The sequence below is a fragment of the Dendropsophus ebraccatus genome, chromosome 10 (assembly GCF_027789765.1).
Source record: "Dendropsophus ebraccatus isolate aDenEbr1 chromosome 10, aDenEbr1.pat, whole genome shotgun sequence".
NCBI classification, from domain to species: domain Eukaryota; kingdom Metazoa; phylum Chordata; class Amphibia; order Anura; family Hylidae; genus Dendropsophus; species Dendropsophus ebraccatus.
In genome coordinates this window covers 90,842,524-90,986,702 of record NC_091463.1, presented here as the reverse complement: position 1 = coordinate 90,986,702, position 144,179 = coordinate 90,842,524, and the positions used below count along the sequence as shown (strand labels likewise).

The 144,179-nt window shown below is 43.7% G+C and overlaps 4 protein-coding genes across 4 annotated transcripts; all 4 read right to left on the bottom strand.

Moving 5' to 3' along the window:
• Positions 1 to 1,103: 1,103 nt before the first annotated feature.
• Positions 1,104 to 9,440, bottom strand: LOC138765757 (lymphotoxin-alpha-like). The gene is made up of 4 exons (XM_069942805.1): positions 9,309 to 9,440; positions 7,362 to 7,401; positions 5,252 to 5,290; positions 1,104 to 4,069 (listed from the first exon to the last, which is right to left on the bottom strand). Exons 1-4 carry the CDS (start codon positions 9,408 to 9,410, stop codon positions 3,636 to 3,638), a joined length of 615 nt encoding a protein of 204 aa, XP_069798906.1. The 5' UTR covers positions 9,411 to 9,440; the 3' UTR covers positions 1,104 to 3,635.
• Positions 9,441 to 54,686: 45,246 nt separating this feature from the next.
• LOC138766338 (uncharacterized) lies at positions 54,687 to 74,291 on the bottom strand. Its single transcript, XM_069943877.1, has 16 exons — positions 74,262 to 74,291; positions 74,024 to 74,163; positions 73,370 to 73,419; positions 72,899 to 72,988; positions 70,819 to 70,929; positions 70,669 to 70,724; positions 68,977 to 69,110; positions 67,057 to 67,148; positions 65,749 to 65,832; positions 58,771 to 58,869; positions 58,577 to 58,629; positions 57,296 to 57,417; positions 56,497 to 56,546; positions 56,318 to 56,416; positions 55,731 to 55,824; positions 54,687 to 54,792 (listed from the first exon to the last, which is right to left on the bottom strand). Exons 1-15 carry the CDS (start codon positions 74,274 to 74,276, stop codon positions 55,733 to 55,735), a joined length of 1,287 nt encoding a protein of 428 aa, XP_069799978.1. The 5' UTR covers positions 74,277 to 74,291; the 3' UTR covers positions 54,687 to 54,792; positions 55,731 to 55,732.
• Positions 74,292 to 75,083: 792 nt separating this feature from the next.
• Positions 75,084 to 85,141, bottom strand: LOC138766570 (uncharacterized). Its single transcript, XM_069944160.1, has 7 exons — positions 84,715 to 85,141; positions 83,976 to 84,023; positions 82,152 to 82,282; positions 80,889 to 80,977; positions 79,013 to 79,105; positions 75,471 to 75,575; positions 75,084 to 75,175 (listed from the first exon to the last, which is right to left on the bottom strand). Exons 1-7 carry the CDS (start codon positions 84,826 to 84,828, stop codon positions 75,084 to 75,086), a joined length of 672 nt encoding a protein of 223 aa, XP_069800261.1. The 5' UTR covers positions 84,829 to 85,141.
• Positions 85,142 to 94,453: 9,312 nt separating this feature from the next.
• On the bottom strand, positions 94,454 to 128,997 carry LOC138766336 (uncharacterized). Its single transcript, XM_069943874.1, has 22 exons — positions 128,845 to 128,997; positions 122,668 to 122,715; positions 120,117 to 120,256; positions 119,405 to 119,490; positions 117,185 to 117,280; positions 114,811 to 114,915; positions 114,032 to 114,090; positions 113,286 to 113,425; positions 112,352 to 112,401; positions 111,334 to 111,423; positions 109,179 to 109,289; positions 108,638 to 108,693; positions 108,171 to 108,304; positions 107,110 to 107,204; positions 105,545 to 105,628; positions 101,321 to 101,419; positions 100,556 to 100,608; positions 100,209 to 100,330; positions 99,450 to 99,499; positions 99,271 to 99,369; positions 97,818 to 97,911; positions 94,454 to 94,555 (listed from the first exon to the last, which is right to left on the bottom strand). Exons 1-21 carry the CDS (start codon positions 128,956 to 128,958, stop codon positions 97,820 to 97,822), a joined length of 1,923 nt encoding a protein of 640 aa, XP_069799975.1. The 5' UTR covers positions 128,959 to 128,997; the 3' UTR covers positions 94,454 to 94,555; positions 97,818 to 97,819.
• Between the last annotated feature and the right edge of the window lie 15,182 nt (positions 128,998 to 144,179).

Below are 144,179 nucleotides of genomic sequence, written 5' to 3'. Positions count from 1 at the left end.
ACAGTCCCTCTCAACAAATACTAACTCTCTTATATAGAGGTGACCAGGACCAACCTCCTATTGGTGAGCAACATACCATAGAAAAGGAGAAGGAAGCATATAATAGGTGGATGGTGTGTAAGGTACTTGCACCTGTAATTGGTTGAACAGTGAACAGAACAAACTTAACCCCTTTCACCTTCAGCTGTGCACAGAACAAACAGGGGAGAGTGAGACACCAAGTGGTCAGGGCCGGATTAAAGGGAGGGCACCAGGGGCACGTGCCCCGGGGCCTCCACCACTTAGGGGCCCCCACCAGCCCAAACCCTAGCAGACTGGTGCTGCTTACCCAGGATATCAGGCCATGTAATAGGGCCCTAACACAGTGGGCAACAGCGCACAGAAAGTGCTGTGTTCTCACATTGCGTTATTAACACAAACACAATGTGGGAATACACTCTGATACTTAGCCCTCCCCGCTCCTGTCTCTAGGGTCTTTCATCTTCCTCTGCACTGCAGCCTCTAGTGACCATTATGTGGGCAACAGAGGCGGATGCTGAGCCATACAGCCAGGAGCAAGAAGGGGTCTGTGCTAAGTCACCTACAGTAAACAGCCATCTGTATAGATCGCGGTATAGTTTATTTATTTTGTGGGGGAATTGTCGCCCGGGGCCTCCACCAACCTTAATCCGGCCCTGCAAGTGGCGATGGTGTGGAAAGGCACCCATCATCCCTCAGTGTGACACCTGACAGAGTTACCTTTGAACAGGTGCTATAAGACTTAGTGGCACACCCGTACAAGGACACTACAGATGTGTGCCTGAGTAGTGCCCCCACAGTCTATTTAGGGATATTGATGAGAGGCAGGTCACATGACACTCCTCGCTAAGTAAGCATTTAAAAAACTGTTAACAAATATCATAGCACTGTATAGAAGGACACAAATACTTTGCACCTTACTCGCACACACAAAAAACATCTTGAAAACCTTGAGTATTTTATAAATATGTTTATTTCATCAAAAAACATCTATAAAAGCCATTATCAAAGTGCTATAAATATATATATAAAAAAAAACATTGTACACAATGAAATTGTCACATTTTCAGCCTTTAAAAAAAAAAAAAAAAAAAAGCGAGAACAATGTCCATGGGAGAAGATAAATATATATCTTAAATATTTCCGTCCTGTCCTTGGTTCTTTTAAAAAAAAAAAGGAATTCAACATTACATATTTATATATAAATAATGGTGGCCGTCGGCATCTTCATTGTAAACAGCACTGAAGCGTGTCAATTAATCCGGTATTAGTGCACGCTGCCCATACTATAGTGTACGTCAGTTTTAAAGCCCCCTATAAATAAATACAATCTTCATATAAAGCCATTATCTACATTAGCTTATGGTGACGAGTGAAGTTTTTCATAAAAATCTTCATAAATAACATATAAGACGCTAGGAAAAAAAAAAAACAGTAATCTAATGGATTATCTATGGTAAAGGAGCAGTAGCCCTATAGGAGAACCACTGGCATCATTCACAGAAGGTGTTCTGGGTTTCCTGTTGATTTATACACTACAATCTACATCTCCCCAGGCTGAAATGGTAGATAACAAAGAGTAAAAGATGGCGGTCATCTGAACAGGAAATAGATATAAACAATGTATGTACTTGTTACGGAATATTTGTCTAAACTTACAAATAATTTTTGTGGTCTACTAAGCGGGACATGACATAGGGATTGTGTCTTACAGTTGTATTATGTACATAGAAATGCATATATATTATGTATGTGTGAAACTGGGCTTAAAGGGAACCTACCACCACAAATTTGCTATGTTATCTATCGGCATCATGTTATAGAGCAGGAGGAGCTGAGAAGATTGATATATATCATTCTAGGAAAAAAAGGTTAAACAATGATTGAAATCTCTAATCTTTTTGTGCCTAGGAGTCCAGTGGGTGGTCCTAGAATAGAGGAAGCAGGGATTTCAGTCAGTTCTACCGAATCTTTTCCCACCGACATATATATCAATCTGCTCAGCTCTTCCTGCTGTATAACATGATAATGATAGTTTACATAGCATTTTCATGGTGATATATTCCCTTTAAGTGCTCTTTTAATATCTATGTCATGCTCTGCCCCTTCACTAGGCAGAACACAGTGCATTCACTCGGCCTGGACTGCTGGGACCAGTTCACAGTACAATAACTTGTATGTTAAACCATATCTTTTTGGTCACAGTTACCATATTGAGAGACCCTATACCTTGGCCTCTGCGCGATTTTCTGATCTGGCCTGATTTGAACTTTTAGCTTTTAGTTCTTTCTTTTACATTATGGCACATGTACACGGCAAGTAATATACAATCAATATATATTTAAAAAAAAGTTAAAAGAATAAAATATTTATTAAAATTAAATAATAAAGAAGATTTCCATTGTGTAGTGATTGGAGGCAGAGTCAGTGGTGATTGAATACAAAAAAATGTCAATATATTAAAAAATGTCAATATTAAAATCTGTGCGTGACTTAGTGATAGTCATATGACCTTAAAAGGGGACCTTAAACTTATAAGGGGCTGGACAGGATTAGAGAAACATGGCTGCTTTCTTCTTTAAAAAAAAACAAAAAAAACAAAAAAACCAGTGCCACACAATTCCACAGTTTGTGTGTTATATTGCAGCTGAGCCTTATTCCCTTGTTTTATAATCTTCTGATCCCTTTAGGGTCTTGTAAAACCTTGGAACTCTATAGGGGATCTAGTTTACTCAGTAAGGAAGTTAAGAGTGGGCTGTTTAGTATCACCTTCCTATCATAATTTCCAAGACCTAGAATATTTAGATGGGAAATTTACCTTATAACGTCTAACTTGTGCCATTGTTGGGAACTTACTGATTCCTAAACAGGTACTCAATTCCTTCTAGAATCTTAGATTTACATCAGAAACAATGGAGAACCACTGGAAACAATGCTATGATAAAGACCATCAATGGTCACTGTGACGTATCAGAAGATGTTTTTAGGTAGATTGCCCCTTTAAAATGTGAACACTTGAGCTATAAGGATGGTTAATGGCGATATCATGAAACTCTTAAAAATTTACATGGATTTAGCCATGGTCGTGCTCATGTTTACACCAGAATGGCAACAAGAGTAAGAAGGAATCTTCATGGGTTCTGATAGTTGCATCATCTACTAAAAATGACTGAAATCAATGTAGCCGAACTCAATCAGAGATATAAAGCACCGTTTGAAATCTTAGATTCTACCGGAGAACTGGAGTTGAGTTGGACCTAACGGTTTGAAACACAAAGCTCATTAAGACTTCATAAGTCCGAACCTTGAGAGTAGATTGATCTATTGTTCTCTTGATCTAATAATGTCACACAAAACCCCAACCCTAAAACTTATGTCCATGGACCCAGTGGAATCCCTATTGGGCCAAAGATAAGGTTGGAGGCCTACCCAGCATGGTCAGGAAAAATTATACATTTTGCAACACCCATTGAAATATAAAAATGTCTCTTGATTTTGGTGGATGCTGGAGGCCCTCCAGAGCAGAGGATCGCGTTTCCCACATGCCATGCCAAATCAAGGGGCCCCCTTCTATGACTTCAAAAATGTCCCACTTGGTAAGGGATACGACCTTGGTCTTACAAGGCGTAGACTCCAAAATAGGTGGCCCCATTTTCCCTCTTAACATATTCTGTTCCAGTTGTCACCACATACAATTTGTCCCCCTTTACGAGCCTAAATGCACCTCCTAGAAATATGGACTTGTTCCACCCGGCTCGGTTCCCTTTATTGACAGTGGTGACTTCGGGCTGTTCACAAGGGGTTTTATCTGCTCGGAGAAGCTGCATTTTTTCTTCATGCTCATCGGAGTACAAAATCACAGTAAGGGAAACGATATTCAGATTCTTGGGACACTGCAATCCTCCGAAGGTGGCCTGAGTGTATATGAAGTACAGGCCTGTTTGCTGGATGTGAAGCTCATTGTCCACTAGCTTCAATTCACCTTGGGAGAAGGAGTTTTCTATGTTGGGGGCCCAGTTCAGAGTGCTTGGATTGGGAGGATCTGGCTCAACTGTAAGAAAGGAAATAATAGAGACAAGTTGTTATGAGGCTTTACCTACCAACTATGATCCAAAATAACTTTTTTAAGGTACCAACCAAGGTACCGATCAAGGGCTGATGGGTGGTCCAACAGCCAGACACCTGAGGTTTGTGAGCACCTAATGTTCATCTTTCCTCTATTGGGAGGGGTAAGCCACAGCCATACAGCTTTGGTGGTGTTTTATCTCTTCAACAATAGTAAAAATCCAACAGTCTTGACTCTTTTTTGCACCTACATCCTCTGTCGATTAAGAGTAGGGAGGCTACCATACACCTTAGCCTTCGGCTTTGGCTGTCCAGGCATGATGACAGTCAGCCAAACCTGACAAAATTAGTAGGTTTGTCCGATTTTAGTCTAAGACGTCCGGGCACCTTTTTTGTACCATATTTGACACCATGTGGGAAAGCTCCAAAAAAGGACACTCAGTCTAAAAGTGTCAAATTCGGCCGAATGACCACAGTTCTCCCGTCTTCTCCATATGCATACATGTGTTCTCTATAGGGAGGGCTATTCTTTCTGAGAACAAAGGGGTAAGGCAGTAAAAATCCATTATTACCTGACCCCTATCGCCATAACATCATCTGTTGGTGAAGACTCGGGAGGCTCCCATACATTTTATACTGACAACCGAAGCCTTGTGACCAACTTATCACCAGTGGACCCTTCTAACAACTAGTGATGAGCGAAAATGTTCGTATGTTCTTACGAACATGACGCTAATTGTTCATGTTCGCAGATCAGTAACAATTTGTACGATGTTCGGAATGGTTATAACGATCATTTTCCAACATATTCAAACTTGCGAACGTATGCCACTACGTAATTTACGCTTTGCGCCTGATAATCTGTACGTATGTGTGTTACTCTAGACTGAAACGTACGCAATCTGCACGCAAATGAATGCAAAATGCTAATTCTACTGTATGTTCGTTATTTGTTCGGGAATGTTCGGCAAACACGAACACAAACCGATTACGATATTTTTTTTTAATGTTCGTGTTCAGAATCCGAACCAAACATCGAGATGTTTGCTCATCATTACTAACAACAAAGGATTGTCAGGGTAGATTACGCCTTTAAAGATACTATCGTAACGTACATCTTTATTGCCATAGTCCTTTACCGAAATGTTTTTCTATAGCTGATCATTACCTTGGAAATGCGCAGCAGGTCTCTCGAAAGATCTTTTTCCTATAAAAGAAAGCGGCGAATTAGGATTGTGGTGAAAGACAGAAACAATTGATAAAAACTAAAAATCTTCCACACCTTGAGCCCCACTAATCTCTATAGTTTCCTGGTAGAAGGCGAGAAGGATGTTTAGCTAAAGGTCAGTGGTCTCTGTATGAGACTCCTGTATATGTCATCTAATAGAATATAGGACACAGGAAGACGAAGAAACCCACATACATTCCGCAGGCTAGAGCGGTGAACTTTAGCATGACTTTAATGTTCATCTTTAAAGTCGCAGGCCGCTTAGGTTGGGGTCTAACATGGAGTATTTGGTAAAAAAAACTGAATAATTCAATCAGAATTGATAAAAAAAAAAAGGTTTTCTCCATCGTTGACCCCATGACAACACTTCCAGCTCTGCAGCCTTTTCATAGAGATTCATTCCACTTTTTTATGACTTTCACTGATCATAAAGTGATGCCCTGCCCTGTACTTACAGTTACCGTACTAAGGGGACCCTAGTTTTCTCATTCGTACTTTTAGCTTGTTCTTTCTTTTACATTAAGGCCAAGAACCTTGAAATAGCTGTCTACAGATGGGTAAAATTTAGGACAATTGTCTGGCTTGGCTTACACTCCCAGTCATGTCCTAAGACTTCTTATCAAAGTCAGACACTGACTTGAAGGGAAAGCTATTTACAAAAGGTGGCACCAGTGAGCGGTCTCCAGTCTGACACAGTGCTCTCTGCTGGCACCTCTGTCCATGTCAGGAACTGTCCAGAACAGGAGAGGTTTTCTATGGAGATTTGATACTACTATGAACTGTTCCTGACATGGACAGAGGTGGCAGCAGAGAGCACTGTGTCAGACTGGTGAGAATACACCACTTCCTACAGGACATATGGCAGCTGATAAGTACTAGAAGACTGGAAATTTCTAAACAGAAGTAATTTACAAATCTTTAAAACTTTCTGGCACCAGTTGATTGAAAAACTTTTTTTTCCCCCTTCGGAGTGCTTCTATAAAGACATTCCCTTGCTTTTCAGATAGAAATACCCCTTTAAGGCATTTCCATGACTTTTGAATTACATCAAACTGCAAATCTTTCTACAAATCACTGAATTAGAGGTACAAGTCTTGTATTTAGTATTAAGACATAGGTGTCATTTAACCTACCGCTAAAGCTCCCCGGAAGAATTGCAGACCCACCCACTGGCCGCCCACTGCTAGACACACCCACACGCTAACCACAGTCCCACCTCTCAAATAGTTCAGGATAATAAGATGCCCAGATAGGCTTCAGCTTTTCCTGCACTGCCCTGAGTCTAATCTGGAGGACACTTTACCTCAGAAGAAACCTGACTTGCACCGTCTTAAGGTACTTTGTCAAAAAAGTCATCCAGTCCTTAGTTTGGGTGTGGGTTTTTGCAGCTCAGTTCCATTTAAGTAAATAGATGTGAGCTTTAACCTGAGATCAGGGTCAGTGCTGATTTTTTTGCAAGAAAGTAGCTGTGTTTTTGTTATCCTGGATAATCCCTTTAAAACCCTATAGTGTTCAAAAGGAAAGTCTGAACAAGCCTGAATGATGGCAAAGGGGGACAGAATTACAAGACTAGAGCGTTTTAACAGCTGCATCTATTGGGGTTAGACACTCTTGATGGTTAGGGATGGTCAAACACCCTCCTACCCTAAAATTTAACACCACCAACCCTTGGTGTTCTTACTTATAATACACCTTAATTATAATAAATTATATACTTATAATTTACCACTATCTCCACGTTTGGCCTCTTCAATGCAGTCGGTGGGCTACCCTACCAGTCATCTATAGTAGGGTTTGTCCAACACCCAACTATGCCAAAGGCTACTTACCTACTCTGCCTATACTCGTCTTGGTCTTGTATCTTTGCTCATTTAACATATACTGATGTATTGGCTGCCTCTGCCCCTCTTACATGGCTGTACTGGTAAGGGGAGAAGCACCATCCTAACCACAACGTGCAAGAAAGGAGTGATTAAAAAGATAAAGAAACGTCAAGACCCTACGCGGACGTAGAATGAATACAGTACATGGGAAGAAGGTGTAACCCTACCTGAATCTGCGGATCTTTTATGAGATGTCTTGGTTTTTGTCTGGAAAGAAAATTTTTTAAAAAATTGTTAATTATAACCCAACGTAATAAAAAAATAGAGAGTTAGGCTAAGACATATGAAAGAAGAAATCGTCATACGAATTTTTGACCCCAAGACATAACTACGAGTCACGGTGAGTCATCATCTTATGTCAAGTCAGGAAAATTATTTTTACATGTGCTGGGTGACAACCAGTATGGGCTTATAGCTCCCAAAGCTGAAATCTCCCTAGCGATAAATCCCATAGATTTGCCTTTTGGGTCAAGGGAAGAAAAAAGACAGATCCTGCTGGAAATGTTGGTAAATTAATCCACATGGAAAACCAGGAGCCTTAATTCAGTATCTAAAACCATTAGAGACCTCTAAATAATTCAGACCTTAAAGTTAGTTCAGACTCCAGATCAGACTTCAAATAGGAGACCACATGCATGACCAGTACAGTCAGACCTCAGAACAAAGTTCTTAATTTACCCGGACTTCAAATTAGACCCTTATGTTAATCCAGACCCAGATCAAATTTTCTAATTTATTCAGATCCCAGACCCCTCAATTACTCCCGATCCAAATCGGGCCCCTGAAATTTATTCAGATTACAGTCCAGACCCCTAAATTACTTCAGACCCTGAGGGAAGACCCCTAAATTACCTTGGTGGAAGACCCTTAAATTACTTCAGACCTTGGGGGAAGACCCCTAAATTACTTCAGACCTTGGGGAAGACCCTTAAATTACTTCAGACCCTGCGGGAAGACCCCTTAATTACTTCAGACCCTGGGGAAAGACCGCTAAATTACTTCAGACCCTGGGGGAAGACTGCTAAATTACTTCAGACCCTGGGGAAAGACCCCTAAATTACTTCAGACCCTGGGGGAAGACCTCTAAATTACTTCAGACCCTGGGGGTAGACCTCTAAATTACTTCAGACCCTGGGGGTAGACCTTTAAATTACTTCAGACCCTGGGGGAAGACCTCTTAATTATTTCAGACCCTGCGGGAAGACCCTTAGATTGCTTCAGACTCTGGGGGAAGACCTCTTAATTATTTCAGACCCTGTGAGAAGACCCCTAAATTACTTCAGACCCTGCGGGAAGACCCCTAAATACCTGGAAACCTTGGATCAGACTCTTAAATTAAGTCAAATCTAGATTGGACCTGTAAATGAATTCTCCAGACTCCAGAACAGACACTTAAATAAATTCCGACCCCGGAGCTGACCACTAAAGTCAGATCTTAAGCAAACTTCAGACTTCAACATAATGGTTATTCAGACCCCAGAATTAATCCAGACCCGGACCATATCCTCAAATATTATATTATTATTATTATATTGTATTATATTCAGACCCTAGACAAGACGCCTCATATCAGACTCCTAAATAATTTAGACCTCAGACTTGACCACTGAGCTCCAGACCAGACCTTTAAATTAACGTAGACCCCAGAACAGACACTTAAAATTATTCAGACCTCAGACCACTAAAGTCAGACCTCAGACCAGACCCCTAAATGAACCCAGACCTCAGATTATACCTTAATGTTAATTCAGACTCCAGACCAGTCCCCTAAATTAATTCATACCTCAGACCACAGATCCGACCTCCAAATCAGTCCTGACCCCAAGGTGGACCCCTAAATGTATTCTTGTTCTTTGCTTAATGACTTTCAGGCACAGATGCACTGAAGTTTCCTATGCCGACCTTGTGAACTTTCCTGCAGGTTTCGCACGGTTGGCATCAGGAGCTTTTCTACTAGGTCTCCTTGAGTTGTCTAAATTGATGGTCACCCAGCTTTTCCAGGAACAAATATTACTAAGACATGGATGATTAGAATTTGTAACAACTTTTTAGATAACGACAATAAAAAAAGTTCATTTTTACAGAAACCTAGGACACAGGGTGAGATCTCTTACCTGCACCGGAGACCCAGCTGCCAGACACACAAAGCTGAAAAGGACCACCAGGGTTCCAAGGCTTTGCCAAGCCCATGTGCTTCTGGGTAATGTCACAGGCATGGTGCCGACTCTGAGACTGGAGGGATGCTGTAGCTGGCAGCACTTTACAGACAGTGATGGGGAGAAATGTGCAAGTGACCTGCTTTATAATAGTGCAGAGGAGAAGGTGGGAGGAAGCAGCAGGGGAAACCCCTGCCCGAACCAGGAAACTGTGAGACACGCACTAAAACCCTCCAAAGTACTGTGCATGTACTGTACATACAGTAAAAGACCTTAATAAAACCAAATGATCAAATATTCTGGAATATCAGGAGAATTGTATGTAATGGGGATATCCAGGGTGTACGGTACTACAATTCAGCTCTGATCACTTCAATGGAATTGAGCTGGTAAACCACACCCAAACAAGGGTGATGCTGTTTCTGGAAGAAAGTAGCCATTTTCCAGAGAAAGAATCTGGTATTACAACTATGCTCCAAGAGTTCTCTGCATTGCTCAGTTTACATGGCATGGTTCATACATAATAGGGTTCTGGATCATCCCACATTCTGGATTATCAGATGAGCAGGTGATGGGTGAAATGTCAAGTTAAATAAAAAGTTAATAAAATTTTTTCTACTTTTTCTGATCTGTGGAGTTTCCTGATGGGTTTCTTCTGCTCTCTACCTTGTGAAAGTCAACGTTCTGCTTTGTAAAAAGTTTTTTTTTTTTAATACAGTAACGGCCTCGCCTCCTCCCCACCTTGCCGCGCCCACCCTCATCTGCCCATCAGGCGAGCGAGGTATATGGCTGGCGTACCCCAGGGAGAAGGGGACAATCTGTGTGGAGCAATGATAGTAAATGTTTCCCTTAGTGTATACAGAAAGCATAGTACATGATGAGCCATAATAATAGAAGCACTGACAGCTGATGTGAATAAGATGTATAATCTGGTGACAATGGCGTCTGTCAGGGCGGCGACATATCGGGTAGAAAGTGTCCGAAAGCAGGAAAATAGGATGGATTTGTGTGACATAGACATGGGCATCTCCAGAGTCAGAGCATCTCCAGAACAGCTGATCTTGTGGGTAGTGGCCTGGACCTACCAAAAGAGGACCAAGAAAGGACAATCGGTGGCCAAGGACGATGTGATGAGTGTGTGGAATTGAAGACCATCTGGTTGGGTCCCAAAAAGATCTGCTGTAGAGCAAATTGATGAAAAAGTTCCTTTTATAGAAAGGAGTCAGATCACACAGAACATCACATCTCACTGTGTGTATATTGGGTGACATATCCACAGACCAGTTAGAGTTCCCTTTCCACTACCAAAATGTCTACAGTTGACATGTCTGGTCTGCTATATCACGTTCTTTTCCGCTATGTTGACAGTTGGGTGCATGTATGACACCTTCAAAAAGAGATGGCACTAGGATGGACTATGAGAAGAAAACATGTTTGTGGAGGCAACAAGAGGTTCTGCTGGCATCATGTGGCTGTTAGTCTAACACGTCCCACCTATGTAACTATTGTACACAACAAGCCCCCTTCTTTCTGCAGGATAATGCCGGGCCACACTGCAAAAGTTGTTCAAGCATGGTCTTATAGCATGGACTTCAACAACTGTGGGATGAACTGGAAACACAAGAGGACCCACCTCACAATTTACAGGATCTGAAGGTGATCTGAGGTGCAGATACCACGGGACACCCTCAGATCTCTTGTGGAACCCAGTAATAGGAAATAGGAAATATCTGCTCAATCCAATGACTTTCTGAATGAGGATTTTCTGTCCAAATGAAATGTCATTGACAGCAGAAGGAAGAGGATAGGGACTAAATGGCTTCAGAATGGTGGCGGTGGGGGAGCGGGGGGAAATGAGTATGATATTTTACTCTTACTGCACGAGGAGGCATATTAAAAAAAATTGTTGTTTACAGACTAAAACCCTGATGGTCTGTCGTTTGTCTAGGACCTCTTCTGATCAGGAACCCCATGGCTGTTTACATAGGTATAGCAGGGGTTCTGTAGGATGAACCTCCACTGATCAAACATTGATATCTAACCCTATCGTCAGCTAAAAATGAAAGCTTGACTGTGCTCCATATTCTTAAACACAGTAACTTTGTGTGGTCCTCTTCTTACACTATCCTGCCTGTGTCCCAGATGTCAGCTACTGTAGGTGTATGGGACAGGAAACTGCTAGCTAGCCACATCCTGAGAGCCATAGTTGCTCAATTGGAGACAATAAACAATTCCTAGGGCCTATTGTCAATGCTAAGTTCTTTGTCATTCAACCTATAAGATCTGTCCCTAGTAAGGAAATCAGCACCCAATAAAGTTGTCTTCTACTGGAGGACCACCATTGAGTTGGAGCTTGTGTCCACTGCTAGCAGAGGAGATACTTGAAGCTCCTGGTCCACAGAGTAAATGTTAATTGGAGCATCTACCTACATCTACCTATCTACCGAGTCCCTCGGTTACCCAGGCTATGGTCCAACTACACTATGGAAACCTCTAGAGCTGGGTTTTAAAGGAGCACACCTAGATTTATTTGGCCATGTAATTCACACCCACCACCACTATTTCTGCAGTGTCATCTGTTTCATCCTAGCTCTGTTTCAGCCATACATTTCCTTACTACATATGACCACTGATCTGCCACCATCTTGACTTTCAGATATTAAACTGCATTCTCTCCCATAATTGATCAGCACAGAATCCTATGGGCTGCACCCACTTTGCCCACTGTATAAACAGTGTAATAATCCTCATCTCCAAAGAAGCTAAGTGACTATATAAGTATAAGGTCAGGAAAGCTTAACTTCTTGTCATCAAATCCATTATAACCATTTGACTTAGTAACTTTAATGGGATTTTATGCCCCCCATGTAGAGCTAGTGTGGGTTCTGCTGGATGAGATTGTCACGGCCGTGGCGGCGTCCCGTGTTCTGGGCCACCGCCGCGACCTCCTCCTGCCCCATGCAGCCGCCGGCGTCCTTGTGCGGGGACCCGGCGCTGCTGCCAGTTCGGCCCCTGGGGGCGCCTCACCTCTCCTCCGCTCCTGTCTCCGTCTGTGCCGGCCGGCGCGCGCGTCCCCGCCTCCTAGGGCGCGCGCGCCGGCTGTCTCAGGTTTAAAGGGCCAGTCCGCCCTTAATTGGTTAATTGCACCCAGCACTCCCTATAAATCCCAGCATGCCCTGTGTTGGAGCCTCTACATGCTTCCTATAGCGTTTGGCCCAGCCCCCTGTTGTTCCTGATTCCTATCCGCTACCTGGTCCCAAGTCCTTGTTCCTGATACCTATCCGCTACCTGGTCCCTAGTCCTTGTTCCTGGTTCCTGCTCCCCTGTCACTCCATTGCTCCTGTGTTCAGCCTGTCACCTGCGGTCACGCCTACTAACCTCTGCCAGTACCATCTCCTGCCTACTGCTCCTGCCACGCCTCGCCTGCCGTCACCAGCAACCAAGCCAGGGGTAGCGACCTGGGGGTCGCCTGCCGCAGCAAGTCCATCCCGCCTTGCGGCGGGCTCTGGTGAAAACCAGCGGCCCCTTAGACTCCGCTCCCTGGTGAGGTTAGTGCCATTGCTGGTGACGGTCCAGTGGATCCACTACTCCAGGCGTTACAGTAGGCTTCAACCATGGATCCCGGCGAGGTGCCTGATATCCGTGACATAGCCCGAGTGGTCGCCCTACAGGCGCAACAAATCCAGCAACAGTCGCAGCAGATCCAGCAACTCACTGCCGCCTTACAGCAGCACACTACAGCCCAGCACACACCACCTCCTGCTGCTTTTTCTACACTTCGACTGGCTCTCCCAAGCAAATACGCTGGTGACTCCAAGTTGTGCAGAGGATTCCTGACCCAATGCACAATGCATATTGAGCTTTTAAGTAGTCAGTTTGCCACCGAGCGCTCTAAAGTGGCTTTCATCATCAGCCTATTGGAAGGAAGAGCTCTGGCCTGGGCCACACCACTATGGGACCGTGATGATCCTGTGGCTGCTAATCTCCGAATTTTCCTGGCCGAGTTCCGCTCTGTCTTTGAGGAAACTGCCCGTGCCTCTTCAGCTGAAACTGCTCTCCTCAACCTCTCTCAAGGGAGCTCCTCTGTTGGTGACTACGCCATCCAGTTCCGCACCCTGGCGGCAGAATTAGACTGGAATGAGGCCGCTCTAATAGCCACCTTCAAGAGGGGTCTGTCCAGTCGGGTGAGAGACGTGCTTTCCGCCCGAGACCTACCTACCTCCCTGAACGAACTCATCCTACTGGCCACCAGGGTCGATACTCGTTTTTCTGAGAGGGAGAAGGAGGTCTGGCATGAACGGCGACTAGGCCTGTCCCGTCGCCATCACCAGCTGGCGCCGGTCTTCCAGTATCCTGACGTTCCGGAGTCCCAGTCGACTCCTGAGATTCCCATGCAGGTGGAACAGGCTCACCTGACGCCTGATGAAAGACTTCGTCGTCTGGAGCTGAATCTCTGCCTCTACTGCGGTGGTTCGGATCACTTTCGGCTGAGATGTCCCCAACGTCCTCAAGCGTCCGGGAGACACCAGCACCTAGGTCCGGTGGGAGAGGTCTCCCTGAGTGTGAATGCCACCTCTCCAAGTTTGTCTGTACCAGTTTCCATCCAGACACCCTCAGGACAAACTCACCAAACTACTGCCTTTCTCGATTCTGGGTCAGCAGGCAATTTTATTGCAGCTACATTGGTCCAGAGATGGCGGCTACCCGTGACACCACTAGCCAGACCCCTGTCTATCTCCTCGGTCACGGGCGAGATTCTTACCGACCATGTGCACTACCAGACCGCACCTCTAGTCCTCCAGGTGGGCACTTCACATCTGGAAAAGTTCTCCTTCTACATCCTGCCCCATTCTTCTTCCACCATCCTCCTGGGACTCCCTTGGCTGCAATTACATGCCCCTAAACTGGACTGGAGAACCGGGAAGATTCTCAGTTGGGGTCAGGACTGTTCCAACCAGTGTCTGAGGTCACCTCATCCTAAGCATTCTATGTTGTCACCCAAGCCCGCCAAGCCTTTGTCCGGCCTACCGGCAGAATACCAAGATTTGCCTAATGCCGCCTTCTGCAGGCAAGAAAGAGGGGGAGGCCAAAGGGGGGGGGGGTACTGTCATGGCCGCGGCGGCGTCCCGTGTTCCGGGCCACCGCCGCGACCTCCTCCTGCCCCATGCAGCCGCCGGCGTCCTTGTGCGGGGACCCGGGGCTGCTGCTAGTTCGGGCCTCACCTCTCCTCCGCTCCTGTCTCCGTCTGTGCCGGCCGGCGCGCGCGTCACCGCCTCCTAGGGCGCGCGCGCGCCGGCTGTCTCAGATTTAAAGGGCCAGTCCGCCCTTAATTGGTTAATTGCACCCAGCACTCCCTATAAATCCCAGCATGCCCTGTCCCTTGTGTTGGAGCCTCTACATGCTTCCTATAGCGTTTGGCCCAGCCCCCTGTTGTTCCTGATTCCTATCCGCTACCTGGTCCCAAGTCCTTGTTCCTGATACCTATCCGCTACCTGGTCCCTAGTCCTTGTTCCTGGTTCCTGCTCCCCTGTCACTCCATTGCTCCTGTGTTCAGCCTGTCACCTGCGGTCACGCCTACTGACCTCTGCCAGTACCATCTCCTGCCTACTGCTCCTGCCACGCCTCGCCTGCCGTCACCAGCAACCAAGCCAGGGGTAGCGACCTGGGGGTCGCCTGCCGCAGCAAGTCCATCCCGCCTTGCGGCGGGCTCTGGTGAAAACCAGCGGCCCCTTAGACTCCGCTCCCTGGTGAGGTTAGTGCCATCGCTGGTGACGGTCCAGTGGATCCACTACTCCAGGCGTTACAGAGATAGTGACCCCATTCAGAGCACAGAAACACATGTAATTTCTAGGGGGTCACCGTGGGATCACATGATCTGAAGGAAAAAATTCCAAGAATGTTTAACTTAATTAGGTAATACTAGCTGAATGATATATAATATATAACAGAATAGGAGAGAGAAAAAGGGGGGGGGGATAAGGAAAAAGAGGAAATATAGACATATTATGGATATTAAATGGCATAATCAACAGTGTGGAAAGATGTTTTGTGTGATGTGATATGTGGGTATACCTCGGGCGCCCTCAATTTATAAATAGGTAGAAATTGGGCTCTCCTCCTGCCCCTAGGGACCCGGTGGCACTGGAGCTTTTCTTTGAGAGGCAGTGTTGCTGAGTCAGTCCGTTCTTGAAACAAAATTGTGAACAAGAGTGAAGGAAATAAAGCATAAAAAGTGAGATACTAGCATTAGCGGGGGATACAGCAGCGGGGGATACAGCAGGTGTATTCCAGGGAGAATGGGCGAATCTGCACTTTCTCCCTGATGTACGCCCAGGCAGTGACCTTCATAAATGTTCTCCAAAGAGTTTATGGACAAAAGGTCTATCCTGCAAAGAAAGTGCCAGGGTCTCTGAGGGCTGAGGATTTCCGCCAAGGTGGGGAGCCAAACAGTCAAAGGATCCAGGAAGATGGCAGCGATCTGCATAATATATGTGTGGATCATGAGTGTTGGCCTAGGATGGGTCCTAGGGAGCGAAAGTAAGGTGAATGATGGCACAGGGAATATACCGGGCTGGACTAATGTAGATGAGTACAAAAGAGAATAGAACATAAGGTATACACCAAAGGGATAATTGGACATATATAAACACAGATGACTTTGAAGTGAAAAACTACATAGTATTATAAAATGGAAAAAAAAAGATGTTGGCCAAGATGGTTCTACTATTGTAAACCTTTGATGATGGAATTGGTCGCCTCAGGTCTGCTTTTATGTAATAGATATCTGTTTTTATTGACTTATTGGTTGACTATTTCATGCCTTAATACATTTATATCTGTGACTGCATATTGTTCAATTCCCCTGGATATCTTTCCTGTATTCCTCTTTCTGTATCCATGACTTATTTTCAATTAAAAAAAAATAAAATGTAATATAAAAAAAAAATTGTGGGTATCAGGGCAACTGGTTATGTGTCTAAGATACTCATAGGTCATGGAGCAGTTTGATGCTATATGACAACATGACGATGCCCGAGGCCAATAGACCATTTGGCATCTTGCCACATTAGCCATAGTCTTCCCCACCCATCACTTTTGTTTCTCCCTTATGACCTCACCAAGTTTCTCGCAACTTTCACTCTTTTTTTCTCTAATTTTAAATAGATCTACCAATTTTACTACAGGAAAGAGATGAAAGGTCTCGTGTCTCAAACCACAATGCTTCTCTGTAAGGGCCAAACAGTAAAATTCCACCATAGTTACGTCTTACCTGGAACCACAGACTGACCGTAAGCAAGAAGCAGGTCAAAGAAATGACGAAATGTCGACAGCAGGTGGGAAGAAAGAGTGATAGAGAGATAGTGACCATTCACTGGAGACTAATGGAAACTAGTGGGTATCGCATGTCCTCAATACGAGCCCCTTATGTGGAGGGGAAACCCCTTGATGTGGGACTCGAATGAACTAAAAACCAGAAAAACAACTTACACAAACATGTGTGGGCAACATAAAAGTCAATGATGTTTGATATGAATTCTACTCGTTGAAAACACTGATAAACAGCAAAAGTCCATAGTGCATTGGGTAATTCCAGATGAAACAAGAACTCCACAAGCTTTATGTCCATAAAAGAACAAACTTTTTCAAATCTTTTCATAGAAATGATAAAACAATATCTACATGTATAAAAACAATATCTACATGTATAAAAACAATATCTACATGTATAAACCACAGACACCTTTCAGATCTCTGTGGTTCCTTGCAAAGTGTGATAAACCTGTTCTAGTAAACTTGCACTCTCTTAAGCGGCAGGAACAAGGGTAATTCTTTATATTCCCATACATTAATATACAAAATCCATATGACAAAATAATAGCAGTAAATACCTATTACTAGCGCAGCTAAATCTTAGCTAACCTTAGTATATGAAGAAAAGATCTGACCTCCAGCTGAAGCCCCGCAGATACCCCGTAACAAAGCTTCTCGGTTTAGAAGATATGTCCCCAATCTCCACCCCTTGGGGGTTTATTAACCCTCTTGAGGCTGAAGAAAACCAGAGACTGTTAAAAATGCTAATCTGCTTTATGTTAACCTTTCCTTTTCTATACCATTTAGATGCTTTCACATCAAGGAAATACACTGTATACCATCTACAATGGTACTTGTAGATGATGATTGTCCTGGTCTATAACCTTGCTTACCATCCAATCTCACATACCTAAAAGGCATTGGCTACCCGCATTGTTTGGGCCTCCACCATATAAGCATAGGGACACTAACGTAATAAAATAATCTAGTCATAGCATAAATAAGTATACCATATAGTGATTAAATAAAACCACCTTGCATAACTCTACACAGGGCACAAATACCACCCTGCAGTGCCAAATTGGTACCACCATACCGTGTGCAAGTAACTCCTCCATAGGGTACCCAAATAATACCATCACACAGTACTGAAATAATGCCCATATTACAGCATATAACATCACCATAGAGAGCTTAAATAATACCACCACACAGCATTTAAATAATACCACCACACAGCATTGAAATAATACCACCACACAGCATTGAAATAATACCACCCTGCACTGTTAAAATTGTATCAGAATACAGTGTGCAACTAACATCCTCATAGAGTGCTCAAATAATATCACCACACTGTGCTTAAATACTACTACGACACAGTGGCCAAATAATACCACCACACAATGCTCAATAATACCAACACACAGTGCCCAAATAATAACACCACACAGTGGCCAAATAATACCACTACACAGTGCTCAAATAATACCACCATACAGTGCTCAAATACCACCAGTGTTCAAATAATACCACCACACAGTGCTCAAATAATACCACGACACAGTGCTCAAATAATACCACCACACAGTGCCCAAATATTACCACGACACAGTGCTCAAATAATACCACCACACAGTGCTCAAATAATACCACCACACAGTGCCCAAATATTACCACGACACAGTGCTCAAATAATACCACCACACAGTGCTCAAATAATACCACCACACAGTGCCCAAATATTACCACGACACAGTGCTCAAATAATACCACCACACAGTGCTCAAATAATACCACCACACAGTGCCCAAATATTACTACGACACAGTGCTCAAATAATACCACCACACAGTGCTCAAATAATACCACCACACAGTGCCCAAATAATAATAACACACAGTGCCCAAATAATACCACATTACAGTGCTCAAGTAAACTCACTATAGAGTGCCCAAATATTTCCTCTACATAGTGCTCAAAATGCACCACCAAACAGTATCCAAATACTCTTGCCAAATAATGCCTCCATAAAGTCAGCGAATAACCCCAAGATGCAGCGTTCACATAATACTGCCATATTGTGACCAAATAATATTATCAATATTATCATACCACCGCACCAATAATACCAATATACAGTGTTCTATGAATAATAGTTATGAGGCACTTCAGGTAGTTACCTCTTATTCCGATTCTATAACCTAGCCCTGGCTACTCAGCAGGGAGGGGGGGGGGGGGGGTTGTAATTTAGAACCATATATTTATAAAATATTCAGCTAAATAAGATATAATACTATCCTACATCATGAATGGCATCAAATAAATGGCATCAAAATCCCAAAATCCCCCCATACTGGAGCTTGGGCAGGTCTCTAGAGTGCTGAGGGACAATGACCGCCAATAGTGGTTGTCAGTAGGAGCCAGTTACCTTTGTAGGAGGCCGGGGGGGATCGGATATTGAAGGTTTCACTCAAGAGGGACTTCTACTTTTCTGCTTTCAGCTATTTCTTTGCTCTTTCCTGCAGCTCAATGTGCTTACTTCGTTCTCTCCAAACAACATCTAGTGGGAGTGGAAACGCTTCTAAGAGGAGAATTTTACATTTGCTCCTGTTTCCACAACACTGTCTTTTTCGCAGGGAAATGCGGCTTGAGTTTTCTATGGCAGGTGCCTGGTGGAACAGACACAGTCACCTCTCCTGCTATAGGAACACATAGGCTTCCCCCAGCTCAGTGAGAGAGTACCAGTGGTTGGAGAGAAGCAGGAAGTGAGAACGTTCTAGAAAATGTTATCTTGTGTGGCTTGGATGTTGTATGAGGTATTAGGTTGTAGTGGTCACTAAAATAAATCGCTTCTATATTTTAGCCTGGAAAAAATTTCTATTTTTATCCTCTTCACATCTGATATATTTCCTGGAGACAAGAGTGGTGCTGTCTATGGGAGAAAGTGGCAGTGTTTTCGTAGCACTGGATCACCCCTTTAAGGTCACCAGTTGCAATTCCACTGTAGCAGAACCAGGATCCCTGGCCCTTGAAGATTTTTCCAAAATGGGACATATATGTGTGGTGTCCCACCACTGGTGTTGTATATGCACCCCAGTAAGTCGTTCACTCAGGTTAAAGTGGGAGATGAAGTGACTTGTTTTCCCCACTAGATGTCTCTACTGTTTGATGTTCTGGGTACACCCAAAGAGTCATGGGTTAACGGTTTATGTCATGTGTTTCTCTGCTGACCAGTTGCAGGTGCTCTTTCTCTCTATCCTATCCTCTTCTTTTCTCTCACACACACTAAGCCCCACCACTCACAGGGGGGGGGGGGGTTACATTGTCCCTTGTAGGAGGAATTAACCTGGTGGAGGAAGTGAGGCACTTCAGACTAGGTTCTCAGTGTGAATGGATTTGTAGGAAGATAGCTCTCAGAGAGACTTTCCTTATACACTACAGTTATGAAGTGCTAAGTCCTAGAAGGGGAGAGAAGTATCCTAGGATCACCCTAGCCCACACCAGGAACATGTCTTAACCATGCAGGGCAGACTCCTGATACAAAAAGGAGCTGACCCCAGTAGGGCAAAGCTACTGAAAAAGGTCTACGTATCCTACTGCATAGGGCAAAACAGCGGGGAAACCTTGGAAGTCTGCTACACCCAGATAATCACCTAGGATGGGCTCTACGCAACTAGGGGGCAGAAAGCAGTCAGACTTAGTCTATACGTAAATACAAGTATCACTTATCACCTCTTATCTACACTTCAGTTCTGGCAGAGCACAGAGTCTACATTGGGGGGGGGGGGGGGGGGGGGGGCAGACCAGTTATTTAACCACATTACAAAGTTATAAAACTTTGTAATGTGTGTTAAATAAGCCAAAACATTTTTTCGTGGGAGTCGTCCTTTAATATAATTTTTTTGTTCAGCATACAGCAAGGGACAGAACTGAACAGGCATGCAGAGATAAGGATTTGCCTTTCTCTACTACTTTTCTACTCTGACTACTTTATACTAGCAGACAGGCAGCTGATTCTCATCTCATTGTCTCATCACCAGAACATCCGCTTCTGCAGAATCCAGCAAAGGACAGAACTGAACAAGCAGGGAGAGGTGAGGATTGAGTGCAGTAAGTCTGCAGTGCAGTTGAACCGCTGTAAGTCACTACTTTATACCAGAAGACAAGCGGAGTTGGGTGGTCATGCACTATTTTAGGGGCCCTATTTAGGAATACTGTGGCAGATACTATCATTGTGGACTTTGTAAGGCACTTTATTCTTACTAAGGAAGACCTGTGTATTGTGTCACTGCTATAGTGGTACTATAATAGGTACTGTATGACAGGCTATATAATATGAGAAATAAGATATTAACTATTATAAGAGCCCTATATTGGAGTGCTCTAGAAGGTACTGTCATAGCGGACTGTGAAAGGCACTTTATACTCACTAAGGAAGAAGTGTATTGTGTCATTGTCATAGCAGTACTATAGAAGGTACTTTTATAAGACCAATCCATACATTAGGAGTAAGAAAGAATGAGGGCACTCACCCGTTTGCTTGACTTCTTTTATTTCACTCCATATAAGCAGACACGGACATAGTCTGCTTGCTGCAGTGAGGGCGCCAACCCCTCCCCCAGTGACACGTGACAGCTGTTTCGCACGTAGATCACGTGCTTCGACTGACGTTCGCCTCTCTCACAGGCTCCAGACTAAATACTCTCTGGCTTACCTGTGTGAGTGGGCGTTACAAAGTTAAAAAGTAGGTAACCAACGACTGTGACGTTTTATGATTGACACTTTACAGAAACATATTTAAATCAATACGATCATTTAGGCCGCTTGCTCCCTGTGCTCGTGTAGCTAGGATTATTCGTGCCTCTTTTTGTAACAAGATTTTATTAGTATCTTGTCCTGCTCTACTTGTGACCTTTTCTAGTCCAATAAATTTTAAACACTGTGTGTCTCCTTGATGTAACTCTCTGACATGTTGGATCAGACGCATTGAACCTTTTCCCGTTTTGCATGAATGTATGTGTTCATAAAATCTCCGGTTCAAAGGTCTAATTGTTTTACCAATATAATAAGCTCCACATTTGCACACTATAGCGTAGACCACTCCTTTGGTCTTACAGCAAATGAAGTCCCGGACTGTGTATTGTTCACCTCCGAGTCTAACTGTCTTTTCTTGTAGTGCCTGTTCGCACCAATGGCAACTACCGCACTTGTACATACCTCTTGGTATTGTTTTATTTAACCAGTTTTCTGTTTTTTTGTTATTCTGTGTGAATCTACTGTGAATAAGGAGGTCTTTTAAATTCTTACTTCTTTTGAAGGTTATTAATGGTTTCTCTGTGTAGTAATGTGAGAGAATGGGATCTTTTGTTATTAAGTACCAATTATTATGAATTATTTTACGTATTCTATCTGCCATTGGGCTGAACTGAAAAGAGAAAGCAAACTTACTTTTTTCATTCATGCATTTTTTATTTTAGCTATCTCCAACTCCCCTGCCGGGTATCCCCGCTGGAGCAACCGCTGGGTAAGTTCCTCTGCCTTAGTGAGATATAACTCCTTCGTGCTGTTTATTCGCCTTAGTCTCAAGTACTGCCCATAAGGTACTGCACGTTTTGTGTGTTGGGGGTGATAGCTGTCGTAATGTAAAAGTGTGTTGGAAGCGGTAGGTTTACGATAACTAGTAGTTGTTAATGTGTTTTCTTCTATTTTTACTAGTATATCAAGAAACTCAATTTCCGAGCTACTGCATTTTGAGGTGAATTTCATGTTAAAGATGTTGACATTAAGATACTCTACAAAGCCATTAAAATCTTCTACTGTACCATCCCAGATGACGAATATATCGTCTACAAATCTAAAATAGTGTTTTATCATTTTTATATAGGGATTCTTTTCAGTGTACACCATCTGTTTTTCAACGTATGCTAGGAACAGGTTAGCAAAAGTACATGCTACGGGCGTACCCATAGCAGTACCGTGTTTCTGTACATACCATTTTCCATCAAATGTAAAGGCGTTGTTCTCTAAGATGAGCTGGAGGGCGCCACAAACAAAATCCGTGAAATCATTACTTTTATCTAATTCTTCCAACAGGGATCTAATTACCCTTACGCCAAGCTGCTGGGGGATTTTTGTATACAGACTTTCCACGTCTATAGTCCCCAAAATTGCTCCTTTTGGCATATCGCTCTCACTGATAGCCAACAGGAATTCATTTGTGTCCTTTACCAGGGCTGGTACTCCGTCCAATAGTGGCTTTAAGAGCCATTCTAAATATTTTGACAAAGGTTCGGTCAAAGATCCGACTCCTGACACTATTGGTCTCCCAGGAGGGGAGACTAGTGTCTTATGAATTTTGGGGACAAAGTACCAGCATGGTTCTTTGGGGGACATAGGTAGCAACTTCTCTGCCTGTCTACGTGAAATTATACCTTTTTCCACATATACCCTTAAAAAGGTCTGTAGCCGGGCCTTTATTTTCTCTGTTGGATTATTGCTTAGTTTGGTGTAAATTTCACTATCGTTTAGTTGGCGCATAGCCTCCTGTATATAGTATGTTTTATACATCAATACGACGTTGCCGCCTTTGTCGGCTTTTTTAATCTCGATGTCTTCCAAGCCCTTGAGCCATTTTAGAGCCTCAATTTCGGGTGATGTGAGGTTTTTGCAATCTGTTGGATAAATTAAGGCTCTTATCTCATCCATCACCTTGGACTGGAAGACATCGAGACTACTGCCTGGGGTAACAGGAGGGGAAAATTTTGATTTTATACCTCCTGTAAATGTGGGTATGTTGCTCGGGTCTATTTCTGTGTCTGTAGTGTGACCTGCTAAATCTAATAGTGTTGTCATTACTTCTATGTCTTCTTCTGTGGTGGCACCTCCTAGAATGAAGCCTAAATGTCCTACATCCACCAGTGTTTCACCTTCTAAGGTCTCTTTTTTTCTCGCTAGTATTTTGTGAAAAAAACTTCTTTAAATTTAGTTTCCTTATGGACTTGTATAGATCTATCTCAAAGTCCACAGGGTCGAACGATTCTGTGATGCAGAAATTCAATCCTTTATTTAATAATGATAGTACATGTTCATTCAACTCCAGGTCTGTGAGATTGACTACTGTAGGTGGGTCAATCAGTCCTTGTCTTGTTCCATTCTTTTCCATGTCACTTGTTTTCTCTTTACGCTTTCTGTCACTCCTGCTCTTCCCCCGACCGGGTATATGTGGAAAAAGGTATAATTTCACGTAGACAGGCAGAGAAGTTGCTACCTATGTCCCCCAAAGAACCATGCTGGTACTTTGTCCCCAAAATTCATAAGACACTAGTCTCCCCTCCTGGGAGACCAATAGTGTCAGGAGTCGGATCTTTGACCCAACCTTTGTCAAAATATTTAGAATGGCTCTTAAAGCCACTATTGGACGGAGTACCAGCCCTGGTAAAGGACACAAATGAATTCCTGTTGGCTATCAGTGAGAGCGATATGCCAAAAGGAGCAATTTTGGGGACTATAGACGTGGAAAGTCTGTATACAAAAATCCCCCAGCAGCTTGGCGTAAGGGTAATTAGATCCCTGTTGGAAGAATTAGATAAAAGTAATGATTTCACGGATTTTGTTTGTGGCGCCCTCCAGTTCATCTTAGAGAACAACGCCTTTACATTTGATGGAAAATGGTATGTACAGAAACACGGTACTGCTATGGGTACGCCCGTAGCATGTACTTTTGCTAACCTGTTCCTAGCATACGTTGAAAAACAGATGGTGTACACTGAAAAGAATCCCTATATAAAAATGATAAAACACTATTTTAGATTTGTAGACGATATATTCGTCATCTGGGATGGTACAGTAGAAGATTTTAATGGCTTTGTAGAGTATCTTAATGTCAACATCTTTAACATGAAATTCACCTCAAAATGCAGTAGCTCGGAAATTGAGTTTCTTGATACACTAGTAAAAATAGAAGAAAACACATTAACAACTACTAGTTATCGTAAACCTACCGCTTCCAACACACTTTTACATTACGACAGCTATCACCCCCAACACACAAAACGTGCAGTACCTTATGGGCAGTACTTGAGACTAAGGCGAATAAACAGCACGAAGGAGTTATATCTCACTAAGGCAGAGGAACTTACCCAGCGGTTGCTCCAGCGGGGATACCCGGCAGGGGAGTTGGAGATAGCTAAAAATAGAGCATTAAAACAGGATAGAAACAGTTTATTCCACAGAAAAAACAAAAATAAAAAATGCATGAATGAAAAAAGTAAGTTTGCTTTTTCTTTTCAGTTCAGCCCAATGGCAGATAGAATACGTAAAATAATTCATAATAATTGGTACTTAATAACAAAAGATCCCATTCTCTCACATTACTACACAGAGAAACCATTAATAACCTTCAAAAGAAGTAAGAATTTAAAAGACCTCCTTATTCACAGTAGATTCACACAGAATAACAAAAAAACAGAAAACTGGTTAAATAAAACAATACCAAGAGGTATGTACAAGTGCGGTAGTTGCCATTGGTGCGAACAGGCACTACAAGAAAAGACAGTTAGACTCGGAGGTGAACAATACACAGTCCGGGACTTCATTTGCTGTAAGACCAAAGGAGTGGTCTACGTGCAAATGTGGAGCTTATTATATTGGTAAAACAATTAGACCTTTGAACCGGAGATTTTATGAACACATACATTCATGCAAAACGGGAAAAGGTTCAATGCGTCTGATCCAACATGTCAGAGAGTTACATCAAGGAGACACACAGTGTTTAAAATTTATTGGACTAGAAAAGGTCACAGGTAGAGCAGGACAAGATACTAATAAAATCTTGTTACAAAAAGAGGCACGAATAATCCTAGCTACACGAGCACAGGGAGCAAGCGGCCTAAATGATCGTATTGATTTAAATATGTTTCTGTAAAGTGTCAATCATAAAACGTCACAGTCGTTGGTTACCTACTTTTTAACTTTGTAACGCCCACTCACACAGGTAAGCCAGAGAGTATTTAGTCTGGAGCCTGTGAGAGAGGCGAACGTCAGTCGAAGCACGTGATCTACGTGCGAAACAGCTGTCACGTGTCACTGGGGGAGGGGTTGGCGTCCTCACTGCAGCGAGCAGACTATGTCCGTGTCTGCTTATATGGAGTGAAATAAAAGAAGTCAAGCAAACGGGTGAGTGCCCTCATTCTTTCTTACTCCTAATGTATGGATTGGTCTTCATCTGGACCGCACTGTCCTTCAGTTATGAGTGAGCACCACCCTAATTGACATTCTATGAGTCCGTATCTTAAACCTCAGTGTAATCCCTCCAATAGACGTAATAGCCTATAGCAGTGCCGACCACTCTATCTTACTAAAGAGAGTACTTTTATAAGAACTTTATGGCTGGTTCTAATATAGGAGCATTAAGTTAGTCACTATTATACGAGCCATATACCGAAGTACTGTGGCAGGTGCTATCATAGTGAACTGTGAAAGGCACTTTATAATTATTGAGGAAGATGTGTATATTATGTCACTGTTTTAGTGGTACTGTGATAGGTACTATTATAGGAGATTTATAGCAGTTTTTTTTTATAGGAGAATTATGTTAGACTCTATTAGAGGAGCACTTTATTACAATACTGTGGCAGGTACTTTTACAGGAGCAATGCAGAAGGTACTATTGCAGGAAAACTTTTTAGGTGTTATTTGTAATTGTCACCCTACTTTTCCAAGAAAATGAATACCAATGAAGTGGCTGAATTTTTCAATAGACTTCTAAGGGCTTTCACTTACAGGGTGTTTTTTTTAATATTATGGGGAAATGCTTCTTATTTTACAAAAAACGTTACAAAAACTTCTCATCAGAATAAAAAAAGACTGATGATGAGATAACTGACGGGGATGAGCCAAAGCGAAAAGGGAACAGAAAGTTATGAGAAACAGATTCATCTCAAGGTATAGTGAGCCGATAGAGAACGGCGGATGTTCTTGTCGAATTGACCACAACAAACACCATGCTTGGAGAAGAAAGTGATCAGATTAAAGCTGCAGGGTGGCGTTGGAGAACCCGTTTTTGTTATGACCAGGCGGTGCAAGCCGACAGCGACCTGCGTGATAGGAAAGGGGGAGCCGAGGGATTTTTCTTAATATTATTATTCTTTTTTATGCTTGAGATAAAATCAGTGGCCAACCTCAGGTAAAACCAGAAAGCGTACGATGACTCAGTGACACAAAGAGGGGACTTTTTCATCATCATCACACTTTTACTGCATTCTGTCACCTATTATCTCTGATAGAAAAAAGGGGGATTTACATGTATTGAAAAATTAGGTTACTTAGTAATGGTGTTCAATGGATAAGTCGGTTATACAGGGGGGCAGATACACTACCGCCCCGATGGGCAAATATGGAGGGTATCTGTGATGATCAGTCGGCATCACTAAAAATGATGGCAATCTAATGTGTGCAGTTGATTTTTCTCCATCTATGACGCTTCGTTCAACTGGCACCACCCTTAGTTGCGTGCACAGCCTTATTGGTATCGTGGTAAAGCCATGTGTGATAGCTTGTACAACTTCCTTATTCAGTCTGGTTGGCTGGAAGATTGAGATACCTAAAGCTTGTGGCGTCTCGTGGCTCTGATGTGCTGAGGTCAATAAGTAGGAAGATCAAATAAAAAGTCTTTAAAGCAAATGTACCACTATGTACCGGCGATGGAGCGGAGATGCTGGTGCCATGGTCCTTTTTTTGAACCACTGCCTGGTTCCCGTACACGGTGCTGGTCTATTCCTGTGCACTGTCCCAGCATGAAGCACTGTGGGTGGCCCACCGGCCCCCAGTTTGGTGGTATCCCCTCCCTTCTGTTACGTGCCTCTGTGGAGACCCCCGGTGTGGAGGTGCGGCCGGTCACTTGCCAGATGGTTAGGTGTGACGCCTGTCCTATGGTGGTTGACCGAGATATAGCCTTGCCCGTTGATGTTATGTCGTGACGCCAGTGCCGGTTAGGCACACAGGTATGCTGGCACATCTGATTTTAGTTTAATGGGCAGACTATACCTTTTCCCCCTGTGGACAGTAACCTGCCGGGCTGTTTGGGGGTCCCTTGGGCCATTATCACGGTGGTCCGGAGTGGAGTAGTGACCCACCTGGACTATTGGCACTGCCATCCACAGAAAGAGGATATGACCCAAGGAAGGTGTGTGTGCTGTGTCACAGAGTCTCTTTAGCATAAATACAATCTTGTTTAGGCTATGTTCACACAGTGTAAGAGACCAGCCAGTCTCTGTAAATATAATCTTTAGGTCTGCAGAGTTCTGATGCGGACGCATCTGTGCACGCCCACATCAGAACTCCCCACTGCGCACTATGGAGAGAGCGGCCGCAGCCGCTTGATCCATAGTGTGCACTGACGGGGTTTTCTGCGGCCGCTATTCACTGAATGTCAGTTTTCTAAGGCGCCGCGAGAGATCCCAGCCGGAGCGTATACTACAAATATATGCTCCAGCTGGAATTCCATAGAAGGGAAGGCAAGGTATATTTTCTTAAAAAGGATGGCCGTTGTTTCCAATAGCAACAAAGGCCGTACCTTTAGGCTAGGTTCACACTATGTAACTGTGCGGCTGTATTTTTTATGCGGCTGTAAATGTGCGGATAAAACTTCGGCCGTGGGGAAAAATAGACATGCGGCTCAAAACATACGGTCATTTACTTGGAAATCTGGTTCAACTAAAAATAACAAATAAAATCTTAAGAAAGTGATGCAAACACCTCTGGATGCATCTGGGAAAGCAGGGAAACAGTTTACATGAATTGCTATTACCGGGGTTTGCGATCCTCTGCAGTATGCCGATGTCTCTCATGGTTAATATATTAAAATAATAAAACACATTTTCGTTGTAATAAAGTGCCTTTCGTTGTTCAATAATTAAATTTAAACTAATCCATCATTTTGCAATTAAATATACTGTTAAAATAAATATATATATAAATAAATGTATATTTATATATATAATTATTTTTTGACAGTATATTTAATTGCACAATGATGGATTCGTTAGAATTAAATTATTGAATAACGAAACTGAATTTATTTCAACGAAAATGTGTTTTATTAATTAAATATTAATTAGTACAGGAAGCTCCATAAGCCGTTAATTCATATTGCCGGCAATAGAGCATTCTGTACTAATCATCACTTTACTTTAATGAAAACATCAAATGTTTCTTCTAATTATGTTATCACAATAGCATTATTAGAAGAAACATTTAGAATTATATGTGCGCTCAGCTGATTGGCTGATCGGCTGAGCGCACATATAAAGAGCCGGTCCGCAGCACAGTGACTTCATTGTACTGTGGACCAGCGAAGAGGACACATTACTAAGTTGGGGCCTAGTGTTAGCCGGTATAAAATGGCTAACACTAACCCCCCATTATTACCCCAGTACCCAATGCCACCAGGGGTACTGGGAAGAGCCGGGTGCCAGTGGTCCCGGAGCGTCAAAATTGGCGCTCCTGGACCGGGCGGCAGCAGGCTGGTAAGATTTAGGCTGGGGAGGGCCTAAAACAATGGCTCTTCCCACCCTGGTGTTACCAGGCTGCTGTTGTTTGGTTTTTAACCCGGCTGGTTATAAAAATAGGGGGGACCCTATGCGTTTTTTTTTTATTATTTATTTATTAAAAAAAAAAAACCGCATAGGGTCCCCCCTATTTTTATAACCAGCCGGGTTAAAAACCAAACGACAGCAGCCTGGTAACACCAGGGTGGGAAGAGCCATTGGTTTAGGCCCTCCCCAGCCTAAATCTTACCAGCCTGCTGCCGCCCGGTCCAGGAGCGCCAATTTTGACGCTCCGGGACCACTGGCACCCGGCTCTTCCCAGTACCCCTGATGGCATTGGGTACTGGGGTAATAATGGGGGGTCAGTGTTAGCCATTTTATACCGGCTAACACTAGGCCCCGACTTAGTAATGGATTCCGTCTATTAGACGGCTTCCACTACTAAGTCTATAAAGCAGGGGTGGGGAACCTCCGGCCCGCGGGCCGCCCCTGAGACCTCCCGATGCGGCCCGCGGCCCGCAGCTCCCCTGTGATGCTCGCCGCTCTCCTGGGGAAGAAGCCGGCATACACAGCATCCTCCGGTGTCTGTGACAGCTGGCGGACACCGGAGGATGCTGTCTGTGCCGGCTTCTTCCCCAGCAGAGACAACTAGGGGACAACTAGGCTACCAGGGACATGACTGATGGGGGGGGGGCAACTAGGCTACCAGGGACATGACTGATGGGGGGGGGACAACTAGGCTACCAGGGACATGACTGATGGGGGGGACAACTAGGCTACCAGGGACATGACTGATGGGGGGGAAAACTAGGCTACCAGGGACATGACTGATGGGGGGGGGACAACTAGGCTACCAGGGACATGACTGATGGGGGGGACAACTAGGCTACCAGGGACATGACTGATGGGGGGGACAACTAGGCTACCAGGGACATGACTGATGGGGGGGACAACTAGGCTACCAGGGACATGCCTGATGGGGGGGGGGAATAACTAGGCTACCAGAGACATGACTGATGGGGGGGGGGAATAACTAGGCTACCAGGGACATGCCTGATGGGGGGGGGGAATAACTAGGCTACCAGAGACATGACTGATGGGGGGGGGAATAACTAGGCTACCAGGGACATAACTGATGGGGGGGGGGGACAACTAGGCTACCAGGGACATGCCTGATGGGGGTTAACTAGGCTACCAGGGACATGCCTGATGGGGGGGGGGGGGAAAAACTAGGCTACCAGGGACATGACTGATGGGGGGGGACAACTAGGCTACCAGGGACATGACTGATGGGGGGATAACTAGGCCACCAGGGACATGACTGATGGGGGAGACAACTAGGCTACCAGGGACATGACTGATGGGGGGGAATAACTAGGCTACCAGGGACATGACTGATGGGGGGGGGACAACTAGGCTACCAGGGACATGACTGATGGGGGGGACAACTAGGCTACCAGGGACATGACTGATGGGGGGGGACAACTAGGCTACCAGGGACATGACTGATGGGGGGGGAATAACTAGGCTACCAGGGACATGCCTGATGGGGGTTAACTAGGCTACCAGGGACATGACTTGGGGGTTAACTAGACTACAAGGGGCATCACTGGGGGTTAACTACAATAGCAGGGGCACTAGGGGAACAATACTATGCCTTGTCCTGGGTGCTACAAACCCCCGCTACTAACTGCCGCGCACGGTATGCGGCCCTCGAATGATTTTATTAATGCCCGACCGGCCCTCGACATGGAAAAGGTTCCCCACCCCTGCTATAAAGTAAAGAAATAAAGACAAGACACAAGTTAAACATTTTTTTTATTCAAATAAAAACACCCCCACACCCCTCATTGACCATTTTATAAAAAAAAAAAAACAACAAAAAACCGCTGGTCATCGACGTAGTCCACGGAATCCGACGTAATCCACAGGATACCGATATCTGAAAAACAAAAAGGGAGAAACACACAAAAAACACACAAACAGGAGCACAACACCCATCATTGTGAGCGGTGTTGTGCTCCTTACAGTATGCAGCATCTTTACAGATCGCTGCTTACAGTCTGGCCCCCAAGGGGTTAAGGGAGGATGTATTGTATCCCCCTTAACCCCTTGGGGGCCAGACTGATGTCAGACTGCACCCATCCCAGCAAGGAAGGGGTTAAGTGACCCCCCTTCCTTGCTGGGAGGGGTGCAGTGCAGGGGAGGGGGTGGGGAGAGCTCTATACTCACCCTGATGTGTCCTCTTCGCTGGTCCGCAGCACAATGAAGTCACTGTGCTGCGGACCCGCTAATTATATGTGCGCTGAGCCGATCGGCCAATCAGCTGAGCGCACATATAATTCTAAATGTTTCTTCTAATAATGCTATTGTGATAACATAATTAGAAGAAACATTTGATGTTTTCATTAAAGTAAAGTGATGATTAGTACAGAAAGCTCTTTTGCCGGCAATATGAATTAACGGCTTATGGAGCTTCCTGTACTAATTAATATTTAATTAATAAAACACATTTTCGTTGAAATAAATTCAGTTTCGTTGTTCAATAATTTAATTCTAACAAATCCATCATTGTGCAATTAAATATACTGTCAAAAAATAAATATATATATATAAATATACATTTATTTATATATATTTATTTATTTTAACAGTATATTTAATTGCAAAATGTTGGATTCGTTAGAATTAAATTGTTGAACAACGATAGGGACTTTATTACAAAGAAAATGTGTTTTATTAATTTAATATATTAACTATTAGAGGCATCGGCATTCGGCATCATTGCCGGCTATTTTTGAAGTACTCCGTACGGACCGCCTGTCAATCCTCGGCCGCATGTCCAGCCGCAAACAATGGTCTTGTTCATTTTTTACGGGTCCGTTTCCGATAGGGCCGTAGATTCATACATAGTGTGCACTGTGCAGCCGTATATCGTATACTTTCCAGCGTACGCATGAACCACCAAAAATACCGCCGCACAATTACAGCCGCAAATACAGCCGCACACTTACATAGTCTGAACCTGGCCACACAAAAATGTGTGAACATAGCCTTACTCTGAAGATACTTGAGGTAGGCAGCAGATAATACAACTTTGCCTTGATACAATACTTTATACTTAATAAGTTATTAAATACTTTAGAGTCCAGATCGGTACTGAGAGTAGAAGGAGTGGTACAGTCATGCTGACTGGGTTGTGTGATGAGAGTTAGACAGAGGATCAGAAGAGTAGAGAGGAGCATGTCAAGAGAGCCCCAACCCAAGTACTACTGTGCTCTGCCGTAAATTCTGCCGTTCATTCAGGTAGAAATAGAATACTTGAGAGTAGAGAGAATACTGTGTTTTGACTCTTTGGTCTTTGCACCACCTATTGCCCACCAGTGTTGGGTGACCTGTCCTAGAGGGTGACACAAGCCCCAGACCTTGTTACCTGGGATGATCAGAGTGGTCAGAGTTCTATCCGGATAAGTTCCTTTAATACTTCTTTGCGGATACTGTCCTGCACAGTTCTTTGTCCACAGCGTGGGTTGAGATGATCCCTGACTTGTCCTCTCTAGCAGTAGCTTAACACTGCATAGTGTGGAATATGGTTACTTGAAGAGAAACTGTGTCTAGATGCATGTGCTGTCCTTCTAGACAACAACGTAGACTGGGGATCTGGCAGGAGCAAGGGCCCAACTTGACTGCTGTAGAGAGTGTTCTACCTTGCGTCCTTCCTCTAGAGAATCTCTGGCAAAAGACCCTACACTTCCTCTACCCCTGTGACTTCCTTCCTACAGCAGGTGTAATCTGTGCTGTGATTGGGTGAGGAGTGCATGTGAAGAAGTTAAGAGAGATGATAGGCAAAAAGCAGAAAGAACTCCAGTTGTTGTACAGACCCATGTGATACCCAGACAAATAATAACCCCTTGGTTCCTACAGCTGTGCAATATCTGAACACACATAGTTACAACAACGACATCTTGTGGCAAAACTCTGTTACTACTACATTACCACTTTCTCTTAAAAGTACAGGCTTTTGCAAAGGGTGTAACCAATTGCAACACCTGTGGTGGGACACCACACCTCTATTGATTCTAATGGAGCCGTGTCACAGATCAGGAGGGGGTTTCATCACACTGGGGGAGGCTGGCCCGCCCGTAGTGCTTCATGCTGGGTCGGTGCTCAGTAATAGACCAGCACTGTGTGCGGGAACCAGCGGCAGTTCAAAAGAAAGGACCATGGCAACGGCATCCCAGGACTGGTCTGTTCATGTAAAAAACACAAAGTGATGTACAGTCATGGCCAAAGGTTTTGAGAATGATACAAATATTAATTTTTACAAAGTCTACTACTTCAGTTTTTAAAATGGCAATTTGCATATACTCCAGAATGTTATAAAGAGTGATCAGCTTAACAGCAATTACTTGCAAAGTCAATATTTGCCTAGAAAATGAACTTTATCCCCCAAAACACATTTCAACATCATTGCAGCCCTGCCTTAAAAGGAGCAGCTAACATCGTTTCAGTGATTGCTCCATTAACACAGGTGTGGGTGTTGATGAGGACAGGGCTGGAGATCAATCTGTCAAGATTAAGTAAGAATGACACCACTGGACACAAAAATGGCCTAACAAGGAAGAGTATCGCAGCTAGAAAGATTGCACCTCAACAATCTATCGCATCATCAAGAATTTCAAGGAGAAGTTGTTGCCAAAAAGGCTCCAGGGCGCCCAAGAAAGACCAGCAAGCGCCAGGACGTCTCTTAAAAGTGTTTCAGCTGCGGGATGGGGCTACCAGCAGTGCAGGGCTTGCTCAGGAATGGCAGCAGGCAGGTGTGAGTGCATCTGCACGCACTGTGAGCAAGGCCTGGTCTCAAGGAGGGCAGCAAAGAAGCCACTTCTCTCCAGAAAAAACATCAGGGACAGACTGATATTCTGCAAAAGGTACAGGGAGTGGACTGCTGAGGACTGGGGGAAAGTCATTTTCTCTGATGAATCCCCTTTCTGATTGTTTGGGACATCTGGAAAACAGCTTATTCGGAGAAGACAAGGTGAGCGCTACCACTAGTCGTGTCTCATGCCAACTGTAAAGCATCCTGAAACCATTCATGTGTGGGGTTGCTTCTCAGCTAAGGGAATCGGCTCTCTCACAGTCTTGCCTAAAAACACAGCCATGAATAAAGAATGGTACCAGAATGTCCTCCAAGAGCAACTTCTCCCAACCGTCCAAGAGCAGTTTGGTGATCAACAATGCCTTTTCCAGCATGATGGAGCACCTTGCCATAAAGCAAAGGTGATAACTAAATGGCTCAGGGAACAAAACATAGAGATTTTGGGTCCATGGCCTAGAAACTCCCCAGATCTTAATCCCATTGAGAACTTGTGGTCAATCATCAAGAGACGGGTGGACAAACAAAAAACAACAAATTCTGACAAAATACAAGCATTGATTGTGCAAGAATGGACTGCTATCAGTCAGGATTTGCTCCAGAAGTTGGTTGAGAGCAGCCGGGGAGAATTGCAGAGGTCCTGAAGAAGAAGGGTCAACACTGCAAATATTTACTTGCTGCATTAACTCATTCCAACTGTCAATATAAGCTTTTGTGACTCATAATATGATTGCCATTATATTTCTGTATGTGATAAAAACATCTGACAAACACACATAAAAACCAGAGTGCAGCAGATCATGTGAAAATATAATATTTGTGTCATTCTCAAAACTTTTTGGCCATGACTGTACATTAGTGGTACATCTGCTTTAAAGCTACTCAATGTAACTACTCAATTAAGATTTCCATATCACCTGATCAGCAAAGTTAACAGCAGTCTTATACACCAGATAAATAGAGCAGTGGCACTCACCCAGTTTTCTCTTCCAGCTTTATTGTAGTATAAAGATCGAAAGAAATTTGCAACACGATGAACAGGTGACGTCAAGCCATGATGAAGTGCGCCTGCGCACGAAAGGGCAGTCGCTTTGTGCACCTTTGCTTTGTTTGTCTTCTGACAAGTTTCTTATGATCTTTATACTACAATAAAGCTTGAAGAGAAGACTGGGTGAGTGCCGCTACTCTATTTATCTTTTGTATAAGACTGATATCAATTGGACTATCCTCATTAATTGCTCCGGCTTCTGTAAACGTTTGAGATTGGGAGCGCTTCTGCTGCTAGGTGTGAATTAGGTAGTGTGGTGCTGGTGGGGGCACTCACGTAGGCAATACTATTAAAATTGCCTCCAATAAGTGATACTGCTATAATCACACTTCTATACCAGCAAACCTGAGTAATTGCTCTCCGAAAGCACAGAGCTCCGGCCTGTCCAAGTGACTACAAGCATGGGCCCAGAGAGATATCTTGGGGGGTGATCTCATATATTGTACTTATTCTGTTATTATAGTACTATAGTGGCAATCAATTACAATCACTATTATAGGAGCATTACGACAGTCACTATTATAGGAACATTACGACAGTCACTATTATACCATAGACACAGCATCGGTACCCTCTCTAGCTATAACACCCGCCTCAATATAATCTGATGGATTTAATAACATGATACACAAGAGGCTTAAAATTTACCAAAACTTCCCTTTATTTCTTGCCCTTTCTTGCAGATAAGTAGGAGGAAGTGTCTGTCACTTATTTGGAATAAACCGGGCGGCGGATGTGTGCGGTCGTGTTATATTTAGATTCATATAGAACTATTCACACTGTACAGATGGGCTCCACTGCACACAGTCACAATCATCAATGTGCCACCTGATAGTTATAAATAGGTTTTCTACATGATTATATTGAGGACTTCATGTAGCAAACTGCCCCAGCGAAACCATGATCACAGTATATATAACATTTTTTATTTGTAAATTGTGATTGGACACTAGGGGCACAAGATGCACATATCAATATACAGCGATGCTCAAGCGCAGTGTCCTGGTACTCGTATCCCAGTTGTCACTTGTCCTACATTGTGTTTGAGTATCTTAAGTTTACTTGTATGTACTGTCATTATGCTTGGCACACTGCTAAAACTGTGTGCACTATAGTATCATTGATGTGCAAAGGCAAACACCTAGTGGTCACATGTCAAGGATGTAAGCAGTTTGGTCACATGACCTTCCCACAGGTATATTCAGTCTAAGTTATGCTCTTCCTGGGTTAGAACCAATCCCAGCACACCCCAGAGAGCTGGAACTTTCTAGTACTCCTGGCGTAGAACACCTACCTCTGTCTCCACCTGTTTGCTAGGCCCCCCACCAAGCCATTTTGAAGGCTAGACAGTACCCTCTTCATCAGGTCACCTGACTTGATGATTAGGGCATTGTCTAGCCTCAAAATGAGCTGACTATTTCAATAAACACAGGTTCTTCACCATATCCTTGGAACCGGTCTGTGGTTTAAATGTTAAAAGGGGTTTGTTCAGGATAAATTCATACTTAACCATGCAACATGACAATGATGTATACTTACCTGTCCCGCTCCCCTACGGCTGCTGTCCTGGGCCTCCCTCTCTCCGCCAATGTCAGTGTTTTGAATACATCCGATCATGTGCTGCCCCAACCATAGATGGCCGCTCAGCAATGAGTCTATGCTGGCCGGCCTTTTGCTATGGGAACGAGATGTCATTAGATGTTTTCAAAACGCTGACAATGTGGGCCAACAACAGCAGGGGGAGCGGGACAGGTAAGTATACATCATTGTCGTGCACCCTGCAGCCCCGGCAGCATGGCTGAGTATGAATTTTTCCCAGACAGCCCCTTTAACACTAGAAGAAAGACGTCTTCAAGTTAGAGTGCTGGGTCCTAACTCCCTTTTTTCTCATATTCCTACAATCTCTATACGAACCCTAGGAGCTCTGAGATGGTGGTTTGGTCCCTTGGATTATTTAACCTTATTGGTGTCATGTCAGCATCACAACCCATTCAGGCTGTACGTGTACTAATCTTTACTCTTTTTCAGCAGCCACAGCGGCACATGCATTGCCTTTCATTCTTTTTTTTTTTTTTGTGTGGCTATTTTGATTAATTTGGTAAAACTTGTTTAAGTTTTCTTGACTTATGGTGCAAGAGTTGCAGGTTGCCTAATCTGTCCTAGGGTCCCCATATACCATGTGCTTTGTATCTGTATGGGGGGCTATTCCCCTGGACACTATGATGAGATATGGCACCCGGCAATCACAGGATGTCATTACCCTGTATAGAACATTTCTCAGTATTGTGACCGGTTCTTCGGAGTCATTTATAGAACTGTGTCAGTTTAAACTGCGGTAGATTTCCTGCTTCTGGTCTCAGAGGTTGACTTGAAATCAGCAGTTATATGTGTGATTACTGGAGCCCGATATGAGTCGGCGTATCATACACTCATGCTATTTATACCAAATCATCTATAGTTATATATCATCATAGTTATATATCATCTATGTAACTGCTGTCTGCTCCATCAGAACACTTCATATTGCCACCATGCTGATCTTTCACCCAGTTTTTCCCCAGATAAATTCCTTCAGTGATTCGTCCAAAGTGAGTCAGAAAAAAATAACTATAATCAACTACTGTAAAAGAGGTATACCCACATCAGAGCAACAGTTATATGTATGGAACATTGAGTCATTCTATGCATGCATTACATAATCCTGTATACTGATCCTGAGTCACAGCCTGTATTCTTCTCTGGAGCTGCACTCACTATTCTGCTGGTGGGGTCACTGTGTACATACATTACATTACTGATCTCGTGATCCTGAGTTACATCCTGTGTTATACCCCAGAGCTGCACTCACTATTCTGCTGGTGGGGTCACTGTGTACATACATTACATTACTGATCTCGTGATCCTGAGTTACATCCTGTGTTATACTCCAGAGCTGCACTCCCAAAACATGCACTATGTCTTATTTGCAGGGGATATATATATATATATATATATATATATATATATATATATATATATTTATTATTATTATTATTATTATTTTTCTTTTTTATTTCTTTGGGGGGGGGCAGTGAGAAAGATATAAGACATCCTCCCCAGACCTCCCTGGAATACACACCGGGGGGGGGGCGAGTCTGGCTTGCGGTTGCGGTTGCGGGTCATGCGTGCTGTGGCGTCGGCGGGTCAGGCATGCGGGTCAGCGGCGGGTCAGGCGTGCAGTGGCGTGACACGCGGAGGACATGGTGGCCATGGACTAGGCTGCTTGCGGTGCCAGTTTCAGAGATCCACAAAGGGATTAGGTGAGTCCTGGAGGGTCTCCTAGGGAGTGCCTTACTTTTGGACAATGCCTTACTTTTTGTTAGAAGGTAGAATAGGTGGGGTGTCTTATTTTAGGAGGGTGTTTTATTTTTGGGTAATTTTTTTTTCACCGTATATTACATTACTTATCCTGTACTGATCCAGAGTTACATCCTGTATTATATTTCAGAGCTGCACTCACTGTTCTGCTGAAGGGGTCACTGTGTACATAAATTACATTTCTTATCCATCAATAGGGAGCTACCTAGAGGTGTATAAGTGGAGGTAGAGCCAATTCTGTCTGCTGCTAAGTATCCAAAATGTGTCCTTTCTGGGGCCTGGCCACCTGGCCAGTGGCTGAATTAATGGAGTCTACTGTATGTTGTGTTCCATTTTTATAAGATTACCTAAAAGCCAGGCTATAGCCTGCTAAAACTCCAAGGGGGTGACTAGTAGAGAGATGAGCAAACTGTTAACTGGTTTAGTGCAGTTCATTTAAAGTTCAGCGAACTTGCTGAACCAAACTTTTGAAAAGTTTTCTTAACTCTAAGGACTAATGAAGATGAGGGACTTAGGCCTGTTGATGCTGAGGGGATTATCGTTTTACACGTCCTTTCTCAAGTCCTACAGGTCTACAAAGGGACTACCAAAAGTGGTTGGAGATGTTTGCTAATTGCCGACGTGCCCCACTGTCATTTACTTGGCTTTCTCTGCTTATGTTGAGGGGTCAGCTCTGCCCACATGATCAAGCCTGGGATCTGTGCTACTGAACGTGCCGCTCTGTGCACCTGCCCAGCACTAACGGATCACTCATAACAGCGGTTACAGGTTATTCTTCTATATATCTATAGTAACAGCCAAGATTGTCAGAATCCCCACAGCAGAGTGCCATGAGTACTGGACAGGTCCCCTCCATGTAGTCTCACTATCACAAATCCAGTCTGCTACAAGTCCAAGTCTACCCAAGGTAGCGCCTAAGAGACTTTACAAACCTCAAATATTCTTTATCCCAGTCTATTTGCTATTGCAGTCTACTCAAGTTACTTAACCCCTTGCCTCCCCAGCCTGTTATTCCCCCCCCTGCCTCTTCAGCCTGTGTTGGCCCTAATGTCTGGGGCCTATTTTGCAAATCTGACCTGTCTCTCTTTATGTAGTGATAACTCTGCGATGCTTTTAACTATCGCGGTTATTCTGAGATTGTTTTTCGTGACATATTCCTCTTTATGTCTGTGGTATACTTTGGTTGATACACTCAGTAGTTTTTTGTAAAAAGCACAACATTTGCGCAAAAATTAGAAAAATTTAAAATCCTTTATATTCAAAATTCTCTTTTTCTGAGAAAAATAGTTATGTCACATGAACTAATTATTACTGCAACATCTACAACACGTCTGCTTTATGGTGACGTCATTTGACGAACGTCCTTTTACTTGTTAGGATGTTAGAGGGCTTCGAAATTTTGCAGCGATTTTTCTCATTTTCAGGAAAATTTCTAATTCTGATTTTTATTAGGGACCAGTTCAGTTCTGAAGTGGATTTGTGGGGCCTCTATGTTAGTTACCCCCCATAAATCCCCCCACTGTAAAAACTGCACCCCTCAAAGTATTTAAAGTAACATTTCATAAGTGTATTAACCCTTTAGGTGTTTCACAGAAATTTAAGCAAGTTGGAGGGGAAATTTTAAATTTTCATTTTTTGGCAGATATTCCATTTTAATCCATTTTTTCCCTCTAACACAGCAAATACTAAATGAGAAATGGAACCCAATATTTATTCCGCTTATTCCAATGTTTCTAGAAATCCCCAATATGTGGCCGCAGTGCGTCACCTGACTCAACCACAGGCGGCAGACATGACAGGAGCCTTGTGTATTTTTGGGGTCTTTTCTTATTTCAAGTTTTTTTTCATAGCCATTATATCATGTCACAAAGGCCTTGCAGTACCAAAATATGTGTGTAAGACAAGTTGACGTTTCCATCGGTACCATTCTGGGGGACATGTGACACCCTGATCATTATTTATTTAATTTTTTATGAGGTGGTATAAATAAAAAACACAATTTAGCAGCTGTTTTTCATCATTTTTTTTGTACTCCTTTTACTATACGTTACATATGACATGTTATCGTTATCCGTCAGGTCAGTACGATTACAGTGATATCCATGTTATATAGCGGTTACTATGACATGTTATCGTTATTTGGCATACCGTTATTTATATAGCTTTTGTTATAGTTTATGACATTTATACTATAAATACTGTTTGTGTCTTGCATATTGTAAGACCTGTACTATTTTAATTTTTTCACCAATGGAGTTATGTGAGGGATTTTTTTTTGCGGCATAAGCTGACGCTTTTAGTGGTTCACCTTTTGGGTACATGTGTCGTATTGATATCTTTTTTCTATATTTTTAGGGGGCGGGATTAACAAAAAAAATGTCATTTTGGTTAGTTTTTTTTTATGGCATTAATGGGGCGGTATAATTAATGTAACAGGTTAATAGACAGGGTTATTACGGACGCGGCGATACAAAATATGTGTACTTTATTTATAGGGGATCATTTATAAAGGGGGATAGGGAATGTGTATATTTATTTATTTATTTATATTTATTTATTTTAATTAATTATTTATTCATGTGTTTATTTAATTAAATTTATTTGTTTTGTTGATTTAATTATGCAGTAAATGTGTGTAACCATTGGCACTGTTTCAGAGAATGAATCTCAGAGAATAAAAGCCACAGACTCTCTGCCTCATGCAGAAAAGAGGAATATAACGAAAAACATGGAAACCGAACTTTTCGTCAATGGACACAAAATTCCCAGGGACAAATCTTTTAGGTCAGGGATTGTCCCTGTAATATAGGGATAATGAGGAACTGTAATGATATAAGACCACAAAATGCTGATCTTACTATATGCCTGATCCCTTCCCATTATTAACATAAGGTTATAGAAGCAAATCATTTCTACCAGAATATTCTATTATCTCTGGAGACTCTACGAAATGTTTTATTGTGAAATTGCTGACACATGATATTATGTAGACCACTGTGTTTGTCAGAATTTTATGGTGACAGGCTGTGTTTTTATCACTTTTTGACTGTGCTAATCCCAATTCGGTCCAATTTGGTATGCATCCTGTTTTTTTTTTTTTTCATTACGGTGATGAGAAGGGGTTGCAGCATGGTGCTGGGGGCTAGCTGGGTGCAGTAGTGCATTGTATATGTCATATGGTAAGGTGGTGTTGCTAGTGTACTGTCTATAGTGTACATGGTACCCGGCTGCAGTGGTTGGGTGGGGGTTTTCTCTAATCCTGGCTTTATGATCAAGCATCTGTTATCATTGAAGGCTCTCCCGTTTAGCATCATTTACTTGTGTTACTGCATCATTTTTGTGAATACACTGCAGTACTGCAATGACACTCAAACATGTGTGAACACAGCCCTAATTTCCCTGCACACTTCTGCACAATCAGAGAAATTAGTGCAACACCTGCTTCTGGCTGGTTAGAGATGGTGAATCACTTAGGAGATGGTGGGATCCAACCAAGCCTCCTGTGACATCACGCCCTGCCCCCTGTCTGCATCATCAGCCTGTGCTCAGCAAACACACACAATGTGAGACTGAGGCATGTAAGATTTGTCTCCTGGGGGGGGGGGGAGAGCAGAAGGAGCAGGAGACAATGTGGATTGGCACAGGAGCCATTTTTTTTCACTTCCTGGATTTCTTTCAGCTACCAGTGTGGCAGAACCATACAGGTACAGTAATACATTGTATAGACACATCTATTTAACTTTTAATGTACTTTTAATAGAAAACAAGTTTTTCTTATCCGGAGTTCCCCTTTAAGCTCTGCTGAAGGCAGAAACTAATAGGCTGCCTGTCAGTGTAACACCAATGGGTAAAATAAGTAAAGCAGAGTACCATCTAAGTAATCAAGGTTGGCAGGGTCCATTTCCAAAAATCTTTTCAAGTGAAAGGGGAACATTAGAGCACTGAGACGCCAAGCTTGATTTGCCAGGCCTCCCGGGTTTGGCAGCCGCCCTCCTGGTCTGACATCTGGCCTGACCTCAAAGTGGGCTGCAGAGGAGACGGTGTGATGCCCCCAGACTGATCAGTGGCAGATGGGTTCATAACAACGATGCTTGAAAAGCCGACTATAAACAGCAATGGAAAATAATAATCAAAGAGTCCTATGTAATCCAAAATGGTTCCAAAGCAAAGAGCCCCCACACAGCTCCATGGACAGGAGAATAAAAACAGTGTGAGTCTTGGAATGTGCGACTTAAAAGAAAATAAAAGTTATTTAAAGGAGAAGTCCGGCCCAAAAAATTGTTCCTGGCTGGGGGTGGGGGAACATAAAAAAGAATTCATATTCTCCAGTCCCAGTGCCTCCGCAGCACTGAATCCCACGCCTGGACCCCAGCCAGCTATCTTCTTAGTTCCCTTCCGGCTACGTCATGACCCAGCTGATAGATGCCCTGCTCAGCCTGTCAGTGACTGGGGAGGGACACCTCTGCAGTCACTGATTGGCTGAGCAGGCTAAAACCCACCCACTTGTGACGTTTAACCTGGGTCATGACGTACCAGCTCACACACGGCCACTTTGACAAAAAAGTACAATAGTTTTTGAAAAAAAAAATACTTTTTAGATTGAAATGGGGTAGAATAAAATGTGTTTTCACCTGCCCCGATCTCCTGCCACTATTCCCAGGGATCCCTATTGGTGAGCATAAGGGGGAATGGAACATGGAGCTGCCCAGGTCAGGCTCTGGAGTATAATATAGGGTGTAACTCAGGATCAGTAGAGGATAAGTAATGTATATACACAGTGACCCCACCAGCAGAATAGTGAGCGCAGCTCTGGAGCTTCTGGGTGGAACATGGCATGGTTTTGGATGTCATGTTATTTCCAGCCCTATAATATAAACAAAATAATTTTGTAAAATCTGGTGGAATCTCATCATCAGCCACAACAGAAGCTTTCTCCTTAGTGGTGGTTACCCCAAAACATCCCCTTATGTGAAAGCAGACGATCACCCGCAGGCGATAGCGAGGTACAGTGACAGGAGAACAATGGAGGGCACAGATGACTCCCCACAACCACAGGAGAAACCCACAAAGGTCAAAATGAAAAAGGATGGAAAAGATGAAGGAGAAAAAGTTGACTGATCGAGAGGAGTTGGTGGAATAAACAAGGCAGATGCGAAAGGGAAGATTCAAGGAAAGTACAGATGGCTGACAATGAAATATTACAGAAAGCGAAAGGAATAAATTTAGAACAGAAAGAGCAACGTAACATCAAGTGAAAGTTCTGTTACCGAGACTTCTCCTGTGGTTTCTTGTAGAAGCCCCAGAAAATCTCCTACTCCCTCTCTATTCAACTAATGACAATGGCTGTAATGACGAGGCTGACTCATAGTCATCATATTCAGGACCTGGGGAGAGTTATGTAATGTCTCTCTTGTCTGGTTCATTTAATGGTGAATACTTGATATGTAGATGAAATCCCAGCCTACACGTCAATACCAGACACCGAAACTCAAGAAGGCAACTTCTGGTGCCGGTGTGGCCACGGAATAGTCGTCTTGTTTTTTGGTGTTATACCTGCACCTAAACCAGAGCCATAATGGTCCATATGCTTCTCCAGTGAGTCTCAACAATGGAACCCATAGGTCAAACCTTAAAAAACCTCATTAGGCACTGGCATTGGTGCCAATCATTTGGTCTCTTCCCTTGGGTTAAAGCGACTCTGTACCCACAATCTCCCCCCCAAACCACTTGTACCGTTGGATAGCTGCTTTTAATCCAAGATCTGTCCTGGGGTCCGTTAAGCAGGTGATGCAGTTATTGTCCTAAAAAACAACAACTTTTAAACGTGCAGCCCTTTGTCAAATTGGCGTGGCCTAGAATGTCTGTGCCCTAAGCTTGCACCGCCTCTCCGTCCATCCTCCCAGCCCTCTTACCCATTAGGAATGCCCCTGGCAGGATTTCTCCTATTTATCACTTGTCTGAACAGTGCACATGTGCTATTAAGGCATCTATGCAGTGTTCAGACAAGTGATGAATAGGAGAAATCCTGGTATGGGGCGTTCCTAATGGTGAAGAGGGCTGGAAGGAGGGACGGAGAGGAGGTGCAAGCCTAGGGCACAGACAATCTAGTCCACACCAATTTGACACACAGCTGCAAGTTTAAAAGTTGCATTTTAGTACAATAACTGCATCACCTGCCGAACGGACCCCAGGACAGATCTTGGATTAAAAGCAGCTATCCGAAGGTACAAGTGGTTTTGGGGGGAGATTGTGGAGTCGCTTTAAATGAGACCAGAAGAATGAAACATGTTATGTCCTGTGTGTCCAATGATAGCTGGAAAGATCAATGTTTATAAAGGTAGACATGTTCTGTATAGATGAAGGAAGGGCTTTGTAATGCCACAGCCTTACAGTGTAGTAACAGCAGCAGTGTACTGAAGCCTTAGCTCCTATTGAAGTGAATACACTGTTGTTTTAACAACAATAAAAAAAAGAGCGTATCTCGGCACTACCACAGGGGAACCAAACTTTCTGAACACTGCCCAAAAGACCTTGGTGACAACTGGTGGTGCTCGATCATCCGTGCAAGTCCCTTTATAACCACTTCATAGAGTATAGAAGGATGAGGCACTCACCATGCTTATCTTTTACGGGCCCGTCCACATGTCTATGTCTAGTTACTTGCATTAATGTGAAATAAATGTTTTTCTGCTTTTAAGAAGATAATCATGGTGAGTGCCTCATCCTTCTATACTCTATGAACTCGACACTGTTGTTTTCACTGCTTCTGGCTTCGTTCCCAGTGTGGCAAAGGAATCCCACCAATCAAGTCTATCCAGGGTTCCCTGCTGACACCCGTGCTGAGAGATAGAGTTCCTAGGTTTACGGCAACTTTGCTCTATCTAGATCAGTTCCTAGCTCTTTGGCTTTTGTCCTGCACTGTAACTTCTCCTTGTCCACAGCGTAGGTTGAGGTTGTCTCTGGCTTGTCCTCTCCTAAGAGGTTTTAACACCGCATGGTGCTGTGTAGCGTTACTTGTAGGAAAGTTGTGAGAGGTGTACTGTCTTGCGTCCTTCCCATGCGGGGTGCTAGCTAAGACTGAACTTCAGAGAACGGGGACCTTGCAGAGGGCCAGGGCCCAGATAGGACCACTGTGGAGAGCTGTCTGGCTTGCGTCCCTCCTCCACAATGTCCAACACAAAAAGACCTTTGCTCCTCCTCCACCCATGTGACTTACTTCCTCCCAGCATGTAAGGTGCGCTGTGAGTGGGTGAAGAGTGCAACAGAAGAGATAAGAGGAGAGGTGATAGGACAGAAGAAAACAAGAATCCTACTGGTCTACAGATTCTGGAGACAAACAAGGAAATAGTAACCCTTTACATCCTTCAGCTGTGAGGCTTCCAAATACACATACACAATATAGCGACATCTAGTGGCGAAACTTAATACTGCTTTCATCACCACAATAATATAATAAGTACAGTAAGTATACGTGTGGTAGGACATCACAAAGGAAACTGGCCCAAGTTCAATCCACTTAGTCTCCATCTTCCTCCGCCTCTTGAGATCATAATCCGGAGCCATGTCTCTTACATCCCTAACCGCTGGCAGCCATGCCCCTGGATCGGCATCAGTGAAGTGGGACTGGAGGGAACTAGCTCTTCTGCACCACAAACACTACAGGGAAATGTAATCTAAGGGAACGGCCACAGTAACAACCCTGGCAGATAACGGTATAGGTGGAGCCGACCAACCTCAAAAGCACATGAAAAAAATCAGGAGGGTTCGAAGGCAAGAACCTGGCACTTTTTAGAACCTTTTTTTGTCCAAGGCGGTGGGAATACTCCTTTAGGCTATGTTCACACTATGTAAGTCTCCAGACGTAGCGTGTTCCGTGAATAAGTGTCCGGAGATTTACGTAGTTTGCGTACAATGGAAAGTATATGATATACGGCGGCACAGTTCACACTACGTAAGTACTTACGCCAGGATCGTACGCGGCGCCGTATAAAATGAACCAGACCATTGTTTGAGGACGGAAATGCCGTAACTTACGCCCGTAGCGTAACATGCGGTCCCGTACGGAGTGGTGATTTCTTCATTTTTCAAGCTTTTTGTGCCGATCCAAAAGGTTCTGTGGGGTGTCCGGGGCTAGGCGAAGATTTCCAAGTAAAAGACCGCTGTCAGATCGCTAGGTAGGGCGCTCGGGAAGCGTAAGTAGACTTCGGGCGTAAGTTCGTGCTCCGTACGTAGCCAGCCGCAAGTAGCGTAAATCCCCGGCCGGAGTTTACAGCGTATATGTCCTGCCGCGAAAATATGCAGCTGGACATATACGTAGTGTGAACATAGCCTTATAAAGCCTGTTGCTTCACCTATTATATAATGAATCCTGCAGAAGTCAAAAACTGGTACAGACGGTTTCAGTATGATTGTACAGTGGATCCAATTCACCACCTACATGACCTCCTAGTCTGCTGGCTGTTAGTCAGACATATAATGTGCTATATCATAGGCATAGATTGCACTCTTATCTCTATATCTTTACATTTATGAAGACTTTGCTAATGCATCTGGTTTAGCCTGACGTCCCACACACCACCATGCTAGAGCTACAAAGGGGGAAATACTGATTATAATCTTCCTTCTAAGTAAAACCACTTCCTCTGCTTTATGATACAGTGCGATTAATAAGATTTGCAGGGGGAAAGTATGATTGTAGGAAGAAAGAAGCTATAAGGTTGGTACGGAGACAAATATTGGAAATTTGTGTTGGTAAACTCCAAATGGGGACAACATTTAACGTTTAGACATAAAATTAATCTATATAATAAAGTGAGTCATTTTGTAAACCCTGTATATTACATTTCTTGTCTCTTATTGATCCTTACCTAAAGTTTGTATTATACCCAAGAGCTGCACTCACTATTCTGCTGGTGGGGTCACTGTGTACATACGTTACATTACTAATCCTGTACTGATCCTTAGTTACATCCTGTATTATACCCAAGAGCTACACTCACTATACTGCTGGTGGGGTCACTGTGTACATACATTACATTACTGATCCTGTACTGATCCTTAGTTACATCCTGTATTATACCCAAGAGCTACACTCACTATTCTGCTGGTGGGGTCACTGTGTACATACATTACATTACTGATCCTGAGTTACCTCCTGTATTATACTGCAGAGCTGCGCTCACTATTCTGCTGGTGGGGTCACTGTGTACATATATTACATTACTGATCCTGTACTGATCCTAAGTTACATCCTGTATTATACCCAAGAGCTACACCTACTATTCTGCTGGTGGGGTCACTGTGTACATACATTACATTACTGATCCTGAGTTACCTCCTGTATTATACTGCAGAGCTGCGCTCATTATTCTGCTGGTGGGGTCACTGTGTACATATATTACATTACTGATCCTGTACTGATCCTAAGTTACATCCTGTATTATACCCAAGAGCTGCACTCACTATTCTGCTGGTGGGGTCACTGTGTACATACATTACATTACTTATCCTGTACTGATTCTGTTCTGTCCTGTATTTTACTCCAGAGCTGCACTCACTATTCTGCTGGTGGGGTCACTGTGTACAAAGCCTGTAGCTAGAGAAACTACAAAAGTCAGTGTTAACCCTGCAGCTGGGAATTGTGTTGCAACCAGAGGCATTATGTCACTGCCTTTGTTAGGGTGAATAGGGTTAACCTGTGACATCCCATGGACATGTGACCCTGTATGTCAGGAGCCTGGTGGGTGGCATGTGTGTGGCTTTGGCATAGGGTGAGTGGGTGGAGTCTTGTGTAATATGTCTATATGTATGGAAGACGTATACCGTTATAGGACTACTAGTCCTAAAAGTCATATGTATTATAAAATGGTAGCAATAAAAACTACAAATCGTTGAGCTATTCTGTGGTGGTAGGCTGCTAGGTGGTAGAGTGTGACTCCACTACAATGGTGGTTGGTCTGTGGAATATAGCTCAGCCAGATGGTATAGTGTTGTGACGTCAGTGCTGAATCAGCACACAGGTATAGAGCGTACCTGCTTTTTGTCTTTTGAGACTGGCTATACCCTTCCCCAATGGTCGGTGACCTGCCGGGCTGTGAGGGGGTTCCTTGGGTACTTATCACAGTGGTTCGGAGTGGAGCTATGACCCACCTGGACTGTCGGTACTGCCACCCACAGAAAGGGGAGATAACCCAATGACGGTTTAACTGTGTAGGTGCTAGTACAATAACCACTGAGTCCCGGTAAAATAAATAAACTCTTCCTTTACTAGCGAATACGTTGGTATCACTTTGGACTTGACTAGATCTGCACAGAGAACTGCAGAGGTAGTTAACGCAGAGTAGCAGTGCTGAGTTGGTTGCATGCTGAGAAGAATAGAATGAGTTGAGAGGACTGGAGAGGAATAGGTCTTAAGAGTTTAGAGTAGTGGAGAGCAGTTTGTCTTGAGAGTCCCAACCCAATGTAGTACTGTGCTCTGCCGGAACTTTAGAAGGAGTAGAAGGTTACTTGAGAATACTTGAAAGAAGAAGAATACTTGTGCCCATGTTTCGACCTTCGCTCTACAGAGTCAGGTGACCCGTCCTCCTAGGGAGACACAAGCCCCAGACGTTGTTATCTGAGTTGAGCAAGGTGTCCAATGTTATCTGGTTTAACCTGCGTTGCGAGATAGAGTACATAGGCACTTGGCTGCTTTGCTCTATCTGAATCAGTTCCTCTAGCTTGTAGGATACTGTCCTGCACTGTGTTTGAGTTGTTCACGGCGTGGGTTGGGGTGGTCTCTTACTTGTCCCCTCTGTTGGTGTTTAGCACTGGATTATAGGTAGAAATGTTGCTTTAAAGAAGAAAAGGTCTCTGTGTCTTCCATACGTCTGTCCACTACCAAACTCCAGACTAGACTACACTGGACTGACTAAGTGTCCTTGACAGGGGACCTGGCAGAGCCAGGGCCCAGCTTGACTACAGCAGGAAGCATCCTGTCTTGCGCCCTCTCTCTACAGAAACTTGGCTAAGACTGACTAGGTGTGGGTGTACACTTTCTCTCCCCATGTGACAACTTCCTACAGGGTGTGTAACAGCTCCTGTGAGTGGTGGAGAAGAGAGTGCAAGAAGAAAGAAGGATAGAGATAGGTGGAAGAGAAGAGCAGCTCTCACTGGTGCGCAGATCATAAACAAAACAATAACCCTTAGTTCACTACAGCTGTGCAATATACATACATGAATACACATACTACCGACATCTAGTGGCAAAACTTATATATGACTTCATTACCACTTCACTTTGAGTACAGGCTTTTGTGAGAGGTGTTCAGACTAGTAACACCCGTGGTGACACACCACACTTACATTACCCTATCAGGCAAAAGGTACAAACCTTATGGGTCTTGGAATTGTGTTTCCATTCTCAGAATCAGTGGGACCACCAGAGATCGGCTTGCTATTGCCTATGCTATGAATAGGGGATAACAAACTGAGATGGAGAAAAGGGGGGGAAAAGGCGCTTCCTAGTGCAATATCTGAGTTACTAGATAGCAAATATGCACAAAAACATCATTGTGCTCACCTTGGGAGGTTGTGCAATAGTAGGCACAACACTATAACAAAGCGTATTATCAATACCGCAGCTTAGCAGAGGATCATCTACACAGCGTGTAGAGTCGATACACCAAAAAGAAGTCAGGTCCTTAGAGGACTATAGGGCCCACAAGCGATCCTTCCAATAGCATAGCGCAGGTATTCCAGCTGGGTGGTTAGTAAGCCGTATGTGGTCGGCTCCCAATAGATGTAACTCACCAAGCCAAGTCCTTACTATAACAAATTTATTTAAAACAAGCGACGCGTTTCGGCACACTAATCTCTCAGTGCCTTTCTCAAGCTTGAGAAAGGCACTGAGAGATTAGTGTGCCGAAACGCGTCGCTTGTTTTAAATAAATTTGTTATAGTAAGGACTTGGCTTGGTGAGTTACATCTATTGGGAGCCGACCACATACGGCTTACTAACCACCCAGCTGGAATACCTGCGCTATGCTATTGGAAGGATCGCTTGTGGGCCCTATAGTCCTCTAAGGACCTGACTTCTTTTTGGTGTATAAACTGAGATGGAAACACCCCTATAAGGTTATTTATTGCAAATATTTAAGACCGTAGAATTGGATTGAACCCTATTTCTTGTTGCTATGTTGTGCCCAGTTGTCAAGCGAAGGACTCATATAGTCTACTAAACAAGCGTGTAGGTTCTCCTGTGAGAAGCCGTCTTTTACATTGTACTAGTAGTCCTACGACCATAATAAGGATAGACTGCGGTAGTAATGATGAGACTACGGGTTCACAACCACGCTTTATATGGCATTTATACATCAGCAACCTGTAAAAACGAAAGACAACAAATGTACACTGACAGGCACAGGCAGGGCTGATTCTAGGCTTTCTGCTGCCTGAGGCGAAACTTGAAATGGCTCCCCACCCCCCCCCCCCCGGTGCCCTCACTGTGCCATCATGAAAGTCCATTCTCGGCACTCACCATTTTCATGCTTCAAAAAAATTTTTATTGTAGAAAATTAATCAGAAAATACAACGGCAACAGGCCGTTTCGGCATCAGACCTTTCTCAACAGTTGAGGAAGGCTTGACGCCGAAACGTCCTGTTGCCGTTGTATTTTCTGATTAATTTTCTACAATAAAATTTTTTTTTGAAGCATGAAAATGGTGAGTGCCGAGAATGGACTTTAATAATACTATGGGAATTTTTTTCTACTACGAGCACCACCCCTGACACAGACGTGCCACCTAAAAAAACTTTTCTCACTGTGCCATCAACCCCCGCCCCCCCCCAAAGCCTATTGGAAATCATAAGGAATACGTGTATGCAGAAAACCTGCAGCATATAATAATAACTGCATATACACAATCCAGCTCTACCATAAATCACCCTGTCCCAGCACTACCTTCCATCCTTGACAAGATAGAAAAAGTTTCCAATTCCACAGTGTATAAACAATTCCTCAAAGTTTATTGCTTCTCCAAGAATAAAAGACCCTGACATATATAAGAGTCAATGCAATGTGACTGCTCCTGGTGATCTTATTCCTGTTCACACTACCATTACACCTTGTGCTCCATGTAAAGAGGTAGTGATCATCTGTAGTGTCGTGAAGCATATAACAGTACCTGCACAGTGACTGACTTCCTTGCATTCTATGTCTGTGTCCGGCTATCATCTGCAGATCACGGGGACAATGAAGTCATTGGTGTGTAGCAGACAGTATCATTTATGGCCACTCCATAAAACAAGTCGCCCTTCAAAGCTGCCACCCTGAGCAATAAACTCTTTGCCTCATGGCAGAAGCGGCCCTGAGCACAGACCTGGTCTCTCCCTCCATCTGTCTCGCTTTTATTAGCAAGAATCTTCTAACTTGACCGTAAGTTATCAGGAATAAATCTCTGCTGACATCTTGTGGCTTTTTCTAGATCTCCAAGTTAACCTGAAAGACTTAATTTAACCCAAATGTAGCTCCAATGATTTGTTGCCACAGTGGGTTCTTCCTCTACTCCCAGTTGGGAAAAAGTTCACGCACCACTTTTTGTTGCACTTCGGGTTACACCAGCTACTGCTCTAGAATATTGATGTTCCTTGTGTGGATATATCAGTTTGCTGTGTGAGGGATCCAGGAGAGTCAAGCCCTGGACCGTCTTGTATCAGGAGATCATTGTAAGCGATGTGCTTGTTAAAGTGGACTTTGAGCAGGAAGTTGCTGTTAAGGAATTGTCTGTTAGGGGGCTAACACACACGACCGATGCGCAGCAGATACGCAGCAGATTTGATAGTGAAGATTTGATGCTGTGTTCAGTTATTTACATCAAATCTGCTGCGTATCTGCGATACGGTGTGTGTGAAGCTACCCTTAAGGACCTTCCTGCTTGGAACAATAACCCTGTTAAGAGACCGTTAAAGGGATTGTCCGAGGGTCGGCCTTTTTTAAAAAAAAATGTATTGCTGCTGGTGCATGTAAAACCATAAACATCCTATACTTACCAAGCTGCGTTCCCTCGACGTGCTGCTCTAGTGTCACCGATGTCCACCGCTGACTGCAAAGCCTCAACTTCCGAGATGGACTCATTTTGAGAGTGACAGCCCGCTCAGCCAATCGCTGACTGAGAAAGGGCAGCCCCACCAGTGATTGGCTGAGCAGGCTGTCACTCCCAAGATGAATTCATCTCAGAAGTGGAGGTTCTGTACTGTAGTCAACGGACAACACCGGCAACTCCAGAGGAGGACACAGAGGGCGCCCGGAGAGGTCAGGATAACATGTTTACTGTTTTATATCCACTAATAGCAAAACATAAAAAAAGGACAATCAAAGGAAAGAAAAACTCTTTAGGGTGCGTTCACACCTATAGGATCTGCAGCAGATTTGATACTGTGTTCAGTTATCTGCTAAGGGGCCTATTTCACGGAGCGATAATCGGCCTAATCGGGCCAATTATCACTCCATGGAATAGAGACAACGATCAGCTGATGATCGTGTCATCAGCTGATCGTTTATTTAGCTTCAAACCTCAAATCATCAGGCACCGACTGCTAATCGCTGCATGGAATAGCGATGCGCGGCGGGTGACCAACGATTTCACAAGCACCATGCTTTACCTAAGCATGGCAGCTCTTCTCCTGGCAGCTCTTCTGGCAGCTCCTCTCTTTGTTTAGTGAGGGCTACAGGGACATCGTTACTGATGTCCTTGCAGCCCTTGTTTAAACACCATACAATACCTAAATATGTTGCAGGGCTTCTCCTGCGCTCCTTCTTCCTCCCGGTCCCGCACACAGCAGCAGCTTCGGTGCGGCCTGTCTTAGCTGACAGTCCGCTCAGCCAATCACTGGCCAGGACCGCCGCAGCCAGTGATTGGCTGAGCGGTCTGTCAGCTCAGACAGGCTGCACCGAAGCTACTGCTGCGCGAGGGACCGGGAGGAAGAAGGAGCGCAAGAGAAGACCTGCAACATGGATAGGTAATGTATTTTGTTTAAACAAGGGCTGCAAGGACATCGGTAACGATGTCCCTGTAGCCCTCACTAAACGATTATCTAGCAGATTATCTGGCAGATCGGCTCTCTGAGCGGAGGGTGTCTGGTTAACTTACTACATTTTTTTCTTTCTATTTTTTTTTTTGTTTAATTTGTGTAAACATCCCTTCAAATATACAAAAAATAGAATAAAAAAATGTAATAGGTACAATAGACCACCATTTGGCCTTCAGTTCTTGAATGTGTATGGCTACCTTTACCCAAGAACCACGAGGTGTATGCTCGCGCACCTCCTGTCTACTAGAGTTGAGCGAACCTCTGGAAATCCTAGGTTCGATCGAACTCGAACATTCACGAACCTGCCGCATTTGATTGATGCCTTCCCAGTCCGTGCGGAAGGAGGAGACAGCCCAGGTACCACCTGGAATTCCGGGATTCAGCCTAGGTAATAGGCGGTACCCGGGCAGTCTCCTCGGACCTTCCCCACGGACCGGGAAGGCTTCAGCAATTAAATGCGGCGCGTTCGTGAATGTTCGAGTTCGATCGAACCTAGGATTTCCCAAGGTTCGATCAACTCTACTGTCTACCTTCACTCTGAATTTTCTTTCCAACTATCCCCACCTATCTTTTTTATTATTTAAAGGGGTTATCCAGTGCTACAAAAACATGGCCACTTTCTTTCAGAGACAGCACCTCTCTTGTCTCCAGTTCAAGTGTAATTTGCAGTTAAGCTCCATTCACTTCAATGGAACCGAGTTACAAAACTTGCTCCCAAACTGGAGACAATAGTTATAATGTCTCTGAAAGAAAGGGGCCTTGTTCTGTAGCATTGGATAATCCCTTTAAAGTTTTATACACTTCTATAATAGTAGTTCTTACTCTATATAAACTTTTGTAGGTCCATAAAAGAAACATATGATGCACAAATTTATAACTGGGTATCAATGCATAATGAGAAGGCTAGCAACTGAACATGTGCGTCCACCAGTGCAGGCTGCAGAAGGTGGACACAGAAATCAGCAGAACAAGGAACAGCAGAGGGCGCTACCCCTGACATCAGTTTAAGATATTTAATTGTATAATATACTTCATTTACTATAAATATGTAATAGCTTTATATTCTCAGTTATATGAGATCACTTCCATTGATTTATTTCATGTTTTTTTATACAAATAATAGTCCAGTCTGGATACTCAAAAATGATCTTTATTCTACAACCATCACTAAGATCCTTGTAGGGCACAGCAGATGTCAAAAAGCCTCTTGAGACTTGAAACTTGAAGATATTTTATCTAGAACCAAAGAGAAAAAGACAAATGTAAATTCTCCATCCATTTTAAAATCCCTGGTGGTCTGGGGGTAGTGAGGGGTTCATTGGTCAAGTAATGTTCTGCCTGGGGAAGCCCCTAGAAAGTGAGAACCTTGAGGAACTGCTCAGTATTCTACATCCCACAGTGTTTTCCCACTAAAACTAAAAAGATTTAGTCCAGTGTTAGATAAACATGGCCCCACACTTGTTTCCAGTTTGGATGCAGGTTTTGCAACTCGGTTCCATTGAAGTGAATGGAGCTTAATTGCAAACCCCACCTAAACTGGAGGCAAGAGTTGTTTCTGGAAGAAAGTGGCCATGTTACGCTTGATAACTTCTGTAAATAGGCTAGTACAAATAAATCAATGCAGTCTAGATCAATGAACTACTAGAACTTTACTAAAGACCTGCTAAATAAACAATTGTTCAATTGTTTAACAATTTAACGTTCGGCATTTGATTAGCGGTGGTTGCTGAAGTTGGATAAAGCCCTAATGCTATGTGGAAAACACGGATATAGTCATTGGCTGTATCCATGTTTTCCAGACAACCTTAGAGCTTTATCCAAGTTCAGCAGCCCCCGCTAATCAAATGCTGAACGTTCGGCATGCTCGAGGTTCGCTCATCTCTAGTTATCCCCCATCTATATTACATTATACCTGATGATTCCAACTGCTGGAATTCCCACCGATAATGAAAATGGAGGTTAATTGTTGGAGGTCAGCACAGATAGGCAGTCCTATAGACAGTAAGTGGCGCAATGGCCAAGTACATACGCTGCTCCACTATTCATTGGAGGTTAAGGGGCCTTCATTTTTCTGATTGGTGGTTTGACACTCCTGATCAGCTAGTGATCCCATATCCTTTAATCTTGGGGATTACTACTGAAGTGGCACCACCGCCCGCCCACCCAGTTCTTACCTCTAGTCCTCCCAAAATACCACAGGGGTAAACGTACAGGCTGCAAGGTGTCTAAACTTTAGGAGAGCTTTGGGTCTTGCATGGTTGGATTTAGCTGTAATACATGTAATAGAAAAGAATCAATAGATGACAGAGCAACATACTCGGTGGTGGAGGTACAGAGAGGACAGATATCGAATCCTAGGCCCAGTGCATTAAGGAGCGAAAAGACTCACTGACGGTCCCAGGCTGTCAAAATAACTCCCAAGTGGTGATGCCCCAACAACACCACCCCCATGAGCCACTATAGGTGTGGATAAAATGCTCCGGGACCCCCACCAGGCTCCAGGATATCCATGCAGTGCATTGTGGGCACAGGAAATGGTAAACATTTTCTCCCCTATCCCTGCCGCCTGTGAGATTTTTGATATAGACGGATTTCTCCTTTAAGGAAAACTAAATGGCTGGTTCACACATTGTAAAAGAGAAAAAAATTCTATAAACTAAGTATAAAAAAAAAACATTTTAATTCAAGGAAACAATAAGATAACAAAAATCATCCTTTCACATTTTTTGTGTTATATTGCTGAAAAATCTCAGACACTTACAGTAGAGGACCAAGGAGGTCTTTCCGCCACTTTTAACAGAGATCAGAAGGGAGTCTCCCAGAGGTTCGTGAAACTTAATTTCCTTTACTTGTCCATTATCTGGGAAATACCCAACAATTTGTGAGACAGGAACAGTATATGCAATGATCTCGGGAGATGTTCTGTGAGATGGTCCTTACCTTTGGTATATTGAAGTTGATTATTTCCTATCTTCTTGGCTGTTCCCGTCCTGCAGTGATATCACAATAGATGTAATTTGTCTCATTTAAAATGTTTTACAAAACAATTCAAATTATTTGAATTACTCCTTAAATTGCATAAAATCTTAATTAAAAGAGTACTCTGGTGTGAGAAAACTTTATATTTATAGCTGCTGTTATATAGAAAATAACATAGAAGCTATTCTTGAATCACCATGCTTCCCCAATGTCCTCCGTCAGTATCTCTCCATCCCCTGCTGAACAATCCTGCCACCACTTCCAAGATGGACTTTTCTTGGCAGTAACAGCTCACTCAGCCAATATAACTGCAGGATTATATCATAAGTTTTCTCATGCCAGAGTACCCCTTTAACATCTCCAAGGGGGTTACTGTGTCAGGTACAGTAGATATTAGAATTACGTATCTTTCCCATATTAAGTAGATCTTCATAATGGACAAGACTTTGATGAACCACTATAGCTATGATGGTGTCAGGGAGGTGTCCTTTAGTGGCTGGTATTGAGGCAGCACCCTATTGATACCAAAATGAGACTATCTTAGTGGTTCAGGACGTAACCTATTCCCACCAGAGTGGCAACACCATGGGACCATGTGCCACCAACTGGAAACATTTTGTTCCTAGGACTTGGTAAAGTTAAACCTGAATCAAGTTGGAAATAAATGTTTGCAAAAGGCTGATTCAGCCTTGGCTCCACATGAGTTGTCCTCTTCTAAAGCTGATAGATTAATGCTGCAAACTGTGGATGTGTCTCTTACCAGGTGCCATCTGTGAGTGTCAACTCCCCATTCTTTACGGTAAATCGTATCCAGTTTGGAAACCTCTTATCACTTTCGGTAACAATGGCGGCAGCAGCGGCGAGCTTCCATGTGCCGGCAATCTGATGGGAATAAAATACACCATAAAACTGATCTATAGTTGTAAGAAAATCTCTTTAGTTAAAGTAACATGGAAGAGGTTAAGTGTAAAGTCCTGTCTGTCAGCTATAATGGATTGGGAAACTGAGGATAGAGAAGCCTGTCCAGTTCTGTTCCTTGCTGCCTGATGCTGAATAAGATTCTCTGGTGATGAGATAATAATGAGCTGCCTGCCTGCTGGTATAAAGTAGTAGTCACCATCGAGGAGCCTTCTCTTTCCCTGCCTATCCAATGTCATTCATGCAGCTCACCGCTCACCCACCCCCTATGTGCCTCCTGATTGGCTAACCCCATTCATGGGACTTATGGTGCTCACAGGTCAGGTCACCCACCCCTATGTGCCTCCTGATTGGCTAACCCCATTCATGGGACGCATGGTGCTCACAGGTCAGGCCACCCACCCCCTTTGTGCCTCCTGATTGGCTATGGTGCATTCCCGTTGATGGCTTCAGACGTCCTGGCCACGTTCTCTTCTCTTCTTCCTTTTTTTCTGCTCTTAGACCTGGATAGCTTAATTTTGCTGAGGTTTGCTGCGACAAATCGGCAAATGTCTTGGTTGCTCTTAAATCTGAGTTTGACCCAAAATTTTCCGTTGAACTCGGGTTCGTACACTTCGGTTTGCTCATCTCTAGTCGTGACCTGCTGTAAACATCCCTAACAGTGATCTCCAAGACGTGAGAGGCCGAAAGGGCCCCTTGTGACAGAAACATATGTTTTGCTGGAAAGAGAATGAAGTCCAAAAGCAACGAACGATCAGTTCTGTGAGCTGGAAAATGAATGCACAATGGAAGACCCACAATCCCAGGAAGTGGGTCACAATACAGGTAGAAGGAGGGTCCAACAGCATCCATGATGTAAAATCATCAACATTTTGGCTTACCACGAGTCTTTGTCAAGTACTAGACAAAAGCTTGTGGTGAGCCAAAACATTGTATTTGAAGATTTTACATTGTGGATGCTGTTGGAGCCTTCTTCTATCAGGAACACACGATTTATAAAGTCTGCAGTAATGGCGGACAGTAGGAGCTTATGGGCAACTTCTTCCTGTGCTAAAATGAGGTTGACTGCAGTGACTTTATATAAAGATATGCCTTGGACTATGTCACATTGTGGTAACATTACCTTTTCCACATCTAGGTTACTGACTTCAGCGGGGATCTCAGAGCAGGAAGTCACTAAAAAGTGAAACAAAGGCAACTCATAAAATCCAAGACGTGAAGACTGTATGGATTGTACACAGCCACGTGTGATGGTGCAAATGACTGATTCATTTTCTTCTCCATCCCCTAGGATAAATCCCAGAGTCGGATACTCACATAAGGATGACTGAATCAAAATCTTGTTGAAGTCCCGGCAAGTCGAGAACTTTACAAACTGAATCAGTTCGCTGAGAGTAGGCACTTGGTTTTCACGACCTGTAATTGAAGTATATATAGAAATAGGAGACAATATAGTGATGGTTGTGTTATTTGTGTATTGTAAGACCTCACAACTTATCAGTTTATACCTAGAATGTTTTAAGAAAAACTTTCTTTGTATTTTTCTGTCTCACGTTGTATTTTAACTCATGTGAATTATATTAAAACCTTATTAAAAGCATTGTTCCTCCCTGTGCTGCTGTCAATATGAAAAGACTGCCACCTTTTGTCTTTATATGACAGCCCGTTCCCAAAGTGGGAACATAGCCTAATACTGCTTCTATATACAGGAATATAACTAATATAATGCAGAGGTAGAGTGCGATCGGCACTGCCGGCGATGATAGCGTATTGGAGCTGACTGCCAGAAATCAGGCCTGTATATGCTTGTGCAGAGGGGTGCTCCCAGGAAAACAGGATAGCGTATGCAATACGAGTAGTAGAAAAGAAAGACTGGGGCACTCACCAGGCTTACAAGCTGGGTTTATTGCGACTTCAATCCATAGGTGAGGGAGGACAGATGGAATAGCGGGCGCTTACACCCCCGGGACGACGTTTCACGCCCACTCGGCGCTTCTTCCTGCCGGGGAATCACCTGACCTCGGGAGGGGGAGTGTTTAAATACCGTTCACCAAAAATACAAAAAAGGTAACCAGTGACAAAAATAGTAATAAAAACACAAAATCATAGGCAACTATTGTAATCGTTGCGCTCGTTGAGTCCAAGCGGACCGACGGCATTTAACTTAGAGATCCAATAGACCTCTCTGGACAGTAGGCGTCTATGCCAGTCAGTGCCATCAGTAGGGGTTTTCACCCTCTCGAGCCCCATAAATTTGATGCAGCTAGTGTCTCCTTTGTGTACTGTACGTATGTGGTCAATTAAACGTGGCACACCTTTACCGGTCCTGGTGGAGTACATGTGCTCTTTATACCGGATCCACATCTCTAATATGATATTTACACACAAGTTTGGGGGACAGAGTATAGAATTTCTTGATGTCTCGATTGAGGCGAGAAAGGGTTCATTACATACCTCCGTATACCGTAAACCCACTTCCAGCAATTCACTTTTACATTACCATAGCTCCCATCCTGCAGCAGTACGAAATGCAATCCCTTTCGGCCAAATGACCAGGCTCAGAAGGATCAACTCCTCTTATGACAGCTTCTGTAATCAAGCCAAGTCTTTGGCAACTAGGCTACACAGAAGAGGTTATCCAGAGAAAATTGTGTCAGAGAGCCTGAACAGAGCGGCTAATTTAGATAGAAACACTCTTCTATATCACACACACAAAGATATAAAACCTGCTAGTTTTTCTTTTGTATTTCAAAATACCCCCCTGAATAATATCATCTCCTCAGCCATTAAGAAAAATTGGAAGTTACTAGAAACAGATTCCGATCTGAACCCCAAGGTTAGCAATCCTCCAGTTATTACTTTTAGAAAAAATAAAACCATAGGTGATGTGCTCAACATGGCTCAGAATGCCAAACCCAGAGAAGCCAACTGGCTTAGACAGGCCTTACCTGCAGGAAACAAGAAGTGTAGGCAGTGTGGATACTGCAGCTTCATGCATGATAAGCCATATGTCAAGCTGAATGGCACAGATATCAATATAACGGACTTCATTACATGCCAAAGCACTTTCGTGGTCTACGCTATTTTCTGCCCGTGTATGTTTTTTTACATCGGTAAAACCAAAAGGAAGATGTGGATCCGGTATAAAGAGCACATGTACTCCACCAGGACCGGTAAAGGTGTGCCACGTTTAATTGACCACATACGTACAGTACACAAAGGAGACACTAGCTGCATCAAATTTATGGGGCTCGAGAGGGTGAAAACCCCTACTGATGGCACTGTGTAACGCCTGGAGTAGTGGATCCACTGGACCGTCACCAGCGATGGCACTAACCTCACCAGGGAGCGGAGTCTAAGGGGCCGCTGGTTTTCACCAGAGCCCGCCGCAAGGCGGGATGGACTTGCTGCGGCAGGCGACCCCCAGGTCGCTACCCCTGGCTTGGTTGCTGGTGATGGCAGGCGAGGCGTGGCAGGAGCTGAAGACAGGCTGAAGACAGGAGCAATAGAGTAACGGGGAAGCAGGAACCAGGAACAAGGACTAGGGACCGGGTAGTGGACAGGAATCAGGAACAAGGACTAGGGACCGGGTAGTGGACAGGAATCTGGAACAAGGACTAGGGACCAGGTAGCGGACAGGAATCAGGAACAACAGGGAGCTGGGCCAAACGCTATGGGAAGCATGTAGAGGCTCCAACACAAGGGACAGGGCATGCTGGGATTTATAGGGGAGTGATTGGTGCCACTAACCAATTAGGGGCGCACTGCCCCTTTAAATCTGAGACAGCCGGCGCGCGCGCGCCCTAGGAGGCGGGGACGCGCGCGCCGGCCGGCACAGACCGCGACATGCACGGAGGAGAGGTGAGGCGCCCCAGGGGCCGAAGCAGCAGCAGCGCCGGGTCCCTACACAAGGACCCCGGCGGCTGCAAGGGACAGGAGGCGGTCGCGGCGGCAACCCGGGACACGGGAAGCCGCCGCGGCCGTGACAGTACCCCCCCCTTTGGCCTCCCCCTCTTTCTTGCCTGCAAATGGCACAGGAAGCCACAAAGTCTTTGACATCTTGGGATAGACTGGGCCACCAGTAGTGGCGAGAGATCCGTTGGCCGGTCTTACGGACTCCAGGGTGCCCGGCCTCCAACGAGGAATGTCCCCACTTCAAAATACCTCTTCGAAGCGCAGGGTGAACATGAGTCTTTCCGGGGGGTACTCTCCGAAGAGAGGAGGTGACGACTGGTACTAGGCGATCAGGCGGTAAAACGTGGCAAGGGAATGTGGGTCTGTGGACGAGGTCCTTCTGTAAGTTCTCCCGGTGGTGAGAGGACATGACCTCAGTCTTGGGTACGGAGAGAGGGTACACCTCGGCAGAGAAGGCATCCGCCGAGTCTTGGTCTTCTGCCGGTAGGCCGGATAGAGGCTTGGTAGGGACAGAAAACGACATAGTACACTTGGTCTGAGGTGACTTGAGACACTGGTTGGAACAGTCCTGACCCCAACTGAGAATCTCCCCGGTTCTCCAGTCCAGCTGAGGGGCATGTTCTTGCAGCCACGGGAGTCCCAGGAGGACCGCGGGGGAAGAATGGGGCAGGACGTAGAAGGATATCTCTTCTTGATGTAAAGGACCCACCTGGAGGACTAAAGGTGCGGTCTGGTAGTACACACGGTCGGTAAGAATTTCGCCCGTGACCGAGGAGATAGTCAGGGGCCTGGCTAGTCGTGTCACGGGTAGCCGCCATCTTTGGACCAATGTTGCCGCAATAAAACTGCCTGCTGACCCAGAATCGAGGAAGGCAGTAGTCTGATGATTTTGTCCTGAGGGAGTCCGGATGGAAACTGGCATAGACAGACTTGGAAAGGTGGCATTCACACCTAGGGACACCTGTCCCACCGGACCTAGGTGCGAGCATTTTCCGGATGTTTGGGGACGTAGGGGACATCCCAGCCGGAAGTGATCGGAACCACCGCAATAGAGACAGAGATTCCGCTCCAGGCGCCGGATTCTTTCATCAGGCGTCAGGTGAGCCCTTTCCACCTGCATAGGAATCTCAGGAGAGGGCTGGGACATCGAAAGGTCAGGATTCTGGAAAACCGGCGCCAGCTGGGGATGGCGACGGGAACGGCTTAGTAGATGTTCATGCCGAACCTCCTCCTCCCTCTCCGAAAAACGAGTATCAACTCGGGTGGCCAGTAGAATGAGTTCGTTCAGGGAGGTAGGCAGGTCTCGGGCAGCGAGCACGTCTCTCACTCGACTAGACAGACCCTTCTTGAAGGTGGCCAATAGGGCGGCCTCGTTCCAGTCCAATTCAGCTGCCAGGGTGCGGAACTGGATGGCGTAGTCACCAACAGAGGAGCTGCCTTGAGAGAGGTTGAGGAGAGCAGTCTCGGCTGAAGAAGCACGGGCAGGTTCCTCAAAGACGGAGCGAAACTTGAATAGGAAGGCCCGGAGATTGGCAGCAACAGGATCATCACGGTCCCACAGTGGCGTGGCCCAGGCCAGGGCTCTACCTTCCAATAGGCTGATGATGAAAGCCACTTTAGAGCGCTCGGTGGAAAACTGACTACTCAAAAGTTCAATGTGCATGGTGCACTGAGTCAAGAATTCTCTGCACAACTTAGAGTCCCCAGAGTACTTGCTTGGGAGAGCCAGTCGGAGTGAAGAAGAAGCGTCAGGAGGTGGTGTGCGCTGGGCAGTAGTCTGCTGCTGTAAGGCGGTAGTGAGTTGCTGGATCTGCTGCGACTGTTTCTGGATTTGTTGCGCCTGCTGAGTGACCACTCTGGCAACGTCACGGAGATCAGGCACCTCGCCGGGATCCATGGTTGGAGCCTACTGTAACGCCTGGAGTAGTGGATCCACTGGACCGTCACCAGCGATGGCACTAACCTCACCAGGGAGCGGAGTCTAAGGGGCCGCTGGTTTTCACCAGAGCCCGCCGCAAGGCGGGATGGACTTGCTGCGGCAGGCGACCCCCAGGTAGCTACCCCTGGCTTGGTTGCTGGTGATGGCAGGCGAGGCGTGGCAGGAGCAGTAGGCAGGAGATGGTAGTGACAGAGGTCTGTAGTCGTGACCGCAGGAGACAGGCTGAAGACAGGAGCAATAGAGTAACGGGGAAGCAGGAACCAGGAACAAGGACTAGGGACCGGGTAGTGGACAGGAATCAGGAACAAGGACTAGGGACCGGGTAGTGGACAGGAATCTGGAACAAGGACTAGGGACCAGGTAGCGGACAGGAATCAGGAACAACAGGGAGCTGGGCCAAACGCTATGGGAAGCATGTAGAGGCTCCAACACAAGGGACAGGGCATGCTGGGATTTATAGGGGAGTGATTGGTGCCACTAACCAATTAGGGGCGCACTGCCCCTTTAAATCTGAGACAGCCGGCGCGCGCGCGCCCTAGGAGGCGGGGACGCGCGCGCCGGCCGGCACAGACCGCGACATGCACGGAGGAGAGGTGAGGCGCCCCAGGGGCCGAAGCAGCAGCAGCGCCGGGTCCCTACACAAGGACCCCGGCGGCTGCACGGGACAGGCGGCGGTCGCGGCGGCAACCCGGGACCCGGGAAGCCGCCGCGGCCGTGACACACTGACTGGCATAGACGCCTACTGTCCAGAGAGGTCTATTGGATCTCTAAGTTAAATGCCGTCGGTCCGCTTGGACTCAACGAGCGCAACGATTACAATAGTTGCCTATGATTTTGTGTTTTTATTACTATTTTTGTCACTGGTTACCTTTTTTGTATTTTTGGTGAACGGTATTTAAACACTCCCCCTCCCGAGGTCAGGTGATTCCCCGGCAGGAAGAAGCGCCGAGTGGGCGTGAAACGTCGTCCCGGGGGTGTAAGCGCCCGCTATTCCATCTGTCCTCCCTCACCTATGGATTGAAGTCGCAATAAACCCAGCTTGTAAGCCTGGTGAGTGCCCCAGTCTTTCTTTTCTACTACTCGTATAACTAATATAATACTGCTTCTATATACAGGAATATAACTACTATAATACTGCTCCTATATACAATAATATAAGTAGTATAATACTGCTCCTATATACAAGAATATAACTACTATAATACTGCTCCTATATACAGGAATATAACTACTATAATACTGCTCCTATATACAATACAATATAACTACTATAATACTGCCCCCCCTATATACAAAACTATAACTGCTATAATACTGCTCCTATATACAGGAATATAACTACTATAATACTGCTCCTATATACAAGAATATACTATAATACTGCCCCCTATATACAGGAATATAACTGCTATAATACTGCTCCTATATACAAGAATATAACTACTATAATACTGTTCCTATATACAGGAATATACTACTATAATACTGCTCCTATATGCAAGAATATAACTACTATAATACTGCTCCTATATACAGGAATAAAACTACTGTAACACTGCTCCTATATACAGGAATATAACTACTATAATACTGCTCCTATATACAAGAATATAACTACTATAATACAGCCCCCTATATACAAGAATATAATTACTATAATACTGCTCCTATATACAGGAATATAACTACTATAATAATGCCTCCTATATACAGGAATATAACTACTATAATACTGCTCCTATATACAGGAATATAACTACTATAATACTGCCCCCCCCATATACAAAAATATAACTGCTATAATACTGCTCCTATATACAGGAATATAACTACTATAATACTGCTCCTATATACAAGAATATAACTACTATAATACTGCTCCCTATATACAAGAATATAACTGCTATAATACTGCTCCTATATACAAGAATATAACTACTATAATACTGTTCCTATATACAGGAATATACTACTATAATACTGCTCCTATATACAAGAATATAACTACTATAATACTGCTCCTATATACAGGAATAAAACTACTGTAACACTGCTCCTATATACAGGAATATAACTACTATAATACTGCTCCTATATACAAGAATATAACTACTATAATACAGCCCCCTATATACAAGAATATAATTACTATAATACTGCTCCTATATACAGGAATATAACTACTATAATACTGCCTCCTATATACAGGAATATAACTACTATAATACTGCTCCTATATACAAGAATATAACTACTATAATACTGCTCCTATATACAGGGATATAGCTACTATAATACTGCTCCTATATACAAGGATATAACTACTATGATACTGCTCCTATATACAAGAATATAACTACTGTTACACTGCTCCCATTCCCCATAGAAGACTATACTATTACTAGTATTTCTGTGTAGGGGACAGGTGACAGGTTACATACAGTATAGAAGGTGTCTTTTCTCATTAGAGATAATGTTGCAGTTGGGGCTCACTGTGTGGACGGTGGTCTCATTCTGTCGGAAATCTATGGAGAGAGAAGACATGACAGGTGAGATGAATGGTGTCACATATCCTACATGGGGGACTGTACACACAAACTCTGGACTCCTTGGACTCCTTGGTTGTCACAGTCCCTACCACTGAGGTGGATTATGTAAATGCTCTGGGAATCTTTGTAGAAGGGGCTAAGGAAACCATGAACTGTTTCCCTGCTACCCAACACAATAGTAAAGAAGTATAGAGCGCTTGCCTAAACCTTTCATAGAGTGGATTACTAAGTATATTTATGCTGTAGGACAGAGATGAGGAACCTTCAGACCCCCAGCTGTCACTTAACTACAATTCCTATCATGATAAATTTTGTCTGTCCTAGCATGATGAGCAGTGACGTAGCAACAGTACCATGTTGGCAGACCACGCAACTGATATGGGGCCCGTGTGTCAGGGGGGCAAGGGCCACTTCTGCAAAACACATGAATATAATACGCTCATATATACCACTCTAATATGTATATAATACCCTTATATATACCCATCTCATATGTATATAATACCCTCATTTATACCCCTCTCATATGTATATAATATCCTCATATATAACCTTTTAATATGGATATAATACCCTCATACGTACCCCTACATGCCTCCATGGTAGCTACGGCTCACAGCACCCACTAGTAGGGCTTCCTACCCTGCCAGTATCTCTTGTGGTCGGAGGCAGCATTGCACCCCCCCCCCCACGCCGAGAACACATCTAAAAGGTGCAGGGCAGTATTCTGAAACACAAGAGGAAGTAGCCTGGATAGGACAAAGCTACCAAAGGAAGGTCTATGTATCCTATATCGCAGTGCAGGTAACTGGGACACCACCAGATAACCACAAATGGGGCTTGTATCACCCTATTAGGACGGGTTACTCGACACTGTAGGGCACAAGCTGGTCAGATATAGTCTAAACATGGGTACAAGTAAATGTCTCACTATAAGGTATTCTCTGAAGTTCTGGCAGAGTATATTGCTACACTGGGTCTGGGTCCTTCAACCAACTCTTCTCCTCTGCTCTACTCCACTCTTCAAGCACCGCTACAACTACCTCTCTTCTAGTTACTTCTCTAAGCACCTCCTATTTTTAGATCACTGGGACTGGGTTATTTTTCCCCTTCCTGTGGGTGATGGTACCGATAGTCCAAGGGACCCACAACAACCTGGCACGTTGGTTTGACACTCAAAAGTAATCTGTGAAGTGTTACCTATAAAAATGATGTGTCCAGTAGTCTCTTCCACATATGCATCGATGCCTTGGGTTCTTGTCCTTGAACCTGTAGATCCTTTGTCGGAAAACCTGAAATGAGATTAATGGTTTATGATTTTTATAAATAGGACTTAGCTACAGTACCCAACACGGCCTATTGAGAATAGTGGTGCTATTACCCCTTTTAATCTGAACATATTTATTCACTATTATTTCTCTTTCATGCCTTGCTCAATATTCCATCTATGTAATGGGAAAAGTTTTTTTTTTTTTTTTTTTTTAAATAGCATCCATACCACTGACTATGTGTATAGTTGCCTACCTATCTACCCCCAACTGTCCCTGATTCCACTGGACTATTCTGGATTCCTGGGCCAGTCCCACTGTCTTCAGTGTCAGGTATCTGGAAACAGCAATAATTGTATTTCTTCTGTTCTAGAGAAGACACTAAATGTGGCTACTATGTGGAAGCAGAACTCCAATATGGCTAGCATCTGGTAGAATACCTCCAATTTGGCCACCATGTGGTAGGATAACTGTCATGTGGCCACCATGTTGTAGGATAACTCCAGTATGGCTAGCATGTGGTAGAATACCTCCAATGTGGCCACCAAGTGGTAGGATAACTCCAATATGGCCGCCATGTGGTAGAATAACTCCAATGTGGCCATCATGTGGTAGGATAACTCCAATATGTCCTTCATGTGGTAGAATAACTTCAATATGGCCATCATGTAGTAGAATAACTCCAATGTGGCCATCATGTGGTAGAATAGCTCCAATGTGGCCGACATGTGGTAAGATAACTCCAATATGGCTATCATGTGGTAGAATAACTCCAATGTGGCCACCATGTGGTAGAATAACTCCAATGTGGCCATCATGTGGTAGGATAACTCCAATATGTCCATCATGTGGTAGAATAACTCCAATATGGCCATCATGTAGTAGAATAACTCCAATGTGGCCATCATGTGGTAGGATAACTCCAATGTGGCCACCATGTGGTAGAATAACTTCAATGTGGCCACCATGTGGTAGGATAGCTCCAATCTGGCCGGCATGTGGTAGGATAACTCCAATGTGGCTGGCATCTGGTAGAATAACTCCATTATGGCCATAATGTTGTAGAATAACTCCAATGTGGCCATCATGTGGTAGGATAACTCCAATGTGGCCACTATGTGGCAGAATAACTCTAATGTGGCCACCATGTGGTAGAATAACTCCAATGTGGCCATCATGGGGTAGGATAACTCCAATATGTCCATCATGTGGTAGAATAACTCCAATGTCGCCATCATGTGGTAGAATAACTCCAATGTGGCCGACATGTGGTAAGATAACTCCAATATGACTATCATGTGATAGAATAACTCCAATATGTCCACCATGTGATAGGATAACTCCAATGTGGCCACCATGTGGTAGAATACCTCCAATATGGCCCCCATGTGGTAGGATAACTCCAATGTGGCCACCATGTGGTAGAATAACTCCAATATGGACACCATGTGGTAGGATAGCTCCAATCTGGCCGGCATGTGGTAGGATAACTCCAATATGGCTGACATAGCTAGAATACTTTCAATGTGGCCGACTTGGTAGAATAACTCCAATATGGCCATCATGTGATAGAATAACTCCAATGTGGCCATCATGTGATAGAATAACTCCAATGTGGCTGGCATGTGGTAGGATAACTCTAAATGGCCACCATGAGGTAGGATAACTCCAATATGGCTGTCATGTAATAGAATGACTCCATTGTGGCCAGTATGTTTTAGGATAACTCCAGTATGGCCGTCATGTGACTAGACTAGACTCTCTCCCATATAACCTCCGATGGTACCCTCTAGCTTAGTACACTCTCACAGCCGTAATTCAAATACTACTACTCCCAGTAGGTCATACTCACTCTTTCAAATAGATGAGCTGGTGCACTTCATTATTTTGAAGAGTAAATGTAATTTCTTTATATATATTCTGTTGATGTAGAGCTGTTGTCAGGCTTTCATAGGCGGTGGCCATCAGGACCCATTTACCTAAAGACTGACATAAAGATTGGCTGGTGAAAAATGTACAAAAATCAGGTGGTATAAATCCTCTGTACAGAACCTGTGTTATGTATCCATAGTAGTAGCCTCCACTGGTAATGGGGAATGGAGCTCAAGATACAGACAGCAGAAGATATGAGAGGGGCTGTGGAAGGTGTATCCTCGCTCCTACTGCCGTCTTTTTCTTAGATGACCAGGAGACAGATTATGGTGACCCAAGATTTCTAATATTCTAATATTTTCTTTTCATAGCCCAACTCTCTCATGTATCCCTCACGGCTCACATTGACTTAAATCCACTTGTCTTCCTATCTGGGTGACCACAGTTTCGTTCCTCTTCATGCTCCATAGATATGAAACGCGGACGTATTTTGAATCTAATCTAATCTTTTTGCCAGAGGCAGAATCCTGGCTGCAGCCACAAAAGTGACTGGCAGAGCAGAGAGCCAATGGCTTCTTGCTCTGTCAGTCGACTGTTTTTCACTATAAGGGCCCATTAGGAGCCCTTATAGTTAAATACATAGGTGCAGGAGCAGACTACCTTCTGCTTAACCCCTTATGTACTGCAGTGTATAAGTGACCCAAAGTTCAGGAGACAAGGAGATATCTGCTTTACTGTTGGTTCACTGATGACCACTGACCTCTGTACGGAGCTCTGCAGATTTTCCTACTTGATTGCGGCAGGCAGCTGAGAACAGAGGTCAGGGGTTCTCAGTGCAGTGAAGCAGAGATCTATTTAGGGGACATTTATGAAAGGGTGTAAATATACACCTGGGGGTACATATATCAAGCGACGTATTTATTTATTTTTGGCGGAAAGTGCCGATTTGCGAATATTTTATTCGCAAATGGCCGTTTTGCGAATAAAATATTTGCAAATCGGCACTTTCCGCTGGGTACGCCAGGGGGGCGGGGAGGAGGTGTGGAGGGGCGGAACGGGAGGCGCGGAATCAGAGTCCACGCTATTTATCTTTAGTTTCGCCAAATAATACGCAGGAAACCTACTCCAGCCCTCAGCTGGCGTAGGTTTCCCGCTGTGCGCACCGGCACGCACGGGATTTATGTAGAGACAGTTCGCCTCTACATAAATGTCCATAGTTCTGGAGCTGCGGGGACATTTTTAAGTCCGGAGCAGAAAACGCCGGACTTAATAAATGTCCCCCCTGGTGTAAACTGCCCACAGCAACCAATCACAGCTCCTCTTTTACCCTACCAGAGCTGAAAGCTGAGCTGTAATTGGCTGCTGTGGGCAGTTTACACCAGGTGTATATTTAAACCCTTTCATAAATCTCCCCCTTTGTGTTCTGCTTGTTAACCCTTTTTTTTGTGTTACAGCATGTAAGAAAAAATTGTGTCACATACATACTGCAGTACATAAGGGGTTTAGCAGAGGGACACAGGACAGCTCTTGCCTTCTCCCCTGGGCCCCCCTCCTGCATGGGCCCCATAGCAGCTGCCTACCCTGCCTCTATGGTAGCTACGCCACTGCTTTATACCTATTTTATTATTGAATTAGCATTTTATTTTACTGTGTGTGAAAGCTACTGACTTACGTCTCGGTAAGTGGTGGGCACCCATTGCTTTAGATGCTGAGAACAAGCTTCGGCTCCTAAAATTTAAACACACAAGAATTGGGGAATTAGAAGTGGGTGTATATTGAGGGTGGGGGGTGGGGTGGGGGGGGTCATGTATTGGTTTCTTACCACCATTGTCCTTGCTGCTTCCTGGTATGATGTAATTAAACTTTGTCTCAAAGCAAAAAGCCTGGGCCTCAAATTTCTTGATGAAAAACTGTTTTACGGTTGGTGTCTTGGCTGTTAGACATAAAGGAGAGAACAGATCAGCTCTTTTAGTTATCCTTAATGCTGTTCTTCTGTTTATACAGATGATATTCAGGCATCCTATCAGTGCAAATGTTTTAGTGCAGGAGGAAGAGAAATAAGGAGATGTTCAGCCTGTGAGGAGAAGTTGTGAAAGGGCCTCATAGCACCGAGAATAGGACCCAAGTAGGCTTCTCGCCAGGTCTACTAAAGTAATGGCTAGCACGTTATGAATTTATTATAGATCTGAACCCTGAAGCTGAGAACTGAAGGACAAAGAAAAAAAAAAAAAAAAAGTTGACTAAAGCTGACTATTAAAAAGCTCTAGAGTAATTCAAGATAAAATCAAAGGTCTTTTACAGCTTACCTTAAAGGGGTTATCCAGGTAACAAAAACAATATTCTAAAGGATACCCCTTCCCCAAATACCACTCTATGTCTAATACACATGTATAACCTATCTTGCACCCTTTCCCTGTTTTTTCCTGTATTTAACAGCTTTGGATGTCTAAAATCATCTTCTCTGTGTCCTCTCTGACAACACTCTGCTCCCTCTCCCCCCTCTATTTGTAGACGCAGGACATTTGATCTCCTCCCTGGGGGTTGGGTTAGCTGTCTATCGACTTGGAGACATAATCTGCATCATCTCTATGCACCTAATCACTGCTGGGATGATGCGATGCAAAAACAAAAAAACAAAAACAGTCCTGTGTTTACTGTGCAATAGTAAAGACAGCAGCGGCAGGAAAGAAAACTAAGGGGGTGAGTACACAAACAGACCAGTTAGGGAGATGCATGATGAGGAATATATTTTCCTGTCTTGGATGTAGATCGGCTTTTAGAAAAACTTGAAACTGACGGACGGCAGCAGCTAGAAAGATAGGAGTGATTCAAAATATTCTTGGGAAATTGGTGAGTAAGACCAGCTAGGTTCACCCTAGCTCACGCCAAGAACCTCCCAAAAAAGTGCAGAGCGATCTCCTGAAAACAAGAGGAATCGACCCCAGTAGGACAAAGCTACCAAAAGTAAAAGTCTACATATCCTACTGCGCAGTGCAAGACAACCAAGTAACCTTGGAAGTCTACGACACCCACATCAACATCTGTATAGAGTGTACTATTTCCTGGCAATTCCATTCAGTAAACTGTTCTATATTTTTATAGTAAACACATGGGTCTCTGTTTCCTCTGTTTGCACCTGCACTCTTACCACACCACCATCCACCTTGGGTTATTTTTCCCCTTTCTCTGGGTGGTGGTATCCACATCCCGGGGGGGGGGGGGGGTCAACTACCACATGAGGTTCACCCACTCCAGGTTGCCGTGACAAGAGCCCAAGGGACCCGCAGAAAGCCCGGAGGTTATTGATCATTTGGGGACATAAATCGGTATCAACACCACACCTGTGCACTACTACAGTGCTGGTGTCATGACAAAATAACACTATCAATCAACACTACTGGCCGAGTACCACACAGGGAGCACAGGACTCCCCTCCTCCTGCCAGCTATTTAGTTGTAGCAGCGATGTGCAGCAATTCATTTTCACAGTCGATTCAGCGGAACTACAGAATGAGAGCAAGCAGTGAGAAGGGTGGACAGGCCACCTAACATATGGGCCCAGTCACAATGGCAACCTTTGCAAACCCTTTTGCTATGCTACTCATGGGTCAGCTTCTGTCTCCTGTTGTCTATGTCCATGGGGCATCCTTCTAAAGCATATCTTTAAATGCTATAAAAAAAACTGCTCAAGTCAAAAAGAAACAAAATAAATATATTTTGTAAGCTTCCCCTATGGTCACAGATTGTACATTAGATTTAGTCGCAGTGTGAGTAGCCCAGGAGCTCTCTCTTATTTTAGAGTAGGCCAGTGTGCCTGTACTGTGTCTTATCTTGATGATAAAAAGCCTAGGTGACTGATAAGGAATACAGCCTATATATTATATGTTTGCATCACATACTCACAAGCAAGATATAAGGTTCTTCCAGTATTGGTTTGTACCCCCAAAAGCAGCACTCCATCATCAGTGTCAAAGATCAAGGCTATGTTGCCATCTAGAGGAAAAAAAAAGAGTTTTTAAAAAGTTTGAATTATAGCATTTCTTGGTCAGTCAGCCCCAAGAAAAAACAAAAACAAAAAAAACAGACGAAAACGGATATTTTTTTTTTACATAAAAATCTGGTTGACGTGGCTAAAAAAAACAACAACATCCGTTGTGATCCATTTGTTTCTTTATTTGGAAGTCAATGGAAAACAGGATGTGAACAGATGCGCACAAATGTATACTTTTTTAAATTAGTTTTTTCCCCATTAAACGGACACCAAACGCACAGTGTGAACCCAGTTATACACAAATGTGTGTAAGTGCTCACCATTGTTTCCTTAACCACTTACACATGTTTAGATACTTTAACATTTTTTTTTTTTGTCAATACCTTTAGTTGGTTCTCCAAACTTCAGCTCTGAGACAACGTTGTCCTGTGGCCTAAGGGGGAAGGAAGCCAGAACATTCTATAAGAAAGGGTTCCAGTGTCTGAGATATTTCTGCTTCTTTGTTCTAGACATCTATTGCACTATTAGGCCATGTTCACACAACGTAAGCTGTGTATTAAAGGGGTTATCCAGTGCTACAAGAACATGGCCACTTTCTTCCAGAGACAGCACCACTCTTGTCTCCAGCTTGGGCGGGGTTTTGCTGCTCAGTTCCATTGAAGTGAATGGAGCTCAATTGCAAACCACACCTGAACTGGAGACAAGAGTCGTGTTGTCTCTAAAAGAAAGTGGCCTCGTTTTTGTAGCACTGGATAACCCCTTTAATCATGGCTGTTGTTGCCGATTTGGAACAACGGCCATAATTAATACTAAACTTACATTGTACTGCAGTCTATGGGATCCCGGCCAGAGTGTATACACATAGTTTACTCTCCGGCTGGGATCCCTAGCAGAGAGTAGAGAGTATGCTGTATATACAGGTTGGATGACTGGTCGACCAAAGGTGGTTCTAGAAAATGGCTGATTTGGTTGAACAAATGTTAGATCAAGTACCAAGAGGGTCACTGAGGAGAAGGGAATGTTCGGTTACAACTCACGCTGTGATGATCTCTTTTAGAGTAATTTCTCCTTCTCTCTTACTGATCTCCAGTCGGGCAGTGTAGAGGATTCTCACGTTGTAATGTTGGTCCATAGAGTTTTGAGATTTAGCCACAAGATGCCAAGTGGTAAAGATATTCTACAGAAGTGGAGGGAGTATGAGAGAAATCATTATCAGAGGGTAGGGAGCCCTAAAAGGGTATTCTGACAAATATGGCTGACTGTTGGAGACCTAACCAATGGGACGCCCATAGAGTAATCACATCTGGAATACTGTGACTAGTTCTGGAGGCCTCACCTACAAAAAGATATTGAGAAAATAGAACAGTTTCAAAGATGGTTGGTGGTCTGAAGCATAAAATCATCTTAGACTTAAGGCCCTATTCCACGGGTCGTTTAGAGGAGCAATATCGTTCGTATTCGGCCGATATCGACCGCTACGAACGATATTCGTCCCGTGGAATAGAGTGCAACGATCAGCCGACATCGTTCATGTCGGCTGATCGTTGCAGTCGCTTGTTTTTCAACATGTTGAAAAACAAGCGACTGATATAGCAGCGATCTGCTGCCGTCGCTCCGTTGAATAGGAGCATCGGCAGCAGGCGCTGCTGTATCCTATGGGCTGCCCGGACGATCAGCGATCCCCCGGGCAGCCCCCCCAGCAGCTCCCCGCCGCCCCTCCCGCACTCACCCGCTCGCTGACGCCGCGTTGAATAGCGGCGGCAGTGAGCGGGGAACGAGGAGCAAACGAGCGCTAATAGCGCTCGTTTGCTCCTTCAAACGACTCGTGGAATAGGGGCATTAAGATCTAAACACTTCTAAATCTGCATAGTCTGGAGGAAAGAAGGCAAAGGGGGAACATGGACAAAACTTTAAATATGTTAAAGAAGTAATTAAGGTTCAGAAGGAAAGTGTTTTTAATGTAAGAAAAAGTGAACGCACGAACAAGGGGTGCAATCTACAATCTGAGGTTATCGAAGGAAATAGCAGAAAATATTACTTTACTAAAAGAGTAGTAGGTGCTCGGAACAAACTTCCATCAGATGTGGTTGATAAATTTTAAATAAATGAATATAAGTGAAGTGAACCTGCCTGGGAATCTTCCAGATGCAGAGGTGTCTTTACTTCAAGAAGTCCAGGGCATGTTTTTGCTGAAGAGAAGAATAAAAATATAAATAATATATATTAACATCTATCAGTGGATTAGCGTGGATTAGTTTAAACAGGCTTTCTGGAAAAAATAAACCAATAAACTGTCCACAACAAATCCCATCAGTTCCTGATCAGCAGGGACCCCTACCTCTACCCATTAGATGTTTGGAGCCCAGACAGTGAATGGGGCAGAAAGCAGTTGTCTCCAATCACTGAGTAGTGGTAGTGATGTGTAACTGCAACTCAAATCCCATTCATAATGATAATGGAAGTGACTGATGATCATTTTCTTACCATAATCATTAGCGATGTTGAACTCCTTAAAAAAGGTTAATTCCTTGCATGTTCCCCATTCTTTGAACTGTTCCAGATTTATTGGTGGATTTGAAGATGATCGCACTAGAGACAGAAAGTAATAGGTGGTGAGGGTCATCAAGTATGTGTGATCATGAGTTACAAAATAGGTTCCATATAAGTATAACAACTAGAGATGAGCGAGTAGTGAAATATTCGACTTTCGAGAATTCGAATCGAATAGGCACCGAGATTCGACTATTAAAACGAATATTCGATCCCATTATAGTCTATGGGGAAAAAATTCTCGGCACTTGGAAATCCAAATTCGACCACTTGGAGGTCACCAAATCCCCTATGAATCCTCCCTAAACAATGCCAACACCTCCGGAATGACACTGGGACATTAGGGGGAGCATGCCTGGGTGCACCCAACACCCCAAAATCACAGTATAATGCCACTCTCCGCAGTTGCGAAGGAAAAATATTTTTACGTTTTACGAACGTTTATGGCAATGTTAACACGTTCGTATTTCTTGCGCAGCGTTACATACATGATTTCAATGTGCGTCCATAGAACGTCATGTTATTCGCGCCTATCACGCGTCATGCTGTACGAACATTACTGGAACAATATGTATCACATGCCTTTTTCTGGGCTACTGGAACAGTATATATCAGGTGCCCTTAGTGGGCTACTGTAACAATATGTATCACGTGCCTTTTTCTAGGCTACTGGAACAGTATATATCAGGTGCCCTTACTGGGCTACTGGAACAGTATGTATAATGTGCCCTTAGTGGGCTACTGTAACAATATGTATCACATGCCTTTTTCTAGGCTACTGGAACAGTATATATCAGGTGCCCTTACTGGGCTACTGGAACAGTATGTATAATGTGCCCTTAGTGGGCTAAACCAGGGACACTATAAGTCACTTGTACACACAGGGTACTGGAATGAATACACCTGTTGCTGCTGCTGCTGTTATATCATCTATTTCTTAGCACTGAGAAGCTTTGGATTCAGAGATGACTTTTCGCTTGATCTTAGCCCTGAAAAGGACTTTTGGGTTCTGTAGTAAGCCTGCCTAACCAAAATGCTACTAAAACCTATCTCTCCCTGCTGCAAGATCTCTCCCTGGCTAGGTTGAAAGCTCATCTGCGGTCGAGAGGCGGGAGACAAGTATTTAACATTCAAGGTCATGTGGTTCAGTCATCCAATGAGGGTAGACGCAGTTTTCGCGCTGCGTGCGTACTCCCAGGGTCCCTCCCGGCCTCCCGGCATGGTGATTGGATTAAAAAAAGTGCCAACTGTAATGGGAGGGATTTGGAACGTTTCCCGCGTATTCGCCACACTACTCAATTGAATTCGAAACTTTCGAATACCTAAATATTCGATCGAATACCTACTCGATCGAATCGTATTCGCTCATCTCTAATAACAACAGCTATAAACAGTGGCACTGCTCTCATGGGTGTATATAAGTGAGTACCTTTAAATGATAACTATATACAGTTGTGTCCAGCCTTACCTTTCCTTTAGTAATTAATAGAGATGATCGAGTAGGTATTCAATCGAGTAGTACACTATTCAAAATACTCGAGCACACAGGAAGTGGGAAAAAAAAGCATCTGCATTCATTGGCTGCCTAAACCATGTGACCTTTACAGTAATAGAATAGTGGATTTGAGATTCGATTTCAGATGAGGCTTGGAGCTAGAGAGGGAGAGAAAGTGTGTAGCAGGGACAATCAGGTATTAGGTCATATTAGGCAGGAGGGACCCCCCTCCTGCGCGACATAAATAAGTTGAACACCTGTTGCCTGCTGTAAGGCATTCAGCTATGTCATAGAGAGGGAATATGGCTGTATACTCTGTTTGCCAATGCCAAAAATAAAAGCTTGGTACTTCTCTTTTGAGTGCTGTGGGCAATTGAAATCCGTTGTATGGATACAATGCGTAAGGCTAGTGCGAAGGTAATTAAGGGCATATGGAAGTGGCAGATGACTTTGAAAATTTAAAGAGGAAGTATCTGACCGCATCTCACACACACACACACACACACACTGACTTAATCTTTAATCCACAGCAGCTCAATAGCTGAGTCAATGAGGCGTGGGGCGTCTGTGCTCTAGGCCTGCTATGCCTCTCCTACCTTCTTCTCCCCTCCTCTTCGTCATCTGTAATTCCCCTGGCCCCTACGGGGCATGTGCAAGCAGATGATGACAGGGAGAACTATTTGCTCTTGGCGTTACAGATGATGAGAAGGGGGGAAAAGAAGGAAAAAGAGACGTGGCAGGCCTAGGACATAGACTCCTTAGGCCACAGCGCATTGACTCAGGTATTTATTCAGCTGCTGCGGATTAAAGATCTTTTTTTTTTCTTTTTTAGAAAACCAAGGTACTGGGTACATTTTAGAACACAAGACTGGGAAAGAATTTAGCTCAGATGGTACCTGCAGTGGCGTAGCTACCAAGAGGGCAGACCACACAACTGGTAAGGGGGCCCGGCTAAGCATGGTCTGCCTTCATGTCTGCCACAGATCGCACTCTTCCCCTGTACAGAGGCTCACCGTTTCCCCCCACCCAGACTGCCTGCAGTGCACAACACACATACCCCCCCCCCCCCACAGCAGACTGCCATACCCACCCAATCCAGTGCGGTCCCCTAGCTTTCCTGGTGCATGAGTGGTGTCACTTTGGCACCTGGAGCTGTGGAGATGAAGAGACACTGGGGGACAGAACTGAACCAGGTAAGTATCTAAGGGGAGGGGGGTGCACAGAAACTATGAGACCCCATACAGTTTTTTTACTAAAGGGGTGGGTAGGTAGCTGAATACAGTATGGCTTAAAATCCAAAATAATACCACCGTGCAATCCTATACAATACTTAGTGGTCATAGGGTTAAAAGGGGTGTTCTGGCAAATAAAAAGTAATTTTACTCCCTTAAAAAACCCTTTAATCTATTTTCTAATCACTTTTACACTACCTGAACCTGGAGCCATCTTACAGTCTCCGGTGGCTTTTGTCTACCCCACCGGCCTTCATTGATAAATTTCTCTTTATACCTAAAGAAGGAGAGATCTATCGCTGCTGGTGGGATGGGGAGAGCAGCCAGGGACCGCCCAGGTGACTCTGCATGACTATTATAGCTAACAATACATCATCATTATTCTGCTTTATACATCTATGACATTTTTCAAGGTGGCCCTGCCGATAATGCTGTAGCAGATCACATGATGTGGAACCACCACTGGTTACTTAAAGGAAATCTGTCTGCACTAGAACTTCCTGAACCATGAGTCATCTGGGTGGTCCCACGTGATTTCTGCCTGCCCTGCTGGTCTTGATTGATAGATTCCTCTGTATACTCTAACAGGAAGATATCTGTCAACCAAGCCTGGGGTGGGGAGAAGCCACTGGGAACTGCCCCATTTAATCATAATTTGTACACCATGAAAATGATGATGGTTTCCTTTAAATTTTGACATTTACATCTCTGTAGTGGAGAATGTGAACAGTTACATACACAGGACTGACCGTATAGGGCTGATGTTTTCATAATCCCATTAGATACACGGTTGATGATTAAGACATTGCGGTGAAGCTCAACAATTGTGATCAGTGTAGAGGCTGGAGGGAGAAGAAATTAGAACACCATGTGATATTGTGATCAATTCACTCGGGGAACTGAACCCAGTGCAACTTCTACTTCCAAAAACCCTACAGCTGCCCTCCTGAATGTCTTCTTGCTGATACATCACTCTCCTGTATTGTTTTATAACAAGACAGATTTACAAGTCAAGACTCAAAGGTGACAACCTGTGTGGGAGCTGTGATTCTTGGTTATGTTTTCTAAATAGTTACTAGTGCCCAGAATCCAGTATGTTGGGAAGGAGCTGGTTAGGCATGTGCCCCAAATGTTGGGTGCAGAGGGTCTTACACCAACAAGCCATTCCACTATGGCCAATGAGAACTGAACCTAGTGAAGGGGTCCGCAGCCGTGACTAGACAAGGGCACAGTGGGTAGTTTCCTTGGGTCATGCAGAGTTGAGGATCCTGCTGTAGAGAGGGGCAAGAATGGACCATCAATGGACTTGGCCCACCTCCATGACGGATCCGCAGCAGAAAATACGGTACATGTGAAGCTACCCTTACCTGTAGTTAGCCACCACCACACTGTAGCAGTAAATACTGCTCCATCTTTAGTAAACCAACAATTCAGTGCAACAACACTTACTGCTTTACCTGTAGTTAGCTAAAACCACAATGTAGCAATTAATACTGATCCACCTGTAGTACACCAACACCACACTGCAGAACTACAAAGTGCTTCCCCTGTAGTAACTCAACACCGCAGAACTGAAATACATGTTCCTCCACCTGTATAACCCAACAACACAGTGCCGAGTTACATATTGCTCCATTTTCTAACCAGATACCACATTACAGAAATACATACTGCTCCACGTGTTTAACCCAACATCACACTGCAGTAATACATACTGCTCCACCTGTATAACCTAATACCACACTGTAGAAATATATTCTGCTCCACCTGTATCACCACAGTGCAGTAATAAATGCTTCTCTGCCTCTAAACCAACAACACAGTTTAGCAGTTCTTTCCCCATCACTCTTCAATCTACCCATTTGGCAGTTTTCACATCTGCCTAAGGCCCCCCCCTCGATTACAAGCCCCTCACCTCCCACACCACTGGCAGCTCCCCCCACACACACCTGATTTCTGTCCCAAACCACTTTCCACTTTAACAGCTCTGTTGTAGAGATGTGGAGCACGGAAAATGATGACATGCGGAGGAGGAAGGTCAGGCGCTCTCACCACTACTTAAAGATGCCGCTTATCTCTTCTGTTTGAGCTCACCTGTTTGATTAGGTGACAGACTTTGATTATCTGACAGACTTTTTAAGCCAAAGCCAGTAATGGATTTGAAAAGAGGAGAAATCTCAGTCTTTCCATTATTACCTGTTCTGTTTATTGTCCATTTCTGGCTTTGGCTTTACTGATCTGTTAGATAACCTGTTGGTGTTATAGGGCCCTTATACTGCCCCCTAAGTAATAATGCTTGGAGATCATAGTCATGTAACCATTATCATGAAATCGTCATGTTGATGTCATTATCATAACATTGTCCTTAACCTACTGTACGTACAAAGCCTACACTGAGAATATAGGGCTGCCATTGGTGTCTGCTTTGGAGCCCCTGGTGTGTGCTGAAGTCAGGCACAGAGAGGGACCCTGCCCTCTATGAGACTGTGAGCTTTACAGTGTAAGAAGTGTTGCTTAAATTGATTTAAGATATGGTGTTGTTTTTGTTAAGACTACAGCCATGTTCTTCCTATCCTAATCATACACTTTAAGTAGTCTATTCACCCATATTATGTGAGCACTTACCTTCCTTATCGTCTTTTTTATAAGTCAGGACTTTTTCTTCCTCAGAGACCCTCTGTAAATGAATGGGCTCATCAATGATCCCCTCCATACTGTGGGTGGAAAAGATATTAGGAAATTATAGAAGGGTACAAAAACTCTACAGAGATGTGTCCAGCCTTACATTTCCTACAGTTAAGTATTTTCATTTCTCATGAAAACAATCTAGCACAATATCACAACACGTTTTCATATAGCTTAAAAGGCTTAATTTACATAAAAATCACTATGCGCCCACCCATAGACAAGCAAAGTACTGACATATTAGACCAGACAATATGTGTCCAGCTTTAGATTTCCTTTAGTTAAGGGTTCCAATATCTCATGAAACGAATTCAGCACAATATCTTGACATGGTATCTGAACACTTAAAAGGCTACATTGACATAACAATCACTGTGTGTCCACCTATAGTCACACTCAAACTCTGTGCCAACAAGGAATGACTCTGGATGGATTATACCAAACACCCTAATACCAAACAGCCCTAATAGCATGTGTCACCCATAGACAAGCACAGGACATCTCACACTATACATTAAGAAAGGACACGTCTGTATGATAAAATCTTAAAGATTTTAAAGAAGTCAGGCGAAAATCTTTATTAAAGTATTGTATTGCCCCCCAAAAGTAAAATGGTGATGTCACTTCCTGGATAACACGGTGATGTCACGACCCGACTCCCAGAGCTGTGCGGGCCATGGCTGCTGGAAAGAATGATGGCAGGGGGACACTGAGGGACACAGGGCACTGGAGGGACACTGAGCATCCTCCTGCCATCATCCTTTCCAGCAGCCACAGCCCGCACAGCTCTGGGAGTCGGGTCGTGACATCACCGTGTTATCCAGGAAGTGACATCACCATTTTATCCAGAAAGTGACATCACCATGTTATCCAGGAAGTGACATCAACATGTTATCCAGGAAGTGACATCACCGTGTTATCCAGGAAGTAAAACCTTGATGTAGTAGTAAGTGCAGGGAAAAAAGCGCTTTATGGGCATTTCCCGTAATGAGTGTATATTTGGGATTTTTAAAACTTTTAGGGGGCAATACAATACTTTAATAAAAAATTTTGCTGGACTTTTCCTTTAAGTATACATAACATAATAAAAAGTTTGGCCTTCAACCACAGAATAATAATGGATACCACTCAACTATGAAGATTTCACCCAATAATAAAGTTTCCAGTACTCGAAGAAGAGGAAACCCGTTCACTTAAACTCACGGATTGAAGAATTCAGTAATTGTTCCCTCCTTCTCTGTCAGAGATAATTTGGCATAGGAATAGTGCAGAACAGTCAGAGTAGCCAGCGTGGTTCGGGCCGCTAAGGCTTTGAGGTTCCACAAGCCATTTATCTGTATGTAAATGACACGAGAAATACTAAGCCTTGTGCACAGTACTACTTAATGTGACACTGTCACCCCCTCTTTGCATTATAACTTTTCTACACAGGTGTAAAGGGTAAATTTAGCAATTTTCAGACCTTATTTTATATCATACGTCATAGTGCTAGTTCCAGTAAAAAGTTATTTTTTATCATCTGCAGATTGTGCTACCTTGTCGGGGCCTCATGGCCACAGTGCCATTTAGCCCCACCTACATCTCCACGCCTCTCCATGACATCATCAGCACATAGGCCCTGCCCCCTCAGCTGCCATTGGTGTGGGCCAGCCTAGAGAGGGTGGGGCCTAGACCTTTAGGCCAGCCCGTTCCAATGGCCATCGAGGGGATGGGGCCCATGCAGTGATGACATCACGGAAGGGTGGGGCCTACAATGGTGATGTGGGCGTGGCTAAGTGGTGATGCGCCCGTGAAGCCCCGCGCAGGTAGCACAATCTGCGGATGACAAAAGATCACTTTTTACTGGAACAAGCGCCATGATGCATGATATAAAATAAGGTATGAAAACTGCAAAATTTACCCTTTACGTCTGTGTAGAGAAGTCATAATGCAAAAAGGGGGTGACAGTGTCACTTTAAGGTAAACAAATCTCTTTAAAGGCTTTACCACTCCTAAACAATGTAAAGAAAAGCCATATTTAAGTATTTTACTAAAATGTCAGTATTTCAAAAATTAAAAGGTTCCAATGTGTTTTCGGGAGAGTCTCGCCCTTCATCATGGCTGCATCTTGAGTTCAGTAGAGAAGAAGTTATACGTCCATCTGCCCATAAGGGTCCAGCATGGTCTATGAATGTTACCCCCAAGTACTACCATGGGTTTCCTATCCTAGAAAGAGAGGGTACATCACTACTGGGACTTAACTAATCCTGAGAATAGAGGGGTTACAATACTGGTTTAGCCCCCTTCAAGTATTCTCATTGGACATGGGTACCACCCACTACTATTTTTATATATTTTTATAATGTCAACACATTCCCATTCATTCCACTGGTGGAGATGCCCATTGGAGGTCCCCAACTCAGATGTTATATCCTAGCAATTTGTCATCACTTTCTGCAACACCCCTTTAACTCCATGCCAAGCAGCCAGTATCGGCCTTTATACTGGGACATGTATTTATTTTTTTCCTCTTCCTCGACATATGATGGTTTTTTTTTATCACTTTTTATTCCATCTTATAGAATAATAGCAATTTTCCTTTGCAAAAATAAATATGTTTATTTTTTCCAATACTAAAGCTTTTTAATTAGTAAAAAAACAGCAAGATTTTTTTTAATCACAAGGAGACTTGAAGATGTGATCCTATGTAGAGCAATATGTAGGCTGATGAACAAGCAGAGGGAGTCTCCTCCATCTGTCCAACCACTTAGATGCCACAATTGCTTAGCTCAAGGTATCTAGTGTCTAGGGGACTAAGTGACTTGGATAAGAGGTGACTCAGATCCCAGCCAGTGTACAGTATATTATAACTGTATACTGTAGGACTAATCCCTCTGCAATACAATAAATATATATATATATATATATATATATATATATATATTTACAATATTGTATCGGAGATTGCTGTATACCTAGCACAGGTGCTGTATGTGCGATAAGTGTTGAAAGACATAGTAAATTTACGAAAAGAGTAAATTGACTTACCTGAGGTATTCGTAGAGAGGGCGCTGTTCTGTAATCTAGTCCATCAATCTATCAAGAGAGGCACAAAGTCATCTGAATTCAAAGGCAGGCTTTTTTTTTTATTGAATGAATGGCTAGCTAGCGATACAAGGCAGTGCGTTGTCTACCATGGTCCTTGATAACACAACTTTTTATGGACATTCTACACCAGAGTGGCCTTATACCATAATACATGGACATATTTCATTGATAACATCGAAATTTCGGGATGTTTGCTCATTACTAGTGACTGTCTAATCCACATTAGCTGGTATTTGGTAATATGTTGATGTCTAAGGGGTGTTTTTACTTTTTAGTAAATCCCTTTGGATCACGTATTTTAGATTACCGAGGTAGAATAAAATATCCATAAAAAAAAAAACGAAAGTAGCAGTTACTAAAAAAATACTTTTAACATGTCACAGAGACACGTCAGAAGTTATTACCGGCTGGGGTCTGAGTGTTCAGACTGCGACGGATCCGGCATATGAGTGGGGAGAGAGGCATGCGGCAGGTGTGTGTCTATGTGAGTGAGACTGCCCCATAGATTTATATTATGTAGCCATCTCGGTCATAGGACACAGAGCCAGAAGACAATGTGCTGAGCGCTGACTCCTCCCGATTGCTCCTGGTCCGAACACCTCAACTGATAAAAAAAACATTTGATATGTCATCTGGGAAGAGCATTAAGAATAAAACATTTTCTACTTTGACTACTCACATTTTCAACATTAAATGGCAGCACCTTTCCTTTAAAGCAGGGGTCGAAGGCGCTCCCCCATGTTATATGAAGGAGACAGCCAAGAATTAGTCGGAGGATGGTGGTGGTCCTCATGGTTGAACAAGACGAGAGAAATGGAGACCTGGTTTCCCGGAGCAGGCTTTAATATAGCCCTATATTCACCCAAAAATTTACTAGCTATCACTAGGGGTCAATGATCTGAGGTCCTTTTGGGGCAAAGAAACAAAGTGCATTTCATAAAAATAAATATTAACACAGACTAACAGAAAAATTAACCCATCGTATTACAAAGCTTTCCCCCTGATACCTTACATTAAGTTCTTCTTTATGTGTGCCACATACGTAGAAGAAAAGCAGCCTTATGTCAAGAATCAAAAAGAAGCCTAATTTCTAGCGCACCATTGCACTGCAGTCAATGGAAGGAGCACTTATTTACTCGCTCTTCTTCCCTCCCTATTCTTGTAGAAAAGAACAGTGGTGCAACCTCTGGAGCCATACTGTATCTATTTATCTTGTTTGATAACAAGTAGAACTGGCAAAGAGGAAAAGTCACATGAAGATTACGCTACTGTGATAATCTACCGGTGACGTGCAGTGATGTTACTAGTGACACCACTTCTGCGGTGGTTGGTCGGATTTGTTGTACAGCTCAGCCAAAGATGTAAGTGTCGTGACGCCAGTGGTAGTCCAGCACACAGGTGTGATGATGGTAACTGCTTTGTGTTGTGGCTGGCTGTACTCCCCAAAAATTGTCGGTGACCTGCCGGGCTGTAGTGAGTCCCTTGGGCTCTTGTCGCGGTAGTCCTGAGTGGCAATTGACCCACCTGGAATATCGGTTCCGCCACCCACAGAAAGGGAAAAAATAACCCAAGGTGTGAGGTTGGTGTGCATAGGTGCTGGTGCGGAGGACAGGATGACTGAGTCCAAGTGATGTAAAAATATAACAGCTTTACTGTATAGTCGCTCAGTAGTACAATACACTTTGGCAGATAAATCTTTACAGGGACTATAGTGCTTGAACTGGTTTGTGCATAGGCAATGCTTAAAGAAGTAGAGTAGGGTAGATGTAGTTGTAACGGTGCTTGAAGAATTAGAAGTAGAGTAGCGTAGCGTAGAGTAGAGGAGAGGAGTTTCCTAAGCCAATATAGCAATGTACTCTTCCGGAATTCTTGAGAGTAAGAAGTTACTTGTACCCACTTATAGACTATAGTCTGACCACCTTCTGCCCTACAGTGTCAAGTGACTTGTCCTCCTAGGGTGATACAAGCCCCAGCCTTGGTTACCTGGGTGAAGCTGAGTTCCCGGGGGTGTCCCAGTTGCCTGCACTGTGAGATAGGATACGTAGACCTTCTGGTAGCTTTGTCCTATCCAGGCTAGTTCCTCCTTTATATCAGGATACTGCCCTACACCTTTTAGACTGGTTCACGGTGTGGGCTAGGTTGTTCCCAGACTCTTCTCCCTCTTGTAGAGTTTAGCACTGCATAGTAGATATAGTATAAATACTAAAAGAAGGAAGTTGCATCTGACCACACGTGTTTCAGACTAGACCAGACTAGACTAAACAGACTTGTCCCGGACGAGGGTCCTGGCAGAGCCAGGCCTTGGCTTGACTACAGCAGGGACTGCTCTGTGTGTCCCTCTCCCACAAGAATCTGGATCAGAACTCACCTCCCACCAAGTAACTTCTTACAGCGGCTAAGTAAGGTACCCTGTAAGTGGTGGAAAGGAATGTGTGCAAAGAAAGAGAAGAAGAGATAGGCTAAAGGTAAAGAGCATCTCTTATAGGTCAGAAAAACACATGGTACACATAAAGCAATAACCCTTTCCTAACCTCAGCTATGCAGTACATAAGAACATACATATAAAATACTGACATTTTGTGGTGAAACTCCAAAGCGCGCTAAATCATCACTAAATCTGGAGTAAGAAACTTTTGCGACAGGTGTATGAGAGAAAAGAACATCCATGGTGGGACACCACACTACCCCATGGGCCAAAGGAAAGGAGGGAACTTGAAGTACCATGCATGTGCAATGGGACCATTGGTGAAAGGAGATCCAATTCCCAGGGACCCCATCTTAACTATTAATAACCAGGAGGTGTGATATTTGTCCATGGTTCATTGAATCTTTGTAAAAAGAAAACAAACACAGAGCCCATATTGATCTTTGCCATGTTCATTCTTTCTTCCTCTTCCATTTATTTTACTGTTCACATTCTTGTGAAGCCTGAGTAGTGTCTTTTAAAGCCCCTATTACACAGGGCAATCAGCAGGAGCAAGCGAGCACCAACCTGTCGTTGGGAACAGAGTGTAGGGGGCTGTGAGGACTGCCCGGGCGATCGCTAAGTTGTCCGGGCAGCCCATAGGAGATAGTGGTGGTCTGCTGCCACCGCTCCTATTACACAAAGTAATGGCAGTAAATCATTGCTATCATTGCCGCTTGTTGAAAGAGATTAAAAGATAATGATTGTTGCCTTTTATTACACAAAGCGATTATCGGCTGTAACGCACAGTCTGTTCAGTCCAGTACACTTTCTCCATAACTATGTCATAATATAGCAGAGTAAGAGTAAGTGCTTTGTTGTTATTGGCAGCTGCCAATTTCAGTTTTTTTCTATGTACCATGGAGGGTACTTATAGTGGTGTTGTGAGAGGGTAAAACAACCGGAGAGATGTAACTGTGTATAGTAATATATATAATATATGGTTTTAAACTGACATTCTGCATTTGGCCACAAGATGTCGCTGTTTTGCAGTACACAACCTGTGTTGTTAAGGCTGTGCTGTTGTCAAGGGAGACAAACCTTACAGTTGGAAGATGTGACCTGAGGGAAGAAGAAAGAGGAGCTGAGGGAGGTCCGGAGCAGCCATTTTGAGAGGGCGGGCTGTAGTAGGTGTAGACTGACAGACCTGATGCCATCTATGTGAAGCATATATCTTCTGGGACCCCCAACTGCTGTGGAGAGCAGCTATACTAGTCTGTGACTGGGTCCTGTTGAGAGATTCGCTGAGACAGCCATAGGAGCTGTGTCAAATCCAGTTGTAAAGAGAAACAACCACCATCTTTGCTACAGAACTTTGGCAAGAGGGACTCCCACGTTTAGCAACCATCTAAAGGAGACCTGGGTCACTAGTGTGCACGCTAAACTTTCTGGGACAGATATTGGGCCTGTATATAGTTAAGTCAGGGCTATTGTCTGTGACAGGCCACATTATATTGTGTAAGGAACATCACAGCATACTCGGCCATATGTCTTGTTATATTGTCATTTGTGGTTTAAGAAACAGTGTAAATAGTTTATAAGATTGTGAGCTGCTGTGCTACTTCTCAAGCGCCCATGAGAAGCACCCATACATATTGGTTCCCGTTTATTCAGGGGATTGGTAGGTATATGGTGGTCGGCATATCTGAGCTGTTAAAATTACCGTGTGTGTATTCATACAACATATTTCACAGGGGCCTCTGCTTAAGCCTGATTGCATATAATTTTGTTATATTTGACTTGCTAGTATATTTGGTACCTTAGTATGTTTTGTGTCACATGTCTCCCTCCTTTTTCTATCCTATCTCCTTCTTTCTTCCTTTTGCAGAGACAGCCCTACCAATCACAGGGAGACTTAGTTCAGTAGTCAGTTCTGTAAAAGAGAGCAACACAGACGCAGTTCCTGCTACAGTGAAGCCAGGGCCTGGCTTAGGCCAGGACCCTTGTCAGGGACCAAGAAACTTAACCGTATTTCTTTATGCAAGTAATTATCACTAGCATGCAGTGCTAGACCCTCAGAAGGACAGAACGTCCTCTGAGGATCATCTTGTCCAAGCCAGGGATACACTCAACACTACACATGGCAGTATACCCTGTGGAACTGACAGCAGAAGGACAAAGCTGTCATTTGCCTACATATCCTGCTGTAATGCACGGTTTTCTGAAAGGTTTTGGAAAGTCTGCTTCACCTAGCGCAGTGAGCTGGGGCCTCATACTACCCTTCTAGGACGGGTATCCCGACACTGTAGGGCATTAGGCAGTCAGATACGTGTGTATGAGTTTCTTTTTCTTCTTTCAACTAAGCTATCCTGGCAGCTTACACAGCTAAATTGGGCAGCGCCCTCAAGACGCTCCCCTAGTCTCACTTCCGCTGTTACAACCTTTTTTACCTCTCATCTGCACCTGCAGTTACAAAATCCTTGTCTTGTATTGCTTTGAAAAAATACCTCAGTAGACGGATGTCATTTTGGTTAAGCTATTGCCTGTCTTACCGGGGGTGGGTACCAACACCACTCCAGACTCCTCGGACAAGTGCCCAAGTGACCCACACCTACTTAGCAGCCACAACACTGCCAGAGCTACCCTGGCCAACAGCACCGCAGACTGCTGCTACTGCAGTGGTGTAATTACAGCGGTAATATGAGCAGTGAAATGTCTCTTAATCCCTGGCACCTGCAATGTCTACAAATAGTATATTACTACATGTATTTTTGAGCACCTAATAGTATATAAGCTCCCAGATTTATGTTTTATTATATTTGCCAATGGAGGTTGTCAGACTTCTGCCCCTGTTAATGGCATCACACTGACCGCAGTATACTGTATCCACATGTAGGTCTTAATTCTAAAGATGGTTCTCTCTAGGCCAGGTATTTATCGCAATGTCATACACCAGGCTGTTGTAATTGATCCAGCGTCAACAGGTTTGAATTAACACAGTGTAACTATCAGTGTTTGCAAGACTTTATGTACAAACCTTGTTTTTCTAGACTGTTGAAATATTTACAGTGCTACAGGGTCTTCTGCATCTGTATGAGCCAGAGAACCAACAGAGATCACATTATTATGACACCAAATATCCAGGGTAACAGACATGTGCAGCATGAACAGTTGAATGGGCCGAGGGTGATTTAAAAAGGTCCTGGTAGGTGTCACAGGTTGCTTTAGCCAGGGCCGTTTCTGCCATGAGGCAGAGTGAGCTTTCTGCCTCAGGCGGCAGATTCTTTGCTCCACTAGGGGCCGGCACAATCCCTTACTTTCACTTTTACTCTTACTGCAGGCACATCACCCGGAACCCCTGCCTCCTCAGGCCCCTCTGCCTCCTCCTCCTCATGCCCCCTCTCCATAGGGATGCGATCCATAGAGAGTACATGAACATCGTGGTGGTCCCACAGATGCTCAAATTTGTCTGTAGAGTTAGGAGGCCAAGGTAGTATTCGTATAAGTTTTATTGCACCTGGGCAAAGTAGTAGTGGGATGAAGTCAGGATGTACTACGTGTTTTTCCCCACTAGGTGTCGCTGTTGTACTTACTGTATGTATTGAGCACGGCTGAAGGGAGCATTGGGTTAACTGCTGTTTGTCACATGTTTGGTTCCCCCCTATCACAGGTGCAGGCCTTTTTCCCTCCTTTTTCTGTCCTCCCTCCTTTGTTTTCTCTTTTGCACTCACAGCCCCACCAGTGCCTGTCTGACCGGAGGTGGATACCAACGCTACTCCAGGCTACCATGACAAGTTCCCCAGTGACCTAGCAGCGGCAAAGCTACCCTGACCAATGGCAACCTGACTTCTTTGTTGCATTTGAAGTCTTAGTCATGCTCTTCCAGCAAATGTTGGATCTTGCTAGAATATCCCATCCATCCAGGGAAGAAAATTAGCATTTATGGGTATACATGATCTGCAAGGATGGATTCATACCTAAATCAGCTCCACAAGGGCTAGTGGGCCAGCACACCTTCCTAGATCATAATGCTGCCTGTAATAGTTTATGTTCTTTTTGGCTCACAGAGGAAATCAGCTAATTATAATGTGTCCGGTCTGTATGGCCACCTGGACTGCTCATATTATAGTATTCTGCAAGACGCACCTCAATAGCGCCCTATATAGTACTATGCCCCCCTCTATAGTGCCCCGTATAGTACTATGCCCTGCTCTATAGTGCCCCATATAGTAATCAGTCTCCCCAGATAGTGTTACAATTAATTACTCTGCAGGATGCACCTGGCGCAGGCAGCGTGTGTAATGATGTCACCACGCCGCCTCTGTCGGGATGCGGTGCTGCCTTCTATTACAACTTAATTCTAGGCTTCAGGCCTAACACTGCGTGCTGCCTAGAAGTGAGCACTGTGTTGTGGCACAGGCAACGTGGTGACATCATCACACACGCTGCCTGCGCCAAGTACTACGTGGGGCACTATTCAGGAAGGCTGACTACTATATAGGGCACTATTATGGCATTACTAATATCGGATGGGCTACAGAAGGGGACATTGTTTAAATTTTGGGCACTATGGATTGGGAGCTTGTATATAGGTGGGTATTAGGTGTTATAAAAGTGGAGTGTCTATGGTGAACTATAGATATGACATAGAGGTAAGTTCTGTGGACAGCTCGGTCCATGCATCAGAGGCAGTACATGCCGCAGTGACATTGATGCGTCCCTGACAGTGCAAGAACACTGCAATACATATGAAGCTTGGCCCGCAACTGTCCAAATTTTTTATATAGTAGTAGAGTAGTAAGAAGTAGAGAAGACAGTCCCTCAGCGTGAATAGGTCAGTCACGCCCTCACCACAGCTCCACGCGGTGCTCTAGGGTCTAGTAGTCCCACCTCACTATATATATAGAGCTAATAGAAGGGGATCTGATTGGGTAATACACTTAAGATAACCATGTGTGATAGGTAGAAGCTCACAGCTTAGGGATTGGTTAGCAAAATATTAGAAGACAGTGCCAGGAAATACACAATCAACAAACGAGACATCAATCAACCCTTGTACATACACTTTTAGCTATCAGCCGTACAGTAGAATAGTGACATCTAGTGGTGGGAGATGCGTACTATAGACTACAGTCTCAGAGGTTATACACATATATGGTACCGACCTAAAACTTGTTTAGAAAAAACCGGGGGACCCCTCTCTAGGACACTGCACTAACAAAAGATACAAGTGTTATGGGTCTTGGAATTGTGCTTCCATTCTCGGGGGTCAGTGGGACCCCCAGAGGTCAGTGTTTTAGTTCCTATAGTATGGGTAGTGGATAACAAACTGAGATAGGGAGACCCCTTGAAGGTTATTTTTTGCAAATATTTAAGACCGTGCCTTTCCAGTGAAGCTGAATGAAACCCTATTTTTTGTGTGTTATGCCTAGTTGTCAAGTAAAGAACTCATATACTGTAGTCTAATAAACAAGCGTGTGCGCTCATCTGTAAAGGGCTGTGTTCACACAGTGTATTTCTGTCAGTCTGTTTTTTTTAACCAAAATCAGGAGTGGAACTGACAGGCCAAAATTATGATGGAAAGAGTTGCCCAATTTTTCTGTTTTTAACCCATTCCTGGTTGTGGTACAAAAAAACTGACTGATGGAAATACTATGTGTGAACATGGCCAGTAGTCCTATGACCATTACTAGGCCTCAGCTTATTCCGGAGCCTGTGGAGCCAGGACTAGAAGGAGACAGCGCATGTATCTGAGAATTAGGGTGAGGATGAATTGCAGTAGCAATGACAAGACTACTCAAGTGTTGTAAAAATGATGGCTGTCTTTAATTAAAAAAAAAAAGTCCAGGATTTTAAAAATGATGTTATTTACATAATAACGGCCGTTGTTATGAAAGACGGCCATCATTTTTACATAGTGTAAACCTTGCCCTAGGCTAGGTTCACAATTGTGCTTTATAAAACGTGTATACATCATCAACCTGAGAAATCGGGGCTGCTGACAGATGTGCACTGACAGGCCGGAATTTATCTCTCTCAATACAGTCTCTTCTGAAGTCTCGGACTCTCTCTCTCACTGGCTTTTATTAGCAGGAATCTTCTGACCATCACTTATCTGGAATAAATCTCTGCTGACACCTTGTGGCCTTTTTTTTATAGATCTTCAAGTTAACCTAAATTACTTCATTAGACCTAAATTTATCTTCAATGATTTGTTGCCACAGGCGTCCATTGATCTACTGTAAAAAAAAAAAAAAAAAGATGTAAATGATAGTCTTGCTGTTGCCGTGCCCCAGTTGGGAGGAAGTCCATGCTCCACATTTTGTTGCACTTCGGGTTATACCAGCTGCTGCTCTAGATTGTTGATGTTCTTCATGTTAATATATCACTTTGCTGTGTGAAGGATCCTGGAGAGTCAAGCCCTCGACCATCTCGTGTCAGGCGATCAGTGTAAATGTGCTTGTTAAAGGTGCTGTGTTAGAGACTGGGAGTTCAAGGGAATCTGTTACTTGGTTTATTCCGCCTTAAATGAGGACAGCATATACTAGTAATATAAATACTGAACAGATCGGTGTATTACTTACAGCATTCTGTTTAGCCGTTCTCCTAATATGCAGGAGAGTAGGATTCTTGCCACACCCCTCCCACGCCCTTCAGCTGCTCATTGACAGTTCACTGCCTATACACAGTGGGCATAGATAACAGCCAATCAGCAGCTGGTGGGTGGAGTTTTCTGCTTCTCATGAATATCCAGGATTACTGGGCTCATGCACATAATGGAGATGACTACTAATTGTCCATGTTATTCAGGAGAATATCTCCGAATCAGCTGCACAGAACAATGTAAGTGATACATCATTCTGTTTAGTTTCCCTGTCACTAGTTTATACTACCCTGAGATAGGACACCATAAACCTGCTGACAGAGTCTCTTTAAGCTGCATTGATCAACCGTTTGGCTGGGCCTAAATAGAGATCAGTTCAAAAGCAGTTGTGTATTTAAAGGGGTATTTCAGTACAAATTTGTTTTCTAAATGTTGTTAGATTTAGTGTAAAAAAGAAAAATGTGATACCTACCTACCCTGTTCCCAAGCACCTCCTATTACACCTTGTTCTGATCCCCTGCTGGTTGTTGCGGAAGAGATGTTGGACAGGACCTCCCTACGTAACCAGAGGCACCCCTTCTCGGCCAATAACTGCAGGTACTGTAGGTCCAGCTGAGACATCTCTTCTTGGGTGCAGGGGGAAGCAACATGCAGTGGTGCAGTCCCGGTCTCTCCACTTTCTGTCGGTGGAAAGCAATGTGGACTATGTGCCCGAGTGTATGGCAGTCAATATGTAATTTCCCAAGCTCACCTAGTTAACCACTCCTGGTTACCTTCACTGACCTGAATAGAAAGGGGTCCCTCACACACCACTCTAGACATCTCCCTAAAACATTTTGATACAGGATCTAATTTCTCCTAAAGTTTTCTATCCCACTATCTCTACTAGTCTATGTTTCTTATCTGAGTGTCATACACTCCTATAAGCCTGTACATGTACACTGAGACAAACAATTGAGTACATGTAGTACTGGTTCTTACTCTTTAGCTATACAGACTTTTGGAAGTCCATAAAAGAAACGTATGATGCACAAATTTCTACTTGGGTTTCAATGCATAGTGAGAAGGCTAGCAACTGAACATGTGTGACCACCAGTGCAGGCTGCAGAAGGTGGACCCAAAAATCAGCAGAACAAGGAACAGCAGAGGGCGCTACCGCTGATATTAGTTTAAAGTGTACCTATCATTTGGAGCAGGCGGCAGGTTACGCCACAAAAATCCTGCAAGCAGGAGATGCATTGTAAGTGTATTCAGCCAGAGGAACTCCGTCTCCTGCGCGCGTCCGAGCAGACAGCCAACTGGCAGGATTTTTATGGCCTATCCTGTAACCTGTTCCAAATAATACCCTTTTATGAGGTCACTTCCATTGATTTCGTTCATGTTTTTATACAAATAATAGTCCAGTCCGGATACTCAGAAATGATCTTTATTCTACCACCATCACCAAGATCCTTGTAGGGCACAGCAGGTGTCACAATGCCTCTTGCAACTTTAAGCTTGAAGATATTTTATCTAGAACCAAATACAAAAAGACCAATGTAAATTCTCTTTCATCCATTTCCTAATCCCTGGTGGTCTGGGTGTAGTGAGGGGTTCATTGGTTAGTTGCTGTTGTGCCTTGAGGAACCGCCCAGTATTCTACATCCCACAATGTTTTCCACTAAAACGCTTTATTAAAAACTTAACAATAGTTAAAGGGGTTATCCAGTGCTGTAAAAACATGCCCTCTTTCTTCCAGAGACAGCACCTCTCTTGTCTGCAGTTTGCGTGGGGTTTTGCATGTCTCAGGTCCGCTCAGCCACTCAGTGAAGGAGGCGGGATCCGTGTCAAGTCCGCTCAGATCCTCCTTCACTGAGTGGCTGAGCGGACCTGAGACGTAGCGTCTCGGGCGGCGTCAGACACCAGGAAGCAGCCGGAAGAAGCGATGCGGGACCCACCGCTGGAACCGGGGAGGTGAGTGGACGTCTTTTTCCTCAGCCACCCCCGCCCCGGTCCCAGCAAAAAAGTGCCCCCCCCCCCCCCCCCCCGCTGGAGTACCTCTTTAAGGAGTCAGATGCTAAAAATTGTTCAAACTGTTTCAATTTTGTTACTGTATTTTTTTTATTTCACTTGTTGTACATTGTTATGGGGCCGGCCATCTTATCTGATCTGTTAATAACAGCATTTAGTGACATGCTTTACAGCAAGACTCATGGACATAGAGTCTACAATAGACAGACTCTGTCCCCTTATCATGAATGGGAAACATTACTGAGCGCTCCTTGTGACCTGTGAAGAGGTCATTCCACAGGGAGCTGCTATTGTCTCCTCCATCTACAGGTGTCACATGATGCTGCAATGCTGTACAGTTTTAGTTCCAGTGGTGAGAACGAAAACTGCAAGATTAGTTTAACATTAAATAAAACATTAATAAAAACATTATTTAAACAATACGTCATTTACTGATGACACATTTAATTGCAAACCACATCTGAACTGGATACAAGAGTGGTGCTGTCATGTTTTTCTAATGCTAGATAACCCCTTTAAATCTTCTGGAAAGCGAAATCTTCTAAGCGAATACAAATTAATAAATGCAGTACTAGATCAATGCAGTATTAGAGCTTTACTACTAATAACCAATAGTTATTAATGTCAACTTTAACCCTCATCTACAGTACATAATAACTGATAACTCCGACTGCTGGGATCCCCACCAATCACGAGAATGGAGGTCAATTGTTACTCAAGGCAATAGAGTGTCAGCATTGTTAGGTTCAGTGCTCAGCAATGTCAATACATCCTGTAGACCAGCGTTTCCCAACCGGGGTGCCGCGGCACACTGGTGTGCCGTGAGAACCCGCCAGCTGTGCCGCGGGATCCCGGTCGGAAATTAGAAACTGTCCCTTTAATATCCCTAGAAGCTGCGGCCGCGCAGCTTCTAGGGATATGCCGATGGATTGATGTTCCGCCCGCTCACACAGTGAGCGGGCGAAACATTCAATCGCGCACAATGTCAGAGCAGGACCTGTCAGCGTCCTGCTCTGACATTGACTCCCATAGGCCGCGGCACTTCATGCCAGCAGCCTATGGGAGGCCGGGACGTGACCTCTCCGGCAGGCGTGATGATGTGACGTCATCACGCCTGCCGGAGGTTCAGTCGCCGCGGCTCACAGGACGGAGCCTGAAGAGGAGGGAGAACACACAGCGCCGATTAGGTGAGTATGATGGTTTGTTGTTTTGTTTTTTTTAAAACTATTGGTGCATATTCTCATACTGCAGGGGGCATTATATGGGGGCATACTGCAGGGGGCATTATATGGGGGGCATACTGCAAGGGGCATTATATGGGGGCATACTGCAGGGGACATTAATATATGGGGGGCATACTGCAGAGGGCATTAATATATGGGGGCATACTGCAGGGGGCATTATATGGGGGCATACTGCAGGGGGCATTATATGGGGGGCATACTGCAAGGGGCATTATATGGGGGCATACTGCAGGGGACATTAATATATGGGGGGCATACTGCAGAGGGCATTATTAATATATGGGGGCATACTGCAGGGGGCATTATATGGGGGGCATACTGCAAGGGGCATTATATGGGGGCATACTGCAGGGGACATTAATATATGGGGGCATACTGCAGGGGGCATTAATATATGGGGGCATACTGCAGGGGGCATTATATGGGGGCATACTGCAGGGGGCATTATATGGGGGCATACTGCAGGGGGCATTAATATATGGGGGCATACTGCAGGGGGCATTATATGGGGGCATACTGCAGGGGGCATTATATGGGGGCATACTGCAGGGGGCATTATATGGGGGCATACTGCAGGGGGCATTATATGGGGCATACTGCAGGGGGCATTAATATATGGGGGCATACTGCAGAGGGCATTATTAATATATGGGGGCATACTGCAGAGGGCATTATTAATATATGGGGGCATACTGCAGGGGGCATTATTATTATATGGGGGCATACTGCAGGGGGCATTATTATTATATGGGGGCATACTGCAGGGGGCATTATTATTATATGGGGCATACTGCAGGGGGCATTATTACTGTATGAGGGCAAAGCAGGGGGCACTTGTACTCTGGCCTCATGGCCATAGTACATCTCATTGTACCCCTTTATACTGCAGTTATATGAGCCACATAATTATCAGCACCATATACTGTGGCTATACAGTGCACATCACCACAGTATATGGTGCTGATAATTATGTGCTCATATACGTGGGACTGTATGTATGAGTTTTCATGGGACTGTTATATATATATATATATATATATATATATATATATATATATATATATATATATATGGGAATAAATGGCACTGTATGTATGAGGTTACATGGGATTGTATATATGAGGGGGTTATCCTTTTTTATTTCACTTTTTTAAAATGAATAATTTATTGAAAGGATCTCTGCCCGGCATATGTCACTCTTGAGGGCTTAAAAAGCAGCTCTTGTGGTGATAAGAAGCTGATTTAAAACCCCCAAGAGTGAACTCCGTGAACTATATGTATAATATGTTCTGTTTTAGTGTCATTTTGTGCCATTTTGGTTGGTGGTGTGCCCCGGGATTTTTTAAGTATAAAAAGTGTGCCGCGGCTCAAAAAAGGTTGAAAATCACTGCTGTAGACAGTAAATGGAGAAATGATCAAGCGTATTCGTTGCTACACCATTGTATATTCTGTTTATAGGGGATATCCTTTAATCTTGGGGAATACCACTGAATTGGCACCACCGCCCAACCAGTTCTTACCTCTAGTCCTCCCAGAATACCACAGGGATAAACATACAGGCTGCAAGGTGTCTAAACTTTAGGAGAGCTATTGGTCTCTCATGGTTGGATTTAGCTGTAATAAATGTGATAGAAAAAAATCAATAGATTACAGAGGACAGATATCTAATCAAAGGCCCAGTGCATCAAGAAGCGAAAAAAATCTCTAAAGGTCCCATGGTGTAAAAGTAACTCCAAGTGGTGGTGCCCTAACAGTACCACCCCCACGGCCCACTTAAAGCGTAAAAACATGATGATTGCCATCTGGATGCCCTGGCGTTCAGGATCAGCTGACAAACAGAGGTCATTATTATTTTTTTCTTAATTCTTGTTATGGCAAAGGGGACACAAAGGGGCTAACTACCGTTAGTGGGCACAAAAGTGGCTAACTACTAGGTGGGGGCACAAAAGAACAAAAATACACTGAAGGGGGTACAAAAGGACTACTGTCAGGACCAGTCGCATCAAACACACAGAGACCGTGAGCGCTAAGCTCAGCCCCGCCCACTCTCCCTGCCTACTTGCCGCTATCTGCCCTAAAATGGCAGCGGGCAACTGGGCAGCGGTCCCTGGCCTGGATATGTGAAACAAAACACAAGACAAACAAACACAATAAGAATAGTCAGCAATCCGGGTCACAGCGATCAGGCAGCAAAAGTACAAAATCAGGATCCAAAGGCGTAGTCAAACAGGCAATAAAGTCAGGGGCAGGCGGCAAGCAAGGGAGGTCAAAGATACAAAGCAGGAGTAAGGAGATACCAGGAAACAGAATCCACAAGCACCGGCCAGGCACAGGCAGAAACAGAGATGAATAGGAGAATAGGAGACCAGGAACCCAGTCCAAAAGGTGATTGGAGGAAGCAGCTGTCAATCACAGAGGCAAAACCAGGTTAACCGTTACCTGATCAGAGGAAACTAGCAAAACAGACACGGGTGGGGCGGGGAAAACAATTAGCAGAACAGAAGACATAAGACAGAGTTCAGACTGGGTACAAACAAAGGCAAACTAAACACAGAATAGGTGAAAAGTCATGGCCAAAAGCGCAGTCTAGGTCGTACCTTACGCACCAAGGACTGCGCCAAAGTAGCATTCATGACGGTACCCCCCCCCCCTTTTAAAATTTAACCTGGGTCACATGGGACTCTAGCTCCACACCTGATTACTTTCATTGGGAGCCTCAAAAATAGCCCCCCCCCCCCGATGTTTTTGTGAATTTGATGTAAATCCCAGAATATTGCATTATGTATTTTCATTAATTGAGGAAAACGAAATGACCGGGTTCGTGCATTGTAAAATGAAAAGAAAAAAAAATGCCATAAACTAGTGATAAAAAGTGGCATTCAACACACTGAAATACGTTATTAGATTTACAAAAAATCATCCTTCCACCTTTGGTAGTTTGTTTTGACGCAGAAAACTCTTACAGACACTTACAGAGGAGAGCCAAGGAGGTCTTTCCACCAACTTCAGAAGAGATCAGAAGGGAGTCTCCCAGAGGTTCGTGAAATTTCATTTCCTTTACTTGTCCATCATCTGGGAAATACCCAACAATTTGTGAGGCAGGAACAGTATATGCAATGATCTCGGGAGATGTTCTGTGAGATGGTCCTTACCTTTGGTATATTGAAGTCGATTATTTCCTATCTTCTTGACTGTACCCGTCCTGCAATGATATCACAATAGATGTAATTTGTTCCATTTAAAATCTTTAGAAACAATTCAAATTATTTCAGTTTCTCGGTAAATTGCATAAAATCTTAATATGAAGGGGTACTCTGGTGTGAGAAAACCTAATATTTATAGCTGCTGTTATATAGAAAATAACATAGAAGCTATTCTTCCCTCACCAAGCTTCCCCAATATCCTCCGTCAGTATCTCTAAGTCCCCCGCTGAAGGATCCCGAGCTCGCTGAACCAATATGCAGCATGGTATCATAAGTTTTCTCATGCCAGAGTGCCCCTTTAACATCTCCTATGGGGTGACTGTATTGGGTACATTTTGTATTATAATTACATATCTTTCCCATATTTAGTAGATCTTCATAATGGACAAGACGTTGGTGGACCACTATAGCTATGATGGTGTCAGGGAGGTGTCCTTTAGAGGCTGCTTTTGAGGCAGCACCCTATTGATATCATAATGGGACCATCTTAGTGGTTTAGAACGTTACTTATTTCCACAAGAGTGGCAACACCATGAGATATGGTGCCACCAACTGGAAACATTTGGTTTCTAGGGCATGGCATAGACATACCTGAAATAAATTGTGACTAAAAGTTTTCAAAAGGCTGGTTTAGCATTGGCTGTGCCATGAGTTGTCCTCTTCTAAATCAAATACATTACTGTTGCAAACCTAGATTGTGTCTCTTACCAGGTGCCCTCTGTGAGTGTCACCTCTCCATTCTTCACAGTAAATCGTATCCAGTGTGGAAACCTCTTATTATTTTCTGTAATATTGGAGGCAACAGCAGTGAGCTTCCATTTACCGGCAATCTGATGGGAAATAAAATGCACCACATAACCTGACCACACAATGGCTTTATTTGGCCATTTCACGACCGTTTGTTTGAATGTCTGTCATTTTGAATTATGGCGTTATTTCTAAACATCTGTTAAATTGAAGTAAAATCTGTTATTTTGGCTGAAAATAGCATTGGTAGTGACTGCACATAGAGATTCAGGCATGCCTTGGACTATATTACATTGCGGTAACATTACCTTCTCCACATCTAGGTCACTGACTTCAGCAGGAATCTCAGAGCAGGAAGTTGCTGAAAAATAAAACAAAGGCAATCTGAGATGTGATAATTCTTTATGTTTTGGACTTAAAGGGAATCTGTCAGCACCTGGGCTCTAGCCAAGGTGGTGACAGTGTGCTTTAGCTGGCAGTCCCCTAGTGAGCATGGTGCCTTTTAGTATTTTGTTCGTGAAGTGGAATATGCACTCCATATGTCTCCAGTCTACTACTTTACTGAAGAGTCAAAGAGGAGTTGTGGCTAAGCATTTGTGCAACACTCTGGCACGCCTTACCACTGCTTTACCTCCCTCTCCTTCAGGAATAAACTCTGCTTCCCAACCTCCTCCTCGCTCAGCTGTAAGCCAGTGTCTCTGATTGCAGATCAGTCTTTTGTTGGAAGATACTGACTGACAGCTAAGCGAGCACATGAAGAAGAGGGAGGAGGAAGGAGAAATGAGGTGTACTAAGGTGCAGCACAAACACTGGGCCTCAACTCCTCTTTGACTCTTCATTACAGTAGGAGGCCTGAAATTGTGCATTTGTCCACTCCAAGGACAAATTACCAAAAGGCACCATGCTCACTAGGGGACTGACAGCTACAGCACACTGTCAGCACCTCTGGTAGGGCCCGGGTGCTGACTGATTCCCTTTAAATGATGGATTGTACATAGCTACATGTGATGGTGCAAAAGTTGGACTTTTTATCTTCCCCACCCCCAGGAGTCTGCCCGGAGTTTGATACTCACCTAAGGATGAGTGAATCAAAATCTTGTTGAAGTCCCGGCAAGTCGAAAAACTTACAAACTGAATCAGTTCGCTGAGAGTAGGCACTTGGTTTTCACGACCTGTAATTGCAGTATATATAGAAATAGGAGATAATAAAGTGAAACATGTCAGTTTATCCCTAGGATGCTTATATGAAAAACTTTTTAGTATTTTTTTCGTCTTGCTTTGGATTTTTACTAATGAGGATTAGATTAAAACCAGAAAGATGTTACCCAGTGTTCCTCCCTGTGCTGGACCCGCCTCTCTAGTAAGATCATACACTGCCTCAGCTTCATGTATCTGGGTTAATATCTTTTGGTGTTTACAACTTACATAGATGTAGGCCGAACCTTTGTTTTTTCTGACTTATTTGGTTTACATGGCTGTTTCCTGGGCCAGTTGAAGGGCTAAGAAGCCTGAAACGTTCGTAACTCTGCAGCGTGGTCTGCACCTCCTGCTATCCTATCCCCGCTACCAATAAATATGGAAAAATATGAGCTCTTTCCCTTCTGATCGGTGAGTGCTGGAAATGTTTTTCTCCTCTCTACATACCATTTTGCCTTCATTATTTATCTAGAACCCTGTTTTTTGGCTACTTTATTTGAGCGGTGATCCTAATTTTTTTAATTACTTACACCATCTCCATTTTTTCAGTATATATCCAGGGCGGTGCAGGTTACCTGTTTCTCCACCCCACTATAACTACTATAATACTGCCTCCTATGTACAAGAATATAACTACTATACTACTGCTCCTATATACAAGAATATACCTACTATAATACTGCTCCCTATATTCAGGAATATAACTACTATAATACTGCTCCTATATACAAGAATATAACTACTATAATACTGCCCCCTATATACAAGAATATAACTACTATAATACTGCTCCTATATACAGGAATATAACTACTATAATACTGCTCATATATACAAGAATATAACTACTATAATTCTGCTCCCTATATTCAGGAATATAACTACTATAATACTGCTCCTATATACAAAAATATCACTACTATAATACTGCCCCCTATATACAAGAATATAACTACTATAATGCGGTTCAGGGAAGAAACAGAGTGCTGCACCTCACACCTATGGCTGATACTAGTGCCGCTAGGCTAAATAAAAAACACATCAGAATTTTGTGTATGAATTGATCAAGCCATACTGCCCCATGTACCTCGTGCCGGTATCTGATACACATGGGTCCTTACACTAAGTCCACACCGTGCCAGTCAGTGGCCACCAACCCCGCAGGCGTGCACAGTCAGGGAACGGGGGCCATGGGACGGCCCTGCGACCCCCATGCCACAGGACCAGACCCAAAAACACCACACCAGAACCCGGCCAGCAACGCCGGCGGAGAAGGTCGCCCCCAAGCAGCACAAGTCTGGATAAGGAATTACACTCACCATAGCTGCAGCAAACAGAATGGGAAAAAACAGGAGGGATTAAAACCATGTGCACTCAGGTGTCTCCTGCTAATTGCGGTCATGTGGGTCTCACCAGGAGGAGTGCAAAAACTACTACTACTATAATAACTACTATAATACTGCTCCTATATACAAAAACATCACTACTATAATACTGCTCCTATACACAATAATATAACTACTATAATACTGCTCCTATATACAGAAATATAACTACTATAATACTGCTCATATATATACAAGAATATAACTACTATAATACTGCTCCTATATACAAGAATATACTACTATAATACTGCTCCTATATACAGGAATATAACTACTATAATACTGCTCATATATATACAAGAATATAACTACTATAATCAAAACTGGGAGAGAAATTCTGAGTTTGCACCAAAGTCCAGTAACTTATTATACATGCCCATGAGCTAGGACGTATACAAGGAGGATGTAAGGCTAACGGTGTGCAGCATAGGGGTGCAGTGCTTAAACAGAGTGTATAGTATTCCAAAAAGGGAGACAAAGAAGCTTGCACTCACCAAAAAACTGCTGCGGTATAGATCCGTTTATTTCATCTTCATAGACGAGAATGGGGAGGGGAAGTGAAGGCAGGGGCGTCCGATGGCTACAGCCGTTTCACGTGACTAATCACGCCTCTTCTGGCCCAGGCCAGAAGAGGCGTGATTAGTCACGTGAAACGGCTGTAGCCATCGGACGCCCCTGCCTTCACTTCCCCTCCCCATTCTCGTCTATGAAGATGAAATAAACGGATCTATACCGCAGCAGTTTTTTGGTGAGTGCAAGCTTCTTTGTCTCCCTTTTTCGAATAACTACTATAATACTGCTCCTATATACAAGAATATAACTACTATAATAACTACTATAATACTGACTGCTAACTGGAGTTAGCGTAGGGACCCGTGTGGACCAGAGGACCTGTGCGGTGGTACACGGGGCAATATGGCTTGATCAATTCATATACAGACACTCTGGTGTTGATTTTTAATATAGGCCTAGCGGCATTAGTATCAGCCATAGATGGGATGTGCAGCCGTTCCATTCTCTCCAATTCGTGTTTTACAGTTCTCCCTCTCTGAACAGCTAGCACTCCTTTATAAGACCCACATGACCAAAATTAGCAGGATATGTCTGTGCTCACATGTCTGGACCCTATGTCTTCCCCATTCTGTGAGAGCAGCAATGGTAAGTGTAATACCATATCCATACTTGTGTCGTTTGGGGGCAGCCTTCCCCACCGGTGGTGCTGGCCGGGTTTTGGTGGGGCTTTTTGGGTCTGGTCCTGTGACATTGGGGTTGCAGGGCCATTCCATGGCCTCCCTTCCCTGCACGTGCACGCTTTGCGGGGTTGGCAGTCGCTGACCGACACGGTGTGGAGTTAGCGTAGGGACCCGTGTGGACCAGAGGACCTGCACGGTGGTACACGGGGCAATATGGCTTGATCAATTCATATACAGACACTCTGGTGTTGATTTTTAATATAGGCCTAGCGGCATTAGTATCAGCCATAGATGGGATGTGCAGCCGTTCCATTTTCTCCAGTTCGTGCATAACTACTATAATACTGCTGCTATATACAGGAATATAACTACTATAATACTGCTCCTATATACAAGAATATAACTACTATAATACTGCTCCTATATACAGGAATATAACTGCTATAATGCGGTTCAGGGTAAAAAAGAGCGCTGCACCCCACACCTATGGCTGATACTAGTGCCCCTAGGCTAAATAAAAAACACATCAGAATTTTGGGTATAAATTGATCAAGCCATACTGCCCCATGTACCTCGTGCCGGTATCTGATACACATGGGTCCCTACACTAAGTCCACACCGTGCCAGTCAGTGGCCACCAACCCCGCAGGCACGCACAGTCAGGGAACGGGGGCCATGGGACGGCCCTGCGACCCCCATGCCACAGGACCAGACCCAAAAACACCACACCAGAACCCGGCCAGCACCGCCGGCGGAGAAGGTCGCCCCCAAACAGCACAAGTCTGGATGAGGTATTACACTCACCATAGCTGATGCAGACAGAATGGGAAAAAACAGGAGGGATTAAAACCATGTGCACTCAGGTGTCTCCTGCTAATCGCGGTCATGTGGGTCTCACCAGGAGGAGTGCAAAACATGGAGAGAAGAGAGAAACAAAATGCGGTTTAGGGAAGAAAAAGAGTGCTGCACCTCACACCTATGGCTGATACTAGTGCCCCTAGGCTAAATAAAAATCACATCAGAATTTTGTGTATAAATTGATCAAGCCATACCCGCCTTCCCCGCCGGTGGTGCTGGCTGGGTTTTGGTGGGGCTTTTTGGGTCTGGTCCTGTGACATTGGGGTTGCAGGGCCGTTCCATGGCCTCCCTCCCCTGCACGTGCACGCTTTGCGGGGTTGGCGGTAGCTGACCGACACAGTGTGGAGTTAGTGTAGGGACCCGTGTGGACCAGAGGACCTGCGCGGTGGTACACGGGGCAATATGGCTTGATCAATTCATATACAGACACTCTGGTGTTGATTTTTAATATAGGCCTAGCGGCATTAGTATCAGCCATAGATGGGATGTGCAGCGGTTCCATTCTCTCCAGTTTGTGTATAACTACTATAATACTGCTCCTATATACAAGAATATAACTACTATAATACTGACTGCTCCTATATACAAGAATATAACTACTATAATACTGCTCCTATATACAGGAATATAACTACTATAATACAGTAGACTGGTTACATACAGTATAGAAGGTGTCTTTTCTCATTAGAGATAATGTTGCAGTTGGGGCTCACTGTGTGGACGGTGGTTTCATTCTGCCGGAAATCTATGGAGAGAGAAGGCATAACAGGTGAGATGAATGGTGTTACATATCCTACCTGGGGGACTGTACACACAAACTCTAATATAATTATTAGTGAAGTCTGAAAAATATCCATAAATTGTGAATATACATCAATGTTTCTATTCATCAGACTGACAATATGGCGTCACGTCAGGTCCCACAGGACTCCTGGGACTCCTTGGTTGTCACATAGCACTTACCACTGATCATGTAAATGCTCTGGGAAACTTTGTAGAGGGGGCTCAGGAAACCCTGAACTTCCCCGTTTCCCATCACAAAAGGAAGTGTAGGCTGCAAAGGGGGGAGTGCTGCCTAATCCTGCCATAGAGTTGATCACTAATGCTGTAGGACAGAGATGAGCGACCTTTGGCTCTCCTGCTGTTGCTTAAAGCTTAACTGTCATTTCAGGATAATTTTTCTGAAAACAAATATCTATAGTACAAGCGATTTTAAGAAACTCTGTAATAGGTTTTGTTTATCAAAAGAGTTTCCTTCTGTGGTCAAAAAACTGTTTTCCTAGCTCCCCCCTCACTTCAGAAGAAGCAGGATTTCTGTGTGGCTGGGAGATTGCTTTTTGAGTACAGAAAGAGACTTTTTTGCCTAATAAAACCTATTATAGAGTTTCTTAAAATCGTTTATACTACTGATTTCTGCGCAAAAAAAATAAATAAAACAAATAAATGACAGTTACACTTTAACTGCAAATCCTATCATGCCTGAACAATCAAAGCTAAAATTAGGCTGTCCTGGCATGATAAGCAGTGACATAGCTACCTTTGAGGCAGACCATGCAACCGCTATGGGGCCCGCGTGGCAGGGGGGCCTGGGCCTCTTTTGCAAAACACATGAATATAATACCCTCATATATACCCCTCTTATATGTATATAATACCCTCATATATACCCCTCTAAAATGTATGTAGGGGTACATATGTATATATGAGGCAGACAGACAGTGGTCTGTCTCCATGGTAGCTACAGCTCACAGCACCCACTGGTAGGGCTTCCTGCCCTGCCATTCCCTGTTGTGGTCAGAAGTAGCACTGCACCCCAGACCCCCGACCTGCCCCTCCCCCCTGTCATGCCCCAGATGCACACACTAACATGACTTGGCTCAGTCCCACAGCATTCCGTTGTCAGAGCACTCGTGAGCTCCCCAGCCTTGTAGGACTGTGCCGGGTCATGTACTGTAAGTATGAAGGTTGTTGGTGGTGGGGGAACGTGCAGGATTCATGGATTCCTAACTACGCCCCCGATGATGAGGATTGTAGTTAGGCAACAGATGGAGAGACGAAGGTTCCTCATCCCTGTAGTAGACAATCTGGTGCCCTTAGTGGTAGCTGGAGCTCCTCAAAATCTTATTTTTTAACAATACAAGTCAGAGCTGGGTAGATTATATCCCAGGTCCTCCTATGGGGAGTGTGCACCACGGTTGGGTTGACACTTAATCTGTACAGCGTTACCTATAAAATGGACATGTCCAGAAGTCTCTTCCACATATGCATCGATGCCTTGGGTGTCTGTAACTGTCCCCATAAATCCTTTGTTGAAATTAGGCCTGAAAAGAGATAATTAATGGTTTATGATTTTTATAAATAGGACTTAGCTGCAGTACCCAACACGGCCTATTGAGAATAGTGTTGCTATTACCCCTTTAAATGTGAACATATTTATTCACCTTTATTTCTCATATTTCACACGCTGCTTTTTTTTTTTTTTTTTTATAAAATTGCATCCAAACCACTGACTATCTGTATAGTAGCCTATCTATCTATCTATCTCCTATCTATCTATCTATCTACCTCCAACTGTCCCTGATTCAGCTGGACTATTCTGGATTCCAGGGCCAGTCCCATGTGGTAGGATAACTCCAATATGGCCACCATGTGGTAGAATACTTCCAATATGGCCACCTTGTGGTACAATAACTCCAATATGGCCACCATGTGGTAGGATAACTCCAGTGAGTCCAGCATGTGGAAGGATAACTCCAATATGGCCACCATGTGGTAGAAATACTTCCAATATGGCCACCATGAGGTAGAATACTTCCAATATGGCCACCATGTAGAAGCATAACTCCAATAGCATATGGCCACCATGTGGTAGAATACTTCCAATATTGCCATCATGTGGTAGAATACTTCCAATATGGCCACCATATGGTAGAATACTTCCAATATGGCCACCATATGGTACAATAACTCCAATATGGCCACCATGTGGTAGGATAACTCCAATATGGCCACCATGTGGAATCATAACTTCAATATATCCACCATGTGGAAGAATACCTCCAATGTTGCCGGCATGTGGAAGCATAACTCTAATATGACTGCCATGTGGAAGCATAACTCTAATATGGTAGGCATTTGATAGGAAAACTCCAATATGGCTGGGATGTGGTAGCATAACTCCAATATGGTCGCCATGTGTTTTCCATATACCCTCAAATGGTACCCTCTAGCTTAGTACACTCTCAGTCATAATTCAGATACTATTACTCCCAGTAGGTCATACTCACTTTTGCAAATGGATGGACTGGTGCACTTCATTATTTTGAAGTGTAAATGTAATTTCTTTATGTATATTCTGTTGATGTAGAGCTGTTGTCAGGCTTTCATAGGCAGTGGCCATCAGGACCCATTTACCTAAAGACTAAGATAAAAAATGAAAAATGTACAAAAATAAGGTAATATTATAAATACCAAATGTTTCCAAATATGATGTGATATAAATCCTCTGTAAAGAACCTGTGTTATGTATCCATAGTAGTAGCCTCCACTGGTGATGGGGAATGGAGCTAAAAATACAGACAATAGAAGATATGAAAGGGGCTGTGGAAGGTGTATTCTTCCTAAAGTTCCCCATAGACTTTAATGGAGTACACTATTAGACTTAAAATACGGATGCCTTTTATATCTATTTTGTTTTTGAATTTGCATTTTAATTTACTGCGTGTGAACATAGCCTGAAAATCTACTGACTTACGTCTCGGTAAGTGGTGGGCACCCATTGCTTCAGATGCCGAGAACAAGCTTCAACATCTAAAATACGAAAACACAAGATTGAGAAATTAGAAGTGGGTGTATATTGAGGGCGTGGGGGGGGGGGGGGGGGGGGGGGGGGGGGGGGGGGAGTCCCTTGCCTCTGTATACCTTGTATTAAAAGGGGTTTTTGGGACTCAATATATCATTATGAAATCAATGGAGTCTCAGCATCCCCAATGATCAGCTGTTAAACAGGCTTGGGAAAAGGCAGGGGTGCCTGGCACATTAGTTACCTGGCACATCTCTATACATTTGGTGGTGGCTGTACTTTATATTACAACAAGGTCACATTCATCTTATTAGGACAAATGTGAAGTGAATTGTAACACTATGCACAGGAACCACTAGAACCATACAGTTGTGCCTGGAAAACAATAAAGAGGTTGAGGTGATTCCAGTTACCCCCCCCCCCCCCTTATATCAAGTGGATCTTATAATAAGGACAATCCTACCATCATGTATTGTTATCCGTAGATTCTTACCATCATTGTCCTTGCTGCTTCCTGGTATGATGTAATTAAACTTTGTCTCAAAGCAAAAAGCCTGGGCCTTAAATACCTTGATGAAAAACTGTTTTTCGGTTGGTGTCTTGGCTGTTAAACATAGAGGAGAGAACAGATCAGCTCTTGTGTTTGTATATATATATATATATATATATATATGTATATATATATATATTCAGGCATCCGTTCAGAGCAAATGTTATAGTGGAGGAAGAAGAGAAATAAGGGGATGTTCCGTGAGGAGAAGTTGTAAAAGGGCCTCATGGCACTGAGTATAGAGCCATGTAGGCTTCTGGCCAGGCCTACTACAGTTGTGGATAGAACATTATGGATTTATTACAGATCTGAACCCTGCAAGCAGAGAATTGAAGGGCAAAAAAAAAAAAAACAGAAACAAAATAAATATATGTTGTATGTTGTAAGATCCCCCTATAGTCACAGATTGTACATTAGATTTAGTCGCAGTGTGAGCAGCCCTGGAGCTCTCTCTTATTTTAGAGTAGGCCAGTGTGCCTGTACTGTGTCTTATCTTGATTATAAAAAGCCTACAGTCATGGCCAAAAGTTTTGAGGATGACACAAATATTATATTTTCACATGATCTGCTGCCCTCTGGTTTTTATGTGTGTTTGTCAGATGTTTCTATCACATACAGAATTATAATTGCAATCATATTATGAGTAACAGAAGCTTATATTGATTAGAATGAGTTAATGCAGCAAGTCAATAATATTTGCAGTGTTGACTCTTCTTCTTCAGGACCTCTGTAATCCTCCCTGGCTGCTCTCAATCAACTTCTGGACCAAATCCTAACTGATAGCAGTCCATTCTTGCACAATCAGTGCAATTTGTCAGAATTTGTTGGTTTTTTTTTGTCCATCCGTCTCTTGATGATTAACTACAAGTTCTCAATGGGATTAAGATCTGGGGAGTTTCCAGGCCATGGACCCACAATCTCTATGTTTTGTTCCCTGAGCAATTTAGTTATCCCCTTTGCTTTATGGCAAAGTGCTCCATCATGCTGGAAAAGGCATTGTTGATCACCAAACTGCTCTTGGACGGTTGGGAGAAGTTGCTCTTGGAGGACATTCTGGTACCATTCTTTATTCATGGCTGTGTTTTTAGGCAAGACTGTGAGAGAGTCGATTCCCTTGGCTGAGAAGCAACCCCACTCATGAATGGTTTCAGGACACTTTACAGTTGGCGTGAGACAAGACTGGTGGTAACGCTCACCTCGTCTTCTCCGAATGATTCATCAGAGAAAATGACTTTACCCCAGTCCTCATCAGTCCACTCCCTGTACCTTTTGCAGAATATCAGTCTGTGCCTGATGTTTTTTCTGGAGAGAAGTGGCTTCTTTGCTGCCCTCCTTGAGACCAGGCCTGGCTCCAAGAGTCTCCGCAGTCTCACAGTGCGTGCAGATGCCCTCACACCTGCCTGCTGCCATTCCTGAGCAAGCTCTGCACTGCTGGTAGCCCCATCCCGCAGCTGAAACACTTTTAAGAGACGGTCCTGGAGCTTGCTGGTCTTTCTTGGGCGCCCTGGAGCCTTTTTGGCAACAATGGAACCTCTCTCCTTGAAGTTCCTGATGATACGATAGATTGTTGATTGAAGTGCAAAATTTCTAGCAGCGATACTCTTCCCTGTTAGGCCATTTTTGTGCAGTGCAATGATGACTGCACATGTTTCTTTAGAGATAACCATGGTTAACAGAAGAGCAACAATGATGCCAAGCACCAGCCTCCTTTTAAAGTGTCCAGTGGTGTCATTCTTACTTAATCATGACAGATTGATCTCCAGCCCCGTCCTCATCAACACCCACACCAGTGTTAATGGAGCAATCACTGAAACGATGTTAGCTGGACCTTTTAAGGCAGGGCTGCAATGATGTTGAAATGTGTTTTAGGGGATAAAGTTCATTTTCTAGGCAAATATTGACTTTGCAAGTAAATGCTGTTAAGCTGATCACTCTTTATAACATTCTGGAGTATATGCAAATTGCCATTTTAAAAACTGAAGTAGTAGACTTTGTAAAAATTAATATTTGTGTCATTCTCAAAACTTTTGGCCATGACTGTAGGTGACTCTGATAAGGAATACAGTTTATATATTATATGTTTGCATCACATACTCACAAGCAAGATATAATGTTCTTCCAGTTTTACTTTGTACCCCCAAAAGCAGAAAACCGTCATCACTGTGAAGGATCAAGGCTATGTTGCCATCTAGCAAAAAAAAAAAAAAAAAAAGGGAAAAAAGTTTGAAGCATTCTTTGGTTTATGTGCTCTAAGATAAAGGCACCTGTTTGGTTGGCCAGTGTGAGTGACTGTATGTAACTGACTAAAGGCCGTATTCCACAGCCCAACTCTGAGGAGCAAACGAGCGCTGTCAACTCGCTGTCGCTCCCCGCTCACTGCTGCCGCTATTACACGCGGCAGCAGCGAGCGGGTGAGTCCGGGAAGGGCTGGAGGGAGGTGCAGGGGGGCTGCCGGAGGGATCGCTAATCGTCTGGGCAGCCCACGGAGCGGCGGCAGCAGATCGCTGCCATATAAGTCGTTTGTCTTTCAAACGGCGATGTCTTTCAAATGACTTCAACGATCAGCTGACATGAACGATGTCAGCTGATCGTTGCCTCCTATTTCACCGGACGATTATTGTCCGTAACGGTCGAATACCTCCGAATACAGATGCTAATTGTTTCGTTGAGTAGGGTTTTTAGGCTGGGTTCACACTGCCTTTTTGCTGTCTGTTTACCGGAAAAACTGATGGAAAAAATGTTTTTTTCCATTGACTTCTATTATTTAAAAAAAAAAAAAACCAGATCAAAACAAATCCGTTTCTTTTTCTTTTCTTTTTTTTGGAGTGTACATAAAAACTTGGTCAACCACATTTTATCTGTACACAAAAAAAAAAATAAAGTCTGTTTTGATCTGTTTTTCATCTGTCAATGGAATGATAGATCCTAACAGATGCACACAATTTCATCAGTTTTTTAATCTGTTTCCTCTCCCCCCCCCAATTAAACGGATACATTAAACGGACAACAAACACGCAGTGTGAACCCAGTCTTACACAAATGTGTGTGGGTGTTCACCATTGTTTCCATAACCACTTACATATATTTAGATACTTTACCATTTTTTTTGTCTATACCTTTAGTTGGTTCTCCAAACTTCAGCTCTGAGACAACGTTGTCCTCTGGCCTGAGGGAGAAGGAAACCAGAACATTCTATAAGAAAGGGTTCCAGTGTCTAAGATATTTCTGCCTCTTTTTTCTAAACACTTATTGGTATTACATTGATATCTTTGTTATCTTAGGCTATGTTCACACTACATAAGAGACCAGACGTTCCGTGACCCGGCCAGGTCACGCAACGGCCGGTCTCAGAAAAGATCATTCGGCCCGGTACAGGAGTACCGACTGGATGATCTTTATCGCCGCTTAGTTCTGATGCGGGCGGGGCGCATGCTAGCGCGCCCGCATCAGAACTCTTCACTGCCCACAATGGAGCGTGTGGCCGGAGCCGCTCGCTTCATAGTGTGCACTGACAGGGTTTTCTGCGGCCGCTATTCACTAGGGATCCCAGCTGGAGTGTATACTATGTGTATACACTCCGTCCGGGATCCCTCAAGCTTGCAGCACTACGTAAGTTCCATGGAAATCAGGGCTGTTGAAACAAGGGCCGTGATTTCCATGGAACTTACGTAGTGCGAACATGTCCTTAGTCTGTTTTATGTGTAAATGTCAGATTTTTCCAGCTATTTGTGCCCTCCAATAAAATGGATGGAGACCATGAAAGGATGAGTTAGCATTGCAGGGTTCATGTGTGGCTATCAGGTGGGTGATTTTACCTTGGTATAGGAAGCAACAGAAGGCACAAAAGTCTGACTAAGGAAGTAACTCAGAACGTTTACAATACTATAACAGAGAGTAGAGAGTACAATGTATATACAGGTTGGATGACTGGTTGACCAAAGGCGGTTCTAGAAAATTTCTGACTTTGGGAGGGGGGGGGGGGGGGGGGGGAAGTGGGATCAAGTACCAAGAGGGTCACTGAGGAGAAGGGAATGTTCGGGTAGAACTCACGCTGTCATGATCTCTTTTAGAGTAATTTCTCCTTCTGTCTTACTGATCTCCAGTCGGGCAGTGTAGAGGATTCTCACGTTGTAATGTTGGTCCATAGAGTTTTGAGATTTAGCCAACAGATGCCAAGTGGTAAAGATATTCTACAGAAGTGGAGGGAGTATGAGAGAAATCATTATCAGAGGGTAGGGAGCAGTGTCGTACTGGGGTATCTGTGACCCACTAGAGGAAATGATCCTTGGGGCCCACCAATGAAGAACCAGTGAAAAACAACATGCCATTCAGTGTTTGTGCAGGTTCTAAAGCTGGGGGCACACCGGAGGATCCTCTGGTGTTCTGGTGGGCCAGTCCGAAACTGGTAGGGAGCTGTAAAAGGGTATTCTGACAAATATGGCTGACTGTTGGGGACCTAACCAATGGGACACCCATAGACAGACTCTTTGGAAAATAAAAGGTGGAATCTGATTGGTTGCCGGGGGCAAATGAGACAATTCTACTTTACACCATGTTTGATAAATCTCCCCCAATGTGTATACAGTTCTTAATCTGTAATGTCTGCAGGAGAGAAGACAAAGGGGGAACATGATCGAAGAGGCTCTTTCTATTATTCCCTAGATTTTTGCCACCACCACTTTTACCATGGGTTGGCAGCTCCACTAAATGGATCATTCTGGAGGGATAATTCCCCTCACAAATTCTTGGGTTATGGCCACACTTATGTTACCCTTTTACATTTTGTGGACTCAAACCTGAGATTCCGCCAGATGCAGAGGTGTCTTTATTTCAAGAAGTCCAGGGCATGTTTTTGCTGAAGAGAAGAGTAAAGATTATTGTAAACCACAATAATATATATTGTATGGACAAAAGTTTTTGGACTTATTACACCCCTAGGACATCACATTCTAAATCCATAGCCATTAATGTCTATCAATGGATTAGTAGGGATTAGTTTAAACAGATTTTCTAAAGAAAATATACTAATAAACTATCCAAAACAGTTCCTGATCAGCAGGGACCCCCTACCAATGCCCATCAGCTGTTTGGCACCCAGACTATACAGTGAATGTGGCCGGAAGCAGTTGTCTCCAATCACTGTGTAGTGGTAGTGATGTGTAACCGCAACTCAAATCCAATTCAGGTGAACAGGAGCTGAGCTGCAGTTACTAAGTCTGGCCACTACACAGGGAATGGAGCCAACTGCTTTCAGCCCAGTTCATTGTGTAGTGTGGGCACCATCCAGCTGATGCCATAAAACGAGATCCTGTGGATGGCTCATCAGCTATGTTTTGTCCGGAAAAAACCCTTTAAGAGTAGAAGCTGTTAAACCCATAGTGACCCATAGAGGTTTGTATTTCGTCAAGCAGGCAAAGCGAGTGGTACACTATAAAGAGACCATGCTGGTTAATGATGCACATTGCTTCCCCATGATGGCTGCCATGAATTTCACACAGTGCACATGCGCGGAAATAATCAATAATCGCCTAACTTTTATAATGATGATTGAAGTGACTGATGATCATTTTCTTACCATAATCATTAGTGATGTTGAACTCCTTATAAAAGGTTAATTCCTTGCATGTTCCCCATTCCTTGAACTCTTCCAGATTAAAAGTTGGATTTGAAGATGATCTCACTAGAGACAGGAAGTAATAGGTGGTGAGGGTGATCCGGTATGTGAGATGATGAGTTGCAATATAGGTTGCATATAACTCTAACAGCTATAAAAAGTGGCACTGCTCTCAGGGGTCTGTATAAGTGAGTACCTTTAAAGGATAACTACATGCAGATGTGTCCAGCCTTACCTTTCCTTTAGTAATTAAGTAATCTTAAAATATTTTTTTTTCTGCCTACAGTTATTACGGGAAGGGGGGGGGGAAGACTCCTTCTATATGCATGTACTGGCACAACAAAAACTTTAAAAACGGGGCAGTGATTTCCCCCTAGTGGTAACATCAGGCAGTCAAAATATTATTATTTGTCATTTATTTTTAAAGCTTTGTTTTCTAAATTTCTAAGTGATGTTAAGGAGAATATACATTATGAATGGTTATGAAAAGACATTATAGACTATGGGACTCTTGGCTGGATTACTGGTCTCGATAGAGGAAATGAACGGTATTTAGTTTTTGTATATTTTTTTTTTTTCTAAATTTTAAGTGATGTTAAGGAGAATCTACATTTTTTTATCCAAATATTTATACCTGAATACTGCCATAAAATGTAAGTTTGTTTAAAATATACAGACCATACTACTTTTTAATAGGAAAAAAAGCATTTAGCAACTGAATAATCCTGCCAGATCATATCTAAATAATCCAACATAACATAATTGTGAAAAAGCTCCCATTTAACTTTCATAGAGTGCTGTAATACTGCCATATGTACAGTATATGTTACAATTATATGTATAAAATCTAAATAACATTACAATTTAAAGTGATACTATATTCAGCTACCCATCACCCTAAACTGCAGGTAATGTCCATCAGCTGAGCTGAAGTCCTTCCTGGTCATGTGTTCCAAAATGACCAGGAAGGTTTGGCAAAAAAATCCCTCTCTTTAATCCACAGAAGCTGAGTCAATGAGGCCTGGTCTTAGACATCTGTGCCCTAGGCCTGCTATGTCTCTCCTTCTATCTTCTCCACCCTCCTTGTCATCTGTAATGCCCTCTGCCCCGATTGGGCATGCTGGAACAGATGATAATGGGGAGAACTACTTGCTGATGGCGTTACACATGACAAGGAGGGTGGAAAAGAAGGAAAGAGAAGCGTTCTAGGCCTAGAACACAGATGCCCAGGACCACGCCTCATTGACTCAGCTATTGATTCAGCTGCTGCGGATTAAAGATTATTTTTATTGGCAAACCAGCAGGTACATTTTGGAACACTTGACCGGAAAGGACTTTAGCTCAGCACACAGCCAGTACCTGCGGTTTGGAGGGGTGGGTGGGTAACTGAATACAGTATCGCTTTAAGGCTATGTTCACACTGCGTAAAACTACGGCCGTAGTTCTCGCCGCAGAACTACGGCCGTAGTTTTGCAGGGTGGGACATAGCTTTATTTTTAATGGGTACACACATCGTATATGCTCCGTCCGGGATCCCGTGCGGCGCCAGAAAAAACTGACAGGTCATTTTCTCCGGCCGGAATTCAGTGAATTCCGGACGCAGAAAGACCTGTCAGTTCACACAGTGAAGCGAGCGGCTCCGGCCGTGCAACGGGAAACTCTGATGCGAGCGCGCGCTGATGCGCTCGCATCAGAGCTCCGCGGCCAGAAAGACTTAAGTACCGGCCGAGATGATCCGGCCAGAAACCGGCCGTTCCGTGACCCGGTCGGGGTCACGGAACGGCCGGTCTCATATGGCCATACAATCCTATAGAATAATTGGTGGTCATAGGTTTAAAGGGGGTTTCTGGCAAATAAAAATAATTTTATTCTCTGGAAAAACCCTTTAATCTATTTTCAGACAGAGTGCTGAGAATACAGGGAACCTCTCATCACTTTTACACTATCTGAACTTGAGTCTCCAGTGGCTTTTGTCCACCCTACCGGCCTTCATTGATAGATTTCTCTTAATACCCAAAGAAGGAGAGATCTATCGCTGCTGGTGGGAAGGGAAAAGCAGCCAGGGTCCGCCCAGGTGACTCTGCATGACTATTATAGCTAACAATACCTCCTCATTATTCTGCTGTATACATCTATGACATTTTTAAGGGACCCCTGCCTATAATGCTGTAATAGATAACAAATATCTGTCAATCAAGACTGGGGTGGGAAGAAGCCACTGGGAACTGCCCTAATGAATCATCATTCGAACAGCATGATTAACTTTATATATACTATACTATATACTATACTCTCTATAGTGGAGAATGTGAACAGTTACATACACAGGACTCACCGTATAGGGCTGATGTTTTAAGAATCCCATTTGATACACGGTTGATCATTATAACATCATCATCTTCAAGCTCAACAATTGTGATCAGTGTAGAGGCTGGAGGGAGGAGGAACATACATCATGTTTAGTCATCTCCAGTCACTATGTTGTGATATTGTCATCCATTCAATAGGGGAACTTCAAGTTCCTGAACCCAGTGCAAAATCTATGATGGGACCCCACGTCTGACACTAATACTTGTATCTCATGAGGCAAAAGTGGCCTTGGCCCTCCTTACTAGTGATGAGCAAACGTCCCGGACACTAACATAAAAAAAATGATCGTGATTGGTTCGTGTTCGCCGAACATTAACGAACAAATAACAAACGAACACTATGGGGGAGATTCATCAAACATGGTTTACAGTGAAACTAGCTCAGTTGCCCCTAGCAACCAATCAGATTCCACTTTTCTTTCCTCACAGACTCTTTGGAAAATGAAAGGTGGAATCTGATTGGTTGCTAGGGGCAACTGAGCCAGTTTCACTTTACACCATGTTAAATAAATCTCCCCCTATAAGAGTACGTTTTGGTCTAGAGTTACGCACATGTGTACAGATTTTCAGATGCAAAGCGTAAAATGCATAATAGCGGAGCATTTACGTGGTGCGTAGCATTAGCGTATCTTTTCTTCGCCGTGCATATATACACAGTGACGTGCATACATGTATCAAGCAATAGACGCAAGGAATGCTAGGCCGCAGCGTACAGTCAGCTCAGCAAGTCAAGATGTCCCAGAACGTCAAGACGTGATGGTGTCTCTGCAGTGTTCTTTTGCAAGATGTCCCAGAGGGCCTTGCCTTTTGTCCTTAGAGAACTCAAATACATTGTGAAGATAATGGACAGAATGGACTATGATCTGCATCATGGCTCCATGCAGAATCCAAACATGCATAAGAAAAAAAAAAATGGTTAAAATTATTCACAGCCTGTATCAGAAGTTATAGGGGTGAAGGACTCCAGGCCAGATCCAACGCAAGTGGTCCGAGTAGTCCAAGACTTAAAGGTGACAACCTTTGTGGGAGCTGTCATTCTTGGTTATTTTGCAGCTTTTTCTAAATAGTTACTAGTGCCCAGAATCCAGCATGCTGGGAAGGAGCTGGTTAGGCATGTGCCCCAAATGTTGGGTGCAGAGGGGATGCCACCAATGAGCCATTCTTCTACTATGGCCAATGAGAACTGAACCTGGTGAAGGGATCCACAGCTGTAACTAAACAAGGGCACAGTGGGCAGTTTTCTAGGGTCATGTATGGTTGAGGACCCTGCTGTAGAGAGGGGCAAAAATGGTCCATCAATGAGCTTGGTCTGAGCTTGGTAGATCCACCTTCTACTGTCTACAGTATTATCATGTCCTGCTTCCTAAAAACAGCAACATCCCTGTCATTGATGTGAATGGAGGTGAGCTGCACATACCCTATAAATTAGAGCTTCTCAAACTTTTGGTTTTTTAAGCCTCGCCAGGCAATCCATGCTTATGTAGGGGCCTCACCTATTTACAAATACTGCACAACACCAAATACGGTACCCCCATATAGTACACATAATAGACCCACATTTCAGAAATAAATATTGCGCCACCCGTAGGAAGCCAACACCAAAGTGCAGCAATACCTCTCCACCTGTAGTAATCTAACAAGGCAGTGCGGAAATACATACATCTTAACCCATTTCTTCCCTACACCACTTTCCACATTCACAGCTCTGTTGTAGAGATTTAGATCACAGAAAATCATTACATGTGGAAGGGGAAGGTCAGGAGCTCTCACCGCTACTCGGAGATGCCGCTTATCTCTTCTGTTTGAGGTCACCTGTGCTTTCTATGTTCAGTTACACTGCCCCCAAAGTAATAACACTTGGAGATCATAGTCATGTAACCATTATCATGAAATCGTCATGTCATTGATGTCATAATCATAACATTGTCCTTAACTTACTGTACGTACAAAGCCTACACTGAGAATATAGGGCTGTCATTGGTGTCTGCTGTGAAAGCTCTTGGTGTGTGCTGATGTCAGGCACAGGCAGGGACCCTGTTCCCTACGAGACTGTCAGCTTTACAATTTGAGAAGTGCTGCTGTAAATAGATGTGAGATATGGTGCTGTTTTTGAAAGACAGCCGCCATGTTTTATTCTAATCATACACTTTAAGTAGTCTATTCACCCATATTACGTGAGCACTTACCTTCCTTATCTTTTTTATAAGTCAGGACTTTTTCTTCCTCAGGGACCCTCTGTAAATGAGTTGGCTTATCAGTGATCCCCTCCATACTGTGGGTAGAAAAGATATTAGGAAATTATAGAAGGATACAAAAGCAGAGATGTGTCCAGCCTTACATTTCCTATAGTTAAGGATTTCCATTTCTCATAAAAACAGTTTAGCACAATATCACAACATTTTTTCATATAGCTAAAAAGGCTTCATTTACATAAAAATGTCTATGTGCCCACCCATAGACAAGCAAAGTACTGACATCTCAAACCAGACAATATGTGTCCATCTTTAGCTTTCCTTTAGTTAAGGGTTCCAATTTCTCAATAAACCAATTCAGCACAATATCATGACATGGTATCTGAACACTTCATTGACATAACACACCCATAGACACACTCCACATTGCCAACAAGGAGTGTCTCTAGATGGATTATACCAAACAGCCTTAATAGCGAGTGTCACCCATAGACAAGCACAGGACATCTCAGACAATATACCACACTATACATTGAGAAAGTACATGTCTGTATGATAACACCTTAACGATTATAAATATGCATAACATAATGGAAAATTTGGGCTTCAACCACAGAATAATAATGGATACCACTCAACTATGAAGAGTTCACCCCAAGAAAATGTCAGTTCTCGTAGAAGTGGAAACCTGTTCATGTAAACTTACGGGTTGAAGAATTCTGTAATTGTTCCCTCCTTCTCTGTCAGAGACAATTTGGCATAGGAATAGTGCACGTTACTGAGAACAGTCAGAGTAGCCAATGTGGTTTGGGCCGCTAAGGCTTTGAGGTTCCACAAGCCATTTAACTGTATGAAAATAAAACGAGAAATACTAAGCTTTGTGCACAGTACTACTTAACATTAAAAAAATCTCTTTAAAGGCTATCACCCTCCCAGACAATTGTGAATGAAAGCCATATTCAAGTATTTTACTAAAATGTCAGTATTTCAAAGTTAATCGGTTCCAATGTGTTTTGGGCATAGCATCGCCCTTCATCATGACTGCTTCCTGAGTTTAGTAGAGGAGAAATTATATGTCCAATTAAAATGGCCACCCATAAGTGTCCAGCATGGCCTATGAAGGTTACCCTCAAGTACGCCCATGGGTTTCCTATCCTAGAAAGAGAGGGCACATCACTACTGGGACTTAAAGGGATTATCCAGTGAAAATCTTTTTCTTTCAAATCAACTGATATCAGAAAGTTATATAGATTTTAGTGATGAGCGAATAGTGAGATATTCGAATATTCGATATTCGTATGAATATCCCGCGAATATTCGAATATTCGTTCGAACGTTCGATCCCATTAAAGTCTATAAGAACAAGTATTCGATTAATGAAAAACATCTATTTAACCATTTGGAGGATAAAACCGGAAGCTGGAGGACTTGAACGCTTATCGAATATTCATAGAATATTCGCGGGATATTCGTACGAATATCGAATATTCGAATATCTCACTATTCGATCGAATATCTATTCGATCGAGCAGTATTCGCTCATCACTAATAGATTTGTAATTTACTTCTATTACAAAAATCTCAAGTCTTCACATACTGATCAGCTCCTATAGGTCATGCAGGAAATGTTGTTTTATTTTCAGTCTGACACAGTGCTCTCTGCTGACACCTCTGGCTGAGAGAGGAACTCTGTCTTGGTTTTCTATAAATCCCCATAGAAAACCTCTCCTGCTCTGGACAGTTCATGTCTCGGCCAGAGATGTCAGTAGAGAGCACTGTGCCAGACTGAAAATAACACTACTTCCTGCAGGACATGCAACAGCTAATAAGTATGGGAAGACTAGAGTTTTTGTAATAGAAGTAAATTACAAATCTACAGTATATAACTTTCTGACACCTGTTGATTTGAAAGTAAAAGGTTTTCGCTGGACAAACCCTTTAACTGATCCTGAGAATTAAAGGGATTACACTACTGGTTTATCCCCCTTTTCATTAGACATGGGTGCCTACCGCTATTATTAGATTATCCCAACACATTCCCATTCATACCACTGGTGGAGATGGCCATAGGACGTTGGGTTCCCCACTAATCAGAAAGTGATATTATATCCTAGCAATGTGTCATCATTTTATAATAAATATGTATATGGGTTTTTTCCCAATATTAGAGCTTTTTAATTAGTAAAAAACAGCAAGATTTTTTTTTTACAACAGGAGACTTGAAGACGTGATCCTATGTAGAGCAATATGTAGGCTGATGAACAAGCAGAGGGAGTCTCCTCCATCTGTCCAACTACTTAGATGCCACAATTGCTTAGCTCAAGGTATCTAGTGTCTAGGGGGCTAAGTGACTTTGATCAGAGGTGGCTCAGATCCCAGCCAGTAGGACTGCACTAAACCCTCTGAATTACAGATATACAGTATCTAGCACCTGTGCTAGGTATACAGCAATCTCCCATACAATACTATATATATATATATATATATATATATATATATATATATACAGTGGTGCCTTTGATTACGAGCATAATTTGTTCCGGGACAATGCTTGTAATCCAAATCCACTCTTAAACCAAAACAAATTTTCCCATAAGAAATCATAGAAATGCAGACAATTGGTTCCACACCCCAAAAATAAATATTTATTATTCTGAATAAGATGCAAAACAGATGAAACAAACATTCAGAAACAGCAGAATCTGTGATATTATAAGTTACTGTACAGTAATGGAGAGGATGGGAAACACAAGGACTGACAGAGACAGCAGGGAGCATGAAGGAATGAGCAGGGGAGATGTGGGCACATACATGCAGCACTCTCTTTCCGGGGAGAGAGGGGTTACAGCTATGGAGAGATTACCCCCACAGTCCTGTCCCCTGATGCAAGCCCCAGCCTGAAGTGGATCTGCTATGATTTGGAAGGTGAGGGAGGCTTCCTGGGTCAGAGTACAGGGCTGTAGACCCCGCTATGCAGACTATGCCCCTCCCCCACTCGCGCTCCCACCCAGTACAGGGAGCTCTTACACCAAAGCAATGCTCTTAAACCAAGTCATAATTTTGAAAAACTGTGAGCTCTTAAACCAAAACGCTCTTAATCCAAGTTACTCTTAAACCAAGGTACGACTGTATATATATATATATATATATATACACACACACACTGTATGGGAGATTGTTGTATACCTAGCACAGGTGCTGCATGTGCGATGAGTGTTGGAAAACATAGAACTTATGAAAAGGGTAAATTCACTCACCCGAGGGATTCGTAGATAGGGCGCTGTTTGGTAATCTCTTCCATTAATCTATCAAGAGAGGCACAAAGTCATCTGAATTCAAAGTCAGGCTTCTTTACTGAATTGCTAGCTAGTGATACAAGGCAGGGCATTGTCTACCATGGTACTTGATAACACAATTTTTTATACACACTCTTCACAATGATGGCTTTCGGCCATAATACTACATATTTCGTTGGTTAGGACCAGTTCACACTGAGTAAACATAGCGTAATTCCCCGGCAGACCTCTCCACTGCGGAATCCCGCCATGCTCAGTGTGCTGCTGTAAGTGAATGAGAGGGCGCGTGTTCGTCCGTTGCCGCCGCTCTCCGCTCGAAGAAGTATTACTGTATGCTACTTCTTTGAGCGGAGAGGAGAGGGAGCGGACGAGCGCGCGCCCTCTCATTCACTTACAGCAGCACACTGAGCGCAGCGGGATTCTGCAGCGGAGAGATCCGCCGCAGAATTACGCCGTGTTTACTTAGATTTGATCACTTTTCTTATACAGCAGTATACCACGTCATGCGATCCACCTCATCTATGTGGCTATTATAGCATGTTGTACAATAAGTTCCGTGTTAACTTTTTCATGTTGTGTACAGAAGTTGTTTTTTTCCCTATAGTTGGGCAGAGGATGGACCCCGTGTTATATTGACATAGAATTATTAATATATTGGTTATCCTTTATTGTATTATAGGGAAGAGTTATGCTAGAGATGGGTCAGCATCACTATTCACACATACCACATCAGGGAGTTACCATAGCAACACCATCTGCCTCCTTAGGCCCCGTTCCCACTAAGCAAAGCTAGCGGAATTCCGCGACGAACATGTTCATTCTTCAGCACGTACAGAGCAGGAGCATAGACTCCCATTATGAGCGGGAGGCTAACGGCATTCCGCGGCGGACAATTCCGTCGCGGAATTCCGCTAGCTTTGCTCAGTGGGAACGGGGCCTAAGGAGGCAGATGGTGTTGCTATGGTAACTCCCTGATGTGGTATGTGTGAATAGTGATGCTGACCCATCTCTAGCATAACTCTTCCCTATAATACAATAAAGGATAACCAATATATTAATAATTCTATTATAGGGAAGAGTTATGCTAGAGATGGGTCAGCATCACTATTCACACATACCACATCAGGGAGTTACCATAGCAACACCATCTGCCTCCTTAGGCCCCGTTCCCACTGAGCAAAGCTAGCGGAATTCCGCGACGGAATTGTCCGCCGCGGAATGCCGTTAGCCTCCCGCTCATAATGGGAGTCTATGCTCCTGCTCTGTACGTGCTGAAGAATGAACATGTTCGTCGCGGAATTCCGCTAGCTTTGCTTAGTGGGAACGGGGCGTTAGTGTACTACATTAGCTAGGAGACAGGTCCAGCAGATGGGCGGAGCTATTCTAATGCGCTCCCCTGAAGAGGCAGTTGTGACAGGAATTCCCTGAGTAGTTGAGCGCAGCTGTGGTAGGAATAATATCCTCTGGGGGAGCTAAAGCCTGTGAGGAGATTTACTGGAGACAGTCTAACAACTTATGGAGATAGTGCGACAAATAGGAGTTGTGGAGCCAAGGAGCTTATTTTATTAATGACCTTACCAAGAAAGCGAGCCTGATCCACTTACTCATCAAGGTATTCACAAGGGCAACTTCTCAACAGACCCTCAGTATATTCTGGGAACCGAAACACTGTGGCTTAAGGCCCGGCCCAGATAACCCTAAAAGTCTCCCATTTCACTGGGTTGTGGTTCACTACCTATCCAATCTGTGGCAGTATTTTCCTCATGGAGAGGGATATAGTTATTACCACTCCGCCTGTGACAGGACATATTTTCATTTATTCAATATAACCTCTACCCCCCCCTGAGATCCCCTCACTCCAGCCTGCTACATTAGCACCTGATGGAACTGCCACTGTTGCTGCTTCTATTCTCAATCTTTTTATATTGTCAGAAGGGGGCGGAGCTGTGACAATCTACAAAACAGTTTTACATAAGAGACTTAGGGTGGTATTACACGGGCCGATGGGGGCCCGATAATACCTGTAAACGAGCGCCGATCTGCTAGATTGGCGCTCATTTACTGGGCCTATTACACGGCCCGATAATCGATTAAGAAGGGCTTCAGGGACATCGTTACCGATGTCCTTTCAGCCCATGTTTAGGCTAGGTTCACACTATGTAACTGTGCGGCTGTATTTTTTATGCGGCTGTAAATGTGCGGATGAAACTCCGGCCGTGGGAAAAAATAGACATGCGGCTCAAAACATACGGTCATTTACTTGGAAATCTGGTTCAACTAAAAATAACAAATAAAATCTTAAGAAAGTGATGCAAACACCTCTGGATGCATCTGGGAAAGCAGGGAACACAGTTTACATGAATTGCTATTACCGGGGTTTGCGATCCTCTGCACTATAGCCGATGTCTCTCATGGTTAATCTATTAAAATAATAAAACACATTTTCGTTGTAATAAAGTCCCTTTCGTTGTTCAATAATTAAATTTAAACTAATCCATCATTTTGCAATTAAATATACTGTTAAAATAAATAGATATATAAATAAATGTATATTTATCTATATATTTATTTTTTGACAGTATATTGAATTGCACAATGATGGATTCGTTAGAATTAAATTATTGACCAACGAAACTGAATTTATTTAATCGAAAATGTGTTTTCTTAATTAAATATTAATTAGTACAGGAAGCTCCATAAGCCGTTAATTCATATGCCGGCAATAGAGCATTCTGTACTAATCATCACTTTACTTTAATGAAAACATCAAATGTTTCTTCTAATTATGTTATGACAATAGCATTATTAGAAGAAACATTTAGAATTATATGTGCGCTCAGCTGATTGGCTGATCGGCTGAGCGCACATATAATGAGCCGGTCCGCAGCACAGTGACTTCATTGTGCTGCGGACCAGCGAAGAGGACACATCGGGGGGAGTATAGAGCTCTCCCCACCCCCTCCCCAGCACTGCACCCCTCCCAGCAAGGAAGGGGGGGTCAGTTAACCCCTTCCTTGCTGGGATGGGTGCAGTCTGACATCAGTCTGGCCCCCAAGGGGTTAAGGGGGATGCAATACATCCTCCCTTAACCCCTTGCGGGCCAGACTGTAAGCAGTGATCTGTAAAGATGCTGCATACTGTAAGGAGCACAACACCGCTCACAATGATGGGTGTTGTGCTCCTGTTTGTGTGTTTTTTGTGTGTTTCTCCCTTTTTGTTTTTCAGATATCGGTATCCTGTGGATTACGTCGGATTCCGTGGACTACGTCGATGACCAACGTTTTTTTAATGTTTTCTTTTAATAAAATGGTCAATGAGGGGTGTGGGGGTGTTTTTATTTGAATAAAAATTTTTTTTAACTTGTGTCTTGTCTTTATTTCTTTACTTTATAGACTTAGTAGTGGAAGCCGTCTAATAGACGGAATCCATTACTAAGTTGGGGCCTAGTGTTAGCCGGTATAAAATGGCTAACACTAACCCCCTATTATTACCCCAGTACCCAATGCCACCAGGGGTACTGGGAAGAGCCGGGTGCCAGTGGTCCCGGAGCGTCAAAATTGGCGCTCCTGGACCGGGCGGCAGCAGGCTGGTAAGATTTAGGCTGGGGAGGGCCTAAACCAATGGCTCTTCCCACCCTGGTGTTACCAGGCTGCTGTCGTTTGGTTTTTAACCCGGCTGGTTATAAAAATAGGGGGGACCCTATGCGTTTTTTAAATTATTTATATATTTTTTTAAAAACCCGCATAGGGTCCCCCCTATTTTTATAACCAGCTGGGTTAAAAACCAAACGACAGCAGCCTGGTAACACCAGGGTGGGAAGAGCCATTGGTTTAGGCCCTCCCCAGCCTAAATCTTACCAGCCTGCTGCCGCCCGGTCCAGGAGCGCCAATTTTGACGCTCCGGGACCACTGGCACCCGGCTCTTCCCAGTACCCCTGGTGGCATTGGGTACTGGGGTAATAATAGGGGGTTAGTGTTAGCCATTTTATACCGGCTAACACTAGGCCCCAACTTAGTAATGGATTCCGTCTATTAGACGGCTTCCACTACTAAGTCTATAAAGTAAAGAAATAAAGACAAGACACAAGTTAAAACATTTTTTTATTCAAATAAAAACACCCCCACACCCCTCATTGACCATTTTATTAAAAGAAAACATTAAAAAAACGCTGGTCATCGACGTAGTCCACGTAATCCGACGTAATCCACAGGATACCGATATCTGAAAAACAAAAAGGGAGAAACACACAAAAAACACACAAACAGGAGCACAACACCCATCATTGTGAGCGGTGTTGTGCACCTTACAGTATGCAGCATCTTTACAGATCGCTGCTTACAGTCTGGCCCCCAAGGGGTTAAGGGAGGATGTATTGCATCCCCCTTAACCCCTTGGGGGCCAGACTGATGTCAGACTGCACCCATCCCAGCAAGGAAGGGGTTAACTGACCCCCCCCTTCCTTGCTGGGAGGGGTGCAGTGCTGGGGAGGGGGTGGGGAGAGCTCTATACTCACCCCGATGTGTCCTCTTCGCTGGTCCGCAGCACAATGAAGTCACTGTGCTGCGGACCCGCTAATTATATGTGCGCTCAGCCGATCAGCCAATCAGCTGAGCGCACATATAATTCTAAATGTTTCTTCTAATAATGCTATTGTCATAACATAATTAGAAGAAACATTTGATGTTTTCATTAAAGTAAAGTGATGATTAGTACAGAATGCTCTATTGCCGGCATATGAATTAACGGCTTATGGAGCTTCCTGTACTAATTAATATTTAATTAATAAAACACATTTTCGATGAAATAAATTCAGTTTCGTTGGTCAATAATTTAATTCTAACGAATCCATCATTGTGCAATTAAATATACTGTCAAAAAATAAATATATATATAAATATACATTTATTTATATATCTATTTATTTTAACAGTATATTTAATTGCCAAATGATGGATTCGTTAGAATTAAATTATTGACCAACGAAAGGGACTTTATTACAAAGAAAATGTGTTTTATTAATTTAATATATTAACTATTAGAGGCATCGGCATTCGGCATCATTGCCGGCTATTTTTGAAGTACTCCGTACGGACTGCCTGTCAATCCTCGGCCGCATGTCCAGCCGCAAACAATGGTCTTATTCATTTTTTACGGGTCCGTTTACGATCGGGCCGTAGATTCATACATAGTGTGCACTGTGCAGCCGTATATCCTATACTTTCCAGCGTACGCATGAACCACCAAAAATACCGCCGCAAAATTACAGCCGCAAATACAGCTGCACAGTTACATAGTCTGAACCTGGCCTTAAACTGTATACATTACCTGTCCAGGCTTCAGGCCTTCTCTTCCTCTGTGCTTCTCCCCTGGTCCCGCGCACTACAGCTTCAGAGCGGCCTGTCCCAGCTGACAGGCTGCTCAGCCAATCAGTGGCCGAGGAAGAGGAGCCCTGCAGCATGAATAGGTGTGTATTCCTCTTTGCATATCGTCAGCGTTGGCCGTGCACCGCTATTACACCCGACGATTATAGGTTAGAACCTATATCAATAATCAACCGATGACAACGATCATCGGCTGATCGTTGTCTTTATTACACGGAACAATAAACGGCCGGATAGGGCCGATTCAGCCGATTATCGTTCCCTGTAATGATACCCTCAGGCAAAGAAAAAAAAAGTAGGCAGCATTGGGGGTCAGGGGACATTCAATTGATGTTCAAGCAGTGTTTTTCTCCTACTTTTTAGTAAATCCCTTTTGGATCATGTATTTTAGGCTACCAAGGTAGAATAAAATATCCATTAAAAAAAAAATTGTAGCAGTTACTAAAAAAATACTTTTGTCACAGAGACACGTCAGAAGTTATTACCGGCTGGGGTCTGAGTGTTCAGACTGCGACGGATCAGGCATATGAGCGGGGAGAGAGGCATGCGGCAGGTGTGTGTCTATGTGAGTGAGACTGCCCCATAGATTTATATTATGTAGCCATCTCGGTCATAGGACACAGAGCCAGAAGACAATGTGCTGAGCGCTGACTCCTCCCCATTGCTCCTGGTCCGAACACCTCAACTGATAAAAACGTTTGATATGTCATCTGGGAAGAGCATTAAGAATAAAACATTTTCTACTTTGACTACTTACATTTTCGACATCAAATGGCAGCACCTTTCCTTTAAAGCAGGGGTCGAAGGCGCTCCCCCATGTTATATGAAGGAGACAGCCAAGAATCAGTCGGAGGATGGTGGTGGTCCTCATGGTTGAACAAGACGAGAGAAATGGAGACCTGATTTCCCGGAGCAGGCTTTAATATAGCCCTATATTCACCCAGTGAAAAACTAGATCCAACACCTATCACCAGGGGTCATTGATCTGAGGTCCTTTGGGGGCGAAGTAACAAAGTGCATTTCATAAAACTAAATATTAACACAGACAAATAAAGTAATTAACCCATCGTATTACAAAGCTTTCCCCCCTGATACTTTACAATAAGTTCTTTTTTATGTGTGTCACATACATAGAAGAAAAGCAGCCTTATGTCAAGAACAAAGCCTCATTTCTAGCACACCATTACACTGCAGTCAATGGAAGGAGGACTTATTTACCAGCCCTTCTTCCTTCCCTTTCCTTGTAGAATAGAACAGTGGTGCAACCTCTGGAGCCATATCTATTTATCTATCTTATTTGCTAATAATTCGATCTGGCAGAGAGGAAAAGTCACATGAAGATCACGCTACCCCATGGCCAAAGGAAAGTAGGCAACCTGAAGTATCCCCTCTCCATGACCATAAAACGTTTAAGGTTGTAAATACCCTATAAGAAAACCATACAGGTGCTATCGGACCAATGCAGGCTTGGTTTCTATTGCATGCAATGATCACCCCTGTCTCAGAAGTTATAATTTTGAGATGATGCCGATGTGGATTCAGTCTCCATTAAAGAGCGCTATATCTTTCAAATGCAACCCCAGCCAGGTGTCCCCCCAGCATGGCCAACATCGCCAAGCTGAGACCTATGGTATTATGGCTTTGACTGAATTACAAATTACACTTAAATGTGCACTTGTCATTTTAAGCAGCTTCTCGCCATTTCATTATATTTGTAACTTTGTTAACAAAAAAAAATAATCCTTTCCACAGAAAACCAGCTCTAATGTGTTGGACACTACAAGGCGTCTTATATCTTATGAATCTGTTATCCACTGCCTCTTGCCAGAGTAAACCTGTCTCTACTAACAGCTACATTAGGTCAAATATCATGGTGTGTGAGTGGGGCTTACCATGTGCTCTGTACAGGAGTGAGAGAGACAGATATAGCCTGGCCTGTGTAAATGCAAGCTGAGAAAGGTGGGGAAAATAAATCACTCTGTTCCTCAAAGATAAATCAAGGCTTCTATCTCCTGTCTCATAACCCTTAAAGATTAAGAAAGCTGTCAATGGTGTAAATACAGTGTCTATAATGTTTTGCTGCAGTGTCGTCTCCCCTTCCCCTCTCCCTCTTTGTGTCTTAGTAGAAACTGGGATAGTAGCAAGTAAGTGCTTACAGTAACCCTTTCTTTGCTGTGATCCTGGTGTTTCTTTAATTTCTGCCTACAAAACATCTTGCAATAATAATAATAACAATTGTATTTTCCAGGATATAAGACGACTTTTTAACTCCGAAGAATCTTGTCTTGAAACAGTTGACTATCTTGGGCCTGTTCCCGATCTCCGCACGTCTTCTTCTCCGCTTCCTTTCCCGGCGCAGCCAGTGTGACTGACGTACACTGACTGCGCCGGGGATGCCCAAAGCTCTCCCGAGCAGCCGAGCGTGTAATCGGACATGCTCGGCTGCTCGGGAGAGCTTTGGAAGAATGACAGAGCCTTGGAGTACTTCCAGAGCCTCCCGAAGCCTCTGTCATTCTTCCGAAGCTCTCCCGAGCAGCCAAGCGTCTCCGATTAGATGCTTGGCTGCTCCGGAGAGCTTCAGGCATCCCCGGCGCAGTCAGTGTACGTCACACTGGCTGCGCCAGGAAAGGAAGCAGAGATGAAGATGCGCGGAGGCCGGGCCCAGGTGAGTTACCTGTTTGTTGTTTAATTAATTTAGCCGCAGTTAACCCCTGCCTGACTGCAGCAAGGCTGCAGTCAGGCAGGGGTTAACATTTTCGGGCATATAAGGGGAACCCCTGACAATCTCTTTAAAAGTCATGGGTCTAAATAAGAATTATTCTCCCGGTAACAAACCATATAGAGTCAAGCCATATTGGTTGACGCTAATAGATGAAAATATGAGAATAGGAGAAGAGATATCTTTCTTTTGGAGGGTTAATAAGGGAACAGCTGAGATACAGGTGCTATGGGACTCACTAAAAGCTTACTTAAGGGGGTTGCTTTGCAAAGAAATTAATTGGAAAAGAAAAAGCTATAATCAAAAAGAACGGCAGCTTGAAGAAGCCGTGATTAAAAATGAGAAGAGGCTGTCTGAGGTTACCAGTGATGAAAATCTAAGTATGTTAAAACAGTCACAAGAAGAGTTAGCAGCTTTTATACTAGGAAAGACACAACACAAGCAATTCTTTAGCAAGGCTAGGCTGCATACAGAGGGCGGGCGACCGAGTAAAGTATTGGCTGATGTGGTAAGAGCCCAGGAACCACCTAGTGATATTGAGATGATAATGGGGGATGATGGATCGGCCATCACAGATCGAGTGGAGATAGAGAAGGCTTTTGTCCAATTCTATCAGGACTTATATACAGCAGAAGAGGCTATAGCTTCGGATTTACTAGATAGCTTCTTTGCAAGGATAGCTTCACCCATTATAGCAAGGGAAAAGAAAGAAGCGTTAAATGCCCCTATCTCGGCACTAGAAATAAAGCAGGTTATTAACTCATCTCCCTATGGCTCAACTCCGGGCCCGGACGGCTTGCCAATCGAGCTGTACAAAAAATATGTTGATTCTCTCCTACCTGTTCTCTCCGAAGTTATAAATGAATCCTGCAAAACCGGGAGACTACCTAGTTCGATGCTGTAAGCCATGATTATTGTCTTTCCAAAGAAAGAGAAAGACCCCAGACGGTTGGATTCATATAGACCGATCTCACTACTTAATTCTGATAACAAAATTTTTGCTAAGATAATAGCCAATAGGATCAAAGAGGTTATTACACAGCTGGTGGGGTGTGAACAAAACGGGTTTATCCCTGGCAGGTCTGTGTTTATGAATTTCGACCGAGTGATGGCTAATATGCAGTTGGATCCCCCGCTCCATCCTGTCGATTGACGTGGTCAAAGCTTTCGAGAGGGTGGAGTGGGGCTTCTTGTGGAGGGCCCTGGAGGAGTTCGGTCTGGGCTCAAATATAATTAAGTGGATAAAACTCCTGTATATGTCACCGGTCGCAAGACTCATAATAAATGGTAATGTAACTTCTCAGTTTGCCCTGTCTAGGGGTACCCGGTAGAGCTGTCCCCTATCTCCCCTTCTCTATGCCCTGTATATAATGGAAAGACTAGGCGAATTTGGCAGGGTCGCTGGCCTGAAAGTAAATTGGAGTAAATCTTCCCTATTGAATATCGATCACAGGGTGTGTATGCCTGATTTTGGGTTGAAGGTGGTGGAACCAGACCAGGGGTTCAAGTATCTTGGCATTTGGATCTCAGCTGAAGTAACCAGATTTCTAGATTTAAATCTTAAGCCTCTGTTGCACGGAATCGGTAAAAAAATAGAAATTTGGGCTAGATTACCTCTGACAATGGCTGACCGTACGCCCTTAATAAAGATGACCCTTCAACCACAGATTCTATATAATTTAAGGGCATCCCCCATATGGATACGGGGCCGGTGGTTTAGGGGAATAGAGAGGGTGCTCAACAATTTGATCTGGGGACGCAAATGCGTTCGTATCAAATACTGTAGTTTCACATTACAGGAGGAAGAGGAGGGCTTCTCTATGCCAAACTTTTATTTTTACTTTCTGGTGGTACAAATTCAGAACTCCTTACTATACTATAATAAACCACTGGGCAACGTGGTTATGGGCTCAACAAAGAAATACTTCGTAAACATGCTTAGCTTTTTGGAAGCGGGGATAGTTCACAGTTCACAAGGGCATGGCACATCTTATTCATCGGTATGGACTAAAGCATGGGCACGGGTGAAGAAACTATGTGGAATAAATCAGTCTTAAATGTACCCCTCTCTGGGGTAATGATAACCTGGTGGAATTTAATCAACATATTGAATATAATTTTTGGATAAACAGAGGGATTAGAAATATAACACAGTTATTTACTTCGGGCATACTTTTGTCTTTTGACACAATGGTTCGGGAATATAAGCTTTCAGGCGCACACTTTCTATACTATAAGCAATTAGAGCACGCAGTTAAAGTCACTCATGATAAAGCTATTTTTAACCCCTTCGGGACCAGGCTAATTTTCGTTTTTACGTTTTCGTTTTTACCTCCTTGTGCTTAAAAGGCCATAGCACTTGCATTTTTACACCTACAGACCCACATTAGCCCTTATTTTTTGTGTCACTAATTGTACTTTGCAAAGACACACTGAACTTTTGCATAAACTATACTACGAAACCAGAAAAAAATTCAAAGTGTGGTGAAAATGAAAAAAAACCCCTGCATTTCTTTTATTTGGGGGGAATGTGTTTTTACGCCATTCGCCTCAAGTCGTTACGATTAAAACCATATATAACATGTATAACTTATATTGTATCTGATGGCCTGTAAAAAATTCAAACCATTGTTAACAAATATACGTTCCTTAAAATCGCTCCATTCCCAGGCTTATAACGCTTTTATCCTTTGGTCTATGGGGCTGTATGAGGTGTCATTTTTTGCACCATGATGTTTACTTTCTATCGGTATCTTGATTGCGCATATGCGACTTTTTGATCGCTTTTTATTAAATTTTTTCTGGATTTGATGCGACCAAAAATGCGCAGTTTTGCACTTTGGGATTTTTTTGCGCTGACGCCGTTTACCGTGCGAGATCACGAATGTGATTAATTAATAGTTCGGGCGATTACGCATGCTGCGATAGCAAACATGTTTATTTATTTATTTATTTACTTTTATTTAAAACCTAGGAAAAGGGGGGTGATTCAGACTTTTATTAGGGGAGGGGGCTTTTTACTATTAACAACCCTTTTTTTTTTTTTTTTTTTTTTTTTATACACGTATACTAGAAGCCCCTCTGGGGGACTTCTAGTATATACACTTTGATCTCTCATTGAGATCTTTGCTGTATAGATATACAGCAAAGATCAATGAGATTGGCACTCGTTTGCTTTCGGCTGCTGCAGCCGAAAACAAACGAGTGCCGAGCCGGGGTCGGCGCCATCTTGGAGCGGTCCCCGGCCGGCTTCAGTAACGGGAGCAATGTCCCGGAGGAGCGATCTCCGCCACTAGACACCAGGGAAATGCTGTATCTGGTAATCGGATGCAGCTGTCATGTTTGACAGCTGCATCTGATTACTGTATTAGTGGGCACGGCGATCGGACCGTGCCCGCTAATACCGGCGGTCCCTGGCTATAAGCGTCACCTGCGGTTCAGAGCGGGGTCGCCGCGCGGCCCCGCTCTGAACGCCCGCACCCGCGTGAGGGCGTACAGTTACGTCCTCGTGCGGGAAAGGGTTAATGTACAGGATCACGAGATTGTCACTCAGGTCATGAATATGACAACATACAAAAAAGGAGATTTAGGTAGGTTATATAAACTATTGGTTAGGCATGGTACAGAAGGAACACAGATTAAAATGAGAGGTAGATGGGAGAAAGAATTTGGGCCTATACCAAGTACTGATTGGGATAGTATAGTGGGAAATAACAAGGTTACTTCATTAAATAATAATTATAGGATTATCCAATTTTAAATTATAAATAAATTATATTATACTCCCGTTAAACTGGCGAAGATGGGGTTAAGGGCTGATTCAAGGTGTATTAAGTGTGGCATGGAGGAAGCAGATCTCCCTCACCTACTGTGGAGCTGTAGTTATATACAAGGTTATTGGAGGGCTATAACTGAGTTTGTGCAACACATCAATCGATGTGAAAGAATGGGAAAACTTAATAAAACAGACTCAGCAATATGAAAAAATTTACTTTTACCGCACTCTAAAAGGTCGCAAGAAATTTCATCACATATGGGACCCATGGGAACACTGATATATGAGAGAGAATTTTAAGTGAAATTATTTAATTCTATTGAAATGTATTTATTTATCTATTTTTTCTTTTTCCGACCTTCCCTCTTCCTCTTCTCTCCACGGCCTGGCGGGGGTGGGGTGGGTGGGTCTTTTGGGCATTAATAAAGTTGTTCTTTTTAAAAATATACAGGGATATGGGTTAAAACAGTTTGAACTCCTGAATTGGAGTAGTGATATGATAGCTTGAAAAGAACTGACATGTGTTTTTATTTTATGTGTTATATGTGAACATGACTACTCTAATGTAACCCATCAATTATGTTAATCACCTGTAAATCGTATATATTGGAAAATTAAAAAAAACTTAAAAAAAAAAAAAAAAAAAAGTCATGGGTCGTCTTATACTCCCAGTCGCCTTATACGCCGGAAAATACGGTATAATAATATGTATGTGTGTAGCGCTAAAAGTTTCCGCATTGTTTTTTTTTTTTTTAAATGATATAAGTTACATTACATACACACATTACAAAATTAAATAATTTAAATAAATAAAAATACAAAATGAGAGAGGAACCTGCTCACGAGAGTTTACAGGCTGGGGAGAGTGGGGGTAAGTGCTTTATTTACAAATGGCCCAGCAATTGTACATACGGTATAATCAGAGCGTGTCTATAGGTGAGCCAGTCACCCGCCAGTCTCTGAGTACAGGTTACTGGATGAAGTGTGAGGGGCAGGTCACTAGGGCAGGTAGTAGGATGGGGGAGGGGGGGAGGAGAAGAGCTTGGAGACTTCTTCCTCTGAGTATTGTAGACAGTCTATGAGTTGATGAGTGTTGATACCAGGCAGATTTCTGTACAGCAGTCCCTCAACATACGATATTAATTAGTTCCAGGACGACCATTGTGTGTTGAGATCAAAACTCAATGAAAAACTGGTGCCCAAAGGTGCAACTCATCCTAGCCCAGGTGAAGAGGAGTACAGGACATGTAGTATCATACTATACTGTACAGAGGAGATACCAGACATCCAACCAAGTGCAGGTACTTCACTAATACTGGGGTTTTACCAGTAAAATGGGCACTTTCATTGATCGATTTGCTTGTTTTTTTGTTTTTTTTTACATGTTCCACAGATCCTGACTCTCTGTAGCATTGTACAGTATGTTGTGTCTGGTCTCAAGTTACAATGGTCCAGAAAGGAACATTGTTTGTTGAAAATATTGTATGTTAAGGCCATTGTAAGTTGAGGGATCACTGTATATGTATGGGCAAGGAGTGTCAAGAGAGGGGGGATGGATGTTTGAAACTGAGTAAGAGAGGACGTTGTGGTCGGATAACTCAGATGGATCATTTATAAGGTTAGAAGTTGAACAGTATCGGAAGAAGATCAGGTCCAGGGAATTCCCACCCTTGTGATTTGGTTTGCTATCTCATTGCATCACTAACTCCTCATGCTATCTAGTACTGCCAGTCTGTTCAAAAAACTATATATCACTAGATGTATTTTAAGCACCTAATAGTATATAAAGTCCTAGATTCAATAATAACTATACCTAAGAATTTTTTTCCTAAGAATCTCTTTGTCTCAGAGAGACATACAGTAAATCCCACATCGCCTGTTTGACTTTTCCTTGTGTAACCCAATCAGCCATATTACATTTATACCAGCTATTTCTGATACAAACTGTGCCCAAACATCATACTTTATATTTTAATATATGACAAAGATTGACAATAGAGATGAGCGAACCTCGAGCATGCTCGAGTCGATCCGAACCCGAACTTTCGGCATTTGATTAGTGGTGGCTGCTGAAGTTGGATAAAGCCCTAAGGCTATGTGGAAAACATGGATATAGTCATTGGCTGTATCCATGTTTTCCAGACAACCTTAGAGCGTTATCCAAGTTCAGCAGCCACCGCTAATTAAATACCGATCGTTTGGGTTCAGATCGACTCGAACCCGGTTCGCTCATCTCTAGTTGACAACTATTCATCAATGGAGGTTGTCCCACATGTAGTTCTTAGTTCTAAAGATGGTTCCCTCTAGGCCAGGTATTTATTGCAATGTCATACACCAGGCTGTTTTAATTGATCCAATGTCAACAGGTTTGAACAAACACAGTGTAACTATCAGTTTTTGCAAGACTTTATGTACAAACCTTCTGTTTATCTAGACTGTTGAAATATTTACAGTGATAAAGGGTCTTCTGCATCTGTATGAGCCAGAGAACCAACAGAGATAACAATATTATGACGCTAAATATCCAGTCTAACCGCCATGGGTAGCATGAACAAGAAACTATAGCCATGCTGACTGCAGTGCATCCCACCAGCTACTGGATGGAGCGGGGAGGAGCCAGGGGGTGCAATCCATAGAGAGTACATGCATGAACATTGGGGTGGTCCCACAGATAGTTAAGTTTGTCTGTAGAATTAGGAGGCCAGGGTAGTACTTGTGTATTGCCCCAGCTCAGGTGTGCACCTGGGCAAAGTAACTTACTCAGGTTTTCACAGTGGGATAAAGTCAAGATGTACTATATGTTTTTCCCCACTAGGTGTCGCTGCTCTACTTACTGTATGTATTGTATTGAGCATGGCTGAAGGAAGCATTGGGTTACCTGTTGGTTGTCACATGTTTGTTTTCCCCCTATCACAGGTGCAGGCCTGTTTCGTTCCTTTTCTGTCCTATCTCCTGTTTTTCTCTTTTGCACACACAGCCCCACGAATCACTAGAAGGTTTAGTATGGTCCCTATAAAAAGGGAGGTTAGTTCCTGGTGGTGGTGGGTCTTTTGTCAGAAGTGTTGGAGAGAGACAGAGTGAGAGAGTTTTCCTAAGCCATTAACCACCGCTACCATGCAGTGCTAGACCCCTCCAGAGGAAAGAACGTCCTCTGAGGTTAACCTTGTCCACACCAAGAATACTCTCTACAAGACAGAGGGCAGCATAGGTTCTGAGGTACTGGCCCCAGTAGGACAAAGCTGCAACTTGTCTACGTATCCTACTGTAATACACAGCTGTTCTGAAATGTTTTAGGAGGTCTACTCCTGGGTCCTCGTACTACCCTATCAGAATGGGTATCTCAACACTGTAGAGAATAGGGTGGTCAGATTTATGTTATCTATATGTGGGTACGAGTATCTTCTTTTTTTTTTACGTTAAATGTTTTTATTGAAGAAAAGGTTACAAAAGACAAGTGGTGGCTACGTAGAGCCAAAAGAAAACCTTCTTTTTCTTCTCTCCTCAACTACGCTATCCCAGCAGAGTACACAGCTACATTGGACAGGGCCCTCAGGACGCTCCTCTACTCTCACTCCTACAGTACCTACTTCTTCTACCTCTTGCCTGCATCTGCAGTTCTTGAAGCTTTATTGTTGTGTTTAACTGAAGAATTTAAGTAAACAGCTGTTATTCTGGTTAAGCTACTGGACTCTCCCTGTTATTCTGCACCTGCACACCAGGTTACACTTGGGTTATCTAAACCTGCAGAAGCAGTGCCTGTCTTGACAAGTGTCCAAGTTACCCTACACCAACCTAGCAGCCACAACACCACCAAAGCTACCCGACCAATGGCAACCCGACTGCTTTGTTGCATTTGGAAGTCTTAGTCATGCTCTTCCAACAAATGTTGGACATTTCTAGGACATGTCATACTGTCTTGGTAGAACATCTGATCTAGCCCAGGGAAGGCAATCAGCATTTATGGGTATACATCATCTGCAAGGTTGGATTAATACCAAAATCAGCTCAGAGTGCCTCCACAAGGGCGAGTGGGCAAGAACATCCCTAGATCCTAATGCTACATGCAATAGTTTATTTTCTTTTTGGCCCACAGTTGATTTCCTCTGTGAACAGCTATTTATAATATGGCCGGTTTGTATGGCTGCCCGGACCGCTCATATTATAATATTCTGCAGGATGCACCTCAATAGTGCCCCATATAGTACTTGGTACAGGTAGCGTGTGAGATTATACAGAGGTTCCGCACAAGCCTCCTAGTGGCAGTCCAGGGCCTGGAGGCTAACCATCAGCAGGCTGTGTGACAATGCTCTCTCTCATACACTTGGCAATACTGGAACTACACTACAACTACAAGTGAACTCAGTTTCCCACTCTCCACTATATATATAGAGCTAACAGGAGGGGATCTGATTGGGTTATACACTTTAAGGAGAAGTCCAGCGAAAATTTTTATTTAAGTTTTGTATTGTCCCCCAAAAGTTATACAAATTATCAAAAGTTATACAAATTACCAATATACACTTATTACGGGAAATGCTTATAAAGGGCTTTTTTCCCTGCACTTCCTACTGCATCAAGGCTTCACTTCCTGGATAACATGGTGATGTCACTTCCTGGATAACATGGTGATGTCACTTCCTGGATAACATGGTGATGTCACTTCCTGGATAACATGGTGATGTCACGACCCGACTCCCAGAGCTGTGCGGGCTGTGGCTGCTGGAGAGGATGATGGCAGGGGGACACACTGAGGGACACAGGGCACTGGAGGGACACTGAGCATTCCTTTGCCGTCATCCTCTCCAGCAGCCACAGCCCACACAGCTCGAACAGTCAGGTCGTGACATCACCATTTTATCCAGGAAGTGACATCACCATGTTATCCAGGAAGTGACATCACCATGTTATACTGGAAGTGACATCACCATGTTATCCAGGAAGTGAAGCCTTGATGCAGTAGTAAGTGCAGGGAAAAAAGCACTTTATAAGCATTTCCCGTAATAAGTGTATATTGGTGATTTGTATAACTTTTTTTTGCACTCTTTTTTGTGTTCACCATTCGTAATGACGCATGTTATATTTTAATAGAGTGGACAATTACGCACGCTACGGTATGTTATATGTTTATTTATTTATTTTTATATGTTTTATTTATATAATGGGAAGGGGGTGATTTTAACTTTTATTGGGGGAGGGGCTTTGGGGTATTTTAACTTTAAAAAAAAAAACATTTTAAGCCCCTTTGGGGGACTTCCACATACATTAGTTTGTGTTAGGACTCGGGTCGTGCGCTCGGCTCGGCTTTTTCAGCCGTAATGCTTCACATGTTTTTCACATACTCAGCTCTGCTGTTCTTTGTTATAGCAGAGGCCAGGGTTTCACTCCCCTGGCTGTTCAGCATAGGTGTTGGGTGTGTGCACTGATTATTGATTGACAGCTGACTTACCAGTTAGCTTTCTGTATCTGGCAGGACCTGGAGCCTCAGCCCCAATCAAGTCTGGGGCTGGGACTCCAGGCTGAATAAATATCAGACCTGTGCTCTCATTTCTTGCCTGCGATAGAACCTGGTTCCTCCTGTGTATCTTGACCTAGCATTATTCTGACTTTGTACTTCCGATACCTTTTGGCTTAGACCTCGACTATTCTTTGGATCACGATTTTGTACCTATACTGACTGGCTGTTACCGACTCGGACCTCTGACTTTCCCTTGCTTGTTTGTTAGTCTTGTCTCTGTTTTTCTTGTATGCACTTTGCCAGGTTAGGGAACGCCGCCCAGTTGTCCGCAGCTGTTTAGAGCTGTCGCGGCAAGCAGGTAGGGCCAGCTGGGGTGGGTGCCAGTTCTAGGGCTGCACTCGTCTTGTTTTCCCAGACCCCCTACCTGACAGTTTGATTACACACACTGATCATTGCTATGCCATAGGCCATCAGTGTGATAGGTGATCTACTCATTGAGACTGCCAGTGCAAGCTCAGTGAGCAGATTGCCGATCGGACCACACAGAGGAAGGTAAGCGACCTCCGGAGGTCCGATACAACACGGGGGTCCCGATCGGTAAGGGACAGGGGACTGTCACTTACACTTAAATGCCCCGGTCGCGCCGCGATCGCAGCGTTTATTGGGTTAATGACACGATACAGCGCGATCTCTGCAGCCTGTCATTAACGGTGAGGTGCCGGCTACTCACTGCAGCCGGCCCCCACCTCCTATGAAGCGTGCTCTGTCCCGGAGCGCGCTTCATAGCAGGAGAAACACCCAGGACGTACAGTTACGCCCAGGGTAGTCTGGCGACAGACTTCCATGGCGTAACTGTACGTCCAGGGTCGTCTAGGGGTTAACCAGTGATAACAGGACACCGACATAGATGTGCACTGACAGGACGGACTTCATCTCTTTGAATACAGTCTCTTCTCTCCTGCATCTTTCTCCCTCTCTCGCTTTTTTTTTAGCAGGAATCTTCTGACCATAAGTTATCTAGCATAAATCTCTGCTGATATTTTGTGGCTTTTTAAATTACCTCAATAGACCCTCATTTATCTCCAATGATTTGTAGCCACAGGCGGCCATTGCTTTACTGTAAAAAAGGTTATGCTTGCTGTTGCCGTGCCCCAGTTGGGAGGAAGTCCACGCACCACATTTTGTTGCACTTCGGGTTATACCAGCTGCTGCTCTATATTGTTGATGTTCCTCATGTTAATATATCGGTTTGCTGTGTGAGGGATTCAGGAGAGTCAAGCCCTGGACCATCTTGTGTCAGGAGATCATTGTAAGCGATGTGCTTGTTAAAGTGGACTTTGAGCAGGAAGTTGGTGTGTTAAGGACCTTCCTATTTGGAATAATAACCCTGTTTAGAAACTGGGAGTTAAAGGGAATCTGTCACTCGGTTTATTCCATCTTACTTGAGGGCAGCATAAACGAGTGATATAAATGCTGAACAGCTCAGTGTATTACTTACATCATTCTGTTTAGCCGTTTTCCTAATATGCAGGAGAATAGGATTCTTGCCACACCCCTCCCCACGCCCTCCAGCTGCTGACAGTTGACTGCTTATACACAGCATGGATAGATAACTGCCAATCAGCAGTTGGTGGGCAGAGTTTTCTGCTTCTCATGAATATCCAGGACTACTAAGCACACGTACATAATGGAGAGGGCTACTTATTGTCCATGTTATTCTGGAGGATATCTCTGGATCAGCTGCACAGAACAATGTAATTGATACATCATTCTATTCAGCTTTTCTGTCACTAGTTTATGCTACCCCCCCTTGGACTATTGTAATATCCTCCTCTCTGGCCTTCCATCTAACTCCCTTACTCCCCTCCAGGCTATCCTTAACTCTGCCGCCCGACTAATCCACCTCTCCCCTCGCTTTGCCTCTGCCTCTCCCCTCTGCCAATCCCTCCACTGGCTCCCCATTGCCCAACGTATTCACTTTAAATTATTGACCATGACGTACAAGGCCATCCACAACCTGTCCCCTCTGTACATCTCCGACCTGATATCCCGCTACCGTCCCTCAAGCAACCTTCGATCCTCCAGTGTCCTCCGTCTGTGCTCCCCCCTTGTTCGTACCTCGCACAACCGCCTCCAAGACTTTGCCCGAGCCTCCCCCATACTCTGGAACTCGCTACCCCGACACATCCGTCTCTCCTCCACCATCAAGTCCTTCAAAAGTAACCTGAAAACCCATCTCTTCCACCTAAGCTACAACCTATAACAATTCTGCATCACACTTGACTGGCTGCACTTTACCTCCTGTTTCTCTCCCATTACCTTATAGATTGTAAGCCCTCGCGGCCAGGGTCCTCTTCCCCATGTATCAGTCTGCCATCTGCCTTCATGTAAAGTGTTTTGATCTTGTAATGTTCTTGTTTGTTACCCCTGTCGCCTGTATAACGCTCTGGAATTAAGTGCGCTTTATAAATAAATAATAATAATAATAATAATAATAATAATGATACCCTTAGATAGGACACCATAAACCTACTGACAGAGCCTCTTTAAAGTGTCACTGTTGTTTCGTTTTTTTTTAGAAATCAATAGTCCAGGCGATTTTAAGAAAATTGGAATTGGGTTTATTAGGTAAATATGCCATTATCTGCATTCAAAAAGACTTTCCCCAGGTCCCCCCCCCTTCCCTCCTCTCTCTCATTCTCTGATTATTATCAGGAAATCTCGACTCTTTTACATCAGTCGTGCCTTGTCTGTTCTATGGAGAGGGGAGGGGGGAGGAGGGAGATTAGTTGCCAGCAGAGAACAAGGGATTACACAGTGGGAGCTGTGTAAAAGCCAGTATTTAGAGGTTAGAAAGGTCACTGCTGATGTCAGAGGAGATAGCGTTGTGATGTAGCTGTAAATAAACTCTTTGTTGTCCTGTTTTGGTGCCTCATCTCCCTCCACCCCTCCCCTCTCAATAGACAATTATGAAGACAGGGGGGAGTGCATCAAACTGCTTTTGTAATATAAAAATGCATTTTACGGCTAATAAACACAATAATAAAGTTTAAAATCACCTGTACTATTGATTTCTGCAACAAAAAAAAAATTAAACAACAGTGACACTTTAGGCTGCGTTCACACTACGTATATTTCAGTCAGTATATTTCAGTCAGTATTGCAACGAAAACCAGGAGTGGATTAAAAACACAGAAAGGATCTGTTCACACAATGGTGAAATTGAGTGGATGGCCGCCATATAACGGTAAATAACTGCCATTATTTCAATATAACAGCCATTGTTCTAAAATAACAGCAAATATTTGCCATTAAATGGCGGCCATCCACTCAATTTCAACATTGTGTGAACAGATCCTTTCTGTGTTTTTAATCCACTCCTGGTTTTGGTTGCAATACTGACTGAAATATACTGACTGAAATATACATATACTGACTGAAATATACGTAGTGTGAACGCAGCCTTAAGCTGCATTGATCAACTGAGTGGCTGGGGCTGAATAGAGATAAGTTAAAGGGGTTGTCCAGCAAAAATCTTCTTCTTTCAAATCAACTGGTGTCAGTTTAGTCTCACACACAGTGCTCTCTGCTGACATCTCTGGCTGAGACAGGAACTGTCTAGAGCAGGAGAGGTTTTCTTTGGAAATTTCCTACTCTGGACAGTTCCTGTCTCGGTCAGAGATGTCAGCAGAGAGAACTGTGTCATACTGAAAGTAAAACATTTCCTGCAGGACATACTGCAGCTAATAAGTAATGGAAGACTTGAGATTTTTTTAATAGAAGTAAATTACAGATCTATATAACTTTCTGACACCAGTTGATTTAAAAGAAAAAGATTTTCCCCTTTTTAGGCCAGGTTCAGACTATGTAACTGTGCGGCTGTATTTGCGGCTATAATTGTGCGGCGGTATTTTTGGTGGTCCTTCGTACGCTGGAAAGTATAGGATATACGGCTGCACAGTGCACACTATGTATGAATCTACGGCCCGATCGTAAACGGACCCGTAAAAAATGAACAAGACCATTGTTTGCGGCTGGACATGCGGCCGAGGATTGACAGGCGGTCCGTACGGAGTACTTCAAAAATAGCCGGCAATGATGCCGAATGCCGATGCCTCTAATAGTTAATATATTAAATTAATA

Bases quoted from the DNA above. Each gene is read 5' to 3' on its own strand.
- LOC138766338 (XM_069943877.1), bottom strand. The intron at 58,630-58,770 runs GTGAGTATCCGA...TTCACTTTTTAG, and splicing joins TTTGATTCAGTCATCCTTAT to TGACTTCCTGCTCTGAGATC. The intron at 55,825-56,317 runs GTAAGTGTCTGA...CATGTATTACAG, and splicing joins GACCTCCTTGGTCCTCTACT to CTAAATCCAACCATGCAAGA.
- LOC138765757 (XM_069942805.1), bottom strand. From the start codon at position 9,410: ATGCCTGTGACATTACCCAGAAGCACATGGGCTTGGCAAAGCCTTGGA. The intron at 7,402-9,308 runs GTAAGAGATCTC...TTTTCTTTCCAG, and splicing joins CAGCTGGGTCTCCGGTGCAG to ACAAAAACCAAGACATCTCA. The intron at 4,070-5,251 runs GTAATGATCAGC...CCTTTCTTACAG, and splicing joins ACCTGCTGCGCATTTCCAAG to TTGAGCCAGATCCTCCCAAT.
- LOC138766570 (XM_069944160.1), bottom strand. From the start codon at position 84,828: ATGAGGACCACCACCATCCTCCGACTAATTCTTGGCTGTCTCCTTCAT. The intron at 84,024-84,714 runs GTGAGTAGTCAA...CTCTCTTGATAG, and splicing joins TGCCATTTAATGTTGAAAAT to ATTGATGGACTAGATTACAG. The intron at 79,106-80,888 runs GTAAGTGCTCAC...TTCTCCCTCCAG, and splicing joins TAAAAAAGACGATAAGGAAG to CCTCTACACTGATCACAATT.
- LOC138766336 (XM_069943874.1), bottom strand. From the start codon at position 128,958: ATGAGGACCACCACCATCCTCCGACTGATTCTTGGCTGTCTCCTTCAT. The intron at 114,091-114,810 runs GTAAGAAAATGA...TCTTCTCTTCAG, and splicing joins CAACATCACTAATGATTATG to CAAAAACATGCCCTGGACTT. The intron at 111,424-112,351 runs GTATAGACAAAA...TTTTTTTGCTAG, and splicing joins GTTTGGAGAACCAACTAAAG to ATGGCAACATAGCCTTGATC.